The sequence below is a fragment of the Hemibagrus wyckioides genome, linkage group LG27 (assembly GCF_019097595.1).
Source record: "Hemibagrus wyckioides isolate EC202008001 linkage group LG27, SWU_Hwy_1.0, whole genome shotgun sequence".
Lineage (NCBI taxonomy): Eukaryota > Metazoa > Chordata > Actinopteri > Siluriformes > Bagridae > Hemibagrus > Hemibagrus wyckioides.
Genome location: NC_080736.1, coordinates 4,529,826 through 4,674,004, shown reverse-complemented (window position 1 = coordinate 4,674,004; position 144,179 = coordinate 4,529,826). Strand labels below are relative to the sequence as shown.

General features: G+C 37.8%; 1 protein-coding gene across 1 annotated transcript; it reads left to right on the top strand.

Moving 5' to 3' along the window:
* The first annotated feature begins 59,959 nt into the window (after positions 1–59,959).
* On the top strand, positions 59,960–128,394 carry tox3 (TOX high mobility group box family member 3). The gene is made up of 7 exons (XM_058382158.1): positions 59,960–60,680; positions 98,424–98,489; positions 107,450–107,701; positions 123,373–123,636; positions 124,116–124,340; positions 125,164–125,244; positions 125,713–128,394. The coding sequence occupies exons 1-7, from the start codon at positions 60,579–60,581 to the stop codon at positions 126,433–126,435; spliced, it is 1,713 nt and encodes a 570-aa protein (XP_058238141.1). The 5' UTR covers positions 59,960–60,578; the 3' UTR covers positions 126,436–128,394.
* Positions 128,395–144,179: the final 15,785 nt, after the last annotated feature.

Here is a 144,179-nt window from a genome sequence, read left to right as displayed (position 1 = left end):
CACTCCAGTTTCCTCCTCCAGTCAAAAGACATGTGCTGTAGGCTGATTTGCATCTTCAAATTGTCTGTAGTGGGTGTGAGATTGTTCCCTGCGATGAACTGATACCCTGTCTTATGCCCCATGTCCTCTGGGATAGACTCCATATTCCCCATGACCCCGTGTCAGCTGTATATATGGTTACATTTAAGGTTAAATTTAATCCACAAAAACAAGCTAGTTCTTATTATCACTTACGTTACAGCAGCTAGCATATAAACAGTCAGTAACTAGCCACTTTCTCTTGCAGTTAAAAATTGCAAGCTATCATATTAAAAATTAAAAAACATATTTAACTCCTTCCGAAAGAAATGTTTTCCTACAGAAACACCACCATATCAGTAACTGCACACTTATGTTATTACAGAAAATGTAACATATTAGAAATAGAGCATTAATATAAACCATGTAGCCCGGAACTAGCTGAAAATTAATCGGACCAATCAGAATCGAGGATTTAACAGCACTGCTGTATTACTGACAGACATGTCAAACAAGTCGATATCTCAGTGTCACGTGAGATTGCCGTTTAATTTTTTTTTGCCTGGAAACAAGATTCTTTCTTTTTCTCTCATTCTGTTTTACCCTGAATAAAATTGTTTTGCAGGGTAATTAATTATGATGTTGTGGGATGAACAATCGCCATGACATTGTGTCATGTGCAGTAAGGCACGGGATTTATTTCCTCCTGTCTGCATCAAGGCTTTCTCTCCTGCTTCTGCAAAAAATGAATACATTTTGCACATTAAAATTATGGAAGGAAATGGGGAGGAAATCACAGCAGAGCTGAAAAAAATCGATGCTGCTCTTGTAGGCAGATTGTAAATGCAAAACGGCAGGAATGAATCACTCTAATGGCACAGCTGACATCTCAACTTAATATTACAATTTTAAAAAGCCTTTTGAAAGATTGATTATGTAAAACCTTTTTTATTTACTTGCCGAGGAAAAAAAAAAATAAAGATCGTTCCACTTTATAAAACCATCTGGAAGCATGGGAATGTAGGAAAAGTAAGATAGAGTGAAAGAAAATGGCTGAAAGCAGGAGAGTGTTTGGATTTTTTCAAACAACTATGAGGCAGGTCATATATGCAGTATGCAAACACTCTGGGCTTACTCTAAACATTAGCACATGCTATATCTATATATAGCTTATATAACACATAACAGCGATATATATATATATATATATATATATATATATATATATATATATATATATATATATATATATAGCGGGATCGTGTTTATAAGGAGAGAATATAACTTCAGTACAAAGAAAAAACTTAACGTGGCACCAACTAAACTCCTTCTTGGCTCTTTAAATTAGTGGTTCACTTTTTTTTTTGTTGCAGGTGGAAATTACAAGCCACCATACAGCACAAGCTGCAGTTATAGTTATTAGCCTCTTTTGACTGGTTCCTTGAATGGAAAGAGTTCAGTTTAAACCCCAAAAACTCAAAATCATGTCTAGCACATAAATAACGTGCTCTGAGTATGGAAAGTTCAGGAATAAAAATCTTATTACTGCAATATTATAAGCAATAGAATTATAGATGATTAAATAATAATACGCCTTATAGCTGAACAGTTGGATTATATTCAGGAAATTATATTAGATATATTGGATATTATATTATATTCTAATAAATCTGTACTGAGGGGGCTGTGGAATTTGTTGTTAAAGTTAACAAGATAAAAAAGAGTTGAAGAATTAAAGAATCATTTGACTGAACTGGTATCTAGAGGTCTCATAACAAGACAATCATATGGACTGTTAGCTGCTACCGTTACCTAGCCAGCATAGGTGACCATATGACCTGTGAATTCATGGAAGGTTAACCACAATCACTTATGACCTAAGGTTTTAGCTTATAAAATATAATATTAAAAACACTGTCCTGGGCTGTTGTGGTGAAGTAGGGACTGTTTAATGTTTCCCTACTCACCAATAGCCATGAGCTTTTGGTAGTGACCAAAAGAATAAGGCCATGAATATAGTTGTCAGAAATTAGCTTCTGCTGTTGTTCTTTCGGCTGCTCCCTGTTTGAGGTCACCATGGCAGGTCATCTGGGCCTCATATTTTGCTTTGGCACAAGTTTTACACCAGATGCCCTTCCGGACACATCTATCCTACTTTTCCCAGATTTGGAACCAGCACTGAGAGTTAACACTTCAGTGGCTGGGTTAGCTCCCTGCCCGGGAATTGAACCCGGGCTGTGGCAATGAGAGCATAGGATCCTGCCGCTGGACATTCAGGAGGAGGAATTAGCTTCTGTCGGGTTTCTAAATCCGCAGTAGAACCAGTGAGTCAATCAAAAGGACACAAGATAGAGACACTGAGAATGGGCCTAGGAATGGTTGTGGATCTCTAAGGAGGAGCTGGAACCTGTGGATGGGGATAGAGAAGACCGGACTGACTGTTTCTATCACAGCCTCAACAGTGTACCAAAGGGAATGAACGATTATTTCCTTCTCAGAATTCCTGTAATTTGCCCATTTTTAAAATCCCAATCATTAGCTAGCTCTTATCTATCAACCTGGTGTATATCCTGGTGTGCCTACTCTGGTACACATGAAGCTACCTAACCTATCTTTTAAACTGTTGTTAATGCTACAGCACAAGGCAGCATAAGACATTTAGAAGAAAGAGCTCTCTGCCCTCTTCCATATACATAAGCTCAAAGATTCCATCCATCCATCTATCCATCCATTTCTGTACTGTTTATCCTGCACATGGTTACTGGGAGCCTGGATCTCATAGTACTCATGGCCTAGGGCAGGGAGCACTCTGGACATGATGCCAACCCATCACAGGGGTTCACAGACTCATGATTGGTTAACATAGCTCTGATTGACAAATGGAGAGTTATCATGGACCTCTGGCCTCGGAAGGCTGTAGCGTCCCATCGCTGGGATTCAAATATTACAGCATATTTTAGTTACTTTTATAACTCTAACCTCAAGACCCTAAGCCAGCAGTGGTTCCTTGGGATTTAAAATCACACAGAAATCTCACACTCTGAATCATCTCTTCTTCTTCTTCATAACTAGTTCAATATACTCAAGTTTCTGTGCTGTCATATCGGATTACACAACTTCGATTTTTAAACAAAAACAGCCTCTCCTGCTACAAATTTGATCTGATCTCCATGAAATTTGACACGGGAGACTTTCGACTCTTGGTATTGAATACAGAAAGCGTTCAGCCATAATGCATTAACAAAACCAGCGCTGGAAATCGCATGGAAAATCAGGACATATCTCCTAAATGCTTTTATGCACCATGTCTTGAGAGGACCCAAAGCCAATCATTTTTAGTCACAGGACTACTAGGTGCTGCTATATTCCAAAAGAACCAAAGGCCATGTTTAAAATACTTTTCTGAAATACTTGTAAAGTATGAGCTTAGTCAGAAAAGTAACTTTTTTAGGTATTCAGCATGCCTTTTAAAATCTGACTTTGCAAGACTTGGGGTATTTTTATCTAAGAATCCCTTACAGTCATACAGGCCTTGAAACCCCGTGACAGCTACATTTCTGTCATATTATCACTATTTTGGTATGAATTTTAAGCCTGGCAACAAAACCCTGAGGAACTGTTCAGGAGATTAAAGTATGATAATTAAATGGTAGCACTACAACCGAAACTCCACCAAGAACAATTTTAGCTGCAGTGGATCTTTTTTTAAACCTCTGTAGCTCATTCTGTGCATACTTTTAAGGTAAAAAGAAAAAAGTCAAAGTTTTTTATTACAGTATTGAATATTGACTCTCTTTTTCCATTTATACAGTTTCATATGTTGTTACTTAAGCACACCAAGTCCCTGAGGACAGAGAGAGAGAGAGAGAGAGAGAGAGAGTAGGGCAGTGAGTCCAATAAACATGTTTTGCTATAAAATCAAAGACTGAACTAAATTAGCTGATTTAGTTGCAACAGTAAATACCAATTTGTGGATTTGATGGGAACTGCTCGGCAGCTTGCTTCGGGGAGTTTCTCTCAACACACTGCAAACAGATATGGATTAAAAATCTGCAGCGATGAAAAACTCTATTACACAAATGTCTGTTTATTATAGTGCTAGTGGCAAATCCACACGTTCGTAAACACCAGACTGACCACATAATATGTTTTGTGTAGTCCAAATCACAGTGCTGTAGCTACAATTGACAAATGAATATCTGTAGAATTAGAATAGCTTCACAGACATCATGTTTATTGGTTTGTCAAATCCGTAGATATTGCCCCTGAAGAATTATTGGCATGTCGCTTGAAAATAAGCAAAAATGATGAAATAATAAATGCTGTAAGTGATATTTCGGAGCTATGTGGAGACAATAACTGCTTTATTCTGGTTAGGGTTGTGGATCCAGAGTCTATTCCAGGGAACACACCCTGGATGGCATTCCAGTCCACCACACACACACACACACACACACACACACACATGCATTCACACACTCATTCGAAACCAAACCACCTACCAGCATGGTGCTGGAAACCTGAAGGATACATATGTGAAAACATGGAGAAGATGCAAAACTCTACAAAATATATAGTACTGTTATGTTTTAAAGAAATTACTCATAAAATGATCAGCACCTCCCTGTCCTCACAATGACTATGGACTGACTTCCATAACTCGCGACCATAACAGCACTGAATCCACTCTTTCTGTAATGTCTAACAAAGTTGGAGACGTCCTTCTGATGCTCCATGTCCACGCAGAACATTTCAAGCTCTTTTATACCCTCGACCTCACACCACAGGTGTATAATAGAGTGTATTTGAGATATACATGCCAATAATTTTGCTCCATATCTATTTTTCGAGAAAATACTCCCCAGTGTCATTTAACGAGCGTCATTTACTCTGAAGATGAGCGAGCGTGTTTGAACAGAATCCATCAAAGTCGTGTGTAAATATAACATTAGTAAAGCGAGTTAATTAGCACGTTTTATTAATTAAAAAAAAATAGAAAATGTGTCCCTCAGAAATCTCCTATCAAATCCTAAACACTGAGTATTAACAACATGAACAATATTCTGTAATTGTGTGGTGGGAAACGTGTTTAATAAATCAATAATAAATGAATGCTGATTAATCTTTTTGAGTTTCAGCGTAATCGTTTCAACTCGACACTTAATTACAATTATACTGCACGTGCTTCTTAGTTATGCAAAATATCCGTTTGTAGATGCTTGTTTCCACCCTCTCTCCAGTGAAAAGTAGATATTTTTCTTAAAAGCAAAAAAAGAAGGCTATATCACACACACATGGCCAACCTACCGACTTATTCCTATTGAACACATGAGACTGTAACCTATATTGACTGGGAAAAAAAGATTTCTTAACAGCAACCAATTTCAGTTAAAAAGAAAAGCAATTAATATTTATTTAAGATTTATTTAAGATCGTCGTCGATGCGAGTAGCTTGGATCACAACTCAAGCAACCTGTTTATAGAGGAAAAAATTCATCATTACAGTCTAAAAATACAGGAAGAAATCCATCAGGAAGCTGGGTTTCCTCTCAATTCATATGAACGTAGACACAAGACAAGATGCCGAACGTTTCATTTTAACCTTCACCCATGCTGGTGATGGAACTACTGTTTATAGCTGCTATAATGTAAGTGATAATAGGAAGGAACTTGTTTAGCAATGTTTCATAAAACTGGATATAAAATGGATTAAAAAATAGAATCGTTAAGGAATGTACTGTTTGCTGTTATTGGAAAATAATCAAGTTTGGGTGGAGAGTAAGTCGGCTTCATTACATCACCATGATATTGCTTATTTTTTATATAACAGTACCTTTTTTATTCCTTATATGGTATTGCTTTTTTCTAGCTTTTGTAATATTGCCAGAAAACAATCAGAAATCATTATAGTTTAAACATGAATACATATTTCATTGTAGCATCTGTTACTTTTAGAGAGAGAGAGAGAGAGAGAGAGAGAGAGATACTGTATGTGGTATGTGTGTGTCTGGGAATCCATATCCATGCTAACAAGCCATAATTCCATTGATTATAATGATAATTGGACGAAAGGACAGAAACAATGTCTAATCCAAAGCAAACTCCGGTGTAATTTCACACGCATAGGAGATGAAAGCGGCGTCTCGGGACTCCGATTGTCTCCATGTAGTGGACTCGAGCAGCTGCCAGCTAATCACATTTCAGCAGTTGTCAGCTGAGAAGTGGTGTAATGGTGCTCGAACGCGAGCCAGGTCATTATCAGATCCCCGTTCTGATATATGCTATTTATTGCTGTCACACAGCATTTAATGTTTAATGTTTAATTCAGCAGCGGAAAAACAGCGCTGTCTGCAGGGACAATAAGAGCCCACTGGAACCAGGAGAAAGGACGAAGGAGAAATGTGGACAGAGTAGTCAGATATGATGCATGAAATTTTAGATCTGCAATATTTTTCACTTTAGATTAATTATTTTTATTTGACGCCTTTTTCTATTGTACCAACACAGCTAAATGCTCTCTTCTCATTGGTCAGATTAGCTTTCTATAACAGCAGCTCTGACGGTAGTGTTGGCTACAGGATGATATTTATTTTGCTTATTTTAAAACAGTTGTAAAAATCCATTCATAGAAAGGTGTATGTTAGATGCACTATTTAATCTATGTAGGCTAATGGGAAAAATATAATTTAACAAAGAAATATATACAGTGGAACCTCAGCATATGCATTTAATTCATGCTGGTGGCGAATTCCTAAATATATAAATTTGTATGGTGTAAATGTTTATAATCCAGCCACCCAAAAACATGACCAATGCGAAGTGTAAACTGTATGGCTGCTTACAAAGGACTGAAGCAAGCCAAGCATTCCATGTCAAGGGTCCTCACAGGAAGTCATGCCACCAAGCATGGGGCTAAAAATAGAACAGACCGCCCACGCCACCAATCTGTCAGCAAATAAATGTGCAAAAAATCACCTAGCTTTTGAACGCATGCCGAAGGCAATGTTGGTATCGTGGGTTGACTCTTTCCAAACAGCTTTCACTGACTGAAATTCATAAACTCGCTTGGCTTGGCTTTCCACTGACGCAAACAAGTTTTGAACTGCTCCCGGGTATACACCCAACTTAGTTCTGGTTCGTTCATTTGCCAAAAAATGCTTTGTTTGCCAATGCAAATTTATTGCAAAATTTTAATTCTTAAGGAGAAAATTCGTAATGGAGGGCATTTGTATGCCGAGGTTCCACTGTATACTCATTGACATAGTGAAGATTCAATGACTCTTATTATGGGGTGTCAGTAACCCCATAATAGTTAATAAAATTCCAAGACATTAACTTCAAGAAAAAGAAAACAACTATTTATAGCTGCTATAACATAACTCATGAAAGGAACTAATACTAATTCTCCTTCAGGTATGGAATAAGAAATACAACTTCCTGTTTCATCACTTTATAATAAGGACATTTCACCTGAACTTTGCGAAGTCTTGCCATCATTTTCTGTGTTGAGAGTTTTTGGTGTATCCGTGTTGTTTGACTCCGTTGTACTTGTGTTTTGCTTCATTTGCTGATTAATGATAAATGATTGTGGATTTTATTACAGTGAATAAATCTCCAGCACACAGAGCATCAAACGTCTCCCAAGTCCTGACACTTTAAAAAAAGTTGAAATATATAAATGTTTATTTAATAAATTACAAATTGCTTCTAGTGTAAAAGGAATAAATCACTTTGGGATGTTATTAGGAACTTGTGTTGAGCCACACACTTCCTTACAACATTATTTATTTCGAATAGATATCTACACGCCTCTGCAGTCAATTACCCAATTAATTGCTAACTTATTTTTCAGTGATTTCCTCCACACTAAAGTTTTATTCATACAGGGGCCAATTAGACACCTTTACACCGGTTCTTCTATACACACATGTTTTCCAATTAGCTATTCCCTCTGGCTTTTTTCAACGGTGGAGGAGGTTCTGCCTGAAAGCATCATGTTCCTGAAATAAGTAGCCTACGTGAAAAAAAAGGGTCAGTTGCTAATCTTTTCCCTGAGTAAAGCTCTCATTCATTATGTAACAAGGTCCATCTGTATTCAGGTCATGGACCTGGAGTAGAGAAATGCACCGAACAAGATCCGCTCCCAAATGTAGACACTTAACTACTTTTACTGTTCTCTGTCTTTCTTTTTTTTTTTTTTTTTACCTCTCTCTCTTTCTCTCTGAACAAACTTCAGAAACTTCTTAACGTATTAAAACCAGGTTCGTTTTAAATAATGGAGATCTCTCCAATCTCTAATCCTAATCATATATTTCCTTTAGTAATGAAATGTGGGCTGTGGGTCTTTTTTGTTTGGTTAAATTTACTGTAATTTCAATTTGAAATCTAATCTGAGGCTTATTATTGGCAGGCGAATTAGGGTTTGTACTGTGTGTTTTCGTTCATTGTCCAATTTCAGTTGCTTTAGCACACATTAGTCATTCTTTAAAATATATAGAAGTTAAAGTTAAAAGGTAAAATTAATTTTAGGAGAAACTCTGGCTTTTACAAGGAGTCTTTATTTATTTATTTATTATTTAGTTATCAAATACTTTATTTATTTATGCATGCATAAATGTATTTATTGATTTCCTCATTTTATTTAATTTTTTATTTTTGTATTTTATTTTATTTATTTTTTATTTATAGTGACCTTTTTTATTTATAGCACCTCCTCCTCTTTTCCCCCCTGAACCCGAGTCCTGTGCACTTGCATAAATTACAAATCTGTTGTATTCGGTCTTTCTTTGTTGAATGCTGTGAATGCTCTTTCTCTCAGTGTTAAGCCCATTTCATCTTTCTTTTCCCAGAGCTCTTTAATCCATCGCAGTTGACTGAGCAACCAAAAGCGTAAACCTTACAGATTTCCATGCGCCTTGTTACGCCTCATGATGTTGAGTTATTTTCTAATCTTAACTTATTACTCATAACCTCATTGCTGCTTATTAAAACTTGATTGAACTGGTTGCTAGTGAACCCTGGGTATGTTGTTTTTTTTTTTAACCTTTTGTTAATTCTTCATACGTTTCATTCATAGTGTAGAAATTCTGTATGCAGTAAGTACGTTACACTGGGTGCCATTTTGTTTAGGTTTTATATGTATGTTATAGGAACGTACCAGAAGAAAAACGTGTATATTTGGTGTTTTATGTTTGTAGGGATATTAATTACTGTTATCAGTAATGCTATAGCAACTCATTCAGCCTCAGTCATATCACGTTTATCGAATAAGTTAAACAAGTAACGGTGTTAATGTTACAGAGACTCTACAAAGCACAAAATACCCACTGAAGCCTCATGTGGAAAACCTGAGATGATTTAACATCTTCTCATAAGTACTATATGTTCTTCTTTGCTAAATTTATTATTAGCATTCAGTTATGTTGATTCACTGCCATAGATGTCCCCGTGAATCGTCTGTCAGACGGAATGCTAATATTAATGAGCTCGTTGTTATACAGTGTGTTAATATGCGACTTGAATTACAGCCGGCAATGTTGTGAGAGATGCAGTTACAGAAATTTAATCAACACCTTCTCGCTAATCAGATCTGAGAATTTAAACAGTGCTGCGGTATATATATATATATATATATATATATATATATATATATATATATATATATATTATGAGAGAGAGAGAGAGAGAGAGAGAGCTTGTGATTCCTGACACACTGTCCTTTATGTTTGCACCTGTTTTGGCTGGAGCTGATAAAGGTGCTTGACATCATCAGTGAAGCAGGAGCCATTTGTAACCAGGTTACTAACTATCTCCCATCAGTAATTGAGAGAATGTAGTCACATTGTGAGTGTATCAGCTATACAACATGTTGTTAGCTTTCCATCAAGCTAGGTTGGAAAAAAAAGACCCTGAATTTCTGACCTCAGAGACAGAGACAACAAACAAATGGAGAATGTAGTGAGTGTGAGTCATTTTATAACCATTCGACGAGGGTCTGACTACAGACGGAATTGGATTTTTCTGTTTTTAGATAACACAAAAACACCAGCAGAAAGCATTTCTGAGAAAGGATCTCACCCTGAGATATTACCTCATGTTAGCCAGCTATGTACATGTAGCGTTAATGTGACATCTAGTTAGCCGAAGCAGTGAAAATCGGCGCAGGTGTTAATATGATTTACAGTATCGTCCTGTCTCTATGATTACCAGGTGCATAAGAATTGATGATTATGAATATTTAATCTTATAATATAAAAAAATCCTTTCGGAAATCCTGTCAGAGTAGCATGTTTAGCTAGCTTGCAGGCTTTAGCAGTTATAAATCAGGAAATTAATGGATATCATTTAAAAATCTGTCGGATTAGCTTACAACCAGTTAGTTATGAGATTAGCTCATATTTAGCTAGCTAGTTTTAGCAGTGAGGAATAATGTTTGCATGTGTTGGCCAGCTAGCTAGCATTAGCAGTGATGAATAAGGATGTTTATTGATATGATTTAAAATGTCTCTCAGGAATCTTGCCAGGATAGCTGTAGGGTTAACCAGCTAGTTGGCATTTTCTGGGAAGGTTATGGACATTATAAATATTTCTTTTATGGACATTTATTAAAAACTCCTCTCAGAAACCCTGTCAGAGTAGCATGTTCAGCTAGCCTGCAAGCTTTAGAATTTGTGAATCAGGAAATTAATGGATATCATTTAAAATCATATTTAGCTAGTTAGTTTTGGCGGTGAGGAATAATGCTTGTTTATGTTGGACAGTTAGCTAGAATAAGCAGTGATGGATAAGAAAATGTATTATGATTTTATAAATTCTTATGATAGAAATCCTATCATGTTAGCTCTTATTCGACAGCTAGCTATTATTAATAGTGTGGAAATTTCCCCACTGTGGAACGAATATCTTTTATCTTATCTTATCTTATCTTATCTTATCTTATCTTATCTTATCTTATCTTATCTTATCAGTAATAGTGTCTAGAGGTTATAGGATGTTTACTGATTTTTCTCAGGAATCCTGTCAGGTTAGCGGCAGGGTTATCCAGCTAGTTAGCATGTTCCTTGAAGGTTATTGACATTGAAAATATTTATTTTATGAACATTTATTAAATATCCTCTGAGAAATCCTGTGAGGTTAGCTCATGTTTAGCTAATTAGCTTTAGCAGTCAGGAATTACGTTTTGCCTTACCTTGAAATTTCTTTTCTCATATTGCATAGCTAGTTAGCATTAATAGTAACGAATAAGGAAGTTTTTATATAGTTTTATAAATTCGCTTAGAAATCCTGTCATGTTCACGTTGGACAGTTAGCTATCACTGTGTTGAATAATGATGTTTATTGATTATTGACTGTCAGGTTAACTTGAGCGGTTATCCAGCTAGTTAGTTACTTATGACTATCCTAAAACACACAATAAATGTGAACACTAAAGTGTAAATAAGTAGAAAATAATTACTGATGAGGTGGCGTAATGCAGACAGACACCAAGAAGCTGATTATTTTCCTCTAAGAGCATGTCTCTAAGTGTTTTATTCCTTATTTGCAACCGCAATTTCTAAAGGATTGTAATTTTTGTTAATAATGAAGAACACATCATGGTTTTTATTCATATGCTGTATAGCTACGGTTAATCTACAAACACTTGTTCCACCACTAGCATCTCTTGAATTTCTATTTTGAAATGAATAAGGAAAAGTAAACAAATATACACTATATTGCCAAATGTTTTGGGACATCCCTCCAAATCATTGAATTCAGGTGTTGTTTTTCAGGGGTTGGTATTGCCCCCTTAGTTCCAATGAAAGGAGCTCAGCGTAACCAAGACATTTCGGGACAATTTCATGCTTCCAACTTTGGGGGAACAGTTTGGGGATGACCCCTTCCTGTTCCAACATGACTGCACACCAGTGCACCAAGCAAGGTCCATAAAGACATGGGTGAGCGAGTTTGGTGTGGAGGAACTCCACCAGTCCTGACCTCAACCTGATAGAACACCTTTGGGATGAATTAAAGCGGAGACTGCGACTTCATGTGCATGTAAAGGCAGGTGTCCCAAAACATTTGGCAGTATAGTGTACTAGAACAAATGTACTAACACTAGAGGCTCTTTTCCTTGCACTTTTCCTTGCACCTTGGTGTTTATATCTGACCAATCAGATTCGAGAACAGTGCTTTCTATAAGAGTGAATAATAATTATAATAATAATAATAACGCTTAATTAATGTACTTTCTCTCATCCATAAATAACATGCACTCTCCATATCTTGATCACACAACCTGGAGAAATTGCATAAGAATGAGTGTTGCCATGGTTACTGCAGGTAAACCTAGAGTAAACGACTGTAATGTGACTGCAAGTGAAAAGTGTTCATGTGTTTTCTGTTGTATTTCAGAAAATTGAGCGATCGGGGAGCTCTGTGTAGCTTTTTCTCACTCTGTGTGTGTGTGTGTGTGTGTGTGTGTTCTAATTACCAGAGCAGATTACAGCAGAGCAAATTGAACTGCTAGTCACTGCTGGCAGTGATGACTACAAGCAAATGTTTGTAATTATGAATTGATTGCCTTACTGTCAATAATTAAAACAACAACACATCTTATTTAATGACTGCTTCGAGATGGCTCTTTCAAACTGATAGAGTCAAACACACACACACACACACACACAATAGCAATCTGTTTTTCATTCCCTTCTGGCACACATACTCTATTTTCCTCACTGATACATTATATGAAATTATGAATTATGTATTGGAGATTTCTGTGTACAATAAATAACAAGTTAGTTTATGTTTTTATTATGATTATTTTTGTTTTTGTCTATAATAAACCTTATGCCGCTGAATGTCGCGTGCATTTTTCATGGTAATGATGTAATGTACTTGAAATCAAACTGTATTCCTTATGTTTCATAAATAAAATGTGTTAAAATTAGGAACAGTACATTTTTGGGGGTGGGATTAAAACATTCCTGGAAAATATCTCCTTCATCATGATCCCTTTCAGGTTACACTGACAATTCAGTGTGCACTGTAATGCTGTAACATTACGGTTTGTGGTCAAATTATGTCCGAAATTATCTTTTTCAGGCATGTAGTGCTCTACATTAACAATCCATGTCCATGAGTCACTAAGGGCAAGCTTTAATCAGCCCAGTAACTGCTCATACACACATACTGTAGGTCATTAAGTCGTTCATGAATGTTGGCTCATAAATGATGATAAAAAAAATGAGAGCAAGAATCTTTGACCACAACAAACACATGGAATTTTCAACATTTAATATGTTTTTCAGTCTAACCTTCACTTTAGATACATGCATATACACGGCAAATTACATTACATCTTTAACACTAACACTCCATTATTGTTGGCACATGACCTCGAAAGTTGCATGATATACTGCTTGTCATTGCTTGCCTTTGTGTGTTTAAATGTTATCTGCATGTTATATAACCTGCAACACACACACACACACACACACACACACACACACACAGTAATCTACTGTCGGAATCTGCTCTATATGATCTTCCCATAAACACCATTAGCTATGGATTGTAAACAAAGCTGGGCTCTTTTGCCTTGTAAGAACAAGCCGAGGAGCTCGGTTGCATTCCTTTCTGAAGTATCTGAAGTAAAAATAGGGCAGCTATGTAAACATACCTTATATAACTGCATTTAAACAGTACATGCTTTAATGCAAGGTTATATAATGTCACACAATGTGTGTGTGTGTCTGTGAGAGAGAGAGAAGTGTGTGCAAAATACAGTATGGTGTTATTGCTCTATGAAATAGAGTAGTAAATGAAATAACTTAAACTACCCCAGGTGGAGAAATCTCATCAAATCCCAAATACAGAAAATAATGAGACTCAGCACATGTTTTTCTCAGCATGGTGATGTGTAATGGCACGAATCTTACAAAATCTCCAAATCTGCTTGCATAACAACATGCTTGGTGCGGTTCGGTGCAAGTTATACAGCCAGAAATAGAGATGACCTAAACAGCAGTTCATTTGGTTTTCGTTCAACGAACTTCACCACGATTGTGAAGTATATTTTGCGAGTGGTTATTATATTATTGACTTAATACATATCATTATTTCAACTTGTTATATTAAGGTCATTTCAAGGGAACTCACCAAGTTATTACATTGAAATAATAAGTTACTATAAGGATAACGTGATATGATGTTGAATAATCAGCATAAAAAGCTCCAATCTTTATTCATTGTGGAGTTCAAGCTTTTCAATCCACCTTCATTCCTTAATTTCCTTTCTTAACCTGAAAAGTTCGGTTCCTGAGTGAGATAATCATGATCTATTAACCAAAATGGAGGTCAAACTTGAAAAGTGGAACTGTATAATCCATGTAAGGGGTGTGTTGTTATAGGAAAATAATCAATGAGACGGTGTATAGAGTGAAGGTTCCTTTCACTGAGGTTAACATGAAGGAACCGCAAATGCCGAATCTGTGCTTGACTACAATTCCCATCAGCCTCTGTATGTCACATGTCCCAGTCACTTTTACCTGTGTCCAATTTCATCCGCAATAATCAACATGAACAATATCTTAATGAACAGGTTAATTAACCTTAATAATTCAAAACTGTAAGCAGGTTTTAATATTTCCACCTGGAGTCTAGAGTTCTGTAAGTTATCTAAGTATTTTAGAAGCATTCAGTAATTGTATTTTTGCTCAATTACATGGACATACATTTTTGCCATTTCTTTAAAAATAATATAATATAATATAATATAATATAATATAATATAATATAATATAATATAATATAATATAATATAATATAATAATTATTAATATTAATTAATAAGTTATTATATTAATTTATATAACTATTAATATTGTTATAGAATTATTAAACCTATTTTTAGATTTTTTTTTTACCCATTTAAGGCTTGATACTATCTTACTCTATTGACAGAATTTATTAAGAAAAAGAATTAATACGATGGACAGATAGTCGTTGCTAATTTATTCACATTATGATTAACGTTATTGTTAGCCATAAAGTTGTAACACTGTGATTTATTCTTTGTTAAATAATGTAATGTTAGTTACTCATAAATCTATTATTTTGAGTGTGCGAGCACAGGTTTGAAAGGAGTATTCAGTGGACTTTTAATTTTCTTTCTGTTACAGCGGCTTGCATCAGCTTACGTTTCAACAGACATGCTTCACGTTTGGCGAAGCGATAAAACTAAGATGAGAGAGGGACGACGGAGACAATGCTGACTGTCACTCTTGCTGGAAACACAACAGGCTTTATTTATAAAACTGAAAATCAACTCCTAAGGGTTAATGGATTGCTTGTTGTGCCAAAATACACGATCCCTCCGAGATCATGGTGCGTCCTTCTATGGTTGACCCTCCACCCAGTGATTGCATTAAGGTTGTGACCAAAGACATGTTTTTTTTTAAAACAGATAATCCAGAGTGCACTATAATGGTTTAGCATATTAGTGCTAGGTTACCAACTACTCAACACAATTTGTCCTCCGGTTAAATTACACATCGATTACAAAATACTCCAACTGACCTATATAGCTTTAATGGTCTTGGCCCTCAAGATCAGTGCGAACTCACTGAGTAATTCGATACTCCACGGCTGCTTTGATCACAGTATGTAGCCTCTTTATGGATACCTAGAATTATGAATATTGCAGTGAGAGCAGAGTTTTTATTTTTTCCAAAACTCCAGCTGTGAAGTAACCTTTCTGCCAGCTTTCAGGAATCAGACTCAATTGCAGTCTTTAGGTTTGGACTGAAAAACTGCTTGTATAGTAAGACCTTTGGTTATTTATTTGTATTTTTCCGCAAAAAGTCTCACAAAGCGGGTTAATGGACCTAGCAGCTTGCAGAATTCCTGAGATGGAATTCATCGCTTTTACAAATCCGCTGGTTTTCTTTTTACTTCTCCTTGATGGTGGAGTAGATGGACGATGATGTCTCATGCCTGTGCTACCTTCTGGCACTTTCTGATTAGTGAAGCTGTTAGAGTCTCTGTTGCACTTCGACTGGCCAGATAGAAATAACTTTAGAAAACGTAACTTGATGTTTTAAACTTTTATATCTGCTTAGAGATTGCAGAGATTTTAATAACTATTCAGCCTTACTTTACTAACTATGATGTTGGATATATTTTTATTTACAGTTATCCTTCATCAGGCACTCTTATTCAGAGAAAAATCGAACATTGCTTGAGTCATTATCTAGATTCATTGGGAGAACAAGTTTCTCACTTTGGTGTACCACAAGGCTCTGCTGTAGGACCACTTCTATTTTTGATATGTAAATGGTATATGGTGGGAGAGGCTCAGAAATTCTAACCCTGCTTTCTGGTTTTCTTAAATTCATCTGTTTAAAGAACCACAGAGGTAGACAGATCATATATTTATTAGCGGGATAATAATAGACAAGTAAAAACTCCAGTACATTTTATCCAGTTCTATATTTTGGTTGCTCAGAACACCTAATTGCATCACCATCACATACACTATATTGCCAAAAGTATTCGCTCACCTGCCTTGACTCGCATATGAACTTAAGTGACATCTCATTCCTAATCCATAGGGTTCAATATGACGTCGGTCCACCCTTTGCAGCTATAACAGCTTCAACTCTTCTGGGAAGGCTGTCCACAAGGTTTAGGAGTGTGTTTATGGGAATTTTTGACCATTCTTCCCGAAGCGCATTTGTGAGGTCACACACTGATGTTGGACGAGAAGGCCTGGCTCTCAGTCTCCGCTCTAATTCATCCCAAAGGTGTTCTATCGGGTTGAGGTCAGGACTCTGTGCAGGCCAGTCAAGTTCCTCCACACCAGACTCTGTCATCCATGTCTTTATGGACCTTGCTTTGTGCACTGGTGCACAGTCATGTTGGAAGAGGAAGGGGCCAGCTCCAAACTGTTCCCACAAAGTTGGGAGCATGGAATTGTCCAAAATGTCTTGGTATGCTGAAGCATTCAGAGTTCCTTTCACTGGAACTAAGGGGCCAAGCCCAGCTCCTGAAAAACAACCCCACACCATAATCCCCCCTCCACCAAACTTTACACTTGGCACAATGCAGTCAGACAAGTACCGTTCTCCTGGCAACCGCCAAACCCAGACTCGTCCATCAGATTGCCAGATGGAGAAGCGCGATTCGTCACTCCAGAGAACGCGTCTCCACTGCTCTAGAGTCCAGTGGCGGCGTGCTTTACACCACTGCATCCGACGCTTTGCATCGCACTTGGTGATGTATGGCTTGGATGCAGCTGCTCGGCCATGGAAACCCATTCCACGAAGCTCTCTGCGCACTGTTCTTGAGCTAATCTGAAGGCCACATGAAGTTTGGAGGTCTGTAGCGATTGACTCTGCAGAAAGTTGGTGACCTCTTTGCACTATGCGCCTCAGCATCCGCTGACCCCGCTCCGTCAGTTTACGTGGCCTACCACTTCGTGGCTGAGTTGCTGTCGTTCCCAAACACTTCCACATTCTTATAATACAGCTGACAGTTGACTGTGGAATATTTAGGAGCGAGGAAATTTCGCGACTGGATTTGTTGCACAGGTGGCATCCTATCACAGTTCCACGCTGGAATTCACTGAGCTCCTGAGAGCGACCCATTCTTTCACAAATGTTTGTAAAAACAGTCTGCATGCCTAGGTGCTTGATTTTATACACCTGTGGCCATGGAAGTGATTGGAACACCTGATTCTGATTATTTGGATGGGTGAGCGAATACTTTTGGCAATATAGTGTATATGATTCATGTTTGTATTACATCATTAGTTTCTCTTTAAACGGTATGTTTTACTGTGAGGAGATCGTGTACCGTCTTAGCAAAAGTGATTTAAGCTGTAATTTGTTTTTTTTCTTGAGTTTTCCACATAACTACTTGTTCCTGCATCTGAACAGATCAAATGTCATCCGTTCCTGCTAATTAAACCTCCTAGTAAAATCTCCTCAGGTCTGCATCAGTGTGTGTAGTGCAGGGGTTAATGAGTAGCTTGTAATATAGTGGCTAGAGTGACAGAATTGAGCAAGAGCAAAGAAAGTTACATACAAGTCAGTCGGGAGAATTTGGGTTGTCCGTCAATTATAAATATAAGAATGCAATCTGAAACAGAGAATGAAATCTGCTTTACCTTGGAACCTGATCCACTGATTTCTGCACTAATTTAACATGTGCTCATATTGAACCTTTAACACCATCTACATGCTCATCGCAAATAATTTGACTAACTGCAGTTTTAGCTCTATTTTTGTATGAGAGTTCTCATTCATCAGGTGCTTTGCAGACAACAATTTCACAAATTCCACACTTTGGTGTACGACAAGGCTCTTCTCTAGGACCACTTCTGTTTCCTATTTTCGATATGTAAATATGTTTCTATTAGTCAGTCCTCCCAGGATTTTAGGATCGCAATAATTAATGATAAATCAAGTAAACTCTGTGATATTTGGAGTTTGTTCTATTACATCAGCTACATCCCAAAGACTTTCCTATCTATCTATCTATCTATCTATCTATCTATCTATCTATCTATCTATCTATCTATCTATCTATCTATCTATCTATCTATCTATCTAGTGAAGGTAGTAAAAAGCACATAAAGTTTCCAAATAAATGGTATGATTCAGATAAATGTCCTTACTTTGATGTGCAAATTATCTATCTATCTATCTATCTATCTATCTATCTATCTATCTATCTATCTATCTATCTATCTATCTATCTATCTATCTATCTGTCTATCTATCTATCTATGCATGCAGTGGAGGTGATAAAAAGTCTATCTATCCATCCATCCATTAGTCAGTCCTTCCAGGATTTTATGATCGCAATAATTAACGATAAATCAAGTAAACTCTGTAATATATGGAGTTTGTTTTATTATATCAGCTACATCCCAAAGACTTTCCTATCTATCTATCTATCTATCTATCTATCTATCTATCTATCTATCTATCTATCTATCTATCTATCTATCTATCTATCTATCTATCTATCTATCTATCTATCTATCTATCTATCTATCTATCTATCTAATCTTTTAAATGTGGATTGTCCACCACACAAGTCTTTGTGTAAGTTGCTACTACAGAAATGAAAACATATTAGAACGAGTGCATTAATAGAAACCCGTGACTCGCCTGGCAGATGCTGCTGTTATAGAAACATCATTGTGGAATCAATAATGAATAAGCTACAGATGAATACAAATGTAAGTGTTCAGAAAAAAAAACCCCAAAAAACGAAGCCTTTGTATTAGATATCGTGTGAAGATGTGAGTCTTTGGATGTTTGTAAAATGAACTGGAGAAAAGCTCATTCCACTAATGGTTTCCTCTTTCAGGGTTTTTGAATCTCTTACTGTTTCTTTCTCCGAGCATTTCAGCGACTTGAAATGAAAAGCCGTTGCTTTCACTTGGCTTATTAGTGATCTGGCCATGGATTTGTGTAAAACTGCTTTGCAGTGCTGTCTCTTGTAAATAGCAAGTACACAAATAAAATTTGATTGAATTGAATGTTCTAATAAAACTGGTTTGATATGATGACAGATGGTGGTTCATGTTTTTCTGTAGCTCCCAGAGCTAGAACAATGCATGGTTTGTGTGTGTGTGTGTGTGTGTGTGTATGGGTCTGGGTGTGTGTCTGTTAGGGAGAATGAGGGTTGTGGTGTAGGAGTAATTCTGTTACAGATGAGATTTATCTGGTGTATACCACAGAACCGCTTCTGTACCTCCCATAACCCCTCCAGTGGAGAAAATGAAAGTGTGATGAAATGTAATGCACTCTGCCTTTGGCAACGCGGGACAGACAGAGAGCCAGAACACAATAAATCTAATGGATATTACTGTAATTCAACAATTCAACACATGCAATCTTCCTTTCACACATACACACAAAAGTGCCATACATGCACACACAAACTCTCTCTCTCTCTCTCTTTTCCCTCTCTCTCTTCTCTCTCTCTCTCTTTTCCCTCTCTCTCTTCTCTCTCTCTCTCTCTCTCTCTCTCACACACACACACTCACACACTATGCTGCTTTCAGGTTCAGATTAACATCAGCTGCTCGCATGAAAATCACTTATATTTACCATCAGCCTCATTTTACATCATCTTAATGGATTTCAATTACCAGCCCTGAATTTCCAAGCTAATGCAGCTGATACTTTTGTCTTCAGCCTTTGAAGTGCAGCAAAGAGCTATGACAATTTCAACTCACTGGATAGCATCTATTATTCATTATCTAAGCCAAGTAGAAATAAATTGCATTTCATCCAATTGAGATGGAAAGAGAGAGACAGAGAGAGAGGGAGAGAGAGATTTTCACTTGTATTTATCGATCTTGTAGGCAACTCTATATAAAAGACAGAGTGGGTAAAGCAAGCAGCTACTGTTGTGAAAGCTTTTCATCTTAGTGAAGGAAAAATCTTATATCATCTCACGATATTAGCAAATCGTATTCAATTCTAAACCATTCATATCTTGAGTTCTGAGATATTGTATGTTCTTGCTTCTAATAGGTCAGAGGGAGTTTTTTTGAAGCTCATCTGCAAAACAACTCCACAGGTTCTCTTCTTTCTCAAGTTTCATCATTTTTTTGGAAGGAGTCTCCTTTTCGAATGAGCTAAACGGTAACGATAAATGAATAAAAATGTTAAAATTATATATGTTTCCAAATTGCCCAAAGTAGAAGTAATAACTCGGCTTCATGTCAAGACACATAATGACCTCATCATTGATGATTTCCTGTAACAGGCCCTATCGTATCCTATTCCCTTCATAACCAAATCATGTTTCTTTAAAAATTATTTATTCCTATTTTAATTATGCCATCGTATTAGCATAAGATTCATTATCGTATGCTACATGTTTCACTGCTTCGACAAATGTTTACAGCTAATAAGTGTTTCCGACGATGTAACTCCAGCATTCTCATCTATTATTCCTCTTGGTTATATTGTGCATTTATTTTTATTGCCTGTGAATATAGATACACATGCCAAGAAATATGAAGGTTTCATCAAGCATTACTAATGTAGTCTAAGCAGATGGCAGCACACCTACACAGCATCAGTCAACTGCTCTTTTGTTCTCTCAAATATTTATAGCACATCATAATGAGAGAGAGAGAGAGAGAGAGAGAGAGAGAGAGAAATATCATTAGTGGCACTGGTTCTTATATTAATAGGGTATGAAATATATTTCCTGTTCCAATTTCCATAATTTTACAATGCATCCACTTTAATTTCTCTTATATTTCTGGTAATCTGATTGAGTTTCTATAGCAATACTTCTGCATGTAATTCAAACCCACAGGTTTGTGTCTTAATGTGTTTTTGTACTAGAATAAATGAACAGAAAAAATGATGCAGATTTATGTGCAGTGATGTTTATTTATCATTTTCAGAAGGAGTCTCCAGTGTCAAGAGACAGGACACTTACGTTGTCTGGTTTCTTCTAATAATATCGCAATTATTTATTAAAGAGAAAATGAAAGCATGAAAAGGAACTAAAAGCTGTTAAGCATGCAGTGTTTGTTGATTAATAAATAAAAATAAATTGTGTTGTTGGAATAAAAGAATGAAACACTTTGAGGCAAGCTGTTATTAGAAAATGATCCACTTCAGCACTCGACAGAGTGGATTATTTTCCAAACAGCACTAATAAAAGAAAAAATCCCATTCAGAAATGCCACTATTTTTTTATTTTATAATTGAGCCTTTTTTCCGTCTTGCATGGGTTTAATGAGTGTGATGGTTTCCTCTGCACAAAATCTGAGTCACAGACCCATAAAACATCGGAGATTTCAGTGCTGAATCAGATTGTTGTCAGTAGAGATGGGTAGTAACACACATAAATTCTACTTCTAAGCCTCGGGTAAGAGGCTAGGTAATACTCTCACTCGTATTTTTGCTGTTACATTTGTCTACATTACAGAAATCTGTGCACCAATTATAAGACACTCATATGCTTAAACATGTGCTGGAAATTTTTAGTATTCAGAGAAGCCTTTAGCTGTAAAATAAATTCCTCACACCCCCTCACTAAGGATTTATTACATAAATGTTATTTAAAGTTTCCATAGATTTATAGAGAACAGCATGGTGGCTTGGTGGTTTGCACGTTTGCCTCCAGGGTTGAGGGTTCGATTGCTGCCTCTCCCATTTCGGAGACATGTGTTGTAGACTGATTGGCATGTCTCCATTGTCTGTGGCGTGTGAGTAGGTCTGTGATTGTGCCATGTGATAAACTGGTCAATAGTAAATAGTTTGAAAAGATGGATGGATTGATAGATAGATGGATAGAAGAATAGATAGATAGATAGATAGATAGATAGATAGATAGATAGATAGATAGATAGATAGATAGACAGACAGACAGATAGATAGATAGATAGATAGATAGATAGATAGATAGATAGATAGATAGATAGATAGATAGATAGATAGATAGATAGAAAATGGATGGATGGATGGATGGATGGATAGATAGATAGATAGATAGATAGATAGATAGATAGATAGATAGATAGATAGATAGATAGATAGATAGATAGATAGATAGATAGAAAATGGATGGATGGATGGATGGATGGATGGATGGATAGATAGATAGATAGATAGATAGATAGATAGATAGATAGATAGATAGATAGATAGATAGATAGATAGAAAATGGATGGATGGATGGATAGATAGATAGATAGATAGATAGATAGATAGATAGATAGATAGATAGATAGATAGATAGATAGATAGATAGATAGATAGATAGATAGATAGAAAATGGATGGATGGATGGATGGATAGATAGATAGATAGATAGATAGATAGATAGATAGATAGATAGATAGATAGATAGATAGATAGATAGATAGATAGATAGATAGATAGATAGATAGATAGATAGATAGAGGTTTCCAGTGACCCAATAGGATAAGCAGTATAGAAAATGGATGGATGGATGGATAGATGGATGGATGGATGGATGGATGGATGGATAGATAGATAGATAGATAGATAGATAGATAGATAGATAGATAGATAGATAGATAGATAGATAGATAGATAGATAGATAGATAGAGGTTTCCAGTGACCCAATAGGATAAGCAGTATAGAAAATGGATGGATGGATGGATGGATGGATGGATAGATAGATAGATAGATAGATAGATAGATAGATAGATAGATAGATAGATAGATAGATAGAGGTTTCCAGTGACCCAATAGGATAAGCAGTATAGAAAATGGATGGATGGATGGATAGATGGATGGATGGATGGATGGATGGATGGATAGATAGATAGATAGATAGATAGATAGATAGATAGATAGATAGATAGATAGATAGATAGATAGATAGATAGATAGATAGATAGATAGAGGTTTCCAGTGACCCAATAGGATAAGCAGTATAGAAAATGGATGGATGGATGGATGGATGGATAGATAGATAGATAGATAGATAGATAGATAGATAGATAGATAGATAGATAGATAGATAGATTATGGAAGCTTTCTAATTTTTTGTTATCTTTGGTGCTTGGACACATAACTATAATAACTTTGATAAGGTGACTTGTGATCTATATGTAACTGTAACAAACCTAAAATAGTCATGGACAAAACATCATGGCTATGATTCAGGGACCCCTGCAGGAACCCCATGTTGAGAACCACAGCTGCTACGGAACCACAGTAGCACAGCAGTTAACAGCGCTTGGCTGAGGAGCAGAAGTACAGATTTAATTGCTTATCAGGACAACAATGGCTCAAACAGTGGACAGTGGATACCATGTCCTGTTTCTCTGTCCAACTAAAGACACGGACATTTCAAGAACGCATTCAAGAGCAACGTCGAGAACAAGAACATGGCAGTTTTGGTTAATGAAGTGTGACGGCGCTTGCTAGCTAACATCTGTTTCATTTTTATCTATGAGTCAACGCTGAGCACGAATGAGGTTTTATAATTTAGCGGTTTGTGATTGCTGTGATAGAGTTTGGGATAGTTTTTGTTTGTCTGTTTGTTTGTTTGTTTTTCTCAGGGGGCGGGGTTGACACATCCGATTAACTAGTCACCATTTTAGTACACACATTCCTACTTTTCCGATTATTATTATTTTAAAGCAACGATGCTTCAGTTACTTTAGCAGTGATGGCAGTGACTGATGCTCCAGTCTACTGTAATACACCTGTTTAAATTTCAGTCCGATTTCTCATCCTGCTGAATCTAATTTATACAAATAAATGATTTAAAACTGACATTTAATAAATCATAAAATTCCTGGCCTGGCATGTGTGTGTGTGTGTGTGTGTGTGTTAAAGCTTTGGCAACAGTGAGCTAATTAACAACCGGAGATATCGGTTCCAACGCAGCTGCTGCTGCTCTAATGCAACCATAAATATTTGCCCGTATTCTGATATACTATCTGTTGTTCTTGTTTGAACAAGAACAAAAAGTGTGTGTGTGTGTGGTATGGGAGGGTGGTGGTATATCTGGTATATCTGTTAAATGTCCCTGCAAGGTTAGAAATATGACAGTTTTTACCTTGTAGGGATGTTTGGCAGAAAAACTGAGGAAGAAAATTAAAATAAATTAAACAAAAGGTTTCCTGTTGGTTCCTGAGATTAGGTTTAGGGAGTAAATTTCGGTGTAGGATAGCATTAATAATTCTATCAGTGGAAGCTCCTGAGAAGTATAATAGGAAAATAGTGTGTGTGTGTGTGTATGTGTGTGGTTTGTTTTAATGTCAAAGTTTCTCAGTGGGGACAAAATGTTCCCTCAATGATAGGAATGATAAGAAAACATGAAGACTTGCATGGTGTGTGTGTGTGGGTGTATGTGTGTGTGTGTGTGTGGGTGTTCCTATGCTTCTGCCCATGTGTTTGCTTTTATTTCTTGACATGCTCTGGTTGTCATTATAGCCTTTTGAAAGACCTTTGGCAAGAGCTGGTCTGATATCCCAGTGTTTCACAGAGCTGTTTTGGATCTACAGATGCTCAGACTTCAACACTGAGGTTTTATTTAAGAGATATCTTTAGCACCGGGAGTGTATTTTTTTTTTTTTTGAATTTAGCAAATACGATCTATACTCTGTTTGTATTTTAATTAGAAACAATACAATCTATAGAAATCCGTGCTCTTTTATTAGCATCTTGCATATTAGAATCTTGTATTAGTCAGAAAAATGTGAACACGGCATGAAAAGGGCTTCAAATCTGAAATAAATGACAATTCCATCTAGACAAGTGAGTCATAACAAGCTAAATGGCAATTAGCAGTCAGCCATAAAAAGTGCTCTGACAATTAGCACTTTGATATGCGAGTTTCCAAAGCAAAATAAAGCAATTAACAGAGATCCAAAGAGGCTTTTTACAGAGCCAGGTGTACCCTATGGCCTACACAATTTTTTTTCTTCATCTCCCTGTATTCCAAGATGATAATGCTTCTATTAACACCGAAAATAAACTGTGATTTTTTTTTTTTTTCTAACGTCGAATCCAGGATGAAATCCCAGGCACAAGGATACTTCCCGGCATTCGAAATCCCAGTGCATTGAATTCAAAGTGAACTTCCATTTCTATATCATCATCATCATCATCATCATTTCTTTACCAAGCACTTAAATTAACACATAATCTATTTATAAAAAATGGATAGAGCATGTGTGTAAGTCAATCTGGATTTTCTGTAAAAATACACATAACATTATGACCACCTGCCTAACATTGTGTTGGTCTCCGTTTTGCTGCCAAAACAGCCCTGACCCGTCCTGCACTGTGTATTGTGACACCTTTCTATCAGAACCAGCATTAACTTTTTCAGCAATTTGAGCAACAGTAGCTCGTCTGTTGGATCGGATCACACGGGTCAGCCTTCGCTCCCCACGTGCATCAATGAGCCTTGGCCGTCCATGACCCTGTCGCTGGTTCACCACTGTTCCTTCCTTGGACCACTTTTGATAGATACTGACCACTGCAGACCAGGAACACCCCACAAGAGCAGTTTTGGAGATGCTCTGATCCAGTGGTCTAGCCATCACAATTTGGCCCTTCATCAAACTCACTCAAATCCTTACGCTTGTCCATTTTTCCTGCTTCTAACATCAACTTTGAGGACAAAATGTTGACTTGCTGCCTAATATATCCCACCCATATAGGTGCCATGATGAGGAGATCATCAGTCTTATTCACGTCACCTCTCACTGGTCATAATTGTATGCCTGATCAGTGTATATTACAGTATACAGCAATCACATTATGCACAGATTTGGGTTTGAGATCAAACCTGGAATTAAGAAAGTTGTAACTTGTATTTTAGTAGCAGGGTTACCAAGACTTTTTTCCCTAGCATAAGGAAATCCTTCTCTGAAGCTTTGATAGCATTTAATCTTAACTCTACATTATGGTGCCAAATGTGTACACTGTAAAACGATGCTTACTATTGTAATTTTCCGCCGTATTTCCCTACATGTCCGAAATGTTCTATTTTTGTGTTATTGTATTTTACTTGTCTCTCATTTTTATTCTCTTTACCTTAGTGATAATTGACTCTATTTTTACATCAAGGACAGTCGCTCCATGTCCTACTGTGTATGAATGTGTGTGTGTGTGTGTGTGTGTGTGTGACAAATAAAATTAGAATCCGATTCATGTGAGCTGTACAGTCACAAAAAACCTGTCTGTTGTGTAATCAGTAGTTGCTTCATTTGAACGAAAAATAGCAAAAATAAAGGTAAAATAGTGATAAATCTCATCATTTGGAGGAGAGAAGAGGAGATTTATTTTTAGAATTATAGACAGAAAAGAAAAGACAGACCGAACCTAACACAGTCAGGGATAATAATAAGAGTACATGATGTACTTAAGGGGAAAAAAAAGGATAAAGGAATGCTTGGATAGATATTAATACCTTCTCGGATGCAGAACGGCAGACCTGTCCTGTTTTTCTCATTGATGCGAAAGCACGAGAGCGATATTTAAAGCAGCTGCACACAGTATTTATCCAATCATGGCTCTTGACAGAGCAAATAAAAGGTCATGCCAGGGTTTAGGAATATACAGTGTGAAACATCAGATTATAAATCGACTCAGGATTGATTGTTAACCCCTGGAAAATGTGAGCAGTGTGAAGCGTCAGGATTCCTTTTACCCAGAGTTCACTTACAATCACCCAAGGGGAACTATTTCAAGTGTGAAAAGCCAATTTCTCAGTAACATGACAAGATGCATTTTATTGTCTAATTAACTTCAAGAGAGAGAGAGAGAGAGAGAGAGAGAGAAAAGGAAGAGAGACTAATGAGACTTTTATAGAGTAGCTTGTTTTTACATTGAAATGAACTATATCATTTTAAAAAAATAAAGTGCAACGTGTCATTTTCTACAGAACTCATTGGTCGATTCCTGTGCTGTAATCTTCAAGACATGCCAAGTGGTTCGTGATGACTTACCTGTAACAGCTTGCTCCATTGTGTTTCTATTAACTTCGATAAACAGTGTGTTAAAAACATCAGCGGCAAACCGATCCCGATCCTCGTTCCTACGCGTATACAAACTGATTACATGTCAAATAATTCGACACAGCAAAGCAGGGTGGTCCTACAGCTCAACAAGCCGGATCTTATAGAGCCACCTACATCCAGTAACCTCTAATCCTGTAGACCTGAATCATGTATCTGAAACATGTGCGTTTGATTAGGGTTGGACCTGAGATCTATATGAAAGTTGGTTGAGAACAGGGGGATAATAATTACAGATTTAAAAAGACACACGTGGTCGTGTTCTCGTGTAGCTGAAACAGTCGGAATTGCTTAGATTAAGGATGACGTTGCCCAGAAACTGAAAGAAATAAGGTAACATTCGCTATGTTTACCGAATATCGGCTGCCAGTCAGAAGTCAAAAACGAACCCGCTGTAAGATTTTTGATCACACTCCAAGAAATGGGCTAAAGATAATGTTACTGAGGTCATTTTCACCCTTTTCTTCCCCTGAACTGAAGGCCCGGTACGTTTATTGAAGTGTGAAAGCTGTTTTCAAGCCCGGAAGCCATCCAGAGAGCTGATTTCCTGCTTCTCTTGTAAAAGCAGGGTTCGCTTAAACTCAACTGGGGTGCGGTCCACATCATGTGTGGAAGCTATCGCTTTTCAGCACTGTGCACACCCAGTAACGTGATTGATTCAAACTGTCACGTCATTTCCTGTCTCACGTTTGGTGATGCCCGGGACAGGGGTTGTTTACGGTCAGCAGAACTCTTTACTGATGTATAAAACCAGACGACTTCCACTGGACTGGAGAGCTGAAGTTAGCTCACTATTGCAGGTATTCAGAAGCCACGTGTGGAGAAAAATGTAGAATTGTGCACTTTTTATGTGTTCTGCTTCTTATTCCGGAATGTTTTACAGTATATAGTTTCTATATAAGAATATGAATATAAGAATATACGAATAAGTCTTCCATATGGTACAGAAAATTAATATAAACTTTATTATTATTATTATTATTATTATTATTAATATCCTTAATATAATAGCGTTAATATAATAAAAATAAATTTTTTAGCTGGAAAAAATGCTTGATAAGTACTAAATAAGCCAAATATTGATGTATAGATTGTAGAAAATATTCAAATATATTAAAAAATAAATATATAAATAGATAATAAAAATAAATAATAAAAAATACTTTTTTATTCCAAACGTGTGTGTGTGTATAAAACATTTATTACTGCTCAAATCAGTGCTGAGTGTATTTGAGTATGACTTTGGACTATTACACATGCATTCATTTTATTTTATTTTATTTCTAGTTAATTTTCCATGTATAAAAATTACTTCACACTTGGCGTCCTCTTTGCTTGGGATGTTTTTATGCTCAGGATTTCATACCGAGTTGCCTCCAATATTACAAGTGTTCTTATATTATTTAAAATAAATGTATTACCATGTTGCAGTTATTTACACACACACACACACACACACACACACACGATTATGTTTCTATATCAGCGGCCATCTCTTCAGTGAATACCCTAACAGTCTTCTTCTCCTAGTTATATTTAGGAGTGTAATCATAAACCCGTGTTTATAACTGAACATTCCTTGCCGCTTATAGGCTGCATGGGACCTCCGACTTAATCCTCTGACTTGCTTGATCATTGGTCACACTTATAACGATGCACTGGAGCTGAAGTAAATTAAACGGCTTCCCAATCAATTATCCTTTCAGAGGTGTGCTGGAAAAGAAACCACTGAGCAGAGTTAATGCCTTTCTGTGGCCTGATGAGATCCTGTCTGAGAACCAATCAAAATCAATACAGGCAGACAAAGCCACTTTTAACCCTTTATTCGCAGCCTGGGTTTGTTCGAGCAATGATTATGGACTTAGAGGATCTACTCCAGTAACAGTGCAGCCCAGTGAGCTGGCTTTGCATTCGCTCAGTGATGGAAAGACAGGCTTTTTCAAGATTAAGGTACTATTGATTTTCTGAAGTGCTCTAAAAGCTGCATAAATTCACTAACCAAATAAAGCGTGTTTCTTTTTTTTCGAAATACATTTCCATTTCATAATTTAGCAAATGGCATCATGCTGGTGCAGTGCTTATCACTGTGGCATCACAAATCCACGACTCCTGGTCTGATCCTAAGCTTGGTTTAATGTCTTACATGTGCTCCGGGTCCATGTGGGTTTCATCCAGGTTTTCCGGTTTCATCCCATCTCCAAAAAACATGCCAATTAGTAAAATCAGCTATGCTAAATAATCCATAGCTATAAATGTGTATGTGTGTGGTGCCCTGTGATGGACTGGGGTCCCATTCATGGAGAATTCCTACTTCATGCCTGCCCAGCGTTCCCAGTATAGACTCAGGATCTACCGCTATCCAGGATAATGAAGAAACCTTTATTTTGTCACATACATTACAGCACAGTGAAATTCTTTCTTTGTATATCACACCGCTTGGGGTCAGAGCACAAGGTCAGCCATGATACAGTGCCCCTGGAGCAGAGAGGGTTAAGGGACTTGGTGGTGCTGGGGCTTGAACCCCAACCCACAGCCTTAACCACTTGAGTTACCACTGCCCTAAATTTATCCAGATAAAGTTACTTCAGAAAGAAGAAAAAGGGTCTATACTGTAGACGTGTCATCGGGTCATTTTGGGGTCATTTGATAGTTCATTACATGTGATTTCTGCCAGCGTTCCACCTGGAAGGCATTTTAATAGAAAAACTCTCTGGTTCAGAGCTCCTAGAGTTAGCCTCTATCCAAGTAATATAGCTCAGCAGTTTATTAAGGCTCTAACAGTGGCTGTTTGACTGTCCAGGGATTTAAACCCACAACCTTCTGGTCACTAGAGCAGAACCTTAACCACTGAACTAAAACTGCTAATCATGTAGTTCCACTTTCAGTGACCTAAATGTGTGGTTTTCTAAAATAAACTTGTGTGCTTGAAGGCATTTGCAGGAAAGGCCGTTCCTCAAGAGCTCTTTGGATGGTTAAGGGTTTTAAAAGGAAAAGTTAGATAGAGAACTTGCTTCATATGGGGACACAATGGGGCTCCAAGTTTGATGTTTTTAGAATGATCATATCAAATTATCAGTATAGAATGGAATAAGTTAATTATCACTTGAAAATTAAGGAAGGAATTAAACATCTGAGGTTTACAAACTTCCTGGATGTATGATGTGCAGGAGATATGACACACATTTGATGCTTGTAGTTACTGTAAATGTTGCGGGAAAACGAGTAAGTGACTGTTATCACTTACTTATAGCAGCGATAAACATCCTTTCCCTTTTCAGTCTCTACCAGCTTTACTGTTGACACTGGAGACTCCTTCGAAAAATCTCTTTATATGGCTCGTCCACCATGTCCACACAAATCCCTGTGTGATTTGTTGCTATGGAAACAATAGCAATGTCAATGACTCTATCAGTAATTGATGTACATTTTAAAACATCCTGAATATTTTGACATTTGAAAATCAGCAAGTAATAATGGTAAGAATTCAACATCTTTGTTGAACAAACACTTTATCACGTACACGAGGAAAGGGATAAGTTGTGGCTGAGAGACTAATCACATTGCACACCCTCTTTCCACATTGCTAATTGACTTTATTCGAGTCGCTTGTCTGCCATGAGTTTTGTCTGAAGGCGTTTAAAAATCCTCTGGAGCAAAGCCTGTTTTCTGCGCTCAGACAGGCCCATCTGTGGTCCGTAACAGGCCACGAAGCCCCGTATTCAGAGTGTCTGTCAGTGTCAGCGGTAACTACTTGGCAAATTAGCCAAAAAAACCCTCTGCCACGGCTCTAGTTAACCCTTCCCCGCTAGTTGTGGCCGATTCCGGCAAAAGAAAGCTCATTAGCAAGAAAGCTTAATTTGTATTCAGCGGCCACACAAGGCATCTCGGATGTGCAAAAGAAAAGGCCATAATCAGGTACATAGCCATTTAGCGTCCAACATGATATCCCTGAGGTTATCCTACTGAGAGGAAGTCTAGCTGAGCAAAGCAAAGTAGCAATCAAATTGGTCTTTCATTCTTTATTGAGATAGTCTTTTGGGTAATACGTTTACAGTTAATAAGACGGAACTAGCGTTGCGAGGTTTATGCGAATTAGAAATAAAGCCTCAGTAGAAAAATGGAAAAAGTTTTTTTTGATTTTAAACAGAAAACGCGGACTGGAGACGCAGATCAACTTAAAAATAGACCCATCTAAAGAAAGACTAATACGATGCTATAGAAATGTGAAGCTTCACAATAAATCTGTAACATAGGAAAAAAAAGGATCTAAATGATCTAAAAATATTTTTACCTTCATTCGATGTGCACAATTCAATAGTTCCAGTTCTAGCAGAAAAGCTAGCTGTATAAATGTATGAAATCTATATTAACACCTTATATGGGTAAATAAATATAGGAATAATACAGAATACTGTACCAATTCAAAACAAAAACACAGGATACATCCATTTTCACAACTCAGGAACACAGTATTCCTTTCCCCCATGGACATAATAATAATAATAGTGTTTCATCCATTTTTTATTAAAAAGATTCGTTCCTGTGTATCGCTTCGTGATTCCTTTCAAAGAATCATTCTGCACAAACGAGTCTTTTGTGATTCGGTTGTCATTATTCCATTGTTCCAGTACACCGAGTGTGTATTGTCGACGAACATTATACACAGTATTTCTTTCCTCCCCTGACATAATAATAATAATAATAACAATAATGTTTAATCTATTTTTTTTAAAAAGATTCATTCCGGTGTATTGATTCGTGACTCTTTTCAAACAGTCATTCTGCACAAATGAATCTTTTGTGATTCGGCTGTCACTATTACTTTACTTTCCAGTACACCAAGTGAGTATTGTTGGCTAACACATGCTTTAGCGATCTAAACTGTCTCTTTATGTGATTTAAAAGACGACAGACATGACACAGAAGAGAAGGTTACAGAAACACGAAATAAAAAGGCATTAGGTGCCTTCGATCTGTCAGCATTTGCCTCAGCAGACATACCGGAGGTCTTTGTATTGGAGTGTGTAAAATGACCAATAAACCAACGCTTCCATTTTAAAGCATGTGTGTTTAAATGAACGTTTTATTGTAACGTTTTATGACGACGACTGCAGTGCTAGCTTTGTTTAGTTTAGCCAGGTTAAAAGATTGATTTCTGCTGTTTATCTAGCATCCTTTATTTATGCGCTGCTCAGTTTCCTATAGCATAATCGCTCCTCTATGGTTCATATTTGTGTGTGTGTGTGTTGGTGAAAGCTGTAGATTTTAGATTTTGGCCATTCAGGTCCCCTGAGACGGCTCATGAATCTATAGCAGGAGGCAGGATTGTGTCTGGCAATATATGAGCACATTTTAATGAGAAATGTGCTGTTAAAGGGAAAATGATGGTTTTGTGGTATTGATGTACACGCTGTCGTTAACGCCGACGCTCTCGGATGACCGCTTGTTTTTTTTATGCACCTTTTGTTTTTGAAGCGTTGTGTTTCAAGACAGCGACAAATCAAGACGTGACATTTTATTGTCAAAGCATGAAAAAGAGATGTGCAGAAATACAATTAAATACACACCTGCCAGAAATGTCTACGTTATATTTATTGCACCCTTAGATACTGAGCAGAATCGGTTAGTCTCACGGTTGGCTAGGTGTAGTTAGAAATGTATCATAGTAACATGCTAAACATTGCATCTGACTAGTTTTATTTATGATTTTGTATGAAAAAACACACCCGTTATCCCTAAAGTGTCCTGATTTGAATCTCCATTTGCTGTTAGCCAGCCTATATTAGCCTATTAGCAAAAACAGACGATAAAGAAACGCTAAAACGGCTTGCTTAGCTAAAATAGATGATACAAATGCACACACCGAAGGCAAACAGTGAAGGACTTTAGCTAAATATCCATACAAAAAGACACACAATTCAATTCAATTCACTAAAACTATGATAACATTCTATCATATGGAGTGTTTTTTAGTTTAGCCAAAGTGCTAATGCGTCTAAAGCTAAACATGAATGAAATTTCTCACTGTGGAAACTCTTCGTGTGATTTACATAGTACAAGCTAAGCTTATAATATGCTAGCAGATTAGCAAAGCTAACTGTACTAGCTATGAACACATACCCTTTCTGTTCCATCCTTCCAAGGATTTATTTTATGATCTCTGAACTTATGTCATACTTTCACCAGCATGGTTTCTTACGTTACCCACAATGCTGTTTGAAAACTTTCTGATAATAGAAGATTTATGCTGCATTCACTTGGCTCTGAAATTGGAATAATGTATTTTTTAAACTGAGTATCTGCAATGTGAGAGGCGACTGTTTTTTGTTGTTGTTGTTGTTGTTGTAGTTCTTAGCAACAAGTTAGGCAGCTAACATTAGTGATTCTGAGTATTTTCTTTCTCTAAAAAAGTAAACTGCTTACATATTTAACCAGCTAGCAAGTCTATGTCGATTGATCTACAGTAAATATTACTATAAAATCATTTAAAATAGCGAAGTAACATTCTTTTTTATGTTCCTTGAGTTAGCGCTTATGTGCTGACGAAACATTCCCAGGGTTCTCTTTGTATTTTTCCTAATCAGAGGTCAAAATGTTCCATATTATGATCTTGCAGCATGACACCTCTCTTCACTCTTCCTCAGACACGAGGTATCTATAGCTTAAACGTTGGTGCTAATACTGACTTCAGCTCTATTATGTAAGTCTCACATGTAGCACAGCTTGCTAAGTAGCTAAGCCAAGTCTCCACTGCTTCTACGCTGGATTTCTCCTTAATACAAACATGGACATCGATAAGAAATGGTCATAAAAAACTAGTAACTCTTGCTCTTAATTTTTCACAGGAAGGACAAAAATACAGCAACGAATTTGCTCATTAAACGTTAGAAAAATATTTCACTATAACATTTAATATGTTTCAGTGTGGCGTTTTGCTTTCTGTCTTAGACATTATACTGTCTAATGTTAACAATATATAAAGATTTACAAAGGTCATGTGTAGTGCAGAGTGAATTGTCTATTGTCTAGACACACACACACACACACACACACACAAAGAAAGAGAGAGAGAGAGAAAGAGAGAGAGAGAGAGAGAGCAAATCGCACTGCCAAGGGGCGAATCTGCCCATGTTTCAGTCTGCAAAATGATTTATTTGTCTCTGTGAGGACATTCAGTCTTCTGCTGCCATTCACTTCGCCTTGCAGAGGTGGACGAATGAGGTGTTTCGGAAAAGTGGACACGAGTGGTATGTTGCTCCTAGTAAAGAGGGGAAAAAATGGATACGTATAAATAAAATAATAAATATATAATATATAAATATATAATAAATTATATAAATAAAATAAAATTAGTTAAATAAATTACATTTATTTATTTATTGAGCAATTGATTACAGTCGGTCTGTTTTCTCGGGGTAAATTATGAATGCCACCCCCCCAAAAAAGCCCCAGCACAGAAAGGCGTTAGAAGGGCGCCTGTGTATAAAACATGAGATACAAAGTTCATGTTACACCAGTGCATCAGCATAAATCCCCCCCCCCCCCCCCCAAAAAAAAAAAAAAAAATCTAAGGCTCTCTAAGGACCATGAGAGAAAGAGAGAAAAAGAGGGAGGGAGGGAGAAAAGGGAGGAGTGCATACAACTCTCATCTCCTCTGATTCACTTTGACACGTGAATGACATGGTGAATGGTTGCCGTGGTAACAAATGTGTTGAATTTATGCATGCGAATCCCCCCCCCCCCTTCGGTCGTTAGCCTGAAAAAAAAAAGAAAGAAAGAAAAAAAAAAAATAGAGAGATATGTGACTACTGGTATGGTGTGTTTAAATAGTGTGTGTGTTTGGGGGGGGGGGTCATTGCGTGCACATTTTTCTGTGGAATTAACTGACAATCATATTTTAGGCTCGAATTTTAATGCAAACGGCAATTTTTTTCCAGAAAAATTCAGTGTTTACAGATTTTATTTATTTATTTGTTTATTTTTTTTTAATTTATATTTAAATATACATATGTGTATTTATTTATTTATTTATTTATTTATTTATTATTATTATTATTTATAATTTTTTAAAATTATATATTATTTATTTATAAAAGTTTACATTAAAGTGTAACCTATACACACAGGACACACACACACACACACTGATGAAGCAGTCAGACAGACTCAATAAGTAACGCATGTACCATTGTAGATTTTTAAACAGTCATTATTTTTCTTTTCTCTTCCACACACTGAATGTTAATCTCCTTCAAAACAACGCTGTCGTTCGTTTCGTTTCATCAAGAAACATTCAAAAACATTTGGCTTCAACATCAAAGGTGGACGCAAACGATTCGTTTTCCTCCTGCAGCTGAAGAATATTACAAACATATGACAGTGTGTAAGTACTGAGCCCGAGCCAAGACCATGTCAGAACAGGGAATAATGATATTGTCGCTCCCTGCAGGAGTCGAGTGCATTAATATCTCATTCAGAGCGCTCTGTTCACATCTGCTCGGCTCCCATCACAGAATTTATTGCCAATTTAACCTTTCAGAAAAGTGGATTAAATGGAGGCTCTGAGGTCCTTTCGTTTTTTCACTCTTCTTTCTCTGTGTCTGTGTGTCTCTCTCTCTGAGTCTCACTCTCTGAGTCTCTCTTTCTCTCTCCCTCTCTCTTATTCTTTCTTTCTCTGTGTCTGTATGTGTGTCTCTCTCTCCGGGTTTCACTCTCTGAGTCTCCCTTTCTCTCTCCCTCTCTCTTATTCTTTCTTTCTCTGTGTCTGTGTGTGTCTCTCTCTCTCTGAGTCTCACTCTCTGAGTCTGTCTTTCTCTCTCCCTCTCTCTTATTCTTTCTCTCTCTGTGTCTGTGTGTGTCTGTCTCTCTCTGAGTCTCTCTCTCTGAGTCTCTCTTTCTCTCTTCCTCTCTCTTATTCTTTCTTTCTCTGTGCCTGTATGTGTGACTCTCTCTCTCTCTGAGTCTCTCTTTCTCTCTCCCTCTCTCTTATTCTTTCTTTCTCTGCACCTGTGTGTGTCTCTCTCTCTCTCTGAGTCTCACTCTCTGAGTCTCTCTTTCTCTCTCCCTCTCTCTTATTCTTTCTTTCTCTGCACCTGTGTGTGTCTCTCTCTCTCTCTGAGTCTCACTCTCTGAGTCTCTCTTTCTCTCTCCCTCTCTCTTATTCTTTCTTTCTCTGTGCCTGTGTGTGTCTCTCCCTCTCTCTCTCTCTCTCTCTCTCTCTCTCTCTCTCTCTCTCTCTCTCTCCGAGTCTCACTCTCTGAGTCTCTCTTTCTCTCTCCCTCTCTCTTATTCTTTCTTTCTCTGCGCCTGTGTGTGTGTCTCTCTCTCGCCGAGTCTCACTCTCTGAGTCTCTCTTTCTCTCTCCCTCTCTCTTATTCTTTCTTTCTCTGTGCCTGTGTGTGTCTGTCTCTTTCTCTCTCTCTCTCTCTCTCTCTCTCTCTCTCTCTCTCCGAGTCTCACTCTCTGAGTCTCTCTTTCTCTCTCCCTCTCTCTTATTCTTTCTTTCTCTGTGCCTGTGTGTGTGTCTCTCTCCGAGTCTCACTCTCTGAGTCTCTCTTTCTCTCTCCCTCTCTCTTATTCTTTCTTTCTCTGTGTCTGTGTGTGTGTGTCTCTCTCTCGCCGAGTCTCACTCTCTGAGTCTCTCTTTCTCTCTCCCTCTCTCTCATTCTTCTTTTCTGTGTGTCTCTCTTGCAGAGTCTTTCTCTCTCTCTCTAAGTCTCACTTTTTGAGTCTCTATAATTCTGTGTGTGTGTGTGTGTCTCTCTCTCTCTCTGAGTCTCTCTCTCTCCCTCTCTTTCTTTCTGTGTGTCTCTCTTGCAGAGTCATTTCTCTTTTCTCTGAGTCTCTCATTTTGTGTGCCTTTCTCTCTCTGCCTGAGTTTTTCTATGTTTTTGTGTGTGTGTCGCTCTCTGTCTCTCCATTTCTCTGTATCTGGGTGTGTCCCTTTTCTCCCTGAGTCTCACTCTTTGAGTCTCTCTCTCTCTCTCTCTCAAATTCTCTTTCTCAAATTCAATTCAAATGAGCTTTATTGGCATGACAGGTTGAAGATCCAAAACACACACACACACACACACACACACAAACACACACGATTAAACATACTTACTAAGCATCACTCAACACTATAATATCTATCATATCTATAATTCTATCCATTCCACTTATTACCTATAGTGACATTCAGTTCAGGGGAAAGTTTACACTCGGTTAATCACACACTGAAAGCAGGACCGTTGCTCTACATTTTTGTTCGAATAAGGTTCTTATCTATTTATGAGTACAGATAAAAACTGACTATCAGCCGACACCTGACTCAGATCAGACTCTGATAGACTCACAGTGAAAGTCTGACTGTCTGCAAGCGTCTGTTGCCAAGTTATGAGAATCAACCAAGACGTGAGTGTGGAAGAGTGAAGAGTTCCTGTGTTTCACATCATTTACAACACTGCACTCTTAATCACCTTCCGACCAATCAGATTCCAGAATTTAATATGAGAATTAATCAACAGAAATAACCAGGATGGTGTGAAGTGGCTCGAGTCATAGCAGAGTTAAACGTTACCATCCAAAACTCAATTATTTACCAATTACAGGACATCTTATGCTACATATAGCTATGATATCATTTCTTTGTCTTTATTACTAAACAACAAAGCATATTCGCTATGCATTTACAGTTACCTTTAATGTTTAGGAACGTCTCTGAACCATGTCATCACTTTTATCACAATTATCAAAGATTTAAACACTCATCAAGACTCCAGACTATTATTTTTAGAAGCTGATTTTTCTATCCTGAACATTTCCATGGTGGGAAATGAAAATTCTGACCAATCAGAGCCAAGAAATTCTGAACCAACTGCAGCTCTGACAGTCTCACAGGTATGTTATATTAATACTCTTGTTCTAATAAGTTATCGTTTCAATAGTAACAGCTCAATCAGAGGGACATGTATGGTGGATGGGCTGCATAATCCAAGAACTCTTTTTCATAGAAGGCAAAAAACAAATGGAGTTTGCTCCTGTTTGGTTGTGTCCATGTTGATTATTCAATGTCTTCATCATGTTCTACTCCACAGTGGTGGCGAATATGAAAGTAGACACACAGGACTTTAAGAATTTGTAATGTTTCAGAAGTGTTTCTGTTTTTTTCCCTAGCCGTCTAGGAGCGATATATTCATAGACAAGGTCCAAAATAACAAAAACAGGTTTTTTATTCACACAAATATTTCTATCTCCAAAGTAAATGTTGATATCAAGCCCATTTCTGCTCTCTGAGATGCCCCAAGTGCTAGACTATATCTTTAGCCACTAAAATTCTATACATGTTTTTTAGGACTAAACATAGCGTATAGAATATTTCTTCTTCTTTTGGGTTTTCTCTTCAGGGGTCACCACAGTGAATCATCTCTCTCCACCTATCCCTATCTTCTGAGTCCTCAACACTTACACGCACTCATTTATTCCATCCATATACCTCCTCTTTGGCCTTCCTCTTTGCCTCCTGCCTGGCAGCTCCATGTCCAACATTCTCCTACCAATATACTCACTCTCCCTCCTCTGGACATGTCCAAACCATCTTAATCTGGCCTCCTTAACTTTGTCCCCTGAACGTCCAACATGAGCTGTCCCTCTGATGTACTCGTTCCTAATCCTGTCCACTCCCAAAGAGAACCTCAAAATCGTCAGCTCTGCTACCTCCAGCTCTGACTTCCTGTCTCTAACCCATACAACATGGCCGGTCTCACCGCTGTCTTGTACAGCGTATAGAATAGATATACAGTATATTAGTAGAGTGTTCAGTATACACAGTAAGTGTTTCCATTTAAGGGAAAAAAAGGAAATGTCTTTAAAACAAATCATCATTCTCATTAAGAAATTGTTTAGGATGTTATTTAGAGTGTGTGTGTGTGTGTGTGTGAAGGTGAGAAACAGAGAACACACCACTGAATGTCCCAAGCCATTAGAACAAGGGATATTTCTGGTTGACTGAGCAATTCATTCTCAGCATGTCACATTGAATTTCTTCCATAATAAAGCATTGTAGCCTTCCTCCTCTACAGGCAGATTGCCTGCTCTCTTTTTCCTCGCTGAAATATTGCCTCCCTCTCTCTCTCTCTCTCTCTCTCTCTCTGTTTCTTTTCTAAAGACTCCAGTTCTCTTTGCTCAAAGCTGTTCTCTCACTGAGTACACACACACAATCATACAAACACACTCTACGCTCCACGTTTTAGCATACCAACTATTCATTTCTATACAATAAAATGGAATCTAGTCATTTTCTCAGCTTCCTTCTGACATTTCCTGGTGAATTGAATTGTCTTTATTTTTTCCAGCTGGATTTTTTAAACCCTTTTCTTTCACCCGTGTAATCAGACAGTTGTGACAGGTTTGGTTTGAGTGGATTGATGTTGCGCAGATAACAGATGGGAGACACAGTGGCAGGCATGTCAAAAGACAGAGAAACACGTGTCCGTGTAGTCTTTCTTGCATTCTTATCACCCCGTGTAATCCCAAACATGGCCGACAGGTGCAGCAGACAATATGGACTGGATCGGATTTCTGGCAGAGAAACGCGAAACAGAATAACAAATCAGAAAACAAAATAACAAATCCAGAAACTCATGGACAATTCAGACAAACTGGAAAAAGTAGGTATAGTTTGTGAATGGAATTCTTCCCTCTGATTGGACGAGACATCTGTCACTTAGGATATACTGGAAGTAGGAAATTGTGTATCTAACTTTATTTCTTGTACATGTGTGGAGTTCTGCCTTCACTTTAAACCATTTTTCGATAGTGCAACTTTAAATCTTTTAAAGAAAATAACAAAAAGATATATTTATATTTATAAGAAAATCAAGTTAATTCAGCGCTGATTTGAGGCAGGACATTCATATGGCGTGATTTTGGATATACTGATAGCGTATCATGGAGTAAAGATTAGTTTGCGATCTCTAAAAACACACCTGAAGAACGCAGGAATGTTCGGAAGACAAAACTATTCCAGATAAAAGGATGTAAGGAGCGCTATAAGAGCAGAGCTGTGTTCATACACACACCAATCCACTTTCTACTGCTGCAGCTACTGCTGGACTTCCTGTAGATCCTGAGTGACCGATGTCTCGTCCAATCAGAGGGAAGAATTCCATTTGCAAACTATACCTACCTTTTCCGCTTTGTATGTGTGTTTATGTGATATATATATATGATATAATTGTGAACATGTAAATTCCAGTATACATACATGCTAGTAATATGTGATAATATCTGAGCCTGGTTCCTCTCAAGGTTTCTTCCTCATATCATCTCAGGGAGTTTTTCCTCGCCACCGTTGCCTCAGGCTTGCTCATTATGGATAAATGTTAAAGATAAATAGTAACTTAACTTTAAATTCATTTATTTTTATTCTATGTTTCTTTACTTCTGTAAAGCTACTTTGCGACAGTGTCCATTGTTAAAAGCGCTATACAAATAAATTGAATTAAATTGAATAAATAACATAATCTACATGTGGAAAAAAAGAAACATCCAAGGAAATGAAATTAAAATATTAAACCATATGAAGGGAAAATACACGTGACAATAAATGAATTGCTTGAAATTAAAAAGCTACAAAGCTGTGAAAAATAAACACGTGAAAATATAAAAAAAAATAATAAAATAAAATGTAGTAAAAAAAATAATAATAAAAAAAAACTACACGCTAAAATATCACATACCTACAAAGGAATAAAATTAAATTTAAAAAAATCACGTCAAAATAAAAGAATTAACTTAAAAATAAATAAAACATGACAGACAATCATGTGAAATGAAACTCACACGGCCTATGCACACATGTGGAAATAATGTAGGAAAAAATAATTCCATATGCTCTAAATAACACGCAGAACCTACAGAACTGACTCCTCTTACTTGGGCGGAGTCAAACAAAAGCCCTTGGAGATTTTGAAGACAATTTAGTGTGTCTTAGGTTGAATAAGTGTACTTGTTTTGTGTTCTCAGCAGTGTAGGGTTATGGGTTAGGGTTAAGTGTTATAGGAGGAGTTGGATCAGGACCAGGTCTAGGTCCAAGTCTAACCTCTGGACTTGAAATGAACTTGCGTGTGAAATAGGACATGTCTCATAAATCATCATAAAAATTCGCAATGTGATTTTTCTAAAAGGAAAGATACATCCTTTCCCCATCCATTCTTTATTTCCGTTCTTATCTTTGCAGTATGACTATAAATTCCTTCATATGTGTGCGAGTGTGTGTGTAGTGAAGTGAACACACACTGAAGTCTAGAGTACCAGAGTACAAAGCCCAGGCTCTGTAGACCTTGCAAAAATAGCAACACTGAAATACCTACTTACTCCCAACCCTTAAAATAGGACCGTCAACGGTACGAGAGTCTACGAACTAGAAATTGGGAATGAACGAGACAACTGCAGCAGCGGACTGTAGATTTATTTATCCTGAGCCACGGCACAGCTCATTTTTTTCCCCCCCTAAGTCCATGAACATGTAGTTTGGTGCTAGCTTGCCAGACAGGCCCCATATGTGAAGGCTTGTGGCGAGTCTATTTTTGCAGAAAAAATAATCTACAGACGGTTATTATTGCAGATCTCGAGCCTGGCGGCAGATTTTGGCCCCCCGCCAAAGCCTGCAGCCTTTGTGATTTTGTGATTTGTTCATCTCTGGTAGTTATTATTGGGGCACGGATGTCGCTGAGGTTTGAGCACCCAAACCACTTCTAACGGCCAAATACCAGCTGCTATGAAACGGCAGGATATAAAGAGACATTTAAAGAAGAAGGAGTGGATTTGGGTGCATAGTGTCAGGAGTATTTGTGCAAAGAAAAATGTAAGGGGGAGAGACAGACCAAGAAAGAGAGAGAGAGAGAGAGAGAGAGAGATGGGGGTCTTGGACCATATCCAAAACAAGCTAATCACTCTCTCTCTCTCTCTCTCTCTCTCTCTCACTCACTTTCTCTCGTCTCTCACTGTCTATTCAACTTCTCACTGTGGAAGAAAGAAAGAAAGAAAGAACAGAGCTGGGGAAAAAAAATGAATTTTTGTTTGTGCAAAGTGGAGGAGTTAAACACATCCATATGTCATTAATATAATTACGCTGCAGCCGCTAAAATGTTTTTGCTCCAAATAGTTTTACTAGCTAAAACAGCAAGTGTAAAACTGACGGCTCAGATGCATTCCTCACAACAACGAAAGAAAACATCGGCTCATGCAAATTTCACAGGATATCAAATGATTTCATTGGATTCAGGAAGAAATCTTGTAGTCTATAATCTTTAAGGGGAAACAGATTCCATGGATTCAAAGGGTTCTTTGGATAGTTAGATTTCGCTCTCCTAGAAGGGTTTGATATGAATCCATTCAGGGTTTGTGTTAAAGGATTCTTACAGTCTTTTTTGACAGACAGACAGACAGACAGACAGACAGACAGACAGACAGACAGATAGATAGATAGATAGATAGATAGATAGATAGATAGATAGATAGATAGATAGATAGATAGATAGATAGATACCTTTAAAGTTTCTATGCAGAATCCTACAACAAGCAGTTTCCTTATTGAAGACAGTTTCACATAAGAACCACTTTAGGAAACCTAAACACCACTAACTATCTAAAGACCCTTTTGGGAACAATTTTTTTCCAAGACTGTAAGTTGGAAGAAAACTTATGGCATCATAAAGCGCTACAGTCGAGGGTTGGGCTATAAGAAAATGAAATAGAGTATGACATAGACCATATTTGGGAAGGTAGGAACCACATAACTACCCCCCAAAAAACATTGAGGAACTCTCAAAAAGGTTTCACTCTCAGAGACGATACAGAAAAAAGAACCCTTATGAAGCGCTAACTCTCTGAGGTACCCTTGAGGAACTCTTGTTTGGTGAAAGTTTTGAAACAACAAAGGTTTCCCATCTCAGGAGGGTTTCAAATCAGGGTACTGTAGACAACTACGTACCGAGACCGTACAGGAAGGTTTTGTAAGAATCCTTTTTATACAGTAAGTGTTGGACATGTTGGAGAACTGTTTTTATGCAGGACCCTACGACAGATCAGATAGAGTTCCAAGTAGAACGTTTCAAAGGACTCTTAGCTATACAAAGAACCCTTGAAGAACCATTTTTGCTTGACTTATATCCATCCTCTCATACATTATATAAGGAATAAAACTCTTGGGGTTGTGCTATTAAAGGAAAACAATCAACATCAGGATGGTTCAAATTGTGCCATGTCCCTGAATCAACACCAAGTTGGAAAACCCAGGTGATGTCAGCGAGTCAAAACAAGTTAAAGGAAGCAGAAAGGTGTTCATCTTGATGACTTTCCATATCATAAAACTTACAGACACTGGAGTCTCCTTCCCTAAGTGATAACTAAACATCTTCTCCAAATAAAAAAATAAAAAATAAAATAAAATCATATCAACGAGCGTACTTTATGTGAAGGATCCACTATTCACTACCTAGTTATAGCACATATTCTTTCAGTCAGAATAGTTCACGTACACCAGTTCATGTTAGTCACACGTTTTGCGTCTTTCTGTCTCCGTGTCATGAAACAGAGGGACGTAAAGTGATATGATGTCAGATTAGCGTCTGAAATGAGCTACACAGAGCAAATCACAAACAAATAAACAACACGTCAGTCACACAAGACACAAGTGCTTGCTCATTTATTAGAGGTTTGCTCTATGCGCCATTGCTTTTGTGTGTGTGTGTGTGTGTAGAAAAGATATTTTTAATGTGAAATTTTCTCTCTCTTCATAAAGACGGCGAAGACGGCGAAGACAGCAGCCTTATTCCGCATAATGAAGTCGAACATCACAGATTGCTGCAGTGCAACAGCGAGATTTAATAACTGATAAGACGGTAACAAGTGGCTTTTCAAAGTGCCCATGCTTTTATGATTTTATTAACCACACAGTCGGTTCATGGATGGAAGAAAATGTTTAAACGTGCAAATGCTCCTCACACGTTGACTCGGTGTCAGCGCGGGCTAAAGTAAACACGCAGCCATGTTCGGAGAAATTTACGACCTGTTCTTGCTTCCTCCTCTTCGTCATTCAGTCACTCAGATCTTTGTTTACAGTGTTCGGCTCGCACGCTCAATTTACCGTCTTATCTGATGGGATTTCTGTAACTTGGATGGGCAACAGGATTATAAAACACACACACACACAGATATCAGATAAACATGCTCAGTTAAAAACACGTTTTTTTTCCTGTATAGGCAACGGCAAGAGCCACGGTTTTTAAAATGTTTTTAAAAAAATCATGAAAATTTCTACATCATTAAACAAACACATTAGTATCTGTACCATATATGTACTATGGCTATAATTTAGGCACATTTCTTTGTAATGGGAAAAGTCAAAGCTACATTTACTCCATTTAAGGTTGATCTAATGGATCGAATTATATTCTATTAATTTATATTACAAAATTGGCCACAAATAAAAAAACTCAAGCTGCTAAAATGTATTAAAGAAAGACTATTTTTTACAAAGAATTAAACAGTTAAGAGCATGCTGTTATATAATAATAAGTGCCGTACTTCATCTTCATCATCACTTCGTCTTATGTTTCAGTAACGAGGCAAAACCTTTAATTTATGGAAGGACGTTTTACACATTTGACTTGCACTCATTTGAATGCTGTGGAACGTCCATGAAACAAGTTGTCGCCACTTTGAAAACCCTCACCAGGCTCTCTCTTTTTCACCAAAAAATCAGGCTTGTTACAGGAAAACGATCCCATTTCTGTCCTCTTATAACAGTTACACTTTTATCTCTGACGGCTACGAGGCTTGGACACTTGAGACTCTTTCCATAAATGTTAAATAAACTTCTCCTCACAGGAAATGTCTATATATCCACACATTAAAAATATATATATATATATATATGTAAGTGTACTATCGACCTTACGAGTCCCCGTGAAAGCTGTTACTATAGAAACCGTAATATATTAAAGGAAGCATATTAATAATAGTCAGAGTGACTCCCTATTAGATAGAGTTCCAAGCGGAACGTTTAAAAGAACTCTTAAATCAAGGAACCATTTTCACTTGATTTCTTCCCATTCTTTCATGCGTTATATAAGGAATAAAACTCTTGGTTTGTGCCATTAAATGAAAAATAATTAACGTCGGGATGGTTCATGTGGCAGGACAGTAAATGAAGTTGATTCTTTTTCTACAGCAGCTTGTTCTGAAGCGTTTTATTCCACAGCAATTACCAAATTTTCATTTCTATTTACATTTTTTTAAAATAATCAAATAATAAATTAGATGACTCGCTTTTTTTTTAATCTGGATCTAGTTCAAGTTCTGCCACGTCCACGAGTCAACACCAAGTTGGAAAAACCCGAATAAAGTCAGGGAGTCAAATCAAGTTGAAGGAAGCCTTTCATCTTGATGACTTTCCGTATCATAAAACTTCCAAAGCATCGACACTGGAGACTCCTTCCCTAATTTATAACTTCCTGACCAATCAGAATTGAGAATTATGAGCTTTATATAACTTTCCCATACTGGAGTCCTACATGAAAAACTTCATTCATTCATTTCTAAAGCCATTACACATACATTATAGATGCTGTAGATTTAATGGAAATAAGACTGAAAAACACCGGAGCATTCCTCGAAGCTTAGTCATATCTTTCTTCTAATGACATTATCTACGGAGTCGGAATAAAATCACTTACACACATTAGCGCTGATGTGCATTTGGCGTGAGAGGAGGTTGGATTTCGTCTGTCAGAGCAAACGAACAAAGTGTTCGAAACTAAACCTCGTGACACAAAACTAAAAAAAATATATTACCAATCTAGAGTTCCTCCTGCTGTGTCTTCTGTACAGTAACGAAATAACAAACCATCGTATATGTAGAACAAGGCAATAATAATAACAACCCTACTCTATATTTCGTCTATAAACCAATCTACCATCTTACAAGCATTGCGTGAATGCAAATATCCTCATGGGTCTCTTTTGCATAAGCAAACACCGGATGAACTGGAGAAATGCTCAGTAGATGACGGTGTCATTAACCAGGTGTTTTTCATGCTATTCACTGCACAACACATCAAACAACAGTAGCAAACTTTCTTGAGAGGGTAGTTATAAATATTTGTAATGGCGTGTGATGCAAATAATGGCGCAACGCCAAAAGAGAAAAATTGTTCCTGGAGACCATAAATAAGAAAAGAAAAGAACATTCAGTTAGATGCAAACGACCGCACACCCTGAAGAACGGCAAACTTGCAGTAACAAGATGGGTAATGTCAGGTTTAAAAGATGCACCTTCGCCATCAGAAGTCGGAACTTAAATCGTCTCATAGAATGTAAATAGTCTTTATTTTGATTTCTTTTCTAAAATACAAAAAAGAAAAAGAAAAGAGACAAGACACCACATACAGTTCTTACATCCTTCTTACACAGATATTTTTATGATAGGGGTTACTCTCCCAATAGCCCCGCCCCATACATCATAAAAAGGAGGTATAATAAAAATAATCCAAAAATAGATTAATTCCAGACTGTAAGGTTCAGCCATTTTAAGCCCATTTAGTGTATTTCCACTAGACAAATGCACCCAGAGCATGGAAAGGAGGGGGATTAACTGCGACATTCATGGGATGTGGTAGATTAGTGGTTGTGGTATTGAACTACTGCTCGGAAGGTTGTAAGTTTGAATCCCACCGCAAAGCCCTTCATATCTGCTTATGTACTATCTGTTTTCCTGTGTATTAACCATTTGGACCAGTTCTTGTAAAACATTATCCTACATATCCTTCACAATCGCTATCCACTCTTCTGCTGTTGGTGGATTTTCATCCAGACATTTCTTGAAACTAATAACAATCTGAGAAAGTACTTGACTTGAGTATTAAAATCAGTTGGAATGAATTGAAGAGTTCCTTCACACATCCCTAAGAACATTATAGACAAACACCCAGAAATTGGAAGGGAGTGGCACTGACCAGTCCATACTGCATTACTGGAAACTCATAGTGACATGTTTTCTATTCATGGTAGATGTTCTGAGCTCTTCCAGGATGGATAACACCAGAGGTGATGAGTATTTATAGTTTGGGTGGTTATATATTTCCGTAATTTGCTTCAGGCCATTGTGGTCTATGCATGAATGCATGGGTGCTGATCCCATTCAGCATGTCTAATGCATGAAGAAGGACTTGATGCGAGCGAAGTGGAGGGTGTAATATAGGATCTTGGTGCAAAGCATCAGAGATCTATTGTTCAATGAAGTCTTTATAGACTGCAGATGTTAGCAGGTGGACCTGTGCTCAGGGTGGCAGGAGTGCAGGTCATTGGTGGTCATCGGTGGTCTGGATTTATGAAATATTTTCCTGAACATTTTTCTTCATCCATTCATAATCAGGTTTGCAAACTAGGACCACAACACTAAATGCTTTTCTTTTTATATTCTTGTCATTGCTAGCTGCTAGAAATTCTAACATGACAATTGGCCCGTGGTTAATATGAGGGTTATGATAAGTAGTAGAGAATTTGGATTTTATTTATAAAAACAAAAGTAAATTGTCAGAATTTCTGCTGATTTTTCATTTGAATAAAAGGAATGAGTTTTTTTTCCCTCAAAATGGCGTGTTGGCTTATGAGTGTGTGGTGTTTTTAAAATACTGATACTGATTTTTACACTAACGATGTCTCTTTCTCTGCATGGACCAAGAAGAAATGAAGTAAATAGTGATCTCAAAAAGAAAGCAAAAAGAAAATCAAGAGAAAAAGAGAGGGGGGGGGATGACAGAGACGGACATGCATTTGTGAAATATGCCATTATATTCAGAATAAGGAACACACTGAGCCATATAATGTAATTACTTACCACGTTTCACAGGATGTCAATCACGGTGATATCTCTGCATCAGTTAATGGGATACTGAAATGTCCTCTTCAGCTCGGAGGCAACGAAGGCACTCGCTAATTAGTATGAATGAGGAGCATTAAAATGACTAATGCCGTGGAAGACAGGTTTTAATTGAGAATAATATAATGTAGTAGTGCACAAATTCATCAAAGCTCCACACTAATTACTGCGCAGACTGATGCTGCCTTTGAGTGCTGTTGCAGAACAGGCTGCTCATAAATGTGTGTTGTTCCTGGTTGAAGCTTGATAATTACTAATCAGCTGAACGAGACCTGTGTTAAACATATATATATATATATACGTGCAGGATATATTCAAATATTCATGATGGGATCTGATCAGTAGTCAAGCCATGGTGGAGAATAACATTTATGTTTTCTGCAAACCCCTGGTACAAATATGAACGTTCGATATCTGTCTATTCAAAAAAAAAAAGAAAAAGGCATGAATAATTCATAGCCTTTGCTGTGAATGCTGTGAATAAATATTGCGGTGCATTCGGAGAGGAGTGTGCAGTTTTAATGCAATGCTGTTATATGATTCAGCAATGTAACCTTAAGAGGGAGCGAGTTGGGAGTGAACACAGAGGTTTAATCTTTATTCTTTCACATCATTACTGAATGCCATCATAAAGGCAACAGCTCCCAAGACTGCAACATAAAATGCAAAGCCTGTGAATTTACACTGCAGCACTCTCACTCTCTCTCTCTCTCTCTCTCGCTCTCTCTCTCTCTCTTTTTCAGAGCAGAGAGACAGAGGGAAAATGATACACTTCCTGGCTATAATGGTTCGCCTCTACAAAAACATCATTATTCGCCAGAAAAACAGTCCTGTGGAACAGAGTAAATTTACCCTCATTTGATTGGATGGAGTCCTGCTTTGCCTTGCCTTGCCTTTCCCTCGTTGCTTATTTGGTCACGTGTACAACCTTTCAGACATGTAAACACTGAACTACCTATCTTTAAGTGCTATCTTTCTCCGAGTCAGAGTCAATAATCATGTCGGCTCGGACAGAATTAAAGGTCTATCTTTTCGACACAGCTATGGAACCTGAGACCTGGGAATTATCCTAAGTAATATTTGATGTGCTAGGAATGAAACACTGAAGGTTGAGCTGTTAGCAGAAAATAATCAGCAACTAGCATGGTTTGTATTGTTGGTGTTCTAAAGTGGACTGTCTTGACAGATACACTTATCCAGAGTGACATTATCTCAGTTTATACAATTGAGGGTCTTGCTCAAGGGCCCAGTAGTGACAGCTTAGTGGACCTGGGATTTGAACTCACAACCTTCCAATTAGTAGCCTAACACCGTAACCATCTTGGTCAACCTGCCTAAGTTCTCCAACACTACCCCACTGCTGTGTTCCCTCCACTGGCTTCTGGTAGCTGCATCCATCAGATCCAATACACAGATACAAAACCATGAATGGACCAGCACCATCCTACCTCAAAGCTTTTACTACACCTCACACTACACCTCGCTCCCTCTGATCTACTAGCACTGCTCAACTGGTCCCACCATCTCTCTGGGTAAAAGGTAGGTACACATCTAGATTCTTCTCTGTTCTGGCACCGAGGTGTTGGAATGAACTTCCCCTAGATGTCCAAACAACCGAATCACTGACCATCTTCAAGGCCTACCTCTTCTGGAGGCACTTTATCTAGCTTTTATTTTTCCCTTCTTTTATTTTATTTTTATGTAATGTTGTATGTTGATATATATTTTTAAAAGTCTCTGACCTATTGATCCAGTGTTAATGTATTCATTGATAGAGACTTCAAAGCACTCTTGTACGTCGCTCTGGATAAGAGCGTCTGCCAAATGCCAGAAATGTAAATGTACATGTTAACCACTAAACTACCACATCACATCCCATCCACATCCTTAATAGTTACAGTTAATGTGATGAAATGTTTCTTTATTCATTCATCTTTTGTTAAGAGGTCAGTGGAATTCCAGGAATGTTTTGCATGAATATTCCCTGGAATATACCCTGGCAATATTCTCCATCGCAAGCTCCGTCCAAATAACATTAATTTTTATTGTAAATGTTGAAATTTTGGTGCGTCGCTCAACACTGCTAGTTGCTTATAGTCTGCCTTCCCACAATGCTAAAACTGCATTTTTTGTTTGAGTGTGTGCATTTTTTTAAAAAAATGTTGCTAAAAGATTGGATGAGATAATGTGGTGTCTGAGGTGTGGTCAGTTACTGAAGCATTCCAGACATTTTCCTGATATTCATCACAGGCTCTTTTAAACATTAGAACTCGGTGTTGCCAGTATGACTGAAATCAACCTAGAGGTAGAGGAGGACAGGGTGTAGTGGGGGGATGATGGAAAGGGGGTGGTTTGAGGGGGGGGGTGTTTTTTCTTGAATCTAGTACGATTTTCTATACAGTTGTCATGCTCATGTCATGCTCCAATTGGAAACACAATGCTGTATTTTCTCCCGAAATGGGACAAAAGGGACACTGATGCCTGGCCAAGTGTAACCTATTTGCAGCAGAATGATCCTACTATCATATGGAATTGTGTTAATGTGATACATACTGCCTGGCACTGGACGTAGCACTGCCGTGATCCTGAGAGTGTGTGTGGAGTTCTGAATCTTCTCTCAGTCTCTGATTCTCCGCTGTGGTCTTACGTCAAGAAAAGAAACAAAAAGAAAAGAAAAGAAAAGAAAAAAGTGTAATAGGTGGATTGGCAATGCTAAATTGCCCTGAGGTGTGAATAAGTGTGTGAATGTGTGTGTACCGTTCAGGGTGCATTCCCATGTTATTACAGAGGGTGTTCCTGGGATAAGCTCCGGATCCATTACATTCCTTCCTCCCTGGCCAGGATAAAGCGAATACTAAAGGTGGAGAATGAATGAATGAATGAATGAATGAAGGAATGATACCTGATTATGTCATAGCCAGTACTGGCCCTGTTTATTGGCTGATCTATGATGATAATTTAAACTCTGTCAATGACGATAATTTGAGTTATTTATTTATTTATTTATTTATTTATTTATTTATTTATTTATTTATTTATTTATTTATTTATTCATGCATGCCTGTTTATTTTTATTTTCTACGTTTAATTAATTAAATTCGCAACAAACATCAACCCGAGATGCCCATGCAATGAAATCTTAGCCATTCCAACTAAAGTTAAATTCATCCTCAATTCGTTTCTCGAGCCACAAAGATCTTTTTCATCCCTGGTCTCTGTGCATCGGCAGCTGCGCGGCCCAATTTCCGGCCGCAATGGAGAGATCACGTAATACAAGGGGTGCATAAATAAAGATTATTAGGTTAATAAATTATTTTGCATTTATTATTCTTTTATTCCTCCACATAATTACTGCGGGCTGCTTTAATTGAATCTGAACTCGTGCCAGCGGATGATAATTTGTTTTCAGGTTACCAAATGGTGACAATGCGGCCCGGCAGAGAGGAAATGACACATTGTGTGTGTGCGGCATAATTCATTCCTGCTCCAACACTGACACCAAACCCTCGGAGAGGAAATTAATTCACACCCCCCCCCCCCCCTCACACACATACACACACACACACACAATCCTCGCTGTGCAGCCAAACAGCATTACATACGGAAATAAATAACAACAGTGAATCAAAGGTGCTAATTCGCGTCGCAGCAACTGGGTATTCATAACCAAACATATCCGATACAATAACACCATATGGCTTATTTAGAGCTGGAGAATAATTTCTTTCTGTGATTGTGTTTCTGTGTGTGTGTGTGTATGTAAGAGAGTACAGTGTATTAGTGTATACAGTGCACACTACAAGCTGTATTGCTTCACACAGCTACACATTTTGACAAGAAGATAAGAACTACAATTACATTTTTGGCTCTACAGTGTAATATTTACTCGGCACAGCGATAGCGTTGGAGTGAAACATGAATTATCGCACATTTCCCAGCATGCCTTCTTCTTCGAGTTTTTTTTTTTTTTTAATGGATGGAATTCATTTAGCCCATATTCAACCCTTTCATATTTCCAGCTCTATAGAAATATACTAGAGTGCTGCTAATATATAGCAATCTTTATAATATCATAATACGTAACCTGGACCCTACTGAAGAGATTCCGCTTCCTAGCAATTAAGAAACAGCAATTGAGATTTTTTTTTTTTTTTTTTTAATGGCTGTAAGTATGAAAGCTACATAGGGAAAATATTAGGATGAAATTGGCACCACTACAAATGGCATAGATGTAATATGGCATGTAGAGCCCAAAGGGGAGGATATATCCTCTAGTTATTAGAATGCTATTAGGGATTTGCTCTCATTTGTGAGATTGAATATGATCCTGAGCTATTTAATTAAACCTTGGCACTCACACTAGCGGCACAAAATCACGGACTAAATCATTCATTCGCTCTCGACTTTGGATGAAGTGAGAGAGGAAACGGGACCAGGCCAGGGGTATCGAACCAAACGAGCCTGTATTATATTAGTGTCATGAGACATCTGAGCAGCTCACCCAGCTAGTGCTTTTAAGTTAACTGAACATTTTTTTGGAATATGGTTTTAGGAACATTTGGTTCAGAGAACGTTCAATCCATTAAGTTTCTGGGAGTCTGAATTTTCTTTTTCTTTTCTGGAAATGTTCCTACATCGCTGGTGCAAGAGTGCTGCTTTAAAAAACAATTTTTTTTTTTTTCCAAATGAGAATATCAGACTAGCAATAGCTAATCATCGTCTTTAGTAAGCTCTTTATCCTGGTTAGGCACACAGTCAATCCGGAGACTATCTTGGGAATACACCCTGGATAGGTTGCCAGTGCACACACATTCACCCACGCTTTCATCCGAAATAAAGCAAAAATAATTTAGCAAATCTGTTATTAAAATGTATCAGAGACGGTTTTATCCTGGTCTCTCTACAGACGAGTAGAGTCTCACAATTAAATCTCACACCTCCTAAAACTTCTGTTTGTCTAGATTTACAGATTTTATTTTCAAAATGAAATGTGTCCATTAAATGATTTTACTTTTACAAGACTATACAAATGAGCTTTATGTTTCGTAGAGTTGCATGTGGTACAATATGTAAGAAAATAGACACTTGGGGACGTATGAAAATAATCAGTGACGGAATGGTGGGATGCAGCCCGAGTTACTGCTGCTACAACGGAATGGTTTATTTTCCATTAACATCACATCCCGAAGTGCTTTATTCCTGGTTTTATTACACCACAGCAACATGCCAACAAATCTTACATGAATTTCTTCCCATTTATAGTTACGTTTAACGTTGTAACAAATCCACAGAACAAGTTATTACATCTGTTATAACAGTTAAACAATTGTTTCCTCACCAGATTTTCTGTATTTCTCTCTCTTGAAGCTGAAAAGAAGCTGAAACATCATAGCAAAAAACTTCACCAGAGCAAAAGCTGATGCATTGTTAGTCGTTAAAAAACAATACAAGTCCCCCTGAATATATTGATGACGCAGATTAATGCAGTGCCTGAAAAGTACCTTGATGCTAAATAAAGGTAAATGATTTATCCAGAGCATTTTTATTTCATACTATACAACTTAGTTAAGGGCCTTGCTCAGGGGCCCCAGCAGAGGTAGCTGGTGGACCTGGGATTTACAACCTTCTCACAACCTTCCAAGCATTTGGCCAACACCTTAACCACTAAGCTACCACATTGCCAACAACCCATTCAACATGAGCACCATCAGTGATAGGCAAAACATCAACTTTAATGTGAAAAAAATAATATAATAATAATATAAAAATATAATATAAATAATATCAAGCTGAATTAATATTAATAAAACTAAAAAAATTGCCGTTGACATAATACTATTATGGTAAGGAAGCAGATTTATAGAGCGTCTGAAAATATTTACTATATAAAAGAAATTTTTTTAATGTTTTTTTCTTAAATTAACAAATGTAAAAACTCTAAGCACTATTAGTGATGTGTAAAACATCCATCCATTGACTATACCCGCTTTATTCCTAATTAGGGTCACGGGGATCTGCTGGAGCCTATCCCAGAACGCATTGGGCCAAATGCAGGGGTACACCCTGGACAGGTCACCAGTCCAAACATATAGACAGACAACCACACTCACTCTGATGGGCAATTTAGAATCACCAGTCAACCTAATGTACATGTTTTTTGGACTGTGGGAGGAAACTCCACACAGAAAGGCCGCTGCCTGTTCGAAGCCGGGATTCAAACCCAGGACCTTCTTGCTGTGAGGCAAAGGTGCTAGCCACTAAGCTGCCCGCAAAACTTATCATTAGCGCATTTCTCAGTAAAATCGGCACCTCTTGGTTGATTTTTTTATCTATTTTTTTTGGTTTATATGTTTGGTATATTGGATGAAATCTATCTTGCACTGCTGCGATTTGCAGTTCTCGATTCAGAACGTTAACCTTCAGACTAATCAGGTTTGAGAATTCAACGTTGCTGCGATATATAAATCTCGACACTTCATAGATCAGCCAGTAACGAATCAGAATTTGTAATAATGCTGTTAACACCCAAAAGAAAGAAAAGAAAGGAAAAGAAAAGAAAAAAACGATCCAGGTTTCACAGTTGGAAACAGGAGGTGTGAGTTATAGGTGTCCGTTGGCTTTCTTCAAACATACAGTAATCCTTTCCAGATGTCATGACTCATCACTGCTTTACTGCTGTAACGTCTGAGCTTCACTCCCCCGACACAGAGTCCTGCAGATTTGCATACAGGCTCTAGAACAACTGGGAGTCTCATTGTAAATATTATATTTGTAGCACAGTTTGACTTGCGAATTGGCAGAGGAGATGTGGAATTGATTTCTTTGGCTAGTAAACAGTTCAAGCAAATATGTTCTGCCAGAACTGTACTGTACTGTACATACTCATCCCCAAAGCCTCTGACGTCTCATTTTATTTCATCAGGCATTTTTCACTGTCGAGTTTTTTGACATTTTAAAGCACTTACTCTACTGGAAAACAAACGCCAATACACGATTCCGTATTATTCCTGACTGACGAGCGATAAATCTTGACTGCTTGTTCAACTGCGGAAATATTGTCGGATTTATCGTTTGATTTTCATCTGATTTTAGTTAACGCTGTTGGATTCTCAACGGTGATCGGTCAGGAGTGTACAGTGGCCGAAACAAAATAACAACTCCAAAAACACAATAAGGACAATTCAGACGAAGCGGAAAAGGTAGGCGTAGTTTGCGAATGGAATTCTTACCGCCGATTGGACAAGACATCTGTCACTCAAGATATACAAGTTGATTTCACTTTAAACCATTTAAATCTTTTAAAGAAAATAACAAACATATGTTTATCTTTATAAGAAAATAGAATTCATTCAGCGCTACTGTGAGGAAGGAGGTTCATATGGCGTGATTTTGGATATACTGATAGCGTATCATGGAGTAAAGATTAGTTTGCGATCTCTAAAAACACACCTGAAGAACGCAGGAATGTTCGGGAAGACCAAAACTATTCCAGATTAAAGGATGTAAGGAGCGCTATAAGAACAGAGCTGTGTTCATACACACACCAATCCACTTTCTACTGCTGCAGCTACTGCTGGACTTCCTGTAGATCCTGAGTGACCGATGTCTCGTCCAATCAGAGGGAAGAATTCCTCTGAATTCCACCAAATATACCTACCTTTTCTGGCTTGTCTAAATTGTCGTTGTGTTTTCTGATTTGTTATTGTGTTTCCGGTTTTGTTATTTTGTTTTGCACTTCTCAGCCACCGTAGAATTGTCTATCATGTACAATATCATACCATGTACAATATGGTCTTAGTTCCCTAGCACATTTTTTGTACTTTTGTAGACACTATATATATATATATATATATATATATATAAAAGAATTTCCTTCAGGATTAATAAAGGTCTATCTTATCTTAACATTCGAGAAAGGAGTCTCCAGTCTCAGTGCTTTGTATCGCTTGTAGCTGTAGATAGCCCTCTGTGGGAAAGTCTTGCATTTCTTCATAACATGACAGTCTGCTTTTTTTGGTTTTTGATCTTTTTGACATCAACAATGAGATATAATACAATATAATAAATATTTATAGCTGCTATAATGTAAGTGATAACTGGAATTAAGCTGCAGCATTACATGTCATTATAAACAAATGTATGAAGTGTAAATAAATAGACACATTTTAAAATTTGGTTTGGTTGAAGAGGAGTAAAACACTTTGGGATGGGATTTTACAGGAAAATGATGAAAGCATTGTTGATTATTTTAATATGACTTATAACAGCATGTTACATTGTGGTTTATTTCTTACATAATAATCTTCTTACATTTTCTTTTCTTCTTCTTCTACTACTTCTTTTTCTTCTTCTTCTTCCTCGTGGCCTTGTGGACAATTGTTATAGTTATAGCTATTATTAGCTACTATTTACATTACCATAATTATCTGATTCATTTAATCAGGTTTGTTCTTGACAAAAATCATGTTGATTATTTAACTCTGGACCAAATGATGTCATGCAGTTTTTATTCTAAAGAGTAAAAGTCGCTCCAGGAATTCATGCAAAATCCATCAAACTCTATGATATTTCTGAGGTGCTTGCAATTTTTCAAAATGGCCACAGGTTTTCCGCAGATTCTGGCCGAGACTTCATTAGCCACAAGTCAAACATGATGAGCGCTATTGTAGAAATGATCCTTACTGGCAGGAGTTTAAAAGAAGAATCCGATGCTTGCAATTTCACCAATTCAAGTAAAAAAAAAAAAATCAATTAAACAATTACATTTTAAATAAAATCTAAAAAGCACAAAAATTAAAAACACTTGAATTAAAAAAACAATTAAATTGAATAAAAAAACACAAAAATCTTGGAGAGGGAGTGAAAAAATATATATAAATGATGTCATTCTGAACTGACCTGGTATTTTAAGTGCTGTTAACATGTTACTTAAGGTTATAAATCTTTAACGGAGGGTAACTGGTTTGATCACTAAGCACTAATAACACCTTATGTGCACAGCTGGAACAGCTGGACTGTGTTCATAAAAGGAATCAATGCTACAATCATAAAATGCCTCTTTCTCTGAAAAGAAAAGGAAAAAAAAAAAAAACTTTTATGTACAGAAAAAATCTGCTAGATTATTTGGACGCTTATGATTATGAGGACTCGTACCACTTTATTATAACCTGATAGAGAAGGTCTACATTACCCCAGTGAGGTTATGAAATGATAATCACCCCTGTGCAGCTTACATTTCATTTCTCTGCCCCTTGTGGCCACATTAGGGAATGAAATCAACCTACTACAACTGAGACAGTGTTTGATTAGCAAGAGGTCTCTCTCCCCCCTCTCTCTCCTTCTCTCTCTCTCTCCTTCTCTCTTTCTTTGGCTCAGGATTATATTGAGTTTATGCTGAATTCACAGCATTCTTTCTCAGCATTTCCCACCCAACCAGCTTGTGCTAGCATGGCAAATATGTCAAACTTGCAAGCTAAACTAAACTAAATCCCAGCTAATTTACTCCTAACTATCTTTCACTTGCAGTCTGGATGGTTGTTTTAAACTAGTGTTTAATAGGTTAGCATAAAGCCAATAAACATTCAGGTAGATGTCCTGCATTTATAACAAGGTTTAGGCGTCTTTGGAAAGGCGGAAGAGGAAACGGCTGATTCGTATGCAAATAATCGCCTCGGATTTGCAAAGCCAGGATTATCATGTAAATAGACCACGTCAGTTTAATATAATATAAAATCCCATAAAGCAAAGTGCAACCGTGTACACAGCAAAATCCTCAGGGTTGAGTTATAAAAATTGGTCTGAATGTGTTACATGGTTGAATTAAGAGTTGCAGAGTTAAACAGCAGATAATGTGTTAATAAAAATCCAGCTGGACACAGATAAACACCACAAGTGTAAATTTAAGGAAGTTGTAAACTAGGAATTTTTTAGTGTCGAGTTAGCTCAAGTTTCCTTGTACGCCTCCTTGTAAACATGCAGCATGCAGTGATGTGCTTTGGCACTAACATTTAAATTGCCCTAACAGAAGTATTGCCAACTTAGCAATTTTTGAGCTGAACTTTTTGAGCTGATGTTAGTGACTATCTTGGACTTGATTTGGCTCTCCAGCTCACGTTAAAGCTTCTGGACAGCAGGATTGGGACAGTCCACTCAGCACTACTTTGTAAAGTATGTTCCCAACAACCAATCACTGATCAGTATTGTTCCAAATGACCAATCACCGATCTGTATTGTTCCAAATGACCAATCACTGATCTGTATTGTACCTAATGACGAATCACTGATCAGCATTGTTCCCAATAACCAATCTCTGATCACCATAGTTCTCAACAACCAATCGCTGATCATCATTGTACTCAGTGACCAATCACTGATCACCATTGTTCTGAATGACCAATCACTGATCAGCATAGTTCCCAACAACTAATCACTGATCTGCATTGTTCTCAATGACCAATCACTTATCAGCAATGTTTCCAACAAATATAAATGACCACCATTGATCCCAACAACCAATAAATGACCACCACTGTTCCCGACAACTAAAAAATGACCACCATTGTTCTCAACAACCAATCCCTGATCATCATTGTACTCAGTGACCATTCACTGATCACCATTGTTCACAAAACCCAATCACTGTTATTCCTATCAACCAATCACTGATCAGCATTGTTCCCAACAACCAATCACTGATCAGCATTGTTCTCAATGACCAATCACTGATCAGCAATGTTTACAACCAATAAATGACCACCATTGTTCTCAACAACCAATCCCTGATCATCATTGTTCTCAACAACCAATCACTGATCACTGTTGTTCCTATCAACCAATCACTGATCAACATTCTTCCCAATACCTAATCACTGTTGTTTCCAATGACCACCATTTTTCCACCAGCCAATCACTGATCACCATATTGTCTATAGAAGTGACTTCTTTTGAGGAAATCAAAAGAAGTTCTTTTGCACATAGCAGCTTTTGGCCTGCAAATAATTGTGACAAATGAACAAATATGCAGCTTCACCCATGACATTGTTTGCCAACCTCTAGCAAGCCCTTTGAGCATGCTTTCGTTTTTATTGGTTCTGGATTCTTCATCCTGCAGATTTTCATAATCAGAGAAGTATGTTTTCAATCCTCCTTGCTGTTTTACAGCATTCCACCTTGCCACATAAACCTGGTGCATCAACCTTTTAAACAGCAGAACAGTATCAGTGTCGAAACATCCACATAACACATGCATATTGGCAAGAGATCTGCAACTGTGATGCTGCTTTAACGCCAAACTCCAAATTTAACCTTTGGCTGTGAAATCATATACATATATTTTCTGTTACATAGCTTGAAATCACTGAAATCATCCAAACTACAAGGCTTTAAGTTGCTGGCCGGGTTTCACGAGCTCTATGTTACTACCCAGTGGGCGTGGTTATGGGGCGCGGGGCGTGGTCGCGGTTGGCCGCACGCTCTGCTTCTTCATTACGCTTAAAAACACACAGCTTGATGTAGGCTGATGTTAACAAGGAGACTATTGGTTATCTCTGATCCCCTGAAACCCGGCGGCATAATTAATCTGTAAACTGCACTTCGGAAGTTTTTTCTTTCTTTCCGTGAGACCTGAAGGGCTGATATTAAGGAAACACACACAAAAAAAAAGACAATGGTGACGGAGAGAAGTATCCTATGGAAAGGAGTCATTTTGATTATTTTTTAGATTAGTCAAACTTTGCACTCGGACGCATTTCGTTTGAATCTGATGCTCTGAAAGGACTGGCTGTAAAGCAGACACGGTTTTCACTTTGCTTCAACACTGTGTGTTATCGGGGTTTTGCCTCCTTTTGTGTCCCGCACTTCTCCGAGCGCGCGCGCGAGACCCGGACATTTTCCTTACCTCCTCGAGGTGAACCATAGCCCGGGATTACCAAAAAAAAAAAAAACTTTTTTATTCCCTATTCAAATTGAATCACTTCCTTATTTCTTTCTGTGACACTCCACCATCCAGCCTTCCTTTTGGATTGTAAATAAAGAAGGCAGCGAAAAGAAACACAAACTGGTCGCAGTGCAGCTGCGCTTTTCCAAAGGGGGGAAAAAACATGGATGTACGATTTTATCCGTCCTCAGGGGGGACTTCCATTCCGGGAGATCCACAGAACATGGATTTCTCCCATTGCTCTGGCTACTACAGCTACAACAAGGTGAGACAGGATGCTTTTTAATCCACCCGTGCACAAAGTTGCTTTTGCGCCCGTGCGCACTTCTACTGACTTTTGTTTAAAAACACGCGCACCTCAAAAACACTTGTAACGTATCAATGCACCGCTCTTTATTAACATACGCATGTAAATTCTATTGCCCAGGACCATTCCGTGTGCATGCATTAACCCTTAGTTTGTTATGATGCCGTAACGCGCGTGCAACATTGCAACGTATTCGTGCTGTAAATCAATCGGAATTTTTATTTTTGAATGCTTAAAGTAACTATATAGGTATATTATTATTATTATTATTATTATTATAACATGCCTGATTTGACGCAGAGAGCAATAAGACAACTTAACAGTCTGTCGTCTTGCTTCAGTTGAATTGTGTGTGGCGTAAATGAGCATCTTAATGGAGCAGGTGCGCGCGCTCGGTTCCTTCTGCGTAAAAAAAAGGGGTCAAATTGTGTAGAAGTTGCTATCACTCGTATCCTTATATATTTTGCAAGCTGGATAGATACTTTGCAATAGAAAGGGAGGCTGGGAGAGCAGAAAACACATCCAACCCGTAATTAAGAGTGTCACGTTGGATTAAGCAGCGGTCGCTCATTCACGAGCGATTTGCACGCGCGTCGTTTCTAAAGCGGTTGTTATGCGGAGCGCTCGAGACAAAAGCCTGAGCTCGCGCGTTGCGGGACAATGCACGGATTGTGCGCTTGCTCCTGCGTTTCCACCGCGCGCCATGGACATCATGATACAATGATACGATTGGAATGTTTTCCTTTTCAGTCACTTGTGTGTGATTTTTTTTTTTTTTTTGCCCTGGGGGGTATTGTGTAAATGTTGCTGTTGGGGCAGTAAAGTTTTCACAGCCAGAACTGAAATTCCCAAACAGTTGGTCAAATTTTCAAACCTTCTCTCACCTTTTTTTCTCTCTCTCTCCACCTCTACTAGATACCATCTTGTTTAACAAAGCATGTTTTGTGATGTGATACAACTGACTATCAGTGCCTAACTTAGTGAACTGCATCATGCAAAGAAGCCTAATCATTTGCCTTTATTTAAATAGCATATATGCATTGGAGTTAGGATACGCCGTGAGCATTGCAGGGACTATATGTGGTCAGGACAAACAGTTTGACTGTAACTTCTTTGTTATTAAAGGATAAAAAAATCATCAGGGCAGCGTGTGTGCTTATATGCAAGAGATGACTTTCTAAAAACAGCTTTAGCTTGTGCTTTCAAACATCCCTCGTTCTCTGTTTTAATAGAAAATCAGAACCCAAATCATGGTGAAGTGAGTGTCTTTTTCTACTCTTGACTTGCCAGAACTTTCTTTCTCACAGCCTTAAATTTATTACCTATGGAGATAAAACTTGTCAAGGAGTCCTGTTTTGTGCCGTTTAAGCTCAAATTTCACAAATTAATAATAAAAAGATGCACTTTGATAGCCAAGGACTAAACACGCACATGAACCCACCTGACATGCCATCCAAAAGTATTTAGTATTTACTAATGATAGCCACGCAGCTGTGAAGCATTTTATAAGACGCCATTAACTTGAGTCATGAAGTCGTGTTGATCGTTTACTTCTTAATCGCAGCCTTCGGTAGCCTGTAACTCACACCAGTTATTAAGCGTTTCCTTTCCAGAAAAATAAAGTAAACCCAAAGCGTCCTTTACAGAACCTATAGCCTTACCAGAGCCGTAATTAGCCTGTGGACTAATGAAGCTTTGGCTAATGGTGGATGATTGGATTAGAGAATAAAGGAAGCAGCATAACTTTCTGAACTTTCTTAATCTGGGCATCACAAGAAGGAAACGAGGTGGTTGGAGTAATTTGGAGGAAATCAGGCTAGCCATCATGGTTTAGTGGAAAAAGCTTGAGCCTGTGCGCTCATTGTGAATTAGAACGTTCTTATCAAAAGCTCAGATCTTACCCGATATTCATACGGGAATGAAGAAGAAGAAGAAAAAATGAACTCTTACTGCTTTTCACCCGTATTCTTTAGATCTTGCTAACTGTTTAATTTCAGCATTTATAGATTTTCATTACAAATGACCCCGAGCTACGGCTTTACGGCTAGTTTTGCAGTTCGGTTTTGACGTTCGGCTGCTGATTGGCCGCTTCTCCGCTCTGTAATGAGTGCGGTTTGGGCCCGAGCGTACAGTTTAGACAGGCTGCACATGTGGTAGCAGTCAAGGCAAATTTACAAGAGACAAAAAAAAAGGGCCCACTTCTGAAAGGCTTAAACGAACACATGCCTACATTGTTTCGGAAGATCACGTTGTTGTTGTTTGTTGTTTGCTGTTGTTTGTTGGGTTTTTTTCTTCGCATCTAGGTTACATAGAGGATTTTAATAGATTGACGATCTTAAGGATTTTCTTTCTTTCTTTTTTTGTTTGAAAAGTTGTTCTCGGGTCTAAAACATGAGCTGTGAGACGTATCTGAGATGTCGGTACTTCATTAGATTTTGGTTGGCTTGCGTTTTTAAAACAACGTCGGGGGGAAAAAAAGGGCGAGTCGGAGCTGACACACTGGCCTCGCAGGCATGCGGAGACCATTAGTGGGACTGGTTATGTTTTTATTGTGGTTTTACAATGATGTCAAGTGCTCACTCCATTAGTGCTCAGCAGAACGAAGTATCTACAGAAAGGTTTGACAGAAGGAACACAAAGATCATTAAATGGTAGATCAAGCGTCATGTTGAAAACTCTCTCTCTCTCCGTCTCTCTAAAGAACTTTAAAGGTCTTCGGGGAAGTTTTTCTTTTTTTTCTTAAATAAAATCCAAGACAATCCTTGCATATGAGTGCCTGTGTGTGTGTGTGTTTAATGTAAGTACTTTTTATTGTCCTAGAGAAAGATCTGGAGCTGTTTAACTGCGATAACAGGACTAACACTAATGTAAATAATGAGACAGCATTTCCCTCAGTGGAGTTTGGCCAGAGTTTGGTGTTTGTCAGCATTTCTAGTCTTCTCTTTCCTTCTCTAGTTCCCTCTCTCTCTCTCTCTCTCTGTCTCTTTCTTTGTCCCTCTCTCATTTTCTCTCTCACACATTTCTCCCCCACCTCCATGTCTGATGAAAAGCTTCATTCAGTTATGCAAGAATGGACGATTCTCTTTGTGCCTCGCTCTCGCCATGGCAACCCCACTGGACTTTGTGTCAGGAAGTGTGTGTGTGTGTGTGTGTGTGGGTTTGTACTAACAGATGGCAAATGTGTACACACACTCATGACAAATTGCCTCAGAAACCCAGTGTGGTAGCACTTCTCTATGTTCACCAAACCATATTAAACAAATCATAAATACACCGTAAACAAATGGAGCAGATTGGGTTCAGCCGCCCAACTGGGCTTCGGAACATCTTTTGTATTTTTGACATTAGATGCATGAGGATGATGATGGCAGTAATGAGGATGATGAGGACGGGTTCTTGCAGCTGCAGCCGATTTATTTACAGTGTATTAAGGTGAAGAAGTGGAGGAACGGAATCCTGCAACAAAGATCTGAGTGTGTCACGCGCTTTCGCGCTCCTGTGCCAAAAACAAAAGAAAAAAAAAGGAAATGAGGTGACAAGCATCAGAGATGGTAAATTACAGAGGTGTTTACACCCACTGATCTTCTTTACACACACCTAAATGGCCTGACACACACACACACACACACACACACTCATTGTTACTGCAGCACAAAGGCAAACAAAACACCCATTCAGAAGGCCATACACACACACACACACACACACACACACTTTTCCTGAGGCTACAGCAGCACTCTGTTCTGTGGTAGATCAGGCAGGCAGGGGTTAAACTCCTAACTCTGTTCTCTCTCTTTCTCTGTGTGTGTGTGTGTGTGTGTGTGTGTGCTGTTAACGTGTACACAGCTGCTGTTATTTCATCATACACTCCACACTACTAGACTATCACTACTATCAAGCTCTGGTTCCTTGACAAGATAGCTGTTGTTTGCTATAACTAGTAACTCTTACATTTCAAGTTGAACTTTAACCCAAATGAAAACATTCAGCTAGTTACAAAGAGAAACAAATGATGGCTAGCTTTACTACTTCACTAAAAAAAAACATTATGGGTTAATAACGGGTAGTTTTTGTCATTTGCAATAACCGAGCTAAATAAAACCAACGTGTATACTGCTAAATAAATAAATAATAAAGGAAAACTTTTCACTCACAAACTATTTCTAAAATCCTAAGAACAAATTAAAGCTTGTAAAAAAGTATTCAGTGTTTAATCTACCTTTGTTAAAACTGATCAACTCATCACTGTTCAAACCGCTCTCACGCCTGCTATTAAAGATAAAACGCATTAAACCGTTCTGATTTAGGTTTGATTTTTTCAACCATCTTATTAAAACAGCGGTATGAGACATACAAAAGTGTCACCCGTAACCATCACATCACTCCCTGTACTATAATAATGATATTATTTGAAATGCACCTTAAACAAACTGTGATGTTTATTTTTACCCTGCAGTAAATCTGGCTCATATCAGATAGCTGCATTTTTTCTGGCCCTGAAATTAGCTCCACCCCTTGCTAGACTGTATCTTATATAATCTTTGATTTTATTATTGCCATGCAGTTGATCTGGCTCATATGTTGGAGTTGTATTTTTCTGGCCCTGAAATTAGCTCCACCCCTTGTTAGAACATATTTTTTTTAAATGTACCTTAAAAAATTTTGACTTTTTTTTTTTTATCTAGCTTGGCTTATATCAAGTAGTTGCATTTTTTGTTTTTCTGGCCCTGAAATTAGCTCCACCCATTTTTAGAACAGATTTTTAAAAAAATGTACCTTAAAACTTTTAGATTTTTTTATTTTGCTCAGCTCATATCAATTAGTTGCATTTTTTTCTGGCCCTGAAAGTAGCTGCACCCCTTGCTAGAATAGTTTTTTTAAAAAATGTACCTTTAAATCTTTGATTTTTTTTATCTTGCTCAGCTCATGAATTAATTGCATTTTTTCTGGCCCTGAAATTAGCTCCACCCCTTGTTAGGAAAGATTTTTTTTAAATGTACCATTAAAATATTTGATTTATTTTTCTTTTGCTTATATCAATTAGTTGCATTTTTTCTGGCCCTGAAAGTAGCTCCACCCCTTGCTAGGATACATTTTTTTTAAAAATGTACCTTAAAAAATGTACATTTGTTTTAAATCTCACTCAGTTCATATCAATTAGTTGCATTTTTTTCTGGCCCTGAAATTAGCTCCACCCCTTGTTAGGATAGATTTTTTTTTTTTAATGTACCATTAAAATATTTGATTTATTTTTCTTTTGCTTATATCAATTAGTTGCATTTTTTCTGGCCCTGAAATTAGCTCCACCCCTTGCTAGGACAGAATTTTTAAATGTACCTATAAAAAAGTAGATTTTTTTTTTTCTGGCCCTGAAATGAGCTCCACCCAACTTTTACTAGAATAGACCTGGTGTCACCTTTTTCAAAACAAATCGAGACTGAGTGATTACATATTTAAATCCGAGAGATGGGGTTAGCTAGGTAAGGGGAAAGCTTGTGAGTCTATCGAGACTATGGTTGTATATTACATACTGCACCTTTAAAATATTCAGAATCGTCTGATTGCAAGTTAGCAATGTAATTCTACACTGATTTCTAACTGCTTTATCTTTTTCGAAGCTCATTCAAAGTCATAGGTTCAGCTTACTGGCTCCATTTGTGTATTGAGGAGTGAAAAAAAGTACTGTATGTCCTTTCACACCTGTCCAAACACTGCTTTACATGAACACGCCCAGCTTGCAGCTCACTTCAGCCCTGCTTCTTCACAAAACGTAGGCGCGATGATGTACGTTATGATCATAGAATCCGGATTTATACACAAAAAAAAAAAATTCTGTTTGTCACGACGACGTCACGTTAGCCGAGAGGCTTTGTGTTTTTGCTTTTGTCTTCTCTAAGTTCCTGCACTTCCTTAGCAATACTGAAACACTGATAACCGTTGCCATGGCCACATCAAGTGTACTTCTATTTGCGGTAAGTGAAAAACGCTCATCATTGGCAGAATGATCAAGCGCTGAAAGGAAAATAAGCTCGGGCATCGGCGATCACGTTTCGAACAGCAGCTCTTTAGATGGAGATTGTGCTCGAGAGGAAGCAGATGTGGATGTTTTGTTTCGGGTTTCCTTAGCACGACGTGGATTTTTCCATTAAGGCAAAAGCCCCAGACATTATTTTGTGTTCTTTCAAATCACATTCAGTAGCCACAGTGGAACTAATAGGAAAATTAAGTACTTGCAAATGTGAGGAACGTGGGGTACATCTGGACACGCCGGTGGCTCCTGGGAGTTTGAGGCGCTAAGCGTGCAGAATTTGGGTTCTACGTGTAGCAGAGGAATTAAAATAAAAGCATGAAATTGTGTTGCAGTTGATGGCACTCACACACGAACTCGATACTGAAACTAGACTAACACACTTACACAGAGGAAGTGACCTTCAAATCATATCACGTTCTCTTCAGAAAGATGAACGGAAATCAAATGAAGTGCTCAACTCTCTCTCTCTCTCTCTATCGATCCTCATCCCAGATGAACTTGGGATGTAATGTTATTGTGGTTCCAGGATGAGAGAGTCACACTTGTAGTCATATATCCTATAAATATATCTTAGAAATTTCCAATAGCACGGTGTATTCTGTCTCTGAAAGATTTCCCTGTCTAATATTTCATCTACATTACAACATTTCCAAGGCTACTGCAAGTGTTAACTAGGAGGAATGCTGTGGAGTTATTCTCCTGGGGGAGAAGAAAAAAGCAATCAGATGTAAATGCAGCAGTGAGATCATTGTGAGAAGCGCATTATTAGATTCATAATCAGATCAACAAACTGATATTCTAACCCAAGTTATGCAAGCACAATATTCACATATACCACTAGGAGTCATTATGTGTAGCTTTCCATTGTTTAGGTTCAGATGATTAAAAAAAAAAAAAAAAAAGATTTCCTCCATGCACACTTCAAGCCCTTAGGTTCATTAAACCTACATAAATATTCATAACAGCTAATTTCATGTAGCATCAGCTGTCAAAATCGACTTGAAACATGTTTTATAGAGCCTACATATGCCCTTCATGACAAGTGACATCAACTTTCAGGACATGTTTTAATTGACCTTAATTAAAACATGCTTTATAGAGCCAATGCATATGAAGCTTCATAAAAGTTTGTTTTGGATGAATTTGGGTATAACACAGCTAGATACTGTGACACAGCTAGCAACACAGCTAGTTGTTGTAACCCAGCTAGTTTGGGGTCATGTTACACTGTTTGGCAACACTTGAGTACCCGGTGTTTATAGAGCTACATAAAATCTACATAAGTCCCTTATGATGACTCATAGAAACAAAAGAATATTTACATCTGCTTATGAATGAGGCATCAGCTGTCATAATGTTTGTCTTTAATATTTTGGTGACATTTGTAGCACTTGGGTCGTGTTTATAAGGCCTTATAAGGTTTCATAGATTTTTTATAAAACCTAAATAAGCTATTCATGGTGACTTGACAAGCCTAGAAAAATGAATAATCGATTATTTCCAGAGGTGTCATGGTAATAAAATCAATTTTTGTCAATTTTTGTACACTTTATAAGGCTACACAAATCCTGCATAAACCCTTTATGGCAATTGACTTAAACCTACATAAGGATTAATAAAGGTTTATTTCACCTAGAATAACACAGGGATCAGGTCAGTTGAGGTTTTTATTCTGTTTGCCTGTATTTTACCTAAGGTTGGTATTCATAGAGCTTCATAAAACCTATATAAGCTCCTCATGGCAATTTGACAAGCATACATTAAATATAGGTGGTAATACAGCTTGGTGTCACATTATAAAGTTTACCAGTGTTCATAGAGTTACATAAGTCCTTAATGCAGCATAAATAAACATATGGCATTTGTAGCAACTTCATTCAGAAGGAATCAGCTAAGTCTGCTTTTGTCCACTCAGGGACAGTGTTTTTAGGACACTGAAACCTATATAAGCGCTTTATAACAAGTGACATTAACTTACACAAGCATTTATAAAGCTTTCAGGTTTTATTAAGGTTTATAAATGTTAAAGGTTTCTAATGATATGAACATGCATATTCTTGTCAATTTGCATGACAGGTTTATAAAACACAGCTTTAGCTAAGGGTGGTGTTTATAAGGCTTCATTAAATCTACATAACAAAAGTTACACATAACAAAACTTACAAAATCATATCCAACGGGTTCTTTCCAAAAGTTCTGCAATCACAATTCGGTGATTTTCGAGCAAAACATTTCACTTTTGGAAAATCTCGAGTGACAGATCCAAGCTAGTCATGGGGGGTGGGGCTTAAAAGAAAATGAAGACTCTGTTGTTGCGAAAGTGAGAAGTAAAGTATGAACTGCTTGTAGGAATAATGGATTCGACACAGAATGACCTCATCGCTCCTGCTTCTTCCACAACGCACCTACACTCCATCCATGCTATTGATTATCTCCATTGATAAAAGTAATTATGCTAATTTCTGCCTGACAGGCATCACGACCCAGATGAGATCATCTGTTCAAGCCGATCGTCTTTAACCTCGCCTCCTCTAATTGACCGCACTAGCATAATTTTCCCAAACATGACCATGATTTCCCATCGTCACGGTCTGCAGCAACCCGGTAAACTGAGCGGATAAAATGGAGTTTGAATCTGAACGCTTTCCTTTCCCAGTCTCCAATTTTTTCGGTAGAGAAATTGCCGGCATGAAAGCCGCTTTGTGAAATGCCACGGAGTCAGCTTGCTTATTTTTTTTTCATATCCTATTAAACCCTACTGATTGCTGACTGCTACACTGGTTAACATGCTCACACCGAGGTCAAACATGCAGACGGACGAGAATGTTAATGTGTGGGTTCACGAGAAGACGTTTGTAGTTATTACGGAGGTCATATGCATAAAATAAAGGGCCGAACAAAGAAACCGGCAGCTGTAAGTGCTGTTTTTTAAATACAAACCAAAAAAGTCAATCGATAACGCCGTATTGACTCGCACCGCAGCGCCCGGATCAATCGGCAGACAATCAGGACTCGGCATGAGATATTCAGATGCACTGAAACGTGAAACATGCATAAAATATCAGCACGGTATTTTGCACACACACACACAGAAGCCATGGCAGTGTTGAGACAGTTCCTGATTGTGGATTAAAGCTATTGCCCTTGTAATGTTTGACCTGAGAGAGTTTCAGGACATTGAGGGATGTAATTGAATCTGGAAGAGTGGGGAATATGATATAAAGCCCAATGTGACTCATGTAGCAAAGCCATATTTCAAAAATTTCCATTGTTTCGTTTTTTCCCCCCCTCCACTTACGAAATGAATGATGGCCGCCGAGGGAGCAGGTCAGTCGAGCTAAGACATTAGTATCATGTTACACAATTCGCTAACGCTACTTTACAGCTACATTAAACCCACATAAGCTGTTTAAAGGGCCAATGACATAACCTAGCATTAACATTTATAAAGACTTCGATGCCAATACAATAATAAAATTATTCACAGTTGTGCTTTGGATGTTGGTGTCTGCTTTATAAAGTCCTTTTTCAGCAATTATGACGTGTTTTCATAGAGCTACATATTCATAATCCTGTAGAATTTTTAAAGACTTAGTTAAACAATGCTCACAAAGACTTTTTGGGTAATATCAGTGTTCGCATTGCGACATAAAACCTACATAGACCACTGACATAAACCGACATGAGCATTCATAAAGACTTTATTTCAGTTAGCGGATGAAACATAATAGTACTTTGAATGTTTATGTCTCTTTTATAAACAGGTCAACTAGTATGATCCTAGAGCTACACACAATCTCCTTTATAAACATCTACCTTACAGTGTACTTTTGTAAGTTTTGGAAATGCTAGTATTCATAGGGCTACATTAAACATAGATAAGTCTGACTGTTTTATAAACAGGTCAAGTATGAGCTGTGTTCATAGAGCTATATAAAAGCCACATAAGGTCTTTTATAAAGGCATATTTCAATAGCTGTCGTAAAGTTTTTGGTAATACCAGTGTTCATAGAGCTACATTAAGCATACATAAGCTGGCCTGTTTTATAAACTGGTCAAAAACTATGAGCTGTGTTCATACAGGTACATAAAGGTCTTTTAAAAAGACATATTTCAATAGCTGTCTTAAAGCTGAGAGTTTTGGTAATACCACTGTTCATAGGGCTACTAGGAACATACATAAGCCCTATATGACAGTCGACCTAATATTAGAAAAAATATTCATGATTAGCTATTCCTTTACTTTAAAAGATTACAAAGGGCATATTGTTTATGTTGCTACATGAAACCTATCTAAGACTGTCATGAGAATCGACATAAGCCTACATAAGAATTTATAGTGGATTTTCTCATGAGGTGTCAACTATCATACAACCCGCTTTTGTCCTTTTTTGTTTTTAATCAATCTATGATGTCTTTCTAAGCTCATAAAGTGTCCTAAACTACCCATACGCAGGTGTTATGTCAACATACAAACAAGTCTCTTTATAACAGCGGATACCTGTTCGAATAGGGCTGTGTAAATTGAAATGCATATCAGTTGTCATGAAGGGCTAACGTAGACTGTATGTAGCACAAACGAACACCACCCTTCGAGTAAAGTGTTATCTGTTGCTTTATATTTAGATATCATTAAACCATTCTGGTAAAAAAAAAAAAAAAAAAGGAGAACAAAGGAACGAGGCAGAATCGGTTAAAGAGATGTCACCAAATCGTCCTGTGAGATTTGTCCTGGATGTTTTATTCTCAGAGAAGAGAGTCTCAAAGGGAAGAAGCTCACATTGCACCGATGCACCAATTTATTCACTAAACCATTTGGTCGAGGTTTGGGATGTCCTCGTTCTTTTGCTGGGAAAAATTACAACCCAGACCGTTTTTTTTTTCTTCCACCAAAATCTCATTGTAGAAACAAAGGGCTGATCTGGAATGTTGATCTATCAAGCTATACTCCAGTTGTGACAACAGCCTCTGGTAAAACTAACTAAGTCTTTCCATGTACTTAATTACAGAAAGTCTGAAGTCTTTCCCCGCTGCTTTCCTAACAAATATTTCAAATAAAACATCAAGGCGAGCCTTTCCACAGGCCATATTGTATATCTGCTGTCTTTAAAATCCGTTAGAATATTCTAGAATAATAACAACCGTCTGGGTTTTAACCTTTTTAAGCTTCGCAGTTGTCGCAACATGCGTGAGCTTCTGTAGTTCATTGGAAGTAATGGAGAATTAGGTAGTACAGCAGGATACTGCTGCGGCGAGATAATTTTATCTACAGCCCCAATCAGCAGCTTGAGCACAAAAGTCATTTTACTGTAATTTAAGTCATTTCTGGAGATTATAATTAGACTAATGATGGATGGCACTGTTCATTTTTATGACCTTGAAGCCACAGAGCAGAAGTAAACAGTGCAACGAATGTCCGGCAGAAAACAATATTCTCTGTAAAAACTTTTTTAATCATAATTTTAATAATATTTTTTTTAGTATTTTTATTAGGATAAAAGTTTTTTTTTGTGCTATAGTGATGGCATGAAGGTTTTTTGTGGAACATGTTTTTGTAGTTATTTCTTCTAAAAAGGCTGGTGGACATTTTTTTGTGGGTTGAAAGAATGCTGATTATTTTTGTTTACGTAGGTTCAGTCATAAGAATTTAACAGTGGATCACGAAAAAACAGATTTAATAATAAGGTTTCGATAAATTTCCGATATATATTATAATGTAAACTCTAAATCAGTCCCTTTTTTTGTGGTTATAATTAGAAAGATTTCTTTTATTAGGGTCAAATCTTGTACTGTACAAATACTATACAAAACGTCTGAACGTTTTTCGTATTTTTATGTCGTTTTTTGACTTCATAAAACATTGAAAAAAAGTACAGAAAGAAAAATCACAAACTCCTAGACACTGCTAGACTTCCATATTAAGGTACAGGTACAGTATGTTATTTGACACGGGGTTAAACGCTGAAGAATAATTTATGAGAAAATGAGGAATAGGGAAACATGCCAACGACACAAACAAAAGAAATATGTTTTGTCTGCATAATAGATGTTTTGGCCTGGTGTGTGGTGGGGTGGGTGGGTCGGGGGGGGGGGATACGTATTTATATTTAATGAGCTCCAATGTGAGTGAGATTTGATACGTCTGTTGTCTATATGCAGTTGTTTATGGTTTGTTCGTGAATAGTTAATTACTTTAATGGCCGCTTCGAAATGGTGTGTAGTAAATACAGTGCAGTGTCTTTCTTAACACACGCTGGGTTGCTGTACAGTTCATATAGTTGCCCCTAACAAGCGATTCCATTTGTGGTGAAATAAGAGCAGACGTAAATCTAACCTAGCTTGAAACGATTAACGCGGCATCAAATTAAAATAGCACAGTGTAAAGGCTGGAAAAGAAAAGTCAAAGATAAAGCTGGCTTTTATTTTCCTTTTTTTTAACCATAGCAAAACCGGATCGTGCCGTTATTATTATTTTGTTTTCCGCTTAGTCAACTTTAGTCTCCAAATCCATTGTTTATTGCCTCTTAATTTCACCCAGGCATCTGTTTTTCAGTTGTTGTGACATTTGGGTAAGCGTCGAAAGAAAAGAAACAAGAGGGAGAGAAGCAAACCTCTGCCCTCATTAATGCAGCCGGAGAATGAGTTGTCTGATAGCATGCAGCAGATGATGAGGTGAAATCATACTGAACTGATTATTCCATTAGTCTTTTGTTTGACTGCTCATTGTTGTGCTGTGTTGTGCTGCGCGACACCCACAATGCTTTGCAGCTTTCTGCGGCTCGGCGCGGCCCTGACAAAAACAGCAGGTGTTCAAATACTAGCGAGCAAAGAGTTTAGAGAGCGAAAGTAAATAAAAGACTCATTTGAATGTGCAAACAGAGCATGCTGAAACCAGCGAGGGAAGTAACATCTTTTCGTTGTCCCTCGCCGACAAAAAGTGAAAAGTGATCGCAGGCTCGAGTGTTGATCGGCTCTCTTCGACATTCTTTCTCCGTAGCCACTCGTCCCTGTTTATCTTTTCTCATCCTGTCATTCTGTGGGATTTTCCCCATCCAGGATGGTCCTCGAGTACAGCTGCATGGTATGGAAACCTAATAACCGGCTTTAAAAGACTCATTAGTTAGTGTTCTTCTTTAGCACCTCCTTCAAGCAAAAAAAATAAATAAATAAAACTAACCCAAGGTAGCGGGTTAATATGCGACTCGGTTCCAAAATACATTTTAATTATCTCAGCAGAAAGCTAATACAAATCGGAAAAGCACCATCATCCCGTCTCTGGAGTTTTTAATGACATCCTTTATAGCAGTGCGTTAGACTGATAAGAATAAAGAGTCTTTGTTTTCTCCAGGAATGTCATAGGAATGTAATATAATTTATTTGAAATGGTAATTCTTTCACTCACTCTTTCTCTTTCTCTCTCTCACTCCTCATGTTTCACTAGTCAGAATCTCGTCCTTGAAATGATTTGGTTTGTTGCCCTGTATAGATTACAGCCCCTCTTCTTCATCATCATCATCGTCATCACTTTCACAGTCTATGTTTGGCTGCTTTCACATTTTCACACTAGGTATTTTCTTTAAAAAATGCTTTCATAATAAGAGCTTTTTGTGGGATCGCTATGGGGAAAAAAAAGGCTCACAGTAACAGTGTTATCGCTTATGCATTCCAGTAGCGCTGGCTAATCAGCTAGCTTATCCATCTTTTCACTTTTTTTCAATATTTCTTTCAGTTTTCTCAACTTTTACAACATGTCAAATATGCAATGTTTTGGTTCATGGACAAAAACTGAATTTTCTTCCATGTTTCTGTCTCTTTCTGTTAAAGTCTTTTTCTTTCTTGAGCTGTGATCTGATTGGTCATCCCTGGGTGCATTCTAAACATTTTTTTTTTGAAGTGATATAAATTAAAGTGACGTTTCTGAAGTAATGGAAAATGCTTTTGAAAAACGACCGCATGCTCGCCTCCATCTTTTTTCCCCCCTCATTATATATAAAAATGAGCGCTACTGGCTAATGATATAAATTCCCGATTCGAAAGCAGCCTTAAATAGTGCTGCTTGCCATTCTGTCCTTTAATTCCGTTGCGTTTACATCTCCATTGCCAAACATCTTGTATATCCCAAATACAACGTGTCACTTTGATTATGTTTCCTGTTACACTTTCAATCTGAATCTAAACATCGCTGTTTGTGTACTCTCGCGATCCAAGGACGCTCGTTTTCCAAAGCCTGGAAACTCATCCTGTAGGTTGTGCTTGACAGAACTAACGTGAGCAATTAATCATTTGACTCTTGCACGTGAGACGATAGTGAATCAGACACGTGGAAGAAGACAGGGACCTTTCACACACGTGTTTGCACTGTCTTCCAGTTGGCCAACCATGAAATTGTTTTCATGCCCATCACTGCATGTTTTCAATTGTAATACAAACCCTCGGTTCCTGCGAAAGTCGGCGGAGTGCTTATTCTTTTCCCCGTCTCTTCTCTTTATTTATATGGTTAAATGAAGCTTTGGGCTGGATTGTGCCGTAATAAGTTTTGACACATGTTCTCATTTTGATGTTGAATGAAAAAATAAGGAACGAGTATAAAACCAGAGAATTCAGTGAGCATTAACTCGACTCTGGGGAAAAAAAATAAGAGAAAGAAAAGATGATTGAAGCAGTGCAAGTCTTTCAGAGGAACATATGGTTCCCCTCAGTGTGGATATTTATTCCATACACGTATTACAAACCGAGAGTGGCTGCTTTGTAGATGGCTTCCAAAAAAATTGTACAGTGATTGCTTCATTGCTGATGTGATTTCTATTGGCCTCAGAAGTATCCTTAACAAAAATGCCAGCCTGTTCCTCTGTGCTACAGAGTAAATGAATGTTGCATTTTGGTTCTAATAAAGTTGCATTAGGGAAGCTGAACAGCTGGTTCCCATCTGGAGCTTATTGGGAAAGTATTGACGATACGAGAAGGAGCGTAGCGGTAGGCATACATACACTACTATCCATTAGAAATCCTTCAGATTTCATTTTACCCCTCAAACTCCAAAGATCTGAGGTAACTTGTATCCGTCACTGGACATAATTAAATACCTTTGCTATTAGTTTCGATGTAGTAACAGTTGCCATAGCAACAGGTGAGCTTAAACGAATTAAAATGTAGATATTTCAAAAAATTGTGACAGTGTAGAAGAAGCTGTCCAATTTTTTACCAAACGTCTACACACTGAGTGACTAGTTTAAAAGAATCTAAAACTCACACCACTCTTACTGACAGGTTTCGTTCTTTATCTCACTAGCATTATACGCTATACAGTATAGCCAGACGTTTCTGGACTCCTGACCCTCAACACCTATATATGTGGTTTTCCCCCAAACTGTTGCTACAAGTATTAGTACACAATTGTATACAATGTCTTTGTATGCTGTAGCATTTCAGTTTTCTTTCTCTGGAACTAAAAGGTCCAAATCTGACAATGTCTCGAGAGTCCTGCACAGAGCCCTGACTCTGACTCAACCCCTCTGAACACCTTTGGGACGAACTGAAACACCTCCTGCACCCCAGAGCTCAATAACACTCTTAAATGCCCTGTATAATCCCAAATCCCTACAGCAACGCTCCGGAAAACAACATAGAATGGGATTTTCAACAAACACAGGAGTGTGATGCTCAGCTGTCCACATACTTTTGGCTATACAGTGTATTTCTCATATATCCATTAAATGTTAACGCTACATAATATTAGGAGTGTGCTAGGAGCATACGGTGGAGTGCAAAAGTTTGCACACCCTAAGAAATGCCATCTGTTTCACAGACACCATGGAAATAGTGGATATTAAGAAATGCCTTAAAGAATTTATTATTAGAAGCATAAATAGTGTGTGTTCAGATTTTAATATAAAAAGTCTTTGGTTTTACTCAAATGAGATGAGTAAATAGCACCAAATAATTAAAGTTATCGGTTATTATTAGCTATTTTCTGATACATAATGAAAATAAAACCAGTTTTTTGATGGTGAAATCAAGCACTTTCTAACATATTTGTTATATATGTAATATTATTATTTCTATTTTATTATGAGAGTAGTGGAAAAGATTACCTCAACGGTTTTGAATAACCTTGAGGCATTAATCTCACAGTTTCCTGTTGAACCAGTTTTGTAAACATTCAAATTTCTAGATTACGATACTGGACCTGAAGGTTCCTGGGAGTTAAATACTTTGAGAGTGGATATGTTTAGTCCAAGGCCAGTGTGTGTCAATGAGCTCAATGAGCTTATTGTTTGAGTGTAGCATTCCGTAACCAATATGCTCACGTTCATGGTTATTCTGTTGGTGTAGGCATTCATTCATTCTTTCGTTCATTCATTCATCTTCAGTTAGCATTTTTTCCCGGTCTGGGTTGTAGTGGATCTGGAGCAAATCTCAGGAACACTGGGTGAAAGTATAGAGTCCATAGCATGGAAGCACACACACACACACACACAGCTAGCAGCAATTTAGCGTCACCAATCAACCTGTGAGGCAACTCCACTGTGCTGCCCTCGGTGCAATATTTATGGCCCCCCCAACCTCCTACAAGAAAAATTCATACAGTCAGCAATCTTACCTGGACGAGAAGTTTCTGTTACCTTTAAAGATGAAGCTCACCCACTATGACATTTCTTTTGTCCAATGAATTTTATATTTTATTGCGCTTGGACATACTGGGCTCAAATTGCTTTTTCACAGTAGCAGCGAAATGCTATTACAAGGCTCATTGGCACACTATTCACTCTTTGCATGGTTTTGATGAAAATAGTACAGAATGTAGATAGCAGGTTTGTGAAGGTGTGTGTGTGTGTTTTGATGGCCAATGATGTACTCTGACTAGTGCCAGATTGATGAAAAGCACCACTAACCTCCCTGAACCCTCACGCTCCTCATCCTCCTCACAGCTCCGTTAAATTACACTGGCGAATTGAACACAAGCATATTCTCTCCTCATACCTAAAAGATAATATTCTTCCTTTCTTTCATTTCCCAGCTCGCTTTTTTTCAGTTTTTAGAAAAGATAACAAAGTATCGCTAGCATTAACTGGGTATTTTTTTCTTGAATAAAATGTTTCAGCCGTTAGTCAAGGTTAAAGCAGTAACAACGGAGCAGTGTGGAAACGACACACTGTGCGGTTCTTTAACATTGAACATTTGTTCGGGTTTAAGCATTAGCATAAACAGGTTCTCTGTAATAATCAGAAATTATATTGTTCGATAAATACACTCTGTAAAGATCATTTCAGCGTGGCTATTTGGAGAATTAAAAGACTAAATCTATAGAATTAAATGTTAAAGATGTCTAGTGTGGGGGAAAAAAACCTATTTATTTCTTTTCTCTGTAATCAAAATTAGTACATTCATCCTTTAGAGAGGTCCAGTCTATGATTTATGGTGGATTTTGATTGGTCTGACCCATCTAATTCATACTTTATACCCACTATAGAAAGTAAAAGCCATAGTTTGTTAATTCCGAAATATTGCTTAGATAACATCATTTAAATGGAAAACACTAGATGCATTTCAGCGGCTGAATCAGCAAAAGAGACATAAATGAAATATTGGAACAATCCTACAAATAGCATTTTCTTAACCACTCATGAGTCATTCCTACAAATTCCTTCCTGCTTACTCAAAAAGAAATTCTGCAGAAGATGAAAAAATGAGCAGAGTTCCTATCTGGATTATTAGTCTTTACTGTAGTTTAATATGTTCATATTGTTCTAAATACCACCACAAAGCTGTTATCGACCTCTCCTGCTATCCCAATCCACACACACTTGCAGTTAAACACAGAGTGAAGGTCTGCAGATGCAAATAATACTTTTGCATGCAAAGTTTTCCATGGACACCGCAGCTCATAGCCGGTCATCTGTCGAGGTTGCTAACACACCCGGGCCATCGCACTCATGTGCTTGGTGATCATCCCATTTAGTGTAACTTCACTGTTATAACAACCTTTGTGTGCATTCAGGCACTTTAGTGAAATCAGGTGCTGTTTTTGAAATGGTGAGAAGAAGAAGACATTCTTTCTTCACATATCCCAACTTTGGATATTGGAGTGAGACCTGGAGCTTGGTAGTGCTGGGGATCTTCCGATCAACAACCCAAGGCCCCAGTTTTCTGCATACCCAGCTTGTTAGGAAGTCGGGGTCAGTGCAGGGTCAGCCGGCAAACTCTGGAGCAGGAATGGTCAGGGGCTATTAGGCCTTGCTCAGGGGCCCAATAGTGGAAGCTTGGCAGTGCTGGGGCTTGAACCCCTGAACTGTTCAGGGGCCCAATAGCCGTAGCTTGGCAGTGGTGGGGCTTGATCCCCCAACCTTCTGATCAGTGACTCAGCCTTAACTGTTTGAGCCATCGGCTTTCCTTCAGTTGGCTTTCCAGCTCATCCCAAAGGTGTTCACTGTGGTTGAGTCGGAGTCAGGGCTCTGCGCAGGACACTTAAGTTCTTCCTCTCCAAGAGTCTCCTAGTTCCAGTAAAAGTAATTTGTAACACCATGGCATACAATGGCATTCTGTACAATATGTGGCAGGTGTCTAGATTCATTTGGCTATCTAGTGTATGCTGTCTTATTATGCTAGCTATTACTTGTTAGCCTAGTCTGTTAGCTTAAGACTAGCCAAGATTGACCACGATTGCTATACTTTTAATTTAAGTGAAATTGTCTTAATTCTAGGGCCAGAGTTATAACATGCATCTAGAAGCCCTATAGAATCAGCCTTAGATAAAAAGTCTTGTCTCTTTATGTGTGCATTTAAATCCGGACATTAATACAGAGTGTATAAGAAACTCAGCATGTTCTTATCTGTGGCTGTGTGCCCATGTAACGTATATGTGTGCAATCCCACACCCTCCACCAACTTTTCCACTTGTCTTGGGGTCACCAGATGCATCCGACCAGCTGCTACGTTAGACACTCAAAGCAGAAACTCTCCCAGCTTAACGAAGAACATTCATCGCCTCCTGCTTTCTTGGCTCACATGTGAAATCACTGGAGAACAGAAAAAAAAAATGTTTGCACAAGCAAGCTCCAAGCACCTAATTCACTTTACAGCTCCATCATTTTTTGGATTCAGCGTAGTAAATGTGTTACAGGCAAAGCTAGGGAATTTAAAGAAAGGAAACACTGACTCTTTTTGACTTCCAATCTTTGTAATTACTTTGCTGATCATCCGTTTTTCTTTCTCCCTTCAAAAAAACCCCACCATCCATTTAAAGGCCCATTCGTGAGGTCTATTCATCCGCACGCTATCAAAAGCTGAAGGCAATTAAGTTGTTATCTGCTTTATCTATGTCGCTTAGCCACTGTAATGGATATGGATGAGATTGAGAAGGACGGTTTAAGTCAGAAGTGTGTTTAATACAGAGTAAGAAGTAACAGAGGAGTGATGTGCTTTCTGACTGATGGATATTTGTGTACAGGCTTTGAATCTAGGCTGAGAAATGAAACGTTTGAAGGAATAGATGTAACAGTATCATGCTAATATTTCCTAACGCGCAAAGAAGAGGTGGCAGAATATACAGTTTAGCTGAGGCGGTTCAGCATTATGACCCCATGCTCTAAGAAAAATTGTGCTTTTCTGCCAATTCACTGAAGGGCAAAGGACATGAGTTGAAAAAGATGCACATTTGCTTCTCATGACTCCTTGCGAGTGAACTTTTTAGCTTTGTGCTAACTTTAAGATTGAACTTTAAATTCACAAATCTTAGTTTTATGAGCTCATAGAAACCAAGTGGGCAGGACTGTAGTATATTTGATTGGGGAAACAAAAATTAAAGGAGATTCTGAAATTATTAAGTAGTCATCAATCACGCCACTGTTCTTAGTGTTGGCTTTTCAGTTTCTTTTCTCTCTGTATGCAAGGATTTTCTCATTAGAAATGTTGGCACCTCTGCCAAGAGACACTTGAAGTACTTTCAGTTTAAGCTCTTGTAAGGATGGACTGTTCCACTTCTTTCAATTTGGAGATGATACCGAAGCCAGAGCTCTGTGTATCAGTGTACACAAATCCTGAGCCAACTCTTAGAACTCAAGACGTTATGTAAAACACCACTAAACTGCAAAACTGCCAATATGCTGGTGGTTTTATGACAGGTTGTGTCTGGTGTTTCTATAACACATGCTTCACATACTGATTAACTAACAACAAGCTAAAAGTTAATGTAAAGTAATTGTCATACACCTGCAGGAACATGGAGAAGATAAGAGCAGGCCCGTTGGCTTCTGGTGGCTGAATGTAAAGGAAAGATTTTTTTATTAAGGGAAGCATCTACATCTACATGAAGTCCAACAAGAGAAATGACTATTGTTTTGTGTCTTGCTATAGAAGTTAGGGTTAGTAGTTATATTGAAATTCATCAATAATATCATTATGATGTAATTAGCATGCATTGTTGCTGCTTCACAGCTTCCTGGTCCCTGATTTGATCCTGAGCTCAGGTTACTCTCTGGGCAGAGATTTACATGTTCTCCATGTGTCCCTCCAGGTTCTATGGGTCTCCAGGTTTCCTTTAAGCAGGTTCTATGGTTTCCTTCATGTGACTCTCCAGGTTGTCTTGTTTCCTTCATATGTTCTTCCAGGTTCTGTGGTTTCCTCCAAGTTTCCTCCAGGTTCTCTGGTTTCCTTCAAGTTTGCTCCAGGTTGTCTGGTTTCTTCCAGGTTTCCTCCAAGTTCTCTGGTTTCCTCCAGGTTTCCTCCATGTTCTCTGGTTTCCTCCAGGTTCTCTGTATTCTGCATGATGCCCAGTCAGATGTCCTGGGATAAGCTCTGGATCCACTGCAACTCTGACCAGTATAAAGCACTTGAACGTCGGCCAAATGTGATCACAACTCTGTAATATCATTCCAACTTATTTGTTAACAGTGCGGTGAAGTGTTTAAATCTGATCCTTGCAGCTTAAGTACCCAGTATTGGTGTCTAATCGGAGTGATTACATGCTGTCACTGTGTTTAATCACGGATTTTACGCTAAAGAAATCAGTAGTAGTATCTAGTCTGATTGATTCTGTAGTGGGACCGAGAGCAGAGCCTAATCTCAGCTGTTCTGCAGCAGGCCCGAGTGTGTATGTGCGTCTAATGATCGTGAGGCTGAAGGGTTACCCGACGAGAGCCGCGACATTTGGTGTAATTCACCAGAGCGAGAGCTCGCACTTTAGAGCGATGCCGTCGGACGGCCATGAGGTTGAGAGCTAATTAGAGCTTTGAAAGCCTATCAGTGCTGCGTGATTGCTGGCTCTAAACGGGCACTATTTGGTATGCTTCGAAAGTTTTCCCCCTCCCAGTGAGAGCTCTATAGACAGCAAATTATTTTCGTTTTAATTGCTTGTAGGTGGAGACATGAAATAATAGGGCATATTTGTGTTCAATCCACTGCATTTTGTATCACAGTGTAGAGGAAAGCGCTGTTAGCAGGAGTTAATTAACAAATACAAGAAATTGCTCTATGCGCTGGTGGTGCGTTCGCAACAGGCAAGCCCGCGAGTACTAACAACAAAGTGCTACATAAATCAAAGTGCTTTGCCTTGCCAAAGCAGAACCCTTGGGAGGTACCGTAGTGCTTAATTAGAATCTAGGAGGATCTTGTTTTAAGTGTTGGCTGATCAAGCTCTTGAATAACAATGACGAATTAGGCCCACCAACCGCCAGCTGTGTGTTTTGGAATGTGGAAAACATTATATCTTATTTCTACACAGTTAATAAAGCAGTATGGGAACGGCGCCATACTAAAGGCACTCCTGTTTCTGTAGATTTGTGGAGGCATATTAAAGCTTGGGATTACTGTTACTGGCAGCCGTGCTGCCAAAATTAGTCCAGTGTGTTCATTTCAAAATTACCCAGATGGGGTTACATAGACTATATCGATTTTATGAGGCTATTTATGAACGCTTTCTTTGCACAGTGTAATATATAGAAATATGTCTGCCAGTCTTAATTCATAGGACTTCATGGGAAAATTAGAGTAGCATGGTTTTGGTCACAGAGTGTTGCTTGGTTTTAACACAGGCTTAGAAATGGCTTAATGACACACCGTCATCCTGAAAAACCAGAGTCTGGCTTTTAGATTTGTCCTCCGTTTAGATTTTCCAGTGCAAGGACGCGTAATTGGCCGATCATTGCCACTGAATGTCCATGCTCGTTGGAAAAATGGGTCTCAGGAGTTCTTTAGATGGTGAATGGTTCGTATCTTCCTAAAAGTGTGGTACTTGGAACCCTCTCTGCTAGAAAATTGCTCGTTTGTAGGGTTCTACATAGAACCCTTGTAGTCAGACCACTATGAAAAACATTGTGGGTTTAGATTTAACCCTAAGACTGTACAATATTTAGAAATTATTGATCACTGATTTGCTCGTTACAAAAACTTTTATAAGGTCTTCAGTTTGTCGCTCTTAGAGATCATTAAAGGTTCTAAACTATAGTTACTACAATAGACCTAATAACTGAACATAATCAACCCCTAAAGAGGAAAACCATTAACCCTACAGTCTTTCTTATGGAAGAGCCCATATAGATTATATGTAGAACCCTATACCATAGGCTTTGTCTTTTTATTGTAAAGAGAACTCCACCAGGAAGCTAAAACCATTAACCATCCCAGGAACATTTTTAAGTGCAGTGGCTTTCAAATGGCTCGAGCTAAACGAGTTAAACTTTCATTATGAATTTCTTCCACCATAGGAAAAAAACAGAAGGGTTACATTATTGACTAAATGGTTCTATGGTTTATTCTTCTAAAGGAGCTTCCTCTTGGAATAGCAAGACCTTATAACCATCCAAAAATCTCAAGCAAATCTTTTTGCAAAGAGAAGGGGTCTATCTGGCTTCCCTAAGGGTTCTTCAGTTTGATGGAAGGTAATGTATAGAGGCCTACAGAAAGGATTTCAGAATTTACCAAAAGCCTGCAAGCAATTTAAAGAACATTTGAGGAACCTGATTGAGAGGTAAAGCGTTCTTCAGTTTGTCCCTCTCAAAGTTCTATGTAGAAGCCTAAATCAAATGGCTAAAAATAAAATAGCTAGTCACTAGAAACTGTCCAAGGAACCACCGAGGAAACACATATTTTTCTCTTTATCTTGTAAAGTTTTTTTGGTTTGTTCCTCTCAGAGGAAGATGTAGAATAGGTTACAAAATATCCCAAAAACCTTCAAATGAGAATCAGAAAAGTTTCTCTTGCACTCTGAAGGTTCAAGGTACTTCAGTTTGAACTCACTGAGGGAGTTCTTCTCTAAAGGCCTTCCCCATTAGGACTCGATGGTTCTTTTTGATGGTTTGGATCTACCAAGTAGATTGTAGCAAACTACAATCTGAACCATTCTAAGGACCAGTGGGGAACTTATATTTCTAATAGTGTATAGAATTCTTTGCTGGCTCAGTGGTGGCAGGACCAGAGAACTCTCGGTACCGTCAATCTGCCAGCGATTCACTTCTCAACTCCATTTTAAGTGATAGCCAGTAGATTAGCACGCAATCACGAAACCATGCTAACGACGGCAGGTCCCGTGATCAACGCTACGGTGACAGGAATGACTGACACTTGTGAGATTTGCGTAGCGTACAGTGGTGCAGATGTGCCACAGACGGGCATATGGACTGCCTGTCTCGCTTGGCACCACAAACAGCCATCTGGCCCTAATTATCCCTTAAACACGCTTTGTTATACATGACAACTCTGATCTGACAGCATCTCCACCAGTGTGTGAAGCACAGTGCCTCTGGCGAGAGAGCGGAATAACAGATTAGAAGGCGTCACTCACACGGAGTTTGATTTGAATATCACTGGATGAATGCGAGAGCAGACCGAAGTAAAGCCTCACTTGATCTTTGGCTCTTCCAATTTTCCGATATTAACCAAGTATGAGTTTCATGCGAGCCTTCATAAAGGGAATCATGACACCTTTTAGAAGGTTCAGAGAAATCAAGAACGTAAACCCAAAGGCAAATTTTTCCGTCACGAGAAGAGATATTTATGAATTGGCACCACGTACAGTGGAGTGCAAAAGTTTGCACACCCCCAGGACTAGATACTACTCATTCATATAGAACTGAAGCATTCATAGTTGACACGAGGAAAACTTTGACTCCTTCCTCTTCTGTGTGTGTGTGTGTGTGTGTGCTCGTTGATTTTCCATTATTGTAAGGTTTCTTTTCTGTTTGCTATTTACCTTGTCCTTTTTCACCATGACACCATGGGGGATGCAAACTTTTGCATTTAGCTGTGCATAATTATACTTTTAGCATACAGTGGCTCGCTTTTTTGCATATTCTGGGAAGGACGCTGTGGTCAGGAGTAGAGTGTGGGATGGTGAAGGTTATGGTCAAGATCAGTGAAAGCACTCCACTCTTAAAGTGTGACTTCTTCATTATTACCCAATAATCGTAATTAATTGCTCAGGACTGATGAATCTGGACAATTAATGATTTAAAAATCCAGATGTAGGGCATCGCTAGATTTTCAGCTTCTTTTGTATAAAACATCAAATCCAATCACCTCATCATTGTTTGAATCAGTCCTAATGTCTTATGAGATCAGCTTCTCCGAAACAGCAACTCCATCAAAGCCCTCTATCAAACCTGATGTCTTTAACTGAAGTGAACGATGAGATAAAGCCCCTCTCTCTCACTCTCTCTCTCTCTCTCTCTCTCTCTCTCACTGTGCTGATGGAATGGCAGAGAAATATCTCTCCCTTTACCAGCCTGATGGTTTGTCATACTGCTTTGTCCTACGGGCCTGACTTGCTCTTTTATTATCCGTAATTGTCGGTGTGATTTGTCAGCGTGATTTGTTGCAAGGTTGAGGCTTTATGCAGACCTGAGCTCTGTGCACCTAGACACCAGAGCGCTGCAGATGTCTTCCCTGCAACACAGAGCTAGAAAAACAGGTCAAAGGCAGCAGCTTAATGAAGACAGATGACTGGAGAGATCTGTGTTGGTACATGTGTTGGAGATGGCGCTCGGCAATTGGCGTGTTTTCTAGACTGTGTGTGTACTGCTGTTTATTTTGGTGGTGCACAGTCGTTTTCCCTCTCGGCCTCGAGGTCAGGACTCAAACACAGAGCGAGTCTGAGGTACACACCTCAGAATAGGTTCTGTTGTGGCAACAGAATGGAATAATAGTGCATTATGAAGCACTGCATACATAAGTATGTAGTTTCCTGCTAGAGATGGAAAAATGAAAGTTTAATGTTTTATTTTTTTATTTGTTTTATTTTTACAGGGCATCCCCATCATACGCACCAATGAAAAATATTAAAATAAATAAATTAAATTGTTCAAAAGGTCCATTTTCAAATGAATCCTGATTCATTTGGAAAAAAATAACCACCTTTTATATGCAGCACAAAACCGTGAGTCAAATTGCAGAAAAATAAAGTTAGAATGTTAGAAATCATTATTATCTAAAGAAGCCTGATCCGCTGAATCGAGTTGTTTCAATTCACTTTAGATGCACATGCAGGATGATTCAATTAAATACGCTATAATTTAATGAATCGAGTCGAAAGCATTAAATCCTGAGTTGAGTCACTTCGATTCAGAAGCAATTAGTTTACGTTAAGAACGAGTCAATTCAAGAGGAAGAATGTTGAGAATGCCGAAATGAATCAAATCAACTCTGCGTACAAGATTCTGAAGTGAATTGAATCACAGGCAATAAATTGTGACTCGAATTGATTCAGTGTCAGCACGAATCATGACTGTATATTAAATGTAAATTGAGGATGAATCTTGAGTCATGGTAAACAAAAAACAACAACAACAACTCATATTGTTGTTTGGCTGAATTGGCAACTCTGGAATGGAAGTGATTGACATGGGCATGACCACCGAATGTATATTTATTTTAATTTCTTCTATCACGAATCCACCACACAAGAAGAACTTCTGCTTATTGTCTTAACGTCGCCTCTCCTAAAAAAACGATTCCCACTTAAAAGCGTTTTCTTCTTGTAATAACAGCTTTCCTGTTTAAACCAGATTTTTTTCAATACCTCCCCGTAGTGCAAAAAAAACGACACAATTCCTGTAATTCTTTCTTCTATCTTTCCGCCGTCGTTCCTGCGTTTGCCCGAGGAATAATTTTACACTGCAAACTGAATGAATCCTTAGTGCGCCTTTGTTCCCGAGCTCTCTAAAATGTCACCGTAATGACGAGAAATGAATGGCGAAGATTAGGTATCATAATTTCACCCCCCCTCTCTTCTTCCTCTTCTCTGAATGCATGCTATCATAATCTCTCTGTTCTTTTGAAATGGAAAATGTTTAAGATGACAGTTCAGGTATAAATGTAACGGAGGGAAATAAATGAACATGCACACTCAAAACAGATTACTCTTGTCAGCGAGGAGAAACAAACTGGTGCGAGAAAGTGATGCTGTCATGCTAGGGTGTTTAAAAAAAAAAAAAAAGTGTATCTTCGCAGCGAGCTTGTCAGTTCAATGTGAATAGGGAGTAATTGATATGTGTTTGATATGTGAGCGTGTTCGAGTTGAATAGCCGCACCTGTCGATCTACATGGAAATCCTTTAAGTTGTTCCTTTACTGGAACTGAACCTTAACTAGCGTCTTTATGTAGCAGGCGATTTTCGTTACTGTTTCGACCCTTCCTCCCCCCTCCTCTGGCAAGAAACATGAAATATGTGTTTGGAGGTTTGTCCTGGATCAATCCGAATCCAAAAAGCAAACAAGCGCATTCCTATAATTTACGCTAATTATCTCCAGCCACACTGGTAATCTCCCTCTGACCTGTTGATCTCTTCATTTTTCGACAACTTTCTGGCCGTCGCACCGTTTTCAGCAGGCTCTCCTGTCAGGATCGCCAACGCTACATGGCCACAAATTGGAATGTGGCACAGGCCTGGGAAGGCAGCCAAGATTTAAATTAGACAATAACCTTTGCCCCTTCAGCCTCTACCCCCCCCCTCCTCTGTCTTTAGCTTCTTCTGCGCAGCTGTAGGCTGATCCATTTGTTTAATACACTGAAGCCATGGCAGCATAATGGACTGATATATGATTCAGCTCTTAGCAGTTTGTATTGCGCAGATTTATAGGGACTCGGCACCTGGCTCTGCACTGTGCCGGCTGTAGGCTTATCGCGAGGGCAATAAACGAGAACAGCCAGGAACACTCGGATAACTGTCCTATTGTGTCCTGGTTTTAACGTGGGCCTGGGAAGGGGGGGGTGCAGGGGAATCAAGTATTGGTCAACATGAATAAAAAAGTCTTTTTTCTACCTATTGAATGAGAATGTGATATGAAAGTAGTGGTGCGTAAAATGGCTTTCATGTTTCTGAGTGGAGGGGGAAAAAATGCTGGAACCGCACTGGTAACACTTTTTCCATGGTCCAGGGCTGACAATAGTTTCATTTAAAGAATTCTGGAGACCTACAGCATCTCTCACTCGTGTCACTATGTAACTTTATGTACATAACTATTTAGAGACGTAAAGTTAAAGTTCAGTGAAGCTAAAAAAAAAAGGCTTTTAGTTTGCACAAGAATGACACTTTATATATAAATAAATAAATATATATAAATACATGGAACTTCCATTATACAGGTCCATGAGTAAGCTGTTGCTATAGAAACATAACATATCAGGACAAGCACATTGATATGAAACGAAGACTTGCCTTGGAAACTGATCAATACCTTCTGACCAATCAGAATCGAGAATTCAAGATGGTGAAAAAAGTGAAGTGATTGAGGTACAATATGTGTGTAGTATGTGTTTTACTAGTTTGTGTGTGTGTGTGTGTATTTGTTTTAGGACCAAATATTCCTATAATGATAAGAATACTTTTTTTTTTTACCCAAAATATTGCCTTTAGATCAATAATAATAAGATTAAGTTTATAGTTAATGCCACTTGTGTTGCATTATCCAGGGCATCCATTTCTGTTCACTACTTACCAAAGAACATTTAAGAAAGTGACCTTTTGAATATGTTTTTCTTCATTTTAATACCTAGTACTGCTCGTGTGTGTGTGTGTGTGTGTGTGTCATTATGCGATGCAGCTTCAGTATTCCTGAAGGCCCGAACCCCGTTGTGGCAGAGGTCCAATAGCTCTACACTTCCTCAGATCAAAGCTGAGATTCTGTGGAGTGTGAGCACTGTGTCTGAGGCAATACAGGAGAGTGGAGCTGTGTGTGTGTGTGTGTGTGTGTGTGTGCAGTGGGAGATGGCGAGCACAAGGAGCTAATGGGCATTCTCATTAATCCGAGGTGTTTAGACATGACAAAATGGCCTCGCCGCTAGAAACAGGTCTATTACACCAGAGCAACAGATGCTGAGGCAGCAGGAGGGAGCTCATGTCATCGTACCCAATTCAGCCTGCTGCTTCTGCCAGCGTCTTCACCCGCATTGTTTCCATCAGCAGAATTCACTGGAAGACGTAACAAACTGGAAATGTCATCTGTCCTGGATTAGTCATCCAAGCTGTTTGGGATTTTCTTATAAACACCGTTCACCTTGTACTTATTACCTCATTTCATTTATTTCAATTTACTTTACGTATGTTGGACTGTTGCTATGGTAACGTGGAAGTTTAAATTACAAGCTATTATATTGTAGGGTAAAGGGGACCCGTTATGTTTTTGCTCCCCATCTAACTTCGGTAGTATTTTTAATAATGCTACCTATATAACCTATATAAAGTATACCATTGATTACTGATAATTATATACCAAAGCGCTGTTGAATACTCAATCCCGATTGGTCCGAAGATGTTTTCTCTGAGCGAATCATGCTACGAATTGCAGGCTTGTTAAGGCACTCGTTCTACCGTTTTACCATGTCTAAAGGTGACCCCAAAATGTTTCATTGTTGACATGGTGATGTTTCATCTAAGTCTCCAGTGTCAGTGACTTGTACAGTCTTCATCACAATTCTCACCCCCTTATGCAGCTCTTCTGGTTTTACTGGCAGTTGATACGTCTCATGAATTGTATGAATGCCTTATAATTATCAGGATATGATATTTTTTGTCATATTGCACGTCCCTAGCTGGGAGTAAGTCCTGACAATTCTGCTATTGTTATAATTCTGATAATATTCTGATCTAACACCTAAATCCCTCCGAGATGTCTGCACCCCCTTTTCTCATTCTTAGCCATTTTTCACTTCACAACAGGATCAGGTGTGATTTTTATTACCCGGATATGTTTTATCATTACACACACCCATGCCAGGAAAGAGACATGAGACAATCTCAGGTTTCATCCTACAGTATCCAGTTCCCTAAACTCACTTAAGCAAATGTTTCACATCTGATGACTGAATTACTGAACAAAGAGCTTATTATAGCACTTATTATAATAGGACTTACAGTAGAAGGCCAGGTAGATAATATCTCATAAAATGAGCTACTGTGTTGTTGGAGAGACCGGATTTGTTTAAATATACTGGGGGAAAGATGTCAAGTAAATAATAACTACAATAAGGTTGATTTTTTGTCATTTTTCTCTTAAAACAACAACAACAACAACAACAACAATAATAATAATAATAATAATAATAATAATGTTTAATATTGATTAGATTTTTATTATCTTTTTTTTATTTATTATATTTTATTTATTTATTATATATTACTTAAATTTAGGACTGAAAGGTATTTTTTTTAATAAATAAAAAAATAAAAAATAACAAAAATAACAAAAATGAGTCCATCGAACTGAAAGTTCTGCATTTTTATAAATAGAAATATTCATGATTTATTATAATAAATTGCCTATATTCAATATATTTTTACTTTACATTTTGATACTCACTTTACATTTTGATAACCAACTCTTATTTGTTTGTTTTAATCATTTATGCATGAATTCAAACAGTTTACAAATTACAAAGACAAATTTCTATTGAGTTTAGAGTTTAAGGAAATGTAACTAGAAATGGAAGACAGCTATGATGTGTTGTTTATAAATTAAAAAATGTAAGTAGAAATTGCAATTTCTTGTAATTCTGCTGATGTAAGAGGAATTAAACACTTGGGGGCATGCTGTCCCAGGAAAATAATGGACTTCAGGGTGAAAGTGGAACTTTGCTTTGTGTCACCAGTGTGCGCTTGATCCGTTCCATGTCCTAAAACATCATGTCCTGTTCAAGAAAGAATAAAGAATTGAAGAATGAACTCGTTTTCGTTTAACTCACAACATGTCCTGTGTGCTGTGGCGCTCTTCAAAGTACATACAGAATATATCATGTTCAAAAAAGAAAAAAAATCAAAGACTTCAGGACTGTATTTAATTGGACTGTCAAGGGTTAAAGTGGTCCCTTTGTGAAACGAAAGAAGCTTAAAGGACAAGAGACAGAGAGAGAGAGAGAAAGAGAGAGAGAGAGAGAGGAATTGAAATGGCTTTGAATGAAACCATCAACCCCTGCATGCAGGTTTATGATAACATCAGCTCTTTGCTTTCTGCTTATCACATGTTTTTACTTAGTGTCTCTCTTTTTCTCCTTCTCTCCGCTTCTGTCGCTCTTCAGGCCATTTCCACTGTTTAGTTTTAGTCATGGGTTTGTTTGGTTTGAAAAGAGAAAGAAGGTGACTGAGTGAGAGAGAGAAGGAGAGAGAGAGAGAGTTCAGTCTTAAAAGAAGGCTCACTCTCTTTCATTATTCTCTCTCTCTCTCTCTCTCTCTCTCTCTCTGTGTGTCTTGCTGAGTTTAGGGTCAGCGCGTAATGATTCGAACTCTAAACTGAGTTTTAGCGATCGATTCCTCCTGTGGATCAAAACAGCCCAGCTTTCTCTCTCCTTCTGAGCTTACAAATGTACCACTGTGATAGGGTGTGTATGTGTGTGTGTGCATATGTGAGGTTTTCGTGTGCATTTGTGTGTGTGTGTGTGTGTATGTGTGTGTTGCGACTGCCTGCTGCTTGTGAATAGCCCCTGTGATCTGTTATGGCCAGCAGCACATGCTCAAGGCTGCATTGGTTTGTAAATGAGAGTACATTTAGTGCGGAGAGAGAGCTCCGAAATCAAAGACAACCCCCACCGAGTCTCTTTTTTTTACCCACAATGCCACTGCGGCTACATCCACCATGAGCAAGGAGAGGCCTCTAGCTGGCGGGCTGCCAGATGTGAAAAGACGATAATAAAAAAAACGGTTAAGTGAGTGAGTGAAGAATTGAGTGACTGATTGAGTGAAGGTTTAATACACCTCACCGACTCTCACAAACCAAAACAACTTTAAAGGTGCAGTGTGCAAACTGCAACACACTTTTAATACCGTTATATTTTAAAGACATCGTAATCCACAAACTCCATAGAGTCATTCGTTCCATTTTTCTGACCTGGAAATAAGCCCCGCCCCCATTTAATGCACCAAAGAAGCCTGAACTCTGAACTCTGAGTACATATAAATGTAAACGATTACTAGAGCAATACTAAAGAAACAGAAACATTTGAAGCCGAGCTTTGAGACAAAACATGATCTTCAGCAACATTCATGTTTAAAGTACATATAGCATCTGTTTTCCAGAACTAGCCATCCAGTTCATCTATTTTAATCATTTTAATGCCGAAGATGAATTTTGTAACTGCAGCAGACGGCTGTAAAAATGACAAACGGGCCCTTTAATTTTTTTCATTCACAGGCCAGATTCAATACATATGTTTAACTTATCTTATAAGAATAAGATAACAGCATTGAACAGGCAGCGCTACATCAAGACATGACAAAAATGGTATTTTTAAGTGAAGAAATGGGTAAAAAAAATTTCCGAACCGATGTCCGGTTACCATACACCAAATATTTCCCCTTTTTCACCGATAGAGCCAGATGTAATATTGTTTGTGCCCGAGGGGTTGCAAATAATTTGACGTGCGATAATAGATGCCCGGCATTTTATTTCCCCACAGACATGCATGCATAAGAATATTCCCATGTTAAGGTTATGAAATGTTGTTCAGGAGAGGAATAAAACAGGATATGGAAGTGTTATCGAACACAAAGCAGGACAATAAGCGATTGCATAATGTAATGGCTGTTAATACGGGTTTATTATAGCAGTTTGGGATTGTCACCATGTATTACATTGTATATTATTGTATTATCTGCAGTAATATTAGCGCTATGGTTTATTCATTCAGCTGCGTGTGAAATGTGCAATGCTCAGGACAATGCCTGAAGCCAGCAAATAATGTGTGTTTTTTTTTTTTTTTGCAGCCTCAAATGTTTTTCCAGGCGTTTAATATCTAATCTGTGGCTTGAGCTACAGCATACAGTTATTTCTCAGTCGTTATTTGTCTGTCCATCTCTAAGGACTGATTGGTTTAGCCATTATTCAGTTTAGGGGCGTGTTTCATTCTTGTTACTGTGCACTAGCGATGTACTCTACATGCCCTCCTTGTTCAATTAATTACAGAGGCCTCATTGTCTGATCTGACCCACTTCCCTCCTTTTTTTCCGTCATTATTTTTCTCTCTCGTCAGGGCTAATGCGTCTTGGCGTCCATCTTGCTGTCTCCCTGCTGGGGACACGCCAGCCTTTACTCACTAAACACATTTATCCCATTTTTGCTCATTTTTTTTTGTCAAATAAAATACAGATATTGCATCAAATTACTTTACAGAATACAATGTTTTGGAGATATTGTGTGTATTTCAAACCAACATTTTATACACTTTAAAAAGCACCTATTTTGTTATAACTAGGGATGGGCATTTCAGGCAAAATGAAAGACACCTTTAGGAGCAACAAAATAGGCAAAGATATACTGTTTTTGACAAAATTGCAACTTAGAAAAATTGTAACTTAGAAAAATTGCAACTTAGAAAAATTGTAACTTAGAAAAATTGCAATTTAGAAAAATTGCAACTTAGAAAAATTGTAACTTAGAAAAGTTGCACATCTGCAACAATTGTTAATGGGTTTTAAACAACAGCTTACAATCTCGCAGTGAGCTACATTCTCAGAGACACTTACAATCGCAAAGTAGCTTATAGTCACAAAATTATTTAGAGTCGCACAGTAACTTAGTCATGAACTAACTTACAGTCGCATTGAGTATCACAGTTACTTACAGTCTCAGTAACCTGTATTTTTGTAGAAGTCCTTTAGTAACTTACAGTCGCAAAGTAAGTGTCTTACAATAGCTTATATTCTTCTAGTAACTTACATTCACAAAGTAACTTACATTCCCATAGTAACTTATGATCACTGTAACTTATAGTCTCACAGTAACTTATAGTCTCTAGTCTTGTAACTTATAATCAGTAACTTACAGTTGCAAAGTAAGAATCTCACAATAACTTACATTTTCATAGTGACTTACAGTCCCACATTAACTTATAGACACAGAATGAATGTAAATTTAACTATAGTCTCACAGTAACTTAAATTCTTGTAGTAAGTTACCGTCACAAAACTTATAGACTTACAATAAATTTAATTATAGTCTCACAGTAACTTATATTTTTGTAGTAACTTACAAGCACAAAGTAACTTACAATCTCACAGTAACTTATAGACTCACTATATATTCAATTATAGTCTCACAGTAACTTATAGACTAATAAATTAAATTATTGTCTCACAGCAACCTACATTCTTGTACCAACTTCTAGTCTTTCAGTAACTTATAGTCACAAATTAAAATTCTTAACAGTAACTAACATTCACATAGTAATTTACAGTCACAAAACAACTTACCATTTCACAGTAACTTATAGACTCACAGTAAATTTAGTTATAGTTTTTCAGTAACTTATATACTCACAGTAAATGAAATTGAATTATAGTTTCACAGTAACTTAAATTCTAGAAGTAACTTCTCGTCTTTCAGTAACTTACAGTCACAAATTAAAAGCCTTAACAGTAACTAACATTCACATAGTAATTACAGTCACAAAACAACTTACATTCTTGTAGTAACTTATATACTCACAGTAAACGTAATTATAGTTTTTTAGTAACTTATATACTCACAGTAAATGAAATTGAATTATAGTCTCACAGTACCTTACATTCTTGTAGTAACTTATAGTCACAAAGTAAGAGTCTAACAGTAACTTGCATTCACATAGTAACTTACAGTCTCACAGTAACTTATGAACTCACAGTAAATTTAATTATAGTTTTTCAGTAACTTATAGTCACAAAGTAAGAGTCTAACAGTAACTTACATTCACATAGTAACTTATAGACTCATGATAAATTTTCATTTAATCATAGTTTCAAATGAACTTACATTGTTGTAGTAACTTACAAGCACAAAGTACCTTACAGTCTCACGGTAACTTATATACTCACAGTAAATGTAATTATAGTTTTTCAGTAACTTATATATTCACATTTAATTATAGTGTCACAGTAACTTAAATTCTAGAAGTAACTTACAGTCTTTCAGTAACTTACAGTCCCAAAGTAAGAGTCTAGCAGTAACTAACATTCTTATAGTAACTTACATTCACATAGTAACTCAATATTCTGAGAAACCTTATAGTCTTATAATAACTTACACTTTCACAGTAGTGTACGTTCTTGCGCCAGGTTACAGTCCCACATTAGCTTGCTCTTTAATAAAATACTCATTTAGAGTCTCATTATAATCTGAGAGTGGGCAATGAACAAGTCCTTAAAAATACAATGATTAAGTTTAAATACCAAGATTTTAATTGGATTGTCAATGGGAGTTAACCTGCAATATTACACTTTATACTTGTGTGGTTCAGGAAGTGAAATAAAAGAGTGTTTGTTTCTGGGTTAATAATCATGAGAGTTCGTGTGTGTGTGTGTGTGTGTGTGTGTGTTTGCACCGTAGGTAATAAGACTGGGAGTGATATGAACACTGTGTAAATGCTGAATGCATAACTTCAAGCCTGGAGCCATGACAATTTACACGCCAACACATATACACCATTTGCATTCATATATATATACACACACACACACACACACACACACACACACACACACACGCACACACAAATCTCTCTCTCTCTCTCTCTCTCTCTCCTCTCTGTCTTACATACACACACACACACACACACACACTACTTGCTGTGTTAGTGTTGCAGCTGCACTTTCATTAATGGTGAAATGAACCATGCACTTCCCCCACCACCTACCCACAATGCAAAGTCTCTTTCTTTCTCACCCTTTCCATTTTCTTTATTACCCCTTTCCATATATTAGGAGCAACTCAGAGCCAGTCTTGAGTCTATCAGACAGTGCTCAAGACCTTCAAACACACACACACACATACACCTACACATTTTAGGAGTATTGGAACACTTCACTGAGACAGAGAGAGAGAGAGGGAGATGAAATAAGTGATTCAGTGAGAGCCTGATGAAGAGGGTCATTCATTCTCTCTTCTGTGTCGGACAGATGTTGAGCTGATTGTCGAGGTTCTTGTGTGTGTTTTTGTGATTCGGTACTGTGTCAGGTGATCAGCCGATGCCACCTGCTCTACCAGATGCTCAGTGTGTGTGTGTGTGTGTGTGTGTGTGTGTCTGTTCCTGCAGATTGCTTTAGCATTTTTTACATGAACATTTAAGCTCATTCTCTTACACACTCACTCTCTCCCTTTCTCTCTCTCTCTCTCTCTCTCTCTCTCTCGCACATTCTCTCTCCAGGGCATAGACTAATTAATGGATACCATTCACAGTTGATTAGCTACAGTTCCTTCGGTAATTACATTCGCATACTAACCACTCAGAAGAAAAGAAGCTATAACAAGGTAGCAGGAGGAGAAAAAAAACGAATGAAAGCTCTTCTCTTTTGCTTCTGATCTTAATTTTCTTTCTGCTATTGTTTGTCCAGTATAAAAAGATAAGACTGCTGCTAGAGGAGGAGGAGGAGGAGGATTGTGGGAATTGTGTAGATTCTTGTCCCTGAGTATGTGTGTTTGTACGTGTGTGTTTGCAGTTCAGGCCTCTCCAGCTGCCACCCCATAATTCTTCATGATGCTGCTGCATTGTTCTTACCTGTCAGTGTGACGGCCGCTACACCGAAATAAAAAAAACCCCGATATCTTAACAAGTGGAGATGAATGTAGGCCATAAATCTAATCTTTTTCACAGGAGATTAGCACACCTGGCACACGCAGGCAATTTCTTTATGATTTATCTCCAGTCATTTTATCATGTAATTGCTGCACCGACTGATAATTCGGAGTCCGGCGATTTGGTTTTTATTTATTTCTGATGTCTTTTTGAACATAACATCGTAATGCAGTGAATGAAGATGTGATCATAACTAGTAATATTAGGTATAGACCAATTTGATCTTTTTACTTGCTCATGGTTTCCATGTTCTGAAGCTCCATGTGCTTTTGACTCCGCCCATTTCCTGTCTGTCATGTTTTGTGTCAGCACTCGTTTAATTATCGTACTGTGAAGTTTATTTGTCCCGTTGAATCCGATCCTGGTTTGTTTTCTTAATTTCCAAATTTCTAAATTGTGGATGATTTTTGTTTTATTTTGGTTCATTTACAAATTTACATTTTCCCCAATAAAACGACGAAGATCCATACTCGCATGTCATCTAAGGAAAAGTTACAAGCATTCACTTACTTCAGCTCCGCCCCCTTTATTCCAAACTTAACTAGTTAAAATCAACATTTCATGTGAGGTCTCGGAGTCCACGAATCCGTAAAGCATTTATGCCCTTATCCAAAGCAACTTACATTTTATACAACTGAGCAATTGAAAGTCAAGGGTCAGGGTATTTTAACCAATGGTCAAGAAAAATGTGACGAAATAAAAACAACATTTTGATGTTAGTGTTAAAAAAGAATAAGAAGGAAATCATTTTAGCGTAGTGTTCCGCAGAAACCCTGAACGTTTTAGTGTTTTCTCTCCAACACACATGTTGAATCTGTTGACTTTTGGAGCAGGGAGATGTTCGTCTCAGATTTGTGCCCAAGAACTGCTGCTGTGGTCATAAAGACCTGTAAAGACCTGTTGCTCATCCCAGAACTTTCAGGACTTTTACACCTGGGTACAGTAAAGATTTATAATCCCACTATCACAAGTCATTCAGAGTCACCCAGAGGAGGACGGGTTCCATTTTGAGTCTGGTTCCTCTGGAGGTTTCTTTGTCAGGTCATCTCGGGGAACTAACCACTTCATCACCACTTTCGCTTTTGGCTATTGTTCTTCGGAATCTAACTCTACAATCAAATTCCTGAAAAGCTGCTTTGTGACAAAAAACAATAGTCAAATCAATCATCAAGAGTTAAAGTCTAGTAAGTTAAAGTCTAAGAATGTGAGATAGCTTGAAGGCTAATAAAAAAACCCACATTGAACTAAGAAGGAAATAGAAGACATAAAGTAATCTATAGGACTTCAGAGTGATGTCATTATGCATCATAATGATCAGGATTGTTCCACTTGGTGAAAAACAAAAAGCTACACCCTCAAGGTCCTGGTTTAAACTTCCTGGAAGAACTTGCATGTTGATCGCAGTACGGTCTCCCTGCCTGAGTGGTTCTCCGCTTTATGATGCAAAACCGAATTGTGTAGCTTCTTGAATAGACCCCAGCTCTGAACAGTGGATTAAATCAACGCCATCTGTCTTTGTGTTACCGAGATCGTACATTACAGCACTATCTCTAACAGAATTTATAGACGAATAGTGGATTTTATGCTAGAAGATTGTTGTTGTTGTGTAAATAAAGACTAACATCGGTGTCTACTTTCTGTTGCAGTTTGGAAACAACAATAACTACATGAACATGGCTGACGCAAACGGGTCTCTGCTCGCCGGTGGAGATGTAAGTAGCTCCTTACTGCTGCAACAACATCGAACACCAGCAAGCATTGTTGGCTCCGAAAGTCAAAACAATGGGATTTTATTATTTTATTTTTATTTGTTTTAATAGCTCAGGCTTATTTTTTTATTGATCATTGTCATATCTGTGTACCTCACTGCAACTAGAGAGTGCTTCTGTGCTCAAGGCTCAATGCTTAAATGCTCACAGGCATTTCTGCTTTGTACAGGAAAATAAAATAAAATAAAATAAAATCAGAGTCTCTGTAACGACTCTCTCGCACTGACATGTCATCAGACAGGGGAAAAGAGACAAACCTCTCCTCCAAAATAACACCTTTGTATATTTATAAAGGTGTGGAAGAGGAATTTTCATATTATACAGAGCGTTGAGTGGAAGGTGCGAAGCATTAATATTTTCACTTGGGATCTGTTAAAAAAGAACAGACAGGGAACCAAATTTAATCCATACTGATTAATTTTCTAGAGCAGCAGCTTAGACAGTAGTTCCAGCTGCCAGGCAAATGAAAGTTTTACTGTATATTAATGCGTTCATGCTAAAGATGCTCCTTAACCTTAAATGTATCAGAGGAATGCATTTTCAGGAATTGCTGTTATAAACTTTAGGGTTCGTAACAATAGCTGAACGTAATCGTTCCATCCTGTCGTCATTTATTGTCCTGTTATTTACATAACCAGCTACGTCACTGGGTTTCATAAACGTTTCTTTGACTGATTTTGCACCACAGACGTTTTTATGATCCGTACTGCTAAAGGTAAACCTCAGCAAACAGTACAGACCTAGAATTTCCATGAATACAGAGAGCCATAAAGGTTTTACTTTTAAGTATTTATTGTTGAATCCTCATTTTTAAAAAAATATTCCTCAGGTCTTATTGTTCACTTTAAATATCCATGGACTATTCAAGTCCTTGTTCATTATGTGGGACAAACAAAAATACTTAAAATTATAATTCCATGCAGCATAATATCAGTTTTATTAGCTATTTTTGTTTGTTTATTCATTTTAAATATATACTGTATATATTTAAGGAGTATAATATATAATACTGTATATATTCAATTATTTTATTTAATTATTTTAGTATTTATCTGACAATTATGTGAAATTACGTGAAAATAAATTATAGCACATGTTTAGGTAGAATCAAATATGAGGGTCATTTAGACCAAAGGTTAGACAGACAGATAGACAGACAGATAGACAGACAGATAGATAGATATAGGCAAGTAAAATACACATTTTCTGTTTATTTATGTATGTATTTATTTGGTTCATAAAAACAGCAACATATATAAAATATATATTTTCTCATTGCTCACCTGCACACCCGAACCCATCTTCCTGCCTGTAAAATTTTAGATACACTAAGAGTTCATGTCCAAACCATTAAGAATGAAATATAATTTTGTTCATTTCACACCCTTTCCTATTTTCCCCTTGACATTTTCTCTCTCTCTCTCTCTCTCTCTCTCTCTCTCTCCCTCATCCCCCCTCCCCCCATCATTCCAATCTGACTGAAATACATATATCATAAATTCTCCACCGCAGTGGAGCTCTAACCTGCTTCAGTAACACTACGTGATTGCATTGTAAGATGAGATACTGCACTGGTTTTTATAGCTTTGAGCCTGAGCAACTGTTTCTCATGTATTACATGAGATCTGCTCCCAATAACACACTGCTCTGCACTCAAACACACACACACACACACACACACACGGTATAGCCCTTCCCCAGACTATCAGCTTTCCTGTGTACTTTTCTCCTACTGGAGTGAGGAGACGCCCCAGTAATCAGATAACATAACACTATGTATGTATGTAGGTATGTATGTGTCTGTCTGTCTGCCTGCCTGTGTCCCTATTTGTCTGTCTGTCTGTCTGTCTATCTATCTATCTATCTATCTATCTATCTATCTATCTATCTATCTACATACCTAGATACATACATACATTCATACATATGTACACACTGCTTGCGTGTTGATTGTGTGTGTGTGTGTTCATAATGCCATACTAAGTTTCAAATCCAAAGAAATGAAAGGCAGAAACATGGATCTGATTAAAATCACTTTCATGTTTATATTATGAAAAGGAACAACTGTGTGAGACCTTTGTGTATGAGTGTGTGTGTGAGTGTGTGTGTGTGAGTGTGTGTGTGTGTGTGTACGCCCATGTGTTTGTATCTTATTTCTTGAAACCTGACCTAAAGAGACATTAGGAAGAGACATTAGGAAGACTTTGCTGTTCTGTGCAGTGTAATTTGACAATGTGATGGGCTCTTGCTGTACCCAAATGCTTCCTTAATCTACTTAAAATGTCAGGAGAAAGACAGAAAGAGAGCTCAGCGGTTCCAGAATAAACAAACCAGATACCTCGGTGTCTTTACTGTAAACAGTAAAAAGGCATATTTCAGTATTAGTATGAAGGCACATTACTGCCTTTTCTTGGCTCTAGGCTTCTCCTTGTGACAGATGACCAAACATGTGAAATTGAGAGGTTAAGATAAAACATGATTAGCATTCTGGGTTTGGGTTTGGGTTCCTCAACCTCAGCTTCATCGCTCAGGTTCAATTAGAGATGTGCTAGAGATATTTTCTCTTATTCAGATTATGATCTGAGAAAGAGCAAATAATGTGTTTTGTGAAGCGTTCACAAAAAGGATTTATTCTCAGTTTCTTTTTAGACTAGAGGTGGAAACCCATGAGACTAAGACAGGCATGAGCAAACAGTCATGAAGCTATGAAAACAATGATATTAAACTACTAAAGACTCACGTTCATTAACATAGACATGCAGTGCTATGTGATGTACATACAGCATTCATCCTTAGTAACAGCCTGGTCAGGGTTACAGTAGTTCGCATTTTGCAATTAAATTAGTTATATAATATAGCAGAAAAATACTGGCTGCACAAAGTTTAGACCATTTATGAACAGGAAGGGTGTAGTTGATGTCGATGGACTGCCTGAGGCTGAATTCATGCAACATCCTGGAATTTCTACCTCTGACCGGACTTTTCCCAGTGTGGTTTCCTTATTCTTGTTTAGGCCACACCCTTTTTTTGTTTTAATCCCAGTACAGATCCAGATACTGTCACAGTAAGAGTTACACCTTTAGTGTACATCGGAGTCGTGAGCACAATGAGCTAAAGTGTAATCCAATATCTATATACTGAATACCAAGAACAAATAAATGCAGCTCTTAGAGAAGCGCCCTCCATTTGCAAAGGAAAACATTCACATTTCTTTCCATCTGTTAGATTCACCCATCACGTACAATCAGATTACCCTCCTGGAACTGGCCATAAATATGTTGTGATGGATTTTATGGAGGCCAGTTTTGCAAGACTCTGAGCCACAATGTTGTCATTCGAGGAGCAGAGCTTTTCCTGCTCTCCTGACATTGGAAGCACCATGCTATCGATCCAGCACGCTGCCGTATGCAGTAATTGCCAGCGCAGTGCTTTTCTAACAAGTGCTGGTTATTGCTCTGCCGAATTAGATTACCGAGTTTATGGAGAGGTTCTGGATATTACTTCATGATCTCTATATTCGTGAGCGCAGAACGCTGCGTGGATGGAGCGCGTGCAGATTGAGGATGTAGAGATGATGGATGGCTAGGTGAAGAGAAAGATGATGGGTTAATGGATGGATAAAAGTATGGATGGCTGAAAAAATTACTGAATAGATGGATGAAGAGAAAGGATTTATGGATGTATGGACGGGCGGATATGGAGGAAAATGGATGTATGCATGAATGGGCCATATGTCAGTAATCAATGGATTAATACAAAGCTGAGCAGGATGGATGGATGGAGGGATGAGTGGAGGAGTAACTGGATGATTAATAGAGAAGATAAAGTGATGATAGGATGAACAGAAATGCAGAGGATGGACGGATAGATTGATGGGTGGATGGATGGCCGGATGGACGGACGGACGGATGCATGGAATGTATAAATGGATAGATTGTTGGGTTGATGGATGGATGGATACATGGATGGATGGATGGATGGATGGATACATGGATACATGGATGGATGGTAGGGTTAAAGAATAATAGATGAATGAGCAGATATGTTGACTGGTGTATGATGGAGGAACAATTGATGACTACAAGGATAGATGAGATATAGATGAATAAATGATGAATTTATGATAGATGGAAGAATACATCATACATCATAGATAGATAGTGATGGCTGGATGGATGGATGGATGGATGGATGGATGGGTGGATGGGTGGATGGATGGATGGATCGACGGATAGATGGATGGAGGCATAAAAATCTGGGTTTTGGATAGACTGGTTAAATAGAAAGATGTATGAATGAATAAATAGATAGTGGCTCACTGGCTAGATAGATATTGTATGGATTACTAGAAATTTGAAGGATAGATAGATTAATGGATGGATGGATAGACTATTAGGTAGGTGGAGAGATGATAATAAATGGATGGATGGTTTTTTAAAAAATATCTGGATGGGTGGATAGGTGAATAGTAAGATGAATCGATGGCTAGATACATGTATGTTTAAATAGATGGGTAGAACATTGAATGAACATATGTGGTAAAAGACTGTTAGCAGAACTGGAGTCACACACACACACAATCAGTCTGGCACCTCTTACCAGCACACCAGTGCTGACAGATGACATCCCCCAACATCAGACATGCCCCCACTGCATGTGTCTCGATTCTCATTTACACACACACACACACACACACACACGTACACACACACACGTACACACACACATACACAGACCTTTGCTGTCTCCTGGAGCAGATGTTAATTTGGATGATCATTAGCAATGGGAGATAAAGAAAAGCTGCAGTCACTGTAGACACTGATCTCTCTCTCTCTCTCTCTCTCTCTCTCTCTCTCTCTCTCTCTGGGTCTGTGCTTTGTTACTTGTTAGTCTTAAAGGTCATAAGCATGTTTATATGTTGTGTGTGTTGTGTTTTAGACAGATTTAGGTCAAAGGCCATTACTCTTTCCCTCTGTTTCTCTTGCTCTCTATGTGTCTCTCTCTCTCTCTCTCTCTCTCTCTCTCATTCTCTCTGTTTCTTTTTTGTTATTGTAGAAACATGCTGGCACGGCAAGTCTTATTCACAGAGAAAGGTCATGGGGCAAAGCGAAAGAATACCTCCATTTCCTCTCTCTCTCTCTCTCTCTCTCTCTCTCTCTCTCTCTCTCTCTCTCTCTCTCTCTCCCCCTTCATCTCTTTTCATTTTTACCCCCATTGTTTTAATCTGACATTCTCTCTCTCTCTCTCTCTCTCTCTCTCTCTCTGTCTCTCTTGCTCCATTGTTTCAATCTGACATTAAAGGGGAATGAAACTAAGATACTAATTTTAAAACATGTATTTTTGATAGATGATAGAAAAAAATATTAAAAATACAGTATACAGTATAACCTGGCCATCAGAATTTTGTGAAAAAATGTAAAAAGTGCAGATGGAATGTTTTATGTAGACGTGTGAACACTACTCTTAAATTAAGCAAATATTATAATAATAATAATAATTAATATTTAAATTATATTTAAATGTATTTTTGAAAGTGAGGAAATATATATGAGAAATATATATTTTATATATAGAGAGAGCATATTGTATATTTGTATAGTTTTTATTGTATATTTTCCATATATAGTAAATAAAAAAATGGTTAATTTACAAATAAAAATAAAAATAATAAAAAATAATAATAATAATTTTTTAATAGATTTAAGTTTAATATTTTTTTTTCAGGATATTTTTATTAAGAAAGTTTTTTTTTATTATTTTATTTGAGAATAAAACATCAAAATTCAAAGCACCCAATTCTCCCTGAGTCCAAGAAGTAATTTAATTTTTTCCATATTGCATAAAAGTTTTCAAAACAAGGCTTTCTCCATACAATAACATTAAAAGTGGAAATAAAGCAAAAAAATGTAAAAGAATTTAAAACACGTATTTGAAAAGCGTATTTGAAGCTGTAATTGTAATGGGGATCATACCTGGTCCCGTGTAAGGATGCTACCATGTGTAGGTTTATTTACAAGTAAAAGCAGAGGGGACAAAGTTTAAACACACAGCAGTGTAATTCGACTTCGATGCAAATTCATCAAAGTGAAATTAATGCAAAACTATTGGAATCCACCTGCAAGGGTAAATATAACTATACATTTAACATGGGAGAGTATTGAGCACCTAAGGTTAAATAAATAAATAAATAAATAAATAAATAAATAAATAAATGATCTCAACGAGACAGACTGGGAAATTACTAGACCTCAAAATAACTAAATCACAGTTTTTAATAAATTAAATATATATTTAGATATTTTTTTTATTAATAATAAATATTTATATAGTCTATCAACAGGCTAGATATTAGGTTTATACAAACTCCAAACTACTCATATTTTATTTTTATAACATAGAAATGTTCAGCCAAATTAAAACAGTTCCTGAACCATTATTAAACACATCTTAACCTTTTAATCGCATTCTTCTTTTTTATGACAGGAATTCATTCCATTTACTCGAGTTGAACATGGGCTCTTTATACAGATTGCAGATTACAAAACACTACTTATCAAGGCCCTTTAGATAAGGGCCAAATGCTGCAGATGTTCTGTGCAGAACCTTTAAGAGTTCTCCCAGAGGGCCGACTGAAGAACCCTTAAGTGTATGCTAACGTTCAGTGACAATAAGAACAAGGCGTGACAAGAACTAGGCAATGGCAGGATGCAGATAAAGTATCTTGTAGGTGACTGTTTAAGCAGGAATGGTTGCAAGATACACTGTTAGGATTCCGGGGAGTTTCGTTGGTGGTTAGTGGATGATGTAAAACATAGAGCCATAACGATATCCTCTTCAAAATGTTGCACACATTTTCAACTATGATGTAAATCCATGGATCATATCATTATGGGTTGATTTAATCCTTTTTGTAGTACAATAATCTTGTCTTCAGGTCTTTGATTTGCAACACACCCATTCTCATTTGCTTTAAGAAATTTTCTTATTCAAATAAAGACTCCAAATGAAGTTTTCCATCTCAGGGCCTCCTTCCAAGGACCTTCAAGTGAGCTGTACTATAATTTTTGACTCATATATTGTATGTACTGGATCATATTTTTTATTCAGTAACGATTGAATTATTGATTAGTCGAATATGATTCGCGGTAGGTGGTGGTAGCTCAAGTGGTTAAGGCTCTGGATTGTTGATCGGAAGACTGGGTTCAAGCCCTGGCATTGCCTAGCTGCTACTGCTGGGCAATTGTGCAAGGCCTTTAACCCTTCCTGCTTCAGAGGCACTATATCATAGCTGCCCCTGCACTCTGACCCCAACTTCCTTAGTTGAGATATGCGAAGAATAGAATTCCACTGTGCACTAATGTATGTGTGGTGAAAATAAAGGCTTCTTTTTTTTTGCATTATACAGCCAAATGCAAGTGGACATCTGAACATCACACTCACTCAAACTGTTGCCACATGACTGTATATTTTGGCTTTGTATGATGTAGAATTAAAATTTCCCTTCACTGGAACTTAATCGGTTCCAGCGATGACGGTGCTGGTGTACAAACCAAGCTCTGTGAATGAAGACACATGGTGTGTTAAGGCTGCAGGAGAAGAGCTCAAATGTCCTGCACAGAGCCATGACTCAACCCCACTGAATACCTTTGGGATGAACTGGAACACCGACTGCACCCCAGACCTCCTGACCATCCCAAAATCAGTGCCTGATCTCACTAAAGCTCTTGGGGATGAAGCTAATATGGGCAAAGGCTAAATCAGGAATGGGGTTTTCAAAAAAATGTTATTGTATTGTTCCTTTCCATAGCATCTTTAGGTTAAACTGCCTCCTTTCACAACTTGGTCTTGGCAAGAAAATGAATCTTCACATTTTGAAGAAAGCCAAAATATGTCAGAGATTTTTGGCCAAAACCCAATTCAACCACAGTGACAAATTGTTTAACTAATGAATGAATCTACATTCTTTATAGAAAAATACACTTTAAGATAAGTGCAAGCCAAAAATTCAAGCCTGTATAAGAAGTCCAGAGACCTGGGGATAGATAATCTATAATGCTGGTGCTGTAGGTACAGAGATAAAAAAGCCCGGGTCCTGGAAAGTAGAAAAGAGAAATCCCCAGAGAGAGAGAGAGAGAGAGAGAGAGAGAGAGAGAGAGAGACAGACAGAGACAAGAGAGAAAGACAGCAGGAGTGACAGGCAGATGGGGAGAAAGAACAAAAAAAATCTACTGGAAGGCTGCTGGGATGGAGAGAACTGTAAGAACTTGAAGAATTCCATCTCCAAGAAGTCAAACTAAGTAAATTAAGCGTGACGGTGGAGTTTAATTCTGAGGCAGCAGGGTTTGGCAGCTTGATGAGCAGATTTACGGCTGTGAGCGTTAGGAACAAAGCTGAACATTTCTGAACCAAGCAAAAGCATCTGTGAGAAATATTTAAAAAGCCTGATTTTCTTCTGAACATTTTATAATTTTAGCATCCGTTGAACTCGTCTTAAATATGGATGCTTGCTTTATTGATGGCAGAACGATATCCAAGGCACGACGTCTCCTTTACTATACTATACTATACGATGTCCTCTCGTCTAATGGACTTCTTGTGTGGAATATTAATGGCTTTTGTATGATTTAAATTGCTCGGCTTAGCGCGTCTCCAATCCCGACAATCCAGAAGACGTGGTTTGGGTCAGATGTCACAGTAGTTGGTTGGCATGCTGGCTGTAATAAGCTTTGCGGACTCAGAGGCTTCAGATAATCTCTATAATTTACACAGCACTGAAGTCGAAATTCACAGAGCATACTCAAGCAGTTTGAGTTAAATAGAAGATACAAGAAATCTAAATTAAATAATATAATATTGAACTATTATTTATCTCTTGCCCTGTATTTTTTTTTTTCATTATTCAGACATTTCACACTCCAAGTTTGGGAGATGAAGAGTTTGAGATCCCTCCCATCACTCCTCCTCCGGAGACCGAGTCCGGTCTGGGACTCCATGATGGGGGCTCATCATTCCCCGGGCTTCCTGAACATCCCAACCCTCAGCGAGCACATTTCACCCCACAGTTCCCACCTCAGAGTCTGGATCTGCCTTCCATAACCATCTCCAGGAACATGATGGAGCAGGATGGAGTGGGCATCAATAATGGCCTCCCTGTGGTGAGTGTTTGATCAGTGATGTATTGAACCATAGCTTGAAGTTGGATTCTGGTTGATGTTCTTCTTTGAATTATGAACCGTTCATTAAATATTAAACAGCCAATATATCATAATATTGTGATAAATTGCATCATTTCTGAGGAATCATTAGCACACTGTAAACCAACTCCACCATTTCTTACAGAAACAAAAACATTTAAACGCATTTGAGCAAACATTTGATGAAATTGTATTGATAATGCATACAAATGCGACTGTGTACGTATTTATTTACACACTGTATGTCATCATGATGCCAGAATACATAGTACATAGTATCCTTTCTTCCTTTTAATAACATTGTAGATACTATAGACACTAATGTTATAGTAACACACATCTGTATAACACGAGACACACAATAATGCATTTTGTCTTTTTTAAATCTCACACAGTATAGTTAAATTAAATTAATTTAATCAGAATTTTATGAACTCAGTATCCAATCATAGAATAAAGCAATATATAATAAGTTGTATAAAATCTATAGAAAATATATTATTAATAATAATAATAATATTTAAAATATATAAAATAATAATAACAATTATTATTATTATTATTATTATTATTATTATTATTATGCTATACATATTATTATTATATATAATCATATATATATATTTTTAATTATATATTGTAAATGTAAGTATTACAGTAGCATTCTTTGGTTATGCCATAAATATAAATAATATATATTTGGTTATATGACATAAGAAATTATTTACATTTAATAAATAAATAAGACATTATTTACATTTAAATAAGTATTGTTACTATACATATCATAATATATAAAAAATTTAAAAAAAATAAGGGAAAATTAAGAAAAAATTAAGCGAAAATACATTACATATATTCTAAATGCATGTAATATATTTAAATATCGATATTAGTTTTACGTCATGCTTGTAGGTTACCTGAAACAGGTAATGACATCATAATCTAATGCTTATAATGTGCTTATGATCTTTTTTCTATGAGCTCATGCCAGACATTACAAAGCATATAATCCATTATATTAAAAATGTCACAAAGACATTTTCAGCGTTCAGGGAATTTATTACTTCTTTACTTTAATGGATGCATGAGTGTGATGATGGAGATCTACTGAACATATTCAGTATATATATATAATAAAACTCATTCATTATGCCGATATCTCCATAGGCCACAAATAGAGCACACAACCTACAATTACGCAACACATTATAATTCACAAACCCACCCAAGCCCAGACGTTGCAGTGGCTGGAGCATCGTTAACCAACATCATCTAGATAACGTATGGAGCCATAAAGGGACGATTCCTAAAGGTCAAAACTATATAGGAATATATTGCTTTCACCTTTCACTGTTATGAAAAGTGACATTGGACAGACATGTGGTGCAGGCGTTCTGTCGTTTCATAACCGTAATGTTTTATGATTGAGCTGTGATGAAGGCTAATGCAAAAAAAAAAAAAAAAGAAATAAGAAAAAAAAGAGGAGTGGTTCCTAAATGCCAGCGCAATATAAATGCATTGAGGAGTACGAAAGGGAAATGTCAGAGTGAGACTATTTATATTAAACGCTGCTGTTACAGAAATGAAATCTCTGTCACTGAAATATGAATATATAAGGAAGCGCAAAAGGTCAGAAGCCTTGACATCCCTGGCACATATCTTTCTTTTTTAGTTTGTGTGTCTTTTTTTAAAACAAAACTACCAAAATGTAGAACTGCAGAACTCACTTTAAGTGGATTTTAGTTCATTTTTTGAATTGTGTTTTAAATCTGTTTATTTTCATTTCTATTAAAGTAACTGGACGAAGACTAAAACTTTTCCTTGCTTCAGGCATGTAAAAAACTTTAAACAGAAAGAAAGAAAGGAAGAGACAGACAGAAAGAAAGAAAGGAAAAAAGAAACAAACAAACAAACAAACATAAAAAAAGAAAAGAAAGAAAGAAAGATAGAAAGAAAGAAAGAAAGAAAGAAAATATTTCATGGAGTGTTAGACATCTAGTGCAAAAAAAATAAAATAAAATAAAAATAAAAAACAACACAAATTCTTGACACAATTCCAACAGGTTTATTTTTTAATCTAATTGTCAAACATTTATTCTTGTATGTAGACAGTCTGTATTTCTGATTGTGATTGGATTTTTTATTTAGACAGTCTCTCTCTCTCTCTCTCTCTCTCTCTCTCCCTCCCTCCTGTCATGTCAGCCATTTTTCTCCTGAAACATTCACAACTAATGCAATTTGATCCTCGTTCTTCCTACTAGGTCTCTCAGACAAAAGCCCATGAACTCACATTGATTTGAAACATGCCTGAGTTGTACACGGGGCTATATTGGATTAGAAAGGTGATACACACTCAAGATGTGTTCCTTATGGTTTCCACTAGCAATGCTGCACATTATTCTTTTAATCTAATAGGCTTTTCAATGACAGCCTGCCAAAGTAACCAAAATTACATCACTGCACCATCAATCGTCTTGACAATATGACACATTACAGCTCCTGATGGAGCTTAATGTATTTTAAGTAAGGAATAAAACATGATGGGGCATGCTGTGATTGGAAAATAATCAACTTTGCGAGTGGGATGGCCTATTTTCCAATAAAAGCACATCCCAACGTGTTTTATATCTCTTACAGCACAGCGGTAACATTTTTATTTTTGCTTTTTAGCTGTTTATAGTTCACAGAGGAGCGTCCGTGGAATAGGTTAGTTCCTGCTATCATTTACATTTCTGGCATTTGGCAGACGCCCTTATCCAGAGTGACTTATTTTATTCAACCGAGCATTAAGAGCCTTGCTCAGGGGCCCAGCAGTGGCAGTTTGGTGGACCTGGGATTCACAAATTTACAACTTTCTGATCAGTAGTCCAACACCTTAACCACTAAGCTTCCACATCCCCCAATAGCACTAAAACAAGCATATTTCTTATGAAGTTATTGAACAAATTCAGCTCGTCACATTACAACATATGGTTCTGAAGGGTGAAGGAAATTCTGACACTGGAGACTCCTTCCATTTGCACTAAACAAGTAATTGTGTACAGAAAACTTCAGCATGGCACAACACCTTCTGACCAATCAGAATCAGGCATTTCGTTTCATTGTCTGTACCACTTATCCGATCTATCCTCAGGCGTCATCAGGCATCAAGGCAGGATACACCCTGGATGGAGTGCCAACCCATCACAGGGCACACACACACACACACACACTCATTTACACACAACGGGCAATTTAGAGACTCCAGTCAGCCAAAAACATGTCTTTGGACTGTGGGAGGAAACCGGAGCACCCGGAGGGAACCCACCAAGCACGGGGAGAACATGCAAACTCCACACATACAGTGAGCGGGAGCGAGACTCGAACCCAGGATGCTGGAGGTGTGAGGCTAACATGCTAACCACTAAGCTGCCAGAATCAAGCAGTTGTTATAATATAAACCCATTCAACAAAACATAGTAAGCAAATTTGATGGTGGTAGCTCAAGTGGTTAAGGCTCTGGGTCGTTGACCAGAAGATCGGGGATTCAAGCCCCAGCACCACCGAGTTGCCCCTGTTGGGCCCTTGAGCAAGGCCCTTAACCCTTTCTGCTCCAGGGGTGCTGTATCATGGCTGACCCTGTGCTCTGACCCCAACCTCCAAGGCTGGGATATAAACGAAGAAAGAATTTCACTGTGTGGTAATATATATGTAACAAATAAAGGCTATTTCTAAATTCTATTTCAATTCTATTTTTATGACACGGACAGCTACTCAGTCGTACAGAGGAATAAAATTTGAAATTGTAATTCAGTCCATGCTCCAGGTCTAGTTCCACTTCCATTTGCCTCGTGTTTACTTATTTATCTCCTATTAATACATTCGCTAACTATTCACTTACTTATGCTAACTCAGCTAATTCCTCACTCCCAGGCCCAATTCAGCAAGATCTGCTTCTCGTTCTGCATGCGGCTGGCGGGGGCCTTGAACATGAAGTCATTATTTATTTAATCGACTTCCCCTAACAAGCTCCCCACATCTCCCTTCGCTCTCGTTTCAGTCTCGCTCTCGTCTCTCAGCATGAGGGCAATCTGATTTTCAGAGGCTTTTCCCTCCCAAAAAAAAAAACCCTGATGCTGTAGAAGAGCAATTTCACTGACAGATTTTCTTGTTTTTTTTGTTCCTAAATCCTTTCTGAAAAATAAACAATAAACATTTTAAAAACATTGTGATATTTTCCTCCGGAATAAAATATTAGATAAATTTATTAAATTTAAAATATAAATGATAAATTATTAAAGAGTGTATCAGGATAAAGCTGACAGAAAAACATAGTGTTGCATTTTTTAAATAAATTACATATATATATTTTTTTTTTACAGTTTTAAAGCTTCCGTATGAAAGCTGAAAGACATGAATATTCATGAGTGCTGACACTCTCTGGCAGACTGCCTTTCCTAAGCGAAAAGTGTCACACAAAATTTCAATCAATGTATTGTTTTATGGGAATGGATGAACAGGATGCTTTTCACTACATGTCGTAACAAAGGCTCTGCTTTGCATAATCCACTTCTCAGATATCTTGTGAAAATAGTATGCATTAGTATGTGTTTTATATCCATATCCCAGATTTTTAAAGTTTAAACTCCTCAGAACGTGTACACACATGTTGCTCAGAGATTACTGTAGTGCAATTTATCCTGAGTATTCAGTAGTGTGGTGAGATTTGTGCCACTAATATGATATAAGTAACTAAAATAAGAACAGGGCGTGTCTAAACATGTCTAAAAAACACACAACAGACCAGACTCAAAAATCTGCTGCTTTCAGTCTGAAACTGTTGATAAAATAATGTCTAGAGTCCCTCAGATCATTTCAAAATGGTTGATGTTACTTGACAAGTTAGACACAATGAAAGAAAGAAAGAAAGAAAGAAAGAAAGAAAGAAAGAAAGAAAGAAAGAAAGAAAGGTAGACAGACAGGTAGAAAAAAAGAAAGACAGACAGACAGGTAGAAAGAATGAAAGACAGACAGATAGACAGAAATAAATAAATGAAGAACTAAAGAAAGAAAGAAAGAAAGAAAGAAAGAAAGAAAGAAAGAAAGAAAGAGAGAGAAATACAGGTAGAAAGAATGAAAGACAGACAGATAGACAGAAATAAAGAAAGAAAGAAAGAATGAAAGAGAGAGGGAGAGAGAGACAGACAGATAGACAGAAAGCAAGACAGATAGATAGACAGAAAGAAAGAAAGAAAGAAAGAAAGAAAGAAAGAAAGAAAGAAAGAAAGACAGACAGAGAGAGAGAGAGAGAAACAGACAGACAGAAAGAAAGACAGAAAGAGAGACAGAAAGAATGAAAGACAGACAGATAGACAGAAATAAATAAATGAAGAACTAAAGAAAGAAAGAAAGAAAGAAAGAAAGAAAGAAAGAAAGAAAGAAAGAAAGAAAGAAAGAGAAATACAGGTAGAAAGAATGAAAGACAGACAGATAGACAGAAATAAAGAAAGAAAGAAAGAATGAAAGAGAGAGGGAGAGAGAGACAGACAGATAGACAGAAAGCAAGACAGATAGATAGACAGAAAGAAAGAAAGACAGACAGAGAGAGAGAGAGAGAGAGAGAAACAGACAGACAGAAAGAAAGACAGAAAGAGAGACAGAAAGAATGAAAGACAGACAGATAGACAGAAATAAATAAATGAAGAACTAAAGAAAGAAAGAAAGAAAGAAAGAAAGAAAGAAAGAAAGAGAAATACAGGTAGAAAGAATGAAAGACAGACAGATAGACAGAAATAAAGAAAGAAAGAAAGAATGAAAGAGAGAGGGAGAGAGAGACAGACAGAAAGCAAGACAGATAGATAGACAGAAAGAAAGAAAGAAAGAAAGAAAGAAAGAAAGACAGACAGAGAGAGAGAGAGAGAGAGAGAGAGAGAGAGAAACAGACAGACAGAAAGAGAGACAGAAAGAAAGAAAGAGACAGACAGACAGAAAGAAAGAAAGAAAGAAAGAAAGAAAGAAAGAAAGAAAGAAAGAAAGAAAGAAAGAAAGAAAGAAAGGGTTAATGTTACTTGAAAAGGATCTCATAATCTGTCTATATTTGTGTATAATCTGATTATACAGGATTTATTCTGGACATGTGAGAAGGTTTTTTAACAAATTTGCATTTAAACATTACCCTGAATTCCTGCTTTCTATCGCACTGACATCACAGACAGCCCAGTGTATGCAAAAGAAAAATTTACATTCATAACGTATTATTCATAAGGAATAGAACTTTACAGGATGTGTCATTATGAGGAAATAAGCAACGGCAGGGTGATGTGATGAAGTTCCTGTTTCTACACCAACATCAGTTATTTTTATATAAGACCATGTCCTAAAGGGACTTTATTCTTCTTTTACGAGAATACTGTATCACGGATTAGTTATTTAATCACTAAAGAACAAAACCGTACACTTTAAATGTAACTTATAATCACAGAAATGTTGTGGGGAAAAAAATAAAGTTCCTGTTATCAGTTATGTTACAGCAGCTAAAAATATCCGCCATTCTTTTTTAATTTATTTATTTTGTTTTCTTTTTCTTCAAATGTAGTTTGGACATTTTACTGAGAAATACATTTTCCTAAGCTTGCAAAAGACATTTAAAAAAAATTAATTCATTCATTATTTAATTAAATAAATTAATTAATTAAATTAAAGAATGAATTAAAGAATAAATACAATAAATACAATAAATAAATAAATAAATATCCTTTCACTGAAGTCTTCATATAAAACAAATTAATAATAATTTAAATAATAATAATAATTTAAATAATAATAATAATTTAAATAATAGTAATGTAATTGTCGATATTGTGGAGTGTCACACAAACAGGTTCGACCAATCAGAATCGAGGAATCAACATTGGTACAAAATGACAGTATTATTCGTTTCTCTCAGACAGTTTTTTAGGGTTTAATAAGTTATTTGTACCACACCAGTAGATCCACAGATGATTCTTCACACAGTGACAAGGCAGTGTCGAGCAGGCTGGTAAATAAAAATGGAAAATCTGAATAGTGGCACTGAAAGAAAGTGTGTACTCTATTCATCTCTCTCTCTCTCTCTCTCTCTCTCTTATCTCCCTTCCAACCTGAGTAGTTCTGACATTGGTTGTACATCAATTTCTTAAAGTGGATTTTTTTTTTTTCGCCCACCTTCACCTTCATATTTCATCCCCCTTTACCCCATCACACACACACACACACTTTGTATGCGAGCACCATTGTGACGTATCTTCTCACTCATAAATGAAAGATATCGATGCAAGCATGCAGTACCTAATGAAGACTCAGACTGACCTTCTGTGTGATTGATTCTGTAATTTGGTTTTCGCAGACGGTACTCAAAATCAAATCATAGCGAACAAGTTTTAAATACCTGTCGTGCTGAAATGGAAGGAGGGAAACGGTCGGAGATTATTTTTTGTTGTACCTTGGACGTTTATGATTAGGACGCATCAATAAAAGCAACGATATCGGGATAAATAAGGCTCCGATAACAACATCTTATACCATGTGATGCTTGACCAGAATGACCAGACGATACAATATGACAGCAAAATTGCGAAAATATCAAACGCATCTTCCTACAACACAAGCAATCTGATAAAATCTTATATATAAAACTCAGAAGGAGGAGTTTATTTCTTTTCACGTTGCCTAGCCAAGAAAAAATAGCTAAACGAAATAGACAACACTGAGTTGAGTGAAAATGACAGCTCTTACCCGAGGTGTTGTTCTTGACCCACTGACAACGCAAACCTACTTTACTTACAGCTGAACGCTTTTTAAAAGTGGAACAAAATCCGCTCTTCTCCACCGCAACCCTACTCAATCGAATGTAAACTCGTAAACTACTAGGGAAAAAAGGGCTAGTTTATTTGTGTTATACACCAAAGACGTTTGGGTTTGAGATCAAGGATGGATATGAGACGAGAGTTTACTTTTTTCCGCATTTATTTCCTGGTATTTAGATCCAGTTGTGTTAAACGTAATAAAATATACAGCCAATTGTTTCAGACTAGCCAAACAAGCAAAAATATTGGAACAGATAAGTCTTGATGTAGTTCTTCCAGGATGCATTCCTCTTTAGATTGGCAGACAGAATGTTCCCAGTTAACGTCTGAATTCATTCTGCTGCATTCCTTCGCCAATAATGATTAGTGAGAATGTTCCAGGAGCAGCCGTGCAAGCCCAAGCCATGATGCTACCGCCACCATGCTTCACAGATGAGCTTGTATGTTTTAAATCACATCCAGAGCAGATGCTTTCTTCCTTTCTGTACACTTCATTCTATCCATCACTTTGGTAGAGGTTAATTTTGGATCCAGAGGTTTTGTGGCTCATCTGTGTACTTCTTCCAAGCCTGAATTCCAATCTTCAGATTCTTTCTGCTGATGAGTGGTTTGCATCTTGTGGTATGGCCTCTATATTTCTTCTCTCGGAGTCTTCCTCAAGTAGTGGAGTCCTTCAACTCTGCCCTTGTGGAGGTGGTTGGTGATGTCACTGACTGTTGTTTTTCTTCCATTTTATTTTTTTTCTTTAGATTTCGCAATGTTTCTTATCAGATGTTGTTGTTTTCCTTCATTGACCAGTTCAGGGTCTGTTGCTCAGTAAACCAGCGGTTTCTTTCTTTTAGGACATTTCAAATTGTTGTATTGGCTATTCTCAATGTTTGTGCAATGCCTCTGATTGATTTTTCTTCTTTTCTCAGCTTCAAAATAGCCTGTATTTCTCCCATAGACAGCTTTCTAATCTTTTTTAACAACAAATGCCGTCTTCACACAGTTTTTCAGAAGTATTTATTGTTTAAGCAATCAATTTAACGGGACACGTGTCAAACACCTGGTTGTTCCAGTATTTTTGCTCACCTTAAAAATCGGGTGGTCTGATACAAGATGTGCCGTGGTCTATACCATTTAACAAATCTACACGTCAACACCATCGGATAGAGGCTGAAATCCTAACCTCATTTCTCTTCTTCATCTTTTGATCTCGTACCCAAACGTCTTCAGGCTACAGCATAAAAACATTGAATCAGCCTTGCTGTTCTAATAGTTTTGGAGGCAACTGTATGTGAACTTTTTTTTTTTAGATAAGTAGAGCAAATTAAAATCTTCCATGATGCCCCTGATTGCTTATTAGTAAGTATGATGCTATTTCGGGAGCAGTAAGTACTGAAAAAACGTCTGTGTGTGTGTGTGTGTGTACTGAAAAAAAAATAATGGTACTGATAAATCCCTAGTTATGCGAAAGGATGTTTTATGCATGCAAAATGAGAGACAGTGGCAGAGAGAGTACCATAAATCCGTTCAGTTTTATTGTATTTGATTTAAGGACAAACCGCCACAGGTAGTCTAAAGAAGAAGAAGAAGAAGAAGAAGAAGAAAAAATGGTTGGCAAAATAAAGGCAAATTGTGTTGGTTTAAAATGGCAGCAGAGCAGTGAATATGTGCAAAGAGCTGATAAACTATCTTTAATAGAGCTGACCTTTTCACGCTGGCCAAAGTTACTGACAGAATCATCCTTATAATTACCATATAGATGATTTCACCCAACACCCCCTCTCCTTTCCCCTCCTTGCCCTCCTCCTCCTCCTCCTCCTCCACCAATGGAACATTTCCAAGAGCACTGTGAGGTTGATTGAATGGAAATTGAACTTGTTAACATTCTTTTCAGTGTGGAACAGCTCATACCAAGATGCTTTTAATAAATCCACCACTAACTCGCAACCCCCCATCTCTCTCTCTCTCTCTCTCTCTCTCACCGTATCTTTTCAGACCAGTCTGTCACATGCTTCTTTAAATTTCAACCCTCTTCCATTTTGGAAAAAGAGACAGGAGGGGCTGTTTGCATTTTTCTTTCTTTCTTTTTTTGTGTCAGTGTTTGTGCGATCATGAGTGTGGAGGACTGGTCCATGTTTTTTCGGGGCCATAACCGCTCTCCCTGGTGGTGGTTAAGGCTTTGATGAAAGAGGATTGGATAGTGTTTGAAGTAGAAGCAAACAGTCATCGATCAAAGGTGACTCGGTGTTTGACATGAATGCTGTTGAGTATTGTGTGATGTCAGATTCCTTTAGGCGCTGCGCTTTCAGAGCCTTTTGTGTCGGCCGAGCCCAAGCTGTATACGCTGTTATGAAAAATGACCTTCTTTACCATTACATAAGCTTTTTTGCATAGGCTTAAAACATGCTTCGGGATGGAAAAACAGTCATTTGTGTGTCTCATTATTTCATAAACTGAATACATTTATAAACACAGTAACAAAAGGGCAATTAGCAAGATGTGAAATGTGTCTAGTTTGTGTTTTCCCTGCTAACGTATTAACTCATTTCTGAGATAAGGAATAAATAGTGCTTTTGAAATGAGCAAAAATGACACACCAGTTAATTAAAGTTGCTGGAACATAGTTGCTTGGCAACAGAAATATGGACAGAAGACATGAATGAAAGAATAAAACAATCTAGCTAATGACTAGGATTCATAGCTAGCTAGCTAGCCAGTTATAAATCGGTTTACGATCAAATAAATATATTTATGTTACAAAGAGAGAGTTGATCTGGGATTTCCTTCGGGATCAATAAAGTATCTGTCTGTCTGTCTGTCTGTCTGTCTGTCTATCTATCTATCTATCTATCTTAAACAGATTTGAAACGTATCTGGCTTATGTTTTGCTTGATAAATTATTAATCTTAGAGGTTGTTAGTATAAAAATCTGCTAAAAGTTTGCTAATAATGATATAAACTGTTAAAAAAATTAGCTAATGACAAGGTAGGTCAGATAACAGGCTAGCAGTTCATAACTAGAGAAATCTTATCAATATAATTCAAATTAACGATTAGCCAGATTTGAAATATCTGTTTTCTATGCTAATTTATTAACTAATCTCGATAGTAATAACTATCAAACAACAAATAGTAATAAACTATTTGAATTAATAGTCTTGAAGCCTACAACCACTAACCGATAAGTAACACGACTAGGATTAGCTAGCTAGCTAGCAGTCATGTAGTCATATTTTTCTGGATCAATTTTAGTAATGCAGTTCACTGATATGAACGATTTAACAGATTTGCAATGTGTAGGCTTTATTTCTTATTGATGTAATGAAGGAAATTGGCAAAAGAAAATCCAACATGTTCATTGTTTTAGTTGTTAAAGTTGCTAGGAATAACAGAGAAATATTCAGGGATAACAAATTGGGCTAGTAACTGTTCTACTAGCTAGCTACTGACTGGAAATAGACGATTAACTACATTTTAAACGTGTTTAGTTTGTTTTCACCTTATCTCTGAGGCAATGTGAATGCTGAGCTTTAGCTATGAGTACAAATATGAGCTAACACCTCAGCTAACAAGCTAGCAGGGTTGACACAGGCATGTAAAGGCAGACTGACAGTGAAAGCAAGACAAACATGTCAGGAATATCAACATTTCTTTCAGATGTCATGGTAAAATACAAAGAAAAAGAAACCACATGCTTAAAATGACAATGTAAACAAACTTAGCATGGATCATGGACGCCGCCATCTTGAGAATGAATTCATTTGTTTTCATTTATGTAATAGGAAATAAAAGAAAGAGACTACACTAAAAATAGCCAAATAAGAAAACATCTGAATTGTTAGATAGATAATGAGGTAATTAGTTTCCTAGCCTGTAAGAGAAAACTACTATGAGAATTAGCACAAGGTCAATAAACATGTGTAGCTAATTTTATTCTTTATTTTATTAGATATTTGTTTAGATTTCATGCTAATACCCTATCTTATTGGTGTATGTATATATATATATATATATGAATTCCTCATATAGCTTCTGTGCCTCGGTGGGAACGTTGCTTGAATCTGTAGAAATATTCTATAGGCAAGTAGCTGAAGCTTTTAAAGACCTTGATGGAGATCTCTAGCCTGGGTTGTGTGATTAAATGGTAACACACACACACACACAGCAGGGTGCATAGGACACATCTGGCCTCTTTGCTCTCTAGATAAGAAGTTATTTGCAGATTTATGAAGACTATCAAAAGCATCTCTGAAGATACGAGCTGTAGCCACAGACAAAGTTGCAATCAAAATGCAAATGGCAGAAGTGCAGCAGGGACATGAATAAACAGATTGGTTATTGACTCGCGCCTCACGAGTCAGACTACTGTGACATTAAACATCTACATTCCTACCAATACTGTTAGCAAATTAGCCAACTCGAGCTATATTGGTATTAGTACAGAATGCATTTGGTAGTTTTATCATCAATTTGCTTTTGTCTTACTTTATTTTTACGGTTATTTATCAGCTGGTGAAGCTGGTTGAGGTTCTGCGATAGTCATTTCAAATCCCTGGAGCTTCTTTAGGGCCTACAGCATGAGCGCTAACCTTCAACTTCCTGGATTGTATTCATTTATTATTAACTGAATGAATATACGGTATATTCTTTACTAGGTCTATTCATTTATTTTTAGTATATTCTCAGAATTACATCTGGGTTCGATCAACACACAGGTCCTGTAGAATATATTTTGAAGACACTAGAACTATAAAACTGTTCAGAAAATGAAACCTTAAATCTTATTTAAACTTTAATAATAAATAATAAAAAGCATCAAACATCTGGAAAGAGTCTTCTAAAGCTCTGGAGTTTTTTTTTGTCCCAACATGTAAAGTGCAGGAACACTGACAGTGTGAACATACAGCACATAATTCCTGGGAATTGTTTATTTTATCACTTAGTGTCTCACGATTTGATTTGACTGGCAGCTCCAAATCACAGGTTTAATTGATTGATTAATTAATTAATGAATGTGCTTGTTGGACGTTGCTATAGTAACAACTAATTCAGTGGGACTTGTATGGCAGATAATAACATAATCGTGCTGTTGGTTAAAAATAAATAAATAAATAAATAAATAGACAGAAAATTAAATAAATAAATAAATAAATAAACACCTTCATAAAAAAATCTTTAAAAAAATTATTTGAATATCCATTTAGCATTTATGGAAGGTTATTGCTGCTTATATTATAAGTGCGAACAGGAAGTAATTATTTAGTGGACATTTCATGACATGTGACCGTAAAATAATGAACTCATTGTAACACACCATCACTGCTTATTTTTTCACACCATCAAAGTCTTTTAATCATGATACTCTAATCACCTTAATCTCATACCTTGCATCTTGTAGAAATTTCTCAGTCGAACAAACGACAGATTTTAACACTCAGTCCTTTAAGAGAGAATCTCAGTCCGTTGAAAATCATCTCCCATTTATTCCCTAATTAAAACTAGCTTAAAATATTTCTGTGATCCTGTAAAAGATTTTTATTTCCTCCCATATGGCACTTTTCTACTGTACACATACTGCAAGTGGAATTGTTCCTTTTTTTTCCCTCGTTCGTGTTTGGTGGCTGTTAGGTGTGTGTCACCACTGGGACGGTGTTGATGAGTTGTTACACAGATGGTCAGAGCTAATGAAATCGCAGTCTTTCCCCCTCTCTCTCTCTCTCTCTCTCTCACACACACACACACACACACACATACACACATAAAAACCTAATCTCTAGATGAGTTTCTAGAGCCTGAATTAATGAATTAAAACGCATCCCGACTCTGTCATTCCCCATTAGCGAATTTCATTAAAAAAGCCATTTCTCTTTTATTATTTAACACGGTTTTTAACATTGATTCTAATAAACACTAGCAGATGTTGCCTTCGCCTTGTCATGTGTTCATAGGGAGTTGATTTGGCACGGGAAGGTGCAGAGGGAATAAAAGATGGACAATCCAATCTGTGTGTGTGAAAATGTGTTCTGTAGGAGTTGCTTTCACAGATCCGTGCAATAAGGCCAAGTGCAAGACTTTGTGATGTGTTGACACAGAGGGGAGATTGAGTTGGCGTCTCTGGGAAGGTAAAGCAAACGGAAAGAGAGAGAGAGAGAGAAGTGAAGAGAGAGTATGTATGTGTGTGAAGGACAGGAAAAATAAAGACAGAATGATAATATGAAAGAATATCACCTTGTTCTCCTCTGAGGCTGTTTGGTTTGGTTTTGTACCAGTATTTTTTTCCCTTCTTTGCCCTTTAATCATGTTGCAGTATGAGACTGGCAGCTGCTGTAATTTCCCTCTCAGTTCAATCAATGCGAAACACTTTCTATCCCCAGCACTCACCGCTCACATGTACACACACACTCTCTCTCTCTCTATCCCCTCTCTCTCTCTCTCTCTCTCTCTCTCTCGCTCTCTTTTCTGAAGAAACACGGTCGTTAAGACGAAATTGGCCAGTTACAGCTATGTATAGAATAAAATCCAACAAAGCAAATAACCAAAGACGTGATAGTGGGATACACCCAACGTCCATTATTTTCCTATAACAGGATGTCATGATGTATTATATTCCTCTTACACTGCACCGGTTTACCAACACTTCCAATTTACAAGGCATCAGAGATGTCATGGCGGGATGTGACTAAAGTCTGATTCTGATTCTTTTGCCAGAAGCTTTTTATTTCCTCTTCTGATTGAAAACAATTAAAATTTACATCAGTGTGGTGGCCAGAAGTGTTTTATTTATCTTATATGACACCAGTTTACCAACGATTCCAATTTACAAGGCTAATTATCGAAGATTTGCTGACGTGATTCATCTAAAGTTGAATTTCCCTATATCCGCACATTTTATTCCTCGTTTCTTTATGCCACGGATTTGCTAACACGTACATTTCTTTTATTCACTGACACGTTGTGCGTGTCCATTTATGGTCATGTTTATTGTTGTGGAAACCCACAAAACAAGTCAGCACTGAGTCGTTCCATCACCAGCCTCTTTTTATATATGACAGCGCTTTATACGAAGAAAGAGAGGGAGAGGTCACCCATAAGCTCTCAGATCTAATCTGAGCTCTGTGATATATAGACATATTATACAGAAATATTTTCCCGTCTCTTTGGCAGTCAAAGTGTGATGTATGAAAGCTGCCAGCTGATAGATTTTCATCACCGAACATGCACTGCAGGATCATTTTGCGGCTCCATCATCACCAACACACTCCGAGCTGTAACCTTTAGGACGCCGGACTGCACTGCGCTGCACCGAGGCAGGATGGGATTTTGATTTGGCCGCCGAAACGCGGAGTGACTTACTGGAATAGTTATTCTACATAATTTGATTTTGTGGCTTTGCAATTTTGATGGGTTCCCAGAAGAGTGCTTACAGTCCTTAAGGAGCAGAAATATCCCAGCGGTCCTCTCTGGCAGAAAGCACAGCTGATAAAAGACACGATTTTATGTGTCTAGCTGAGTCTACTTAGCAAGCAATTTAATATTATTTATATATAGTACTTTATTACCCGTACTTACGTCTCTTCGAAAATAAATCACAGGATTTCGTTACTCTATGTCTCTTTTTTTCCTCTGACATTTTGGAAGCCTGCTTTATAGCCACAGGCTTTGGGGATTTTTGAACTTGTAGACTGATTTCAATGCATTCTTTTAACACTGAAAACACTGCTAGGGATTTGAGATCAATTTGATTTTGATTAGTAAACATTAACACCAGTGATAATCGTTTTTGCCTTCATTATGTGTTTATTTTTTGATTTTGTACAGGGTATTTCACAGTCTCAGCTGCGTCAGTACCCGCCAAACCCCACCATGGTCATGCGCTCCATCATCAACATGAACAACCCCAATGCGATGATGTCACGCAACCAGCTGACCACCATCAACCAATCGCAGCTGAGCGCCCAGCTCGGCCTCAACATGACCGGACCGAACATCACCCACACGTCCCCGTCTCCGCCGGCCAGCAAGTCGGCTACGCCATCTCCATCCAGCTCCATTAACGAGGACGATCAGGAGGATGGGAGCAAGGTGAGTGACCGTTGACCTTCTTTGAGTGGGATATTTATATGCTAGTAGTGCACAGAGTCTTTTTAAAGGGTCACTACAAAGACTGCATTTGTCTCTGAACAACATACATGTATAGTCAACTCCAAAAGTATTGGCACCCTTTAAGGGTGAATATAGTACAGTGTAGTGTATTAAAAATTATTTAATATTTACAAAGAAAAAGAACCTTACTAAAAAAAAAATTTCTAGCAAATCTTATTCTCATAAAATTATTATAAATAATATATGTGTTTCTCTGGACACCAAATGTATTGGCAACCCTACAGAAAATGTGCTACTTCTCACTTTAGAACAAACATATTTTGTCCGTTCCTGCTGTGACCTTCTTTTCATGATTGAGTGTATATGTTGTTTGATTGTGTTTCTGTTGTTTTATTTCTTGTTGAATTCACACAAGCAGCTTCCATAAAGCCAATCTCTCGTTCCAATCGTCCTTACAGATCGGTGAAAAGCGTCCAGCTCCAGATGCCGGAAAAAAGCCCAAGACACCCAAGAAAAAGAAGAAGAAAGACCCAAACGAGCCCCAGAAGCCCGTCTCGGCCTACGCACTGTTTTTTCGAGACACTCAGGCGGCCATTAAGGGTCAGAACCCCAACGCTACCTTTGGGGAAGTTTCCAAGATCGTGGCATCCATGTGGGACGGTCTGGGAGAGGAACAGAAACAGGTACACGAGTGCTTGTGATGTGATTGTGTCGTCTGTATTGACATTGATTGTAGACATTACGACTGTTTAGCTAGTGTGGGAGATTCTGAACAGCAGGATATATTTAATTACAGAATTTATTAGGCACTTTTCACTAACATTCCAAAGCGTGCTATGTTAAGCTTCAACATTTCAGTTTAAACATCTAGTTATTTTTTTATTATTCTATCCATTCTGTTTTCTTCCGCTTGGAGATATACTTGCCTAGAACAGAATGTGATTTTATGTTGATTTTGTGGCATTTTTTAAGGTCATTATACTGGTGTAAAATTATTCAGTCTCAGAGGCAACCAGGTCTTGTGCTTCTAGACTGGGATTTCCTGAGGCACAAAATTGTGCTTATTTATTTATTTAATTTTATTTTTTTTATCTATTTAAAACTAAATGTAACACTTATTTATTTATTTATTTATTTATTTATTCTTTTAATTTTTTTTGTGTGTAATTTTGTGCCAATCTGGTGAATAAAAATCTGCTAAAATTTTTTTGGGAGAAAGATTATTTAATTTTTCTTTCATTTTAATTATTAAATTTCAATTATATCATTTGACATTTATGCATTTTTACATTATTTATATTAATATAATGTCTGACTCTCTCTCTTTTTTTTTTCAATTTATTTTTGTTTTTTGTTTTTTTTTCACACGGTCAAGCAATTTGAGCTGCATTTTAAATGCATGAGGTGCTTTATAAATAAAGTCACTGAGAAAATACTGCATTTGTTTCTTACCTGTCTGTTCCTCACACCCTTTATTTCTCTCTATTTTTCCTCCCATCACTGCAGGTTTACAAAAGCAAAACCGAGGCGGCTAAGAAAGAGTATCTAAAAGCTCTCGCTGCTTATCGTGCCAGTCTGGTGTCAAAGGTGAGATCTGTTCCTCCCTCTCTCTCTCCATCTCTCTCTCTCTCTCTTTCTCTCTCTGTGTGTCTCAGTAGAGGTGTAATGATGGCAGGTCGTGAAACCAGCTAATGAGCACACCTCATTAATTTCCAGGATCTGTTTGCTAGCCTGTGGCATTAGCATATCTGTTAATGCCTGCTAAATTATTTGCTGGTATTTGCATATTTGATAGGCATCCATACAGTAGCGAGTCATTACCGAGACGTAGTTGCCGCGTCCCGTGTTTTTCAGAGAACTTTGCGAATGCAACGAGATCAAAAACGAAGGTGTTAAAGTAGGTAACGATGAATGGGGCGGTAATTAATTTAAGGAACAGATGCTGTGTTAATTTTTTTTAGCAGGCAAGTGAAAAAAAAAGAAAGAAAGAAAGAAAGATTTTGTGCTATTCTTGAGTTGCTTCAAAAAATTACCTTAACTCTGTTTCTGTCTCAGGCTGCAGCGGAATCTGCCGAAGCTCAAACTATTCGTTCAGTGCAGCAGACCCTGGCGTCCACCAGCCTCTCCCCCGGCCTGGCTTTGCCGTCTCCACTCTCCTCGCCTCTGTCCCAGCACCCGCCCATGCCCTCAGCCTCCCAGGCCCTGCAGCAAGCCCTTCCTCGAGCAATCGCCCCCAAACCGCTCCAGATGCGTGTCGGAAACAGCCACGTGGTCACTTCGGTCACTGTGGCGCACCAAAACATGGCGCCCGGCATGCCGTCTCAAATGCTGGGCCAGATGTCGTCGTCTCAGATGAGCCCGCCTATGCACGCGGCCATGCAGCAGCAGCATTTGCAGCACCACCAGATGCAGCAGCAGCAGATGCACCACCAGCAGATTCAGCAGCAGATGCAGCACCAGCATTTCCAGCATCACCTGCAGCAGCAGCTTCAGCAGCATCACATGCAGCAGCAGCAGCAGCAGCAACAACAACAGCAGCAGCAGCAGCAGCAGCAGCAAATGCAACAGCATCAGCATCCACATCAACATCAGCATCAGCACATGCAAATGCAGCACATGCAGATGCAACAGATGCATCAGATGCATCAGCAGCAGTCGCATTCGCATTCGCCCGTCCAGCACTCGCCTGGAACGCCTCATTCGGCGTCACTCGGAAGTCCGCAACCACCGCCTCCGCCGCCTCAGATCCAAGTCCTCTCACAAGTCAGCATCTACTAACTACACAAAATTTTTTTTTTTTTTTCCTGCATTCTCAACTCGGAGAGAGAAGACATAAAAAAGGCAGCGTTTCAAAGTTGCTTTTTTTTTTTGAAGTTGCACTTAAGAAGTGTGTAAGAATAACATAAGAATGTTACAAAGAACTGTCCTTTGTTCTAGATGGATATGCGGACACGTGTATAAAAAGAAGAAAGAAACGGAGCCGAAGGCTATTGCCCCGATTTTGTCTATAAAATAGGCAGAGCTACGAAGGGTCTGAGTGCCTGATTTTTTTTTCTTTCTTTCTTTCTTTCTTTCTTTCTTTCTTTCTTTCTTTCTTTCTTTCTTTCTTGTGTGTGCTTTTCTTTTTCTTTCTTCTTCTTTTTTTCTTTAATCTCTATCTTTGAGAAAGTTTCTGGGCACATCGATGGCAGAGGGACAGTCTGGGTCAGGCTTTTTTTTTATATATATATAGAAAAGCTTTATATACTTGGCCAACATTGGTGGTAAAACTACGGAAGCTCTAAACAGAAAGATACTGACAGCTTTCGACTTGACAACACGGAGGACGACGGATACAAAACGGAAGTATTGTCGAACCGTAAAAGACGGGAAGGTGCAGGCGGGGCTTATAACACACACACACACACACACACTGCGGAGGAGATCAACTGCTCTCTGGACAGTTATATCAATAAACATCAATAAATTCCTTTTTTCTTCTTCTTTTTCTCCTACCTACGTTACGTTTTCTGTAAAAGAACCTCGAGGGAGGAACCACGCTTTTCTCCGCATCTCTGGAGAGGCCTGAAATGAGAAGAACTTACTTTTATTGCTGCCAGCGAGCAGTTTTTTGGGGTTTTTTTTCTGTCAACAAGACTCAAAACTGAAAACTCCTGATATCCTGCTGCACATGAGCTGAGGAAACTTTTCCTTTGAGAGAGAAAGAAGAAAAGAAAAGAAAAAAAAACACAACTCTGGCTCAAATGTGTGTATAAATAGCACTCCAAAAAAAAAAAGAAAAAAATTCTATGTATTTGTCTTTACCTCAAAAATTTAAATTAAGTTTCTGTTAAGTTTGTATTCATTTTTGTGTAATAAAAGTGCATATTTTAAGGATATTTTAAGGAGAAATTGCAAAAAAAAAAAAAAAAGAAAAAAAGTCAAGGACTCACGCCAGTGTTTTAACGATCCGTGTATTTTTACACTGTTCCTTGATAGCAATTTAAGTGAAGGGTGGAACTGAGTCCTAGCAGAAGCTTCAAAAATAGTTGGGGAAAGAAAATGAAAGTATTTTCTGCCAGCTGTATAAAAAAAAAAGAAAAAGAAAAGAAAAACACGGTGATGGCGACATAAAGGAAAGTGTACATTTTTCCATAATCACCATGTTCCAGTTTAATACAGAAGGCTTTAAATTCTGTTGATAAACTGACCTGTGGATTGCAAACGTCACGTAGTGCGTCTCCTTTTTTTAATTTTTTTTTTATTTTTATTTTTAAATGATTTCTAATGGCAGCAGTTTTTTTTTCGTTGCTTCTAAATCAAAATCAACTGCTTTAAAAAAAATAAATAAAATAAAATTAAAAAATAGAATAAAGACATTTCTCATAGACTCACCTGGCTTTCGCACCGTTACTAGGACTATACGTTTTACAAGGTTGGGTTGTTTTTGTTTGTTTTTTTTTGTTGTTTTTTTTTTTTTTCCTTCTTGTTTTTATTTTAACGTAAAGAAAATGAATCACATTCCATCATTAACATGTCACACTAGCCCTCGTTTTTTTTGTATGACGTGTTCCATTGTTTGCAATTCAAATAACAATCACAAATATTTATTTGAGAGAAAGTTCGATTCATTTCAAAGATTATATTAGCCATACTTTTGTATGATATATTTCCTCAATGTCTCCTTGTTAGTTATTAAAGACTAAAAAATAAAAAAATTAAAATAAAGACATCCTTACGTCAAGCTTTCCGCTCTTCTTCATTTCTGGCGGGGAAAAATGTGGGTCATTTATTTTTTTATATATTTTTTTTCTCAACTTAATTTTTTGTTAAAAGTCTTTTCGAAAAGTTACACCAACAAGTGTGATTTATTTCCATTCACAGCAACCAGCTGGAGCTCAGGTGTTGTGAAGCGCTGAAACATTTACATATTTACATTTCTGGCGTCTGTACAAACGTACATCTGAAAATATTAACATATTAAAAATTATACACCGACCAGGCATAACATCATGACCACCTGCCTAATATTGTATTGGTCCCTCTTTAGTTGCCAAAACAGCATTAACTTCTTCAGCAGTTTGAGCAACAGTAGCTCGTCTGTTGGATCGGATCACACGGGCCAGCCTTTGCTCCCCATGTCTCCGGTTCACCACTGTTCCTTCCTTGGACCACTTTTGATAGATACTGACCACTGCAGACTGGGAACACCCCACAAGATCTGCAGTTTTGGAGATGCTCTGATCCAGTGGTCTAGCCATCACAATCTGGCCCTTCGTCAATTTCGCTCAAATCCTTACGCTTGTCAACTTTGAGGACAAAATGTTGACTTGCTGCCTAATATATCCCACCCACTAACAGGTGCCATGATGAGGAGATCATCAGTCTTATTCACTTCACCTGTCAGTGCTTATAATGCTATGCCTGATCAGTGCACATGTTTAATATGTTTCTGTGGACGAAACGTGACAGAACAATCACAATCAAATCTTCCGTCATTAGAGAAAATTAACGCTTCATCACCTTCTGACCAATCAGAACCAGGAATTCAGTGAGGTGAATAGAATCCAAATTATGGACTAAACACAAAACCGAACAGCTACATAAAACTTCTACGATGTATTGTCTATTTAAAGGCAGCCTCTAGCTGATAGATTGCTAGTAATGAATCTATGTTGAACCCATTATGTTGTGGTCGATGTAGTGGATATATGTAGGGAGCATGAAGCCTTTAGGCTGCGTCTCAATCAGATTTCTAGTTCAGTAGTCAGGGCGCTGATCTGATCAGAGAGTCGGCCATTTTAAGGACTCGCTCTCTGTCAGTTGCAAAATCCTTCAAGATTCGGTCTGTGAAATATCCTGCAACTCGCCACAAAAACCAGGGAGAATTGATGCTTTATTGATATTTTCTCTTACTGGTAATGATGTCATATTTTTCTTAAGCTCCAAAAATGGTGGACAAAGTTAGCCTACAGATGTAATTAGCATGTTATGACAATCAAATTAGCGTTTTTTTAACTTTATGTGATGTTCTATCAAAATGATTAATGATTAAAAAATGTTTTTATACCCCATAAAACATTTATATGTTTAAGTATAAAACGTAAATATTTGATATGTTTGTGTTTTTACACTTGTGAAGAGGAAATGAAGTTAAGTGAACTTCAGTGTGTAGTGAACCAAACTCATGTACACGACCTAGGAAGCCGATAGAGACACACCCACAGTCTATAAGCTAATAAACACTGTTAGCATAAAACGGTCAATTTATTTGATTCAGTGTTTGAGACATCATCTTGTCAAAGGAATATTGGTATCTCCTCATCGAGAGTCTTGTTATGGCTGAAAATACCTCCCAGGGAAGATTGCCAAGATGGCCGGCGAGTGGCTAGAACGGTCTTCGGATATACCTCCTTTATTCCTCTGCTTCATCCCCCCACTTACACGCTAGATACATTTTGTAAGATGGGCTCCCGGGGACTCCACCCTGTCTGCCCTCCTCCCTTCCTGCTTGTAAACTGGGGGAAGGGCTGTAGGGCAAGCTCTGATTATCATAAACACACAATAAAAATGAGAGGCCACCCCAGGGGCATACCTAAACTGAGGGATGGGATGTGGGGGAGGTGAGGGAGAATAGAAGGGGCAGAACGGCCGATCGGGACCCAAACCCTCCAGGATTCTGGATCTCAAAAAAAAAAAAGGAGGGGGGCGGATTGAGTCGTTGGATATTAAGCTTGATCATGAATGATAATACTTTGGTTACACCACACATTTCATTATGTTCCTGTGGATTTAGACATCGCCTTAAACCTAAACTCCTGATCCCAACAAATGTTAAATAAAAGCAGATTCAAGAAGAGAATTATTTATTATATTTCTTGTTATATTCCTGAGCCATGTGAACATTCCCCAAACATTTGGCAATTAAATCTTGATTTGAAGCCATGAAACTTTGGTTTAATCTGCTGGCTAATCCACAATGGTCAAACTCAAGACCTGCGGGACCAATACTGCCCACTGTCTTTTTTTGTTTTGTTGTTTTGTTTCATTCGACCCACATGACCTTATGCTTGCAAAAGCAATACTGACATGTAGTAATACCCACTGCTTCAGTAACTGCAAAAACTTAGCAAGTATTTCCTATTCTAAGACTGAAACACGCTAAATATAAGATTTCTAACACTTCCTAGAAATTCAAGCTTTTTTACTTTGACAGATTTTGCTCCAAATGCTTAAAAATGAACAAAATATGCCAATATACTGAAAAGAAAAGCTCATTAAACTGTCTTCATTGAAATGCATACATCGGTTCCGCATGATTGAATTATGTTACATTAACATAATTTGTTTCATACAGCCAACATGATTGGATCATGTGTTTTCAAAAGCCCTGAATAAAACCGCCGCCCTCACCTGATCCGAGCGCTCTCACCTGACCGCGTCACGATTCTACCACATGTTTCAATCATGCTAATTCAATCCTACAGTTATATTTCCCCATCAAGAGGCGAGATCCTCGTGAGATTTCGTGATGTAATTGGTTTGCGTTAATATTGTGAATTGCTCAGGCTGGCTTCACGTAATTCAATCGTGTAATTAGGAAACGTGTTTAAATGAAGTTTAGTGTATGCATATATTATAAGACTGAAATGAGTAAATATGGCTAGAAATAGGTTCGATTCCTGCCTTCACCCTGTGTGAGTGTGTGTGTGTGTGTGTGTGTATCTGTGTGTTTTCATCTTCACCCAGTGCTTAACGGGTTTCCTCCAGGTACTCTGGTTTCCTTCTCCAATCCAAAGACCTGTGTTGTAGGCTCATTGCCATCTCGAAATTGTCTGTGAATAGGTGTGTGAGTGTGTATCAGACATTTGTCAGATGTTGGCCTTTAGTGTAATTCAATAATTGGTATAATGCATCAACCAGTGAAGAGGAAAGTTAACTGGGAGACTTGTAGTTGTTTATCTATTTTATAAATAGATATTCATGGTACAAAATTTCTTCTGGTTGTTAATTTTATATTTTATGACTGGTATAAATCAGTACAAAATACGGTTCAAAAAAATAAAAATAAATAAAATTAAAATATTTAAAATTAATTAAAAATTAAAAATTAAAAATTAAAAATTAAAAATTAAAAATTAAAAATTAAATAAAATTAAATTAAATAAAATTAAATAAAATAAAATAAACACTATAAAGGCGAGGTTTTGCAAGCAGGTAAAAAGAAACAAATGTCAAAGGTAGTATCCAGAATAATTGTCGTCAACTTGTGGTCAGCTTCTTTACAAAAACCACACTGATTTAAGTTTCTTCTAGATGTTAATTTTCTTCTACACAGATCATGAGGAGATAATTAGGTGAAGTGAATAACCCTAATTATCTCCTCATCATGGCACCTGTTAGTGGGCAGCAAGTGAACATTTTGTCCTCAAAGTTGATGTTAGAAGCAGGAAAAATGGACAAGTGTAAGGATTTGAGCGAGTTTGACGAAGGGCCAGATTGTGATGGCTAGACCACTGGATCAGAGCATCTCCAAAACTGCAGCTCTTGTGGGGTGTTCCCGGTCTGCAGTGGTCAGTATCTATCAAAAGTGGTCCAAGGAAGGAACAGTGGTGAACCGGCTACAGGGTCATGGGCGGCCAAAGCTCACTGATGCACGTGGGGAGCGAAGGCTGGTCCGTGTGATCCGATCCAACAGACGAGCTACTGTTGATCAAACTGCTGAAGAAGTTAATGCTGGTTCTGATAGAAAGGGGTCAGAATACACAGTGCAGGACGGGTCAGGGCTGTTTTGGCAGCAAAAGGGGGACCAACACAATATTAAGCAGGGGGTCATAATGTTATGCTTAATCAGTGCGTATATTAATTTTATATTTTATGATAAAAACTTTGTTATTTCCAATTCGGTAAAAAAAAGTTTAGATTTTATACCATGGGGCAAAAAAAGGATTTGAGAAAGAAATAAACATTATGAAGGCCAGGTTTTGGAAGGGGGCAAGGGAGGGGGAAAAAGAAACAAATGTGAAAACCAGTATCCAGAAGAATTTGTGGTCCATTTCTTTTAAAATGTCTCGTTGTTTTTAGAGAGTTATTACACTAAATAATGATTTTGTTTAGTGCAGTCTACTGCTCTTTGTAGTATTTTTAGGTAGAAAAGTTTTTAAAGGCTCGTTAGTTTTACAGCATTTCTTTGCAAGGCTTTCATTAGGAAATGCAATCATGTTAATAATCATGTAAAAGAGTAATAGAGTTGAATCATCTGTTAGAGTCGCTGTTTTTTCCTACTCTATGTTCAGAAAGTTGCTTCAGGATAAACTCGTCCGTCCGTCCATCTCTCTCTCTCTCTCTCTCTCACTCTCTCTTCTGCCCCGGCACCGACGTGCAGGTAATCAGCCTCATCGTGGTACACCTGGCCACGCCCCTTTATAAGCCTTTTACAATGACTCATGGGGCATAAGTAGCATCGTGTTGCTTAATTTGAGGAGTCGTTTGATGAATAGAAAGAAAATACGTTCATAATTAATAAATAATAATTTGGCTTCTTATTTCAGATTGTCTTGCCTCTTTATAACATGGGAAAAGGCTATTTTATGAGGTATTTTACTTTTTGTGTTGAGACGGACGTGTCACGTAAGCACTACTACTCTCACGTGCCTCGTAGCTCGTGCTGCTGAGCGGCGCACCAGAGCTACTTTGGTTTTAAAATACAATATTTGTGTTTTTTTCCGGGTGTTTTTTAACCCACCGCTAAACATCACCATCTTACTGCAGACTCACCCCTCAGGACTGTACTTCTGACTGCATGTTCGTGCTCCCAGTCATTTGCAATTCAAACATTTCTGATGGAAAACCCAAAGATGAGCATCATTTCCGACGCAAATGTCCTGGTTCGTGCACAAATGTCACGTGACGGAGAAATCATGGTCGCGATTTCTGTTTAAAGTTTCGTATATGTATGTGTCAGAAAAAAAACATTAAAATATTAGTATGCAAGGAATAAGAACAAATGAAAGAAAGCATGCAACGTTATTAAATCACCATCAAATATTCTCAACAACCTACGGATGATTTCCTAAACTAGGTAGGTAGAGAAAAAATGTCCGACATCTGTGAAAGCTCTTCAAATCAACATTATTCATTAGCAGAAGTCCGCATCTGACTGTTTGAGCTGTAGCACATCCATAAGGGTTAATGTCATGCAGGTCAGTAAACCATTCAGTATGTAGCTTCCTGACGTTAACAACAAGGTGTTAAGGCAGGAGTATAACCTTGTATTCTTCTGTAACCCCTCTTCATGTGCTTTCTGAGATGCTTTTCTGCTCACCTTGGTTGCAAAGAGACACCGTAGCCTTCCTGTCTTCCTGTGATCTCATCAGTAAGGTTTTTCTGCCCTAACAACTTTTATGGTTCAAAGAACTTTCTGAAATACTCAAACCTACAACGAAGCAAGTCATGTGATCCTGCATTCCAAAGCTTGATGTAAACTTTACTGAAGCTCTTGACCTGTATCTCTAGGACATGACTGGATAATTGCAGTAACATGCCTATGTATATGTGTTCCTAATAAACTGGCTGGTGATCATATACACCGATCAGGCATAACATTATGACCAGTGAGAGATGAAGTGAATAAGACTGAGTATCTCCTCATCATGGCACCTGTTAGTGGGTGGGATATATTAGGCAGCAAGTCAACATTTTGTCCTCAAAGTTGATGTGTTAGAAGCAGGAAAAATGGACAAGCGTAAGGATTTGAGCGAGTTTGACGAAGGGCCAGATTGTGATGGCTAGACCACTGGATCGGAGCATCTCCAAAACTGCAGCTCTTGTGGGGTGTTCCCGGTCTGCAGTGGTCAGTATCTATCAAAAGTGGTCCAAGGAAGGAACAGTGGTGAACCGGTGACAGGGTCATGGGTGGTCAAGGCTCATTGATAGACGTGGGGAGTGAAGGCTGGCCCGTGTGATCCGATCCAACAGACGAGCTACTGTTGCTCAAATTGCTGAAGAAGTTAATGCTGGTTCTGATAGAAAGGGGTCAGAATACACAGTGCAGGACGGGTCAGGGCTGTTTTAGCAGGGACCAACACAATATTAGACAGGTGGTCATAATGTTATGACTGATCAGTGTATAATGCATATATGCATGTGTCTTTATTCTGGACCTCAACCTCTAACCTTTTCAATATTTCCCAATAAGTACATTTCATTTGATCTGAAATGCTTGTCTCTAAAAAAAGCCTTGCTTCCAGGAGGTCAGATTCTGGAAAGTTTGAATTAAAAGCCTGTATGATAGTGACGGATTAAAATGAAAATAAATGTGATTACTGTCTTCGGTTGTGGTTACAGTAATGGGGAAAACCCTGACCACCCTGCTGAAGTTCTTGCTAAGCCTCTGGGTGATAGTAATTAACTGAAAACACTGAAGAAACCTTCAGGCTGAGAGCAAAATGGAGACGTTTTTCATCTCTGCAGCTTAATAAAACCCTCAAACTGTATTTTGCACTGAATTAGCAGGAAGGATGGTGTGATTGGTTATGGAGTTGTGAAAAAGAAGAAGAAGACGAAGAAGAAGACGAAGAAGAAGAAGCAGCAGCAGCCCCAGTTTCCTTCGCCGTGATTAATTGCACCATAGCTGTCCTGTCACAGTGTGTTTGGCCGAGAGAAAACGGCAAATAAGTGCTGGCAAACGGGCTTAAAGAGCCTGCGAAGAAAATGAAAATTACAATCAGCGGGTGTCGCGCGTGACCTGAATGCTAAGCGTTTGAACAGAAGAAGGGCGCACGCTTCTCAGCATAAGAGCGGTGTCCATAGCAACCGGGCGCGTTCTTTAAAAAGCGTGCGTAATGAGGGTCAGGGGGAGCTGCTATGCAAGAGTGCAGCATCAATAATACAACATAAAAACCGTGTTTATTCTATATTAGCCTAGTGAGGACCACAGTGTGGACTAATAGCTCACAGCGAGAGCCTCTACTAAAAATAGGCTACATCAGTTCACTGGAGCATGCACAGTTTATAGGCTACATATTACATTGAACTTGGATAAATATCGATTGATCACAAAGCTGGCTCTCGGGAGGAGAGAAAAGAGGCTTACAAACACACACACCCAGAGCAAATCGTCTCAAATCATCATTACAGTAATGTTCTGCAAGTCTTTCCTTAACAAACCCTCTAAATTATTAACCAGATAAGTGTGTGGAAGGAACTCTAAAGGGCTGGGAAAGGTATCTAATTCTGCGTTTTAGGAAAAACACGACGCAGTGTTCATTGGAATGGCTATAAGAGAGTTGATCCGTAGTAATTCCTGCTTCATTTTCACAGGGAAGTAAACTGGAAAAGCACCAGTATGTCATTTTACATAAAAAGAACATATTGATTCAGAACAGGTCTATTAACATTCCATTATAATACTCGCGCACATTACAATCGATAGTAATAGTTCTGAATGTGCAGAATGTTTTTCCATCGAATAAGTACTTGCTTTTGTCAGAAAAAGTAGGCTGAAATGGAATTACAGATACAAATCATGAAGCATAATCATTCTCCATATTCAGGCAAAGGTCAGGAGATGTGTGAAAGGACTCCATGTGTGGAAAAATCAGAGAGAGAACAATGATAAAGAAAACAAAACCAGATAACCAGCATTAGTTGAGCATAAATAGTAGTTGTAGTAGTAGTAGTACTACTACTACTGCCACTGGCGTAATCAGGAAACATGCATAGCCTTCAGTTTTATTTCAGAACTTTATTTAAGTGTATAGCCAGTGTGACAGACTTGACAGGCTGATATGTGTGTGTTGAGTAATCTAAAGCAAACGCTTTATACCAACACTGTATATCCAACAGAACTCATTTCAATGTGTTTACTGTTGATGCTGTGAGCAGCCACGATGATATGAAATCAAGTGCTTAAAAAAAGGGAGACCTTTATGACTTTCTGAGGAGCAAGTCCAGCTTCTTGGCAGTTTATTTACTTATTTAGTTAGTTATTAATAATCCATGTCAGAAGATATAGTCGAACGCGACAAGAAAAATTATCCTCATAACCTGAATGATTTTATTTATTTTATCACCAGCTACTCTGATGAATGCCGTAAACAGAACAGTCAGTAACCACAGGGCTGTCTTTCGGGGGGGATCATACAGTATGTTATATAATCCGACAGTTTTCACACAACACGGACGATTTGACTGGAATAGCGTGATCCAGAATCTTTAAAACATGGCCGAAATAGTGTGACCTGGTAACAAATATTACCCAGAACATTAGTTAGAACTTAGATGTCTTTCAGTTTGTTAAGTTCTTCTTTCAGATCTCTTCGGTATCTCTTTCTTACTTCCAGCCAAAATAATTTCATGTATTTTTGAGATTAGAGTACAGTCAAAAAGCTTCGGCTTTATATTTGTAGCCTGTATTAGGAAAATGGATTTCTTAAAATAGACTAAAGCTTCTTAAAGAAGCAGAGCATCAGAATATGAGTGAGTTGCTTTTGAACCGTGTAACCCTTCATCATATGGCTATCTATAGAAACTAGTTCATGTTGCTGTTAGGCTACAGAGCTGACCTTATAATTTTTTATGGCTCAGCCCACTTACTGCACTCTCTCTCTCTCTCTGTGCACATGTTTACTTGAGAAAATATTTCTTTGTATGTGCATATTTGTATATATGTACACCATTAATCAGAGAGGACAGATGCGATGTGAATCCTGCTTTCAGACGCCTTTAATGATGGATTGGTATTTCATATTCTTTCAGCGTCAGCATTGATACTCTGACGCGAGTACGCCATGACGACCCACTACCCTCATGACCCGTGCCATTAAACCGGCACGCTGATGGGAGGAGGCCGGCATTGTGGTCAACGAAAAACATTTTTTAATTACGAATCTGTGATTCAGTAAGAAGCTTCTGCTTTGTAGTTTCCAGCAATTCTTTGACATTTTTTTCATCACATCCTGATAAAAAATTTAACCCAAGGGTGATGCTGAAGCTTTGTTTGAAGAGAAGAAAAAAAAAAGCCTCGGAACCTCAAGCCGATGGCGGCCATTGTTTGAAAAAATGTTGACCTTGCAATCTGTTGGACTGAGATTTATTAAGCAACTGTTGATCTTTCGGTTCAGTGGTGAACTTTAGTGTGGAGGACTTCTCAGGCTTTGTAAGCCGTCTGCTTGACCCTGACCCTGCCTGCGACCCCTGCACAAAGAACTTGACTTTCAAGACCGAGGGTGGAGCACAACGCTTGACACTATACTATTTGGTAAAATCTAGCAGGCTTTAAAGTCCACTGCTTGGTTCTGGACCGTGTTTCTTGACAGCATTATGAACTACTTTGGACTGCAAAAGTTTACCCATGGTACTTGGGTTGAAAAGAGTAAATGTGGCAGAAAATCCAGAGAAGTAACTTTGAAATGATCCAGAAGGAAGGAAAGATGTACCATAAATCTTTCCAGATCCTGTCGGAAAATGGTATTCGACATCTGGAGCCTACGGACAGAACCGGGGGTGGAATATTACAATATAACAGTCTATGAAAGATGCTTAAAAGTTGCAAAAAGAGAACAAGAACTGTTCTATCCATCAAAGCAGAATATTTACATTTGCATGTTGTTCTTTATTAATATCTTAACATACTTTGTTTATCAACCTGGATAAGCCTTGACCGATTGTGTTAAATTGTATACTTGTTGATGAGATACACACTGACACTTTATGAGGAACATCTGCACACCTATTCATTCATGGAGATTTCTAAGCAGCCAATCAGGTGGCAGCAATGCAAGGCATACAGTCATGCCGATACACGCCACAAGCTTCAGGTAATGTTCACATCAACCAGCAGAACGTGGAGAACAGACGAAGGGTTGAGTACTTCTGATCTCCTGAGATTTTCACATAGAAAATTGTCTAGAGTTTACTCGGAATTGTGCAATATAGAGAAAACATGCAGTGACCGTCAGTTCCGCGCAGCTGATGAGAGAGGTCAACGTTCTTCATCGCCTTAATAGACACCGGATCTGAATCTGGTAGAACATCTCTGGGATGTTGGTGGAGATTTACGGGAGAATCGTGGCATGAAAGTGCACCTGAAAAATCTGCAGGAAATGTGTGATGCAATCGTGTCAACATGGAGCAGAGTCTCAAAGGAATGATTCCATGTCTTGTAGGATTCATGTCTTGAGGAATTGGAGGTGTTTTGAGCAAAGAAACACACTGTGTGTGTATGTGTGTGAATGTTTGTGCATATGGGTGTGTGTATGTGTATATATATTTGTGTGTGTATATACACACACGTGTATAAATAAATGTATATGTACATGTAAATGTTTGTGTATAAGTGTGTATGTTCGTGTATACGTGTTTGTCTGTATATGTGTGTCTGTGTATAAGTGTGTGTGTCTGTATGTGTGTGTCTGTGTATAAGTGTGTATGTTTGTGTGTATGTATGTGTGTGTCTGTATATGTGTGTCTGTGTATAAGTGTGTATGTTTGTGTATACGTGTGTGTCTGTGTATAAGTGTGTGTGTCTGTATATGTGTGTCTGTGTATAAGTGTGTGTGTCTGTATATGTGTCTGTGTATAAGTGTGTGTGTCTGTATATGTGTGTCTGTGTATAAGTGTGTGTGTCTGTATATGTGTGTCTGTGTATAAGTGTGTGTGTCTGTATATGTGTGTCTGTGTATAAGTGTGTGTGTCTGTATATGTGTGTCTGTGTATAAGTGTGTATGTTTGTGTGTATGTGTGTCTGTATATGTGTGTCTGTGTATAAGTGTGTATGTTTGTGTATACGTGTGTGTCTGTGTATAAGTGTGTGTGTCTGTATATGTGTGTCTGTGTATAAGTGTGTGTGTCTGTAAATGTGTCTGTGTATAAGTGTGTGTGTCTGTATATGTGTGTCTGTGTATAAGTGTGTGTGTCTGTATATGTGTGTCTGTATATGTGTGTCTGTGTATAAGTGTGTATGTGTGTCTGTGTATAAGTGTGTATGTTTGTGTGTATGTGTGTCTGTGTATATGTGTGTATGTGTGTCTGTGTATAAGTGTGTATGTTTGTGTATACGTGTGTGTCTGTGTATAAGTGTGTGTGTCTGTATATGTGTGTCTGTGTATAAGTGTGTGTGTCTGTATATGTGTCTGTGTATAAGTGTGTGTGTCTGTATATGTGTGTTTGTGTATAAGTGTGTGTGTCTGTATATGTGTCTGTGTATAAGTGTGTGTGTCTGTATATGTGTGTCTGTGTATAAGTGTGTGTGTCTGTATATGTGTGTCTGTGTATAAGTGTGTGTGTCTGTATATGTGTCTGTGTATAAGTGTGTGTGTCTGTATATTTGTGTTTGTGTATAAGTGTGTGTGTCTGTATATGTGTGTTTGTGTATAAGTGTGTATGTGTGTCTGTGTATAAGTGTGTATGTTTGTGTGTATGTGTGTCTGTGTATAAGTGTGTATGTTTGTGTATACGTGTGTGTCTGTGTATAAGTGTGTGTGTCTGTATATGTGTGTTTGTGTATAAGTGTGTGTGTCTGTATATGTGTGTCTGTGTATAAGTGTGTATGTTTGTGTATACGTGTGTGTCTGTGTATAAGTGTGTGTGTCTGTATATGTGTGTTTGTGTATAAGTGTGTGTGTCTGTATATGTGTCTGTGTATAAGTGTGTATGTTTGTGTGTATGTATGTGTGTGTCTGTGTATAAGTGTGTATGTTTGTGTGTATGTGTGTCTGTGTATAAGTGTGTATGTGTGTCTGTGTATAAGTGTGTATGTTTGTGTATACGTGTGTGTCTGTGTATAAGTGTGTGTGTCTGTATATGTGTGTCTGTGTATAAGTGTGTGTGTCTGTATATGTGTGTTTGTGTATAAGTGTGTGTGTCTGTATATGTGTCTGTGTATAAGTGTGTGTGTCTGTATATGTGTGTATGTGTATAAGTGTGTGTGTCTGTATATGTGTCTGTGTATAAGTGTGTGTGTCTGTATATGTGTGTCTGTGTATAAGTGTGTGTGTCTGTATATGTGTCTGTGTATAAGTGTGTGTGTCTGTATATGTGTGTCTGTGTATAAGTGTGTGTGTCTGTATATGTGTGTTTGTGTATAAGTGTGTGTGTCTGTATATGTGTCTGTGTATAAGTGTGTGTCTGTATATGTGTGTCTGTGTATAAGTGTGTGTGTCTGTATATGTGTGTTTGTGTATAAGTGTGTGTGTCTGTATATGTGTGTCTGTGTATAAGTGTGTGTGTCTGTATATGTGTGTCTGTGTATAAGTGTGTGTGTCTGTATATGTGTGTCTGTGTATAAGTGTGTGTGTCTGTATATGTGTGTCTGTGTATAAGTGTGTGTGTCTGTATATGTGTGTCTGTGTATAAGTGTGTGTGTCTGTATATGTGTGTCTGTGTATAAGTGTGTGTGTCTGTATATGTGTGTCAGTGTATAAGTGTGTGTGTCTGTATATGTGTGTCTGTGTATAAGTGTGTGTGTCTGTATATGTGTGTCAGTGTATAAGTGTGTGTGTCTGTATATGTGTCTGTGTATAAGTGTGTGTGTCTGTATATGTGTGTCTGTGTATAAGTGTGTGTGTCTGTATATGTGTGTTTGTGTATAAGTGTGTGTGTCTGTATATGTGTCTGTGTATAAGTGTGTGTGTCTGTATATGTGTGTGTGTCTGTATATGTGTGTCTGTGTATAAGTGTGTGTGTCTGTATATGTGTGTCTGTGTATAAGTGTGTGTGTCTGTATATGTGTGTCTGTGTATAAGTGTGTGTGTCTGTATATGTGTGTTTGTGTATAAGTGTGTGTGTCTGTATATGTGTGTCAGTGTATAAGTGTGTGTGTCTGTATATGTGTGTCTGTGTATAAGTGTGTGTGTCTGTATATGTCTGTTTGTGTATAAGTGTGTGTGTCTGTATATGTGTGTCTGTGTATAAGTGTGTGTGTCTGTATATGTGTGTCAGTGTATAAGTGTGTGTGTCTGTATATGTGTGTCAGTGTATAAGTGTGTGTGTCTGTATATGTGTGTCAGTGTATAAGTGTGTGTGTCTGTATATGTGTGTCTGTGTATAAGTGTGTGTGTCTGTATATGTGTGTTTGTGTATAAGTGTGTGTGTCTGTATATGTGTCTGTGTATAAGTGTGTGTCTGTATATGTGTGTCTGTGTATAAGTGTGTGTGTCTGTATATGTGTCTGTGTATAAGTGTGTGTGTCTGTATATGTGTGTCAGTGTATAAGTGTGTGTGTCTGTATATGTGTGTCAGTGTATAAGTGTGTGTGTCTGTATATGTGTGTCTGTGTATAAGTGTGTGTGTCTGTATATGTCTGTTTGTGTATAAGTGTGTGTGTCTGTATATGTGTGTCTGTGTATAAGTGTGTGTGTCTGTATATGTGTGTCAGTGTATAAGTGTGTGTGTCTGTATATGTGTGTCAGTGTATAAGTGTGTGTGTCTGTATATGTGTGTCTGTGTATAAGTGTGTGTGTCTGTATATGTGTGTTTGTGTATAAGTGTGTGTGTCTGTATATGTGTCTGTGTATAAGTGTGTGTCTGTATATGTGTGTCTGTGTATAAGTGTGTGTGTCTGTATATGTGTCTGTGTATAAGTGTGTGTGTCTGTATATGTGTGTCTGTATATGTGTGTCTGTGTATAAGTGTGTATGTTTGTGTATATGTATGTGTATGTAAATGTGTGTCTGTGTATATGTGTGTATGTTTATATGTATGTGAATATGTTTGTGTGTGTATATACATGTGTGTACATATACTTGTGTGTATGTGTGTCTATGTATACTTGTGTGTGTGTACATGTATAGTTGAGTATGTGTGTATATGTATGTGTGTGTGTGTGTGTATTTACAGTAGAAGTGTACATGTAGGTGTATATATGTTTGTGTGTACATATACATGTGTGTATTTATGTGTATGTGTGTATGTTTGTGTATATACATGTATGTATCTGTTTGAGTATATGTGTGTATATGTATATGTGTATCTGTATACACATATACATATATCTGTATCTGTGTGTGTGCGTGCATACAAATGAGTGTACGTGTATATGTGTGTACATGTTCATGTATGCGTGTGTGTGCTTGTGTATATGTGTGTTTCTGTGTATAAGTGTCTGTGTGTACATGTGTATGATTGTGTATACGTTTATACATGTCTGTGTACATGTATTCTTGAGTATGTGTGTATATATACATGTGTGTGTGTGTGTGTACAGTACAAGTGTATATGTATGTGTATATACAGGTGTGTGTATGTATATGTGTATCTGTGCATACATGTGTATATGTGTGTATGTTTGTGTATAGGTGCATATGTGTGTGTGTGTGTGTAAATATACGTGTCTGTGGATACATGTGTATATGTGTGTATGTTTGTGTATAGGTGCATATGTGTGTGTGTGTGTGTAAATATATGTGTCTGTGGATACATGTGTATATGTGTGTATGTTTGTGTATAGGTGCATATGTGTGTGTGTGTGTGTAAATATATGTGTCTGTGGATACATGTGTATATGTGTGTATGTTTGTGTATAGGTGCATATGTGTGTGTGTAAATATACGTGTCTGTGGATACATGTGTATATGTGTGTATGTTTGTGTATAGGTGCATATGTGTGTGTGTAAATATACGTGTGTCTGTGGATACATGTGTATGTCTGTGTGTGTGTATGTTGGTGTATATGTGTATGTGTGTGTGTGTGTGTGTAAGTATACGTGTGTCTGTGGATACGTGTGTATATGTGTATATGTGTGTGTGTAAGTATACGTGTGTCTGTGGATACGTGTGTGTTTGTGTATATGTGTATATGTGTGTGTGTAAGTATACGTGTGTCTGTGGATACGTGTGTGTTTGTATATATGTGTGTATGTGTGTGTGTAAGTATACGTGTGTCTGTGGATACGTGTGTGTTTGTGTATATGTGTGTATGTGTGTGTGTAAGTATACATGTGTCTGTGGATACGTGTGTGTTTGTGTATATGTGCGTGTAAGTATACGTGGGTTTGTGTCTGTATGTTTGTGTATACGTGTGTGTATGTATGGTTGTCTGTGTGTGTGTGTGTGTGTGTGCGTTAGTTACACAACTTAACGAAGCCGCGACACTAAACAGCTCTCATGGAGCTACTGTGTGCACTCATCACACACCAAAATACACAACTGTCTTCGTTTGCTTTTCTGCACAAACATCAACATTAACGAATTAATCTATCATGGTTGATACAATAATATTGATTTGCGTAATAAATTTGTCACCATAATTGAAGGATATTAAAATAATCTTAATTAGGATGAATATGGAATTTTTCACGATTGGGGTTAAAAATCTCCTTCCACGGGAACACACACACACACACAATTGCACTGATTCCCATTAAAAACAAAAAAACACACACACAAAAAAACGATTTATCTATTATTTTTCTGCTCCGGTGCTTCTTCTTCTCCCTGCCAGCAAAGCGTCTTATTTAGTTCCTCCTTCTAATCCCACACGAAACCTGCTGTGCTCTTAACATTAAGGCAATGATTTTAGATTTAAATCAACAACGCAGAACTAA

Coding starts and splice junctions, on each gene's coding strand:
- tox3 (XM_058382158.1), top strand. CDS start 60,579: ATGGATGTACGATTTTATCCGTCCTCAGGGGGGACTTCCATTCCGGGA. Junction 107,702..123,372: donor TCAATAATGGCCTCCCTGTG/GTGAGTGTTTGA, acceptor GATTTTGTACAG/GGTATTTCACAGTCTCAGCT. Junction 124,341..125,163: donor TGGGAGAGGAACAGAAACAG/GTACACGAGTGC, acceptor CCATCACTGCAG/GTTTACAAAAGCAAAACCGA.